The sequence below is a fragment of the Rissa tridactyla genome, chromosome 1 (assembly GCF_028500815.1).
Source record: "Rissa tridactyla isolate bRisTri1 chromosome 1, bRisTri1.patW.cur.20221130, whole genome shotgun sequence".
Classification (NCBI taxonomy): Eukaryota; Metazoa; Chordata; class Aves; order Charadriiformes; family Laridae; genus Rissa; species Rissa tridactyla.
The window spans coordinates 162,116,278-162,256,668 of record NC_071466.1 but is presented as its reverse complement, the minus strand read 5'-3'; the positions used below and the strand labels follow the sequence as shown (position 1 = coordinate 162,256,668).

The window sequence follows — 140,391 nt, the reverse complement described above, 5'->3', positions numbered from 1 at the left end:
GTGCTCACATCATGGACTGGCCTTGGGAATTCAATGAGAGACCATTTCTGGCTTGAAGAGATTTCTATTTTGATTATAAGAACTCTTACAGAGAGCGGTTTCCTGCTCACCTTGGAATTTGTGCAAGTGAGAGACAAATAAAACCTCACACAAATACACATACGCACAGATGCAAATAGACAGACCATAGTCTGTCTTTCCAAGGTTTCTCCATCTCCATCCTAAAGGGTGCCTGTAATGCACACCAGTCCCTGAATGCGTGCACCTGCCAACATGTGTCTAACACCAACCCCTTCAAGGCCCCAACCAAGTTTTAATAACAACTCCAAAGAACCTATTTCAGCTTTCCCACAGCACTCAGGAGCCATGAAACAGCACTAAACCAGAGGTATAACACACCAGGTGGGTGGTTGCCCTGGTTCTTGCCCATTGGTACAACGGGAAGCAGGGAAAGAGCCCTCCTTCTCCTGGTGCATAGCCTGGCTCCATTTGCCCATGTTTGAAGTGGATGACGTGGCAGATTTTGGGGAGCGCAACGAGTGCCACCGGCACGCTGCCGCAGCACGCGTGTGGTCAGGAAGGTGTGCAGCTCCACGCCCCACTTTTCAAGCCACGGTGCTCTGCTGCAAGGAGGTTTCCAGTCACTGGGGACTAACTACTCTCTGGTGGTTTCACAGCCTGTCCTGGGGAGTTCCTGTGTTCAGTGAACGGCTTGTGTGTTCCAGTCTGTGACGGGATCAAAGATTGCCCCAATGGGCTGGATGAGAGAAATTGTGGTGAGTGATTTCTTCTCCCCGCTGGTCCCTGGTCTCCTGGAGCCCCTTGCTCCTCCAAATGTAGGGAGAGATGGAGAGGGTTCATTTGGCCTGGGTACAGCCTTGTACCACCCCTGCGGGACCTTAAGCCTCTGCATCCTTTAAAGCTTCGTCTTTCTCGGGAAGGAGCAGCAATGCTTCTTGCTCCTGTGCACAACAGAGTCTTCCTGGGAGAACCCCCTAGTACCCATGCACCAAGAGCTCCAGGCAACCTGAAAGAAGCCCCCTGCCCAGGCTGTCCCCCACCTCGTCCCGCTTTCTCCCCACCCAGGCCTGACAATCAACCTCAGCCCTGGCCTACAGCCCCCTCTGCTGTCATACCACTCGGCATCCCCCTCCCAACCCTCCCACCTTGCCCACACCTCCCTAAGCCCACCAGCTGCCCTGCTCTCTCCCGTTTCCCCCCAGGCCATTTGTGATACTTGATCTGTACAGTTCCTCACCCATATATTGTGCTCCAGTTTGGGAGCATCTAAGTCCTCATCCAGTCATCAGTTCTTGATGCCAACAGCAGTTAGTGCTGACGCAGACACTGTCCCCAGCATTCCAGACTCCTGCAAAACCCCGTTCTCACAGGAACAGCTATTCAGGCTCAGGCATGACACCTAATTAATCTGTTTTCCCATCCCTTGCGTGAGGTGGCGGGCTCATCACATTGCTGCCATCACTAATTTTTCATTAGTTGTCCCTTACAGATATGTTTTCACAGACAAAAAGATCCCTGAACCACTAGAGACTGGCCAATTCCAAAAGACTCAGAGGAAGGTATAGAAAAGTCTAAAGTAAAAGGAAGGAGAAATCTTTCTCAAGGAAGTTTTTAGTTTAGTGCTGGAAATGTGAGAGCTCTCACAGGATCGCTGTAGCTGGGTTTTGTATTCTCTGCAGTCTTGCTGATGGTGCACTGTCGATCATCCAGCTGTCTGACATCAGGGCTTGCTTGTTTCCCTCATGGATACATGTGCATCCTTAAGAATATCTAATCCTTTCTTGAATCCTGTTAACTTTTTGGCCCCAGGAATATCTTGTTTCATTCAGTTCCACAGGTTAACACAGACAAAAACTAAACAAAAGAAGTATTTGTTTCTCAGTGTTTTCAAACATTCCTTTATATTTGAAAAAGAAAATAGAAACATCATTATTTCCTTCCTTTCTTATACTCTTGCCACTGATGCATTTCTGCTTACTTACTCCATGTCTGTATGGAACAGTCCCTGTCTTTAAAATCAATGTTCACATTTCCTCAGACCTTCACATGCCTTTAGTCATCTGGAAGCCTCATGCTAATTACCGAAGAAATTATAGTCATTGCAGGAAGAAAATGCCCAGGAGGTACTGGCCCATCATGTTTGGTGTTGCACATAGATACACACAAACACAGGACAAGTTCCTGCTATGAAAATGTATAATCAGAAGTCAAACTCTGTGATGGGCCTTAGGCCCATCTCCATCCTGAGCAGCTATCAGAGCTCATGGACATTGAGGAATCCATTGGTGTTCAGGACTCATCTGTATCAGAGAGCAAGGAGAGCAGCTGCTCTGTAGGGGAAGGTGACACACAGGCTGAGGGTGACACCAAGGCAGGAGGAACAGTGACCTCTCCAGACAGGATGCAGTCCTACAGAGCCTGAACAAGGCAAACAGAGCAGGTCTGGTGATGGTGGTAACACGGGTTCAACCAAGAGCCCAGTGATCACAAGACAAATCCATGGTGATGAGGCAGGTCTGAGGCCAAGCCAAGAAGCCAATGAAAGTTATGTCAGCATCAGCAAGGTACAAGATAGGGTGCACTCATACCTACAACATAGATCAGGCAAAGACCAACAGCAAAGACCTCAGATCAAATGCAACTTAGGACAAGAGGAAACAGCCTCAAGTTGCGTCAGGGGAGGTTTAGATTGGATATTAGGAAAAAATTTTACACTTAAAGGGTTACTAAGCATTGGAACAGGCTGCCCAGGGAAGTGGTTGAGTCACCATCCCTGGAGGTATTTAAAAGATGGGTAGACATAGTGCTTAGAGATATGGTTTAGCAATGGTTTTTATCAGTGTTAGGCTAATGGCTGGACTAGATGATCTGAAAGGTCCCTTCCAACCTAGGCAATTCTATGATTCTATGATTCCTGAGCAAAAGGAAGCCAGGGTCCTGCTCTGCATGGCAGTCTCTTTCAAGACTACACAGTTGCGCTAAACCAGAGCTGGTCTGAAGCACAAGCTGCCAAATCCTTATGAAGTGTGGGAAGAAGTTGCAGAGCCTACTGGTGCCCTTACAGCCCTGACCTCACGCCTGACGCCTTGCCTTGCATGCCTAATTCCTGGGTGCTTCCCTCCCACGCAGTGTGCCCTGCGAAGTTCCAGTGCCGCGAGGACAGCACGTGCATCGAGTTCAGCAAGGTCTGCAACCAGCAGCTGGACTGCATCAATGGGAGCGACGAGGAGCAGTGCAGTGAAGGTAGGGAGGGGACGGCGCTGGGCTGGCAAACACCTTCCCTCACGCTCAAGCCAAGGCTGTTGGTAGTGTATTTCCCTCCTGAGAGGTAAGGGCACCAGCTGGAAGTTAATGTGCCTGACCTGCTCACAATGTTTGCTCTGTAGATGGCCAAGCTTGCTCAGGAAACTCCCTGTCATCATTTACGGAGTTCCCCCAAGTTCTCTGTTGCCTTTTTTTTCCCCACTCAGAGGAATTCAGGCTGCGTTTGCAAACTGCCACCCTCCCTCAGCCCTGGCTCCCCTTCTTCTTTGCAGGGGTCCCCTGTGGTCCTTTCACCTACCGCTGTGAAGATGGGACCTGTGTGAAGAAACCCAACCCCCTGTGTGACACCACTGCAGACTGCAAGGACCTGTCCGACGAGAAGCGCTGCGGTGAGGAAATGCTCAGTCGCACGTCAGCCCGGCAGGTTCAGGATGCCACATAGCTGCAAGTCACCCCTCTTCCCACTGCCACCCCAGCACAAGCACTCACCCTCCCTTGTTCCACCACCGTCTCCCTACCCCAGCCCCGTGGCAGCAGTGCCACTGCAGGATGGGTGGCAGCAGCCACGAGCCGGCTCTCTGTGCTGAGCTGTGAGCCGGCGTTTACTCTTTGGACAGCTGCTCCCCATCTCCTTCAGGCAGAGGCATCAGGCCAGGCAGACGAGTCTCACAGGCCAGGTCCTACCCCACGGGCTGCCTGTTGGACCGCTGTGCTGGCTTGTGTGAAGTAATGCCATCCTACAAGGCTCCAGCCAGGAAAATCATCCCTGACCGCACGGTCACTGGCAGGGAGAGAGCTCGTGTTTTGATTTCCCTGCTTGGTTTTTCTGGAGCCTCGGTGGGCAATGAAAGGGAACAACTGCGAGGGTCCCTCAACAGGATAGCAGGTAGCACAGACAGGGCACCGCTCTGAAGGGTGCTGTGCAGGTATCGGCAGAGATACGTGCTGGGAGGAAGTGCTCGCTAGACCTGTCCTGGACAGTAAGTACATAAAGCATCTGCTGGCTGGGTAAGGCAAGGGATTAGAGGTCAGTCTCTTCAGTCAATTAAGTAGGAAAGTAAGGGCAGGCACAGTATATCGTGTTCCCTTCCTCCCCTGAAGTACCTGTTGTGTCTCCTCCTCCTCCTCAGACTGCGGGCTCCAAGCCCCTCTCAGCAGGATCGTGGGTGGTGCGAATTCTGTGGAAGGGGAATGGCCGTGGCAGGCCAGTCTGCAAGTTCGGGGACGCCACATTTGCGGGGGAACACTCATTGCTGACCGCTGGGTGGTCTCAGCTGCACACTGCTTCCAGGACGAGAGGTAAATGGAGAGGGGAGCGTGCTGGGCAGGAGAAGGATTTGTGTTGCTTTCCGTGTCATGTGTGATGGGGGGATCATCTGGCTTGTGAAAATGTCACGGGGCAGCCACACCCCTCATCTGGCACGCGTGGCATGCTTCTCAGTGCCTTGGAGCTGGAGGAAAGGGTACGGATACATACACCGTTGTTTGTCTGGGCATGCGGGGGAAAAGGGGCAGCGCAGGGATTCACAGAGCAGCTTTGTGAGGGCAATGGTAATGGAAGACACTTCACAGCTCCACCTTTGCTTTGGCTCTGGCTTGTCCCCATGCTGTCAAAACCATGTAGGTGTCAGCGTGTGCTAGGATGGGGCCAGGATAGCATTACTTGTGGGGGATGCTGTTTGAGTCCCCTGCTGCCCACCCCCAGGGTCTGCCCTTTCAGGAGGAAGCACAGTCTCTCCCCCAGTTCCTTCCACCCCGTGTACGTACCACAACAGTAGCAGTAACATGCAGATCAAGGGGGTTCACCCATTCTTTCAAACTGGGAAGAAGTGAGGAGGAGGAAGGTCCACAGCTGTGCTGGGCAACAGGGCTGGGTGAGGGAAGGAGTGTCCACCCTCAGGCCCAGTCTCCACCTCCTCCAAACTCCCCTTTTCCTCTACCAGCGAGACACTGGGGATCCCCCACCTTCCCAGCTACTACTGCTGGAATTCCCCAGCTGCCCTTCCCTTCTGATGACATGTGAGCTTGGGGAGGAGGGGCTGCTGGTCATCCTTATATGGTGACACCAACATTGGTAGGACTGGAGCTGCTTTGCAGCTCCGTTTCTCACCTCACCCTGGTCCTGCCACACTCCTACTTGAGTCCTACAACCCTGCAAGGAAGACCACCAGCACTGGGGGCAGGCTTTTTGATGAATTTGCGTGGGATGAATTTGGCCATCTTAGAGATTCTCAATGCAGGATGGATGGAGATAGCACAGCCCTGTTAGATGGTGTATGCATATGCATGTGAGTGTCAGGGAGAGAATTTCAGTGGGGTGAGAGTTAAGAAGTAAGGGGGGAAAAAGAGTAATTTCTTTAAAGGGCTGTCGTACCTTTTAACGCCCTCACCTCTGAGCTGCTTTTCTTGCTTCACTGACTCTTATCAGTTTCTCAGAGCTTGCTCCCCTTCTCCATGTCTCCTTCACCTCACAGCTTTGCTTCACCAGCTCAGCTCTTGCTCTCTGTCCTACCATAGTCATACCAAGCAAGCCCCGCTTGCTTGTCTAACCTACATATACCTTTTAGCCTGCTTTGCTAAGGGAAATAAGTAAATATGAGCAAATTGCCTGTGTGTAGGAGTGTCTGCCCAAAGTTGATTCCACTGTACGAGCACAGCAAGGCATCAAAGGGATGTCCCAACTTGTTTCTTGAAATCAGTAAACAAATTAAAAAAGAGGCCGCTCTGAGGAGATGATCATCCATATCAGATACTCTTCAAAAGACTGTGACAGAAGCAGCCACGGTCTGCCCATACTTCTCTGTTCATGTGATGAGTTATCTTCTCTGTTGCATCCTGCAGACTGGCCTCTGCCTCCATCTGGACTGTTTACTTGGGCAAACATTTGCAAAATGCCACCAGCCACACAGAGGTATCCTTCAAGGTGATCCGCCTCTTCCTCCACCCTTACTACGAGGAGGACAGCCATGATTATGATGTGGCCCTGCTCCAGCTGGACCATCCTGTGATCATCTCACCCTCAATCCAGCCCATCTGCTTGCCTGCCCCTTCTCACCTCTTTGAGCCTGGCCTTCATTGCTGGATCACTGGCTGGGGAGCCCTCAAGGAAGGTGGTAGGTGCAAGGTCTTTGCTGGTGGCCTACTATAGCAGAGCCAAGGTGGAAACATAGGTTCAGATGTGGGGTAGGCAGAACAGACTTCTGTTCACCCCAAAGCATTGTGACTCCTTCACCCCCTTTGATTTGGGGTCACAGGTTGGCCAAAGTTACCAGTCGAGCGACTTGAAACCTCATTTGGAGAGGCAGGCATGAGAGTCTGGTAAGCTATATGGGGACAGCTTGTGTTCCTTCATCCAAAGACTAGAATAGCCCTTCAGGAATTAGGGGTCTGACAAGGGTCTATTCAGCTGCGGCCACAGCATGGAGCAGACCCAGTCCTAAAGCCCAGCCCCATGCCTACACAGACACGTGGGCTCCTCTTGGGTGATTCCCCAGGAGCAGAGCCTGACCAGAGAAAGTAGAGATGAAAAACTGCTCTTCATCAAACCAGGACTGGATCAAAGAATAGAATAATAGAATCATAGAATGGTTTGGTTTGGAGGGGACCTTAAAAATCATCTACTTCCAACCCCCTGCCGTGGGTAGAGACACCTCCCATTAGACCAGGCTGCTCAAAGTCCCATCCAGCCTGGTCTTGAACATTTCCAGGGAAGGGGCATCCACAGCTTCCCTGGGCAACCTGTTGCAGAGTCTCACCACCCTCAGTGTAAAGAATTTCTTCCTAATATCTAATCTAAATCTCCCCTCTTTCAGTTTAAAACTGTTACCCTTCGTCTTATCGCTACAGTCCCTGGTAAAGAGTCCCTCTCCATCTCTCCTGTAGGGTCTCCTGCGGACACCTGTCTGAGGCCCCTGCAGCAACATTTTCCCCATGTCAAAGACCCTAGGACTTGGGTCCCCCCAGTAACACCTGTAGCAGTAAATTCAATGGGAGCAGTGCAGGGTCTGAGTGGTGTCCCCTGAGGATCATGCTGTGTAATTGTTAGCTTGCACCCTGGTACCATTTTGGCCACATAGCACCCACACACTCCTGAGGGATGGCATGGGCCAAGACCTGTTCCCATGGGGCAGTACAGATGAGTCCATTCTGTTTTGTGAGGAAGAGTTTAGCTGTAGGGGCATGACCCCTCGTGTCGCCTCCCCATAGGACCAACAAAGAGGTGCAGGCTCTTCTTTAGTGGTGCCTGGCACAGGAATGTAGATGTGCTCACCCAGGTCAGCTCAGTGCCTTCACTCACACTCATACACTTGCTCCAGTTGCTTCCTAAATGGAAATACTCACGGGTCTATCCAGAAGCAGACACTTTGCTTTGCATACTTAACCATAAGAACTTAACAACCATTTTAATGAGAAGTAAATCCAAAACTCTAGCATCCCAGAGATTTCCTCAAATAAGAATCCCCCTCGTTCCAAAATCTGAAGTGCCCACAACATATTCCTGTAGCGAAAGGGACTGCAGGGGAATGCTGCTCCTTCCATGCAGGTGAAGCGCTCTGCTGAAAGTCAGAGACTGTGATGCCAGTGGAGAGCAGAACAGTAATTCAGATGGCAGCTGTCAGCATGCAGTCAGATAGGCACGGACTAGGGGATCACCATTGGGAAGGTCCACCATTGCTAACCTGCACTGCTTTTGGTGCTCTACCCCTCAGGGCACATCAGCAATGTTCTGCAGAAGGTGGACGTGCAGCTTATCCAGCAGGACATCTGCAGTGAAGCCTATCACTACATGATTTCTCCCAGGATGCTGTGTGCTGGGTACCACAAGGGCAAGAAAGATGCCTGCCAGGTAACAGAGGAGTTGTGGGATCAGGGTTGACTACTGGAGGTGGGGTGTGTCCCAAGTCTCCCAAATGCTCTTCATAGCCTGAAATGAGGATGAAAAGACCAAAAAATGCCTGACTACCCCAACCCTTCCTCTAGTTTAAGTGGCCAACAACAGCTCTGAGGACCACTTCTCCCCAGCATCTTTGCCTTAGACGGGATCCAAACACACTTAAACTCCCTTTCTCATTTCAATCCATTCTGCAATCTTTACCTCCCGCTTCCAAGTCTACATCAGTCTCTTTCCCCCTCAGCTTCATTAGCATCTGTCACACACAGTAACCTGTTTGTTTCTTCATTACTACCAAGCTCAAGGAATTCGTCTGTCTCCCATACCTCCGGTTATCCAGTTAAATTCCACCAGCTCTCCATATATTGCTCTCCATGTATTTGGAAATGACACATGGAGCAGAAGGAAACAATACAGCTGTCAGCTTCTTGAGAGCAGGAGGAATTTGTATCATGAAGGAATGCAACAATGGGTTGGATGTTTGCACTGGAGACTGTTTTTGACATCTGCCTAAGGTACAAGGGATGTTGCAGATGTCCCAGGCATGAGTTGGAGGGATACAGGAATCTGCATACAGAGAGACTCAAAGCCAGTGTAATCATACAGCAGGAGAAGCTGGTGGATCACTATCATCCCGTTTTTCTTTCCTTTTCTCTAGGGTGATTCTGGAGGTCCACTGGCCTGCAAGGAACCCAGTGGCAGGTGGTTTCTGGCTGGTTTGGTCAGCTGGGGAATGGGATGCGCACGTCCAAATCGCTATGGAGTATACACCAGGATCACTCAAGTGCTGGGCTGGATGAACCAAACCATGAGCTGAGAAAAGTGCATCTCTGCCTTCTCCCCATCAGACCTACGCTCACATGGCACTTGTTCTTGATCTTGCTCACTTGCCTCTCAGAAAGAGTTTCTGTGTGGGATGTTGTCATACCCAGGATGCTCTTCTGAGCAGGGCAAAAAAAAAAAAAAAAAAGGCTGCCATGGGGATTGTAGGAAAAAGCAGGCAGACCCTTTTCCCCCTCAGTGCTTCCCAGGGAGCATCCCAAGTTGTTTTTAGACCTTCCATCCAAAAGAGTTGGAGGGGGGCAGGGGGGGACAATGACACGGCACACAGCCATGGTCCCAAGTTGATGATTTCTGAGAAAAGGAATAAGGGGAGCTGAACTTTCCATGAACCATGTGATTCAGCCACAATCTTATGCTGGAACATTTGCTGAAAGAAAATGTGACTGATGTAGTTAGAGATTCCAGTAACTGTGAAATCAATCTGCCTCCCTCTTCCTTCCTGCTGCTCATCCTTCTTCCCCCTTCCCCTCCCATCCCTCCTCCTCTTCCATCTCCCTAATTACTTCTTTTCTTAGCTGTCGTGTGCTGCTCAGCTCAGCCAGGCAACTCTTCACGTCTAACTGACTCCCAGGCACGAGTCCAGCATCACACCCCCAAGCGCGTGTCCTGCCTCCCTGCTGGAGCAGCACCCAGCCTCCATCACTGCACTTTTCCTCAGGGAAAGGCCCCGGCCCCCCAGTAGAAACTCTGGAGCAGCCTCCCATCCCCTTCCCTCAGCCCTTCTAAATACCTGTAACATGAGGGATTCTCATCTGCTTCCATCTCCTAACTCAGATAATCTAGGAGGTGAAGGAGAAGGCTTCAGGGCACAGGGCTTAAACAGTCATTGCTATGGGTTTGGTTTTTTTACTGAAGATATACATCTATATATGTGTGTGTGTATATATATACAATGGGCCACTCTCTGGAATTACAAATAAAATTAATTTGAGGGTTTTTTTGGCTCGAGTTTGCCTTACTCTGTTAAAAATTGTCTTGGGGTTTGTAGCTTTTTGACGAAACTCCAATCCTGGCACTGGGAACTGGCAAAAGCTTCCACACCCCTGGCCCTCCCTCTCGGCTGTCCCCCAAGCACAGTGGGGCCAATATGCTAACTAGATAGGTGGTCCTCACTTATTCTTCTGATTTAGGGGCGCAGATACTAATAAGCAAACCTGCTCCGGAGCCCACCTGCAGTGGGGATGCAGCACAGATGCAGTGGGAAGTACCTCCAGCCCCCAGAAGACAGGCGCAGCACAGGCAGCTTCTGGTGGCTCCAGGTGATGAATCCAAACTCCTCCAGCTCCCACCCCCTTCCACCAGCACCAAATTTCTGCCGCTTGAAATGAGAGGCAGCAAGGAGGAACAGACTGTGAATTTTATTCAGGAGTTACAACCTGGCATCCTCAGGCACAGCAGCGAAGCAAATGCCCCGCTCCCTGAGGCAGGGATCTCCTCACGCTAGCAGACACGGCATCGGGTGCCAGCGTGTTCCCGGTACCGGGGCAGCACGCCTGTCTCCTCCTCACTCTGCCGACACAGAGCTGCTTTGGGGTACAGGGAGGGAGGCACCAACGAGCATGACAGCCCGCACAGGTACACCCCGCGAGCAGTGCAGGTGGCCCAGAAAAGGGCAGTGGCTTTGCATTTGCCCTCTGGCCACAAGCCCAGACCAGTTGCCTCCAACAGCAAAAAGGGCAAGCACTGGCCCTACAGCAGCTGCCACCACCTCTGGGCCCCAGTCGCATCCAGGGTGTTCAAGAAGGGACCGCAGGCTGCAGTGGCTGATCACTGATGTCCCCAGCAGGGGCCACTGTGACATTAAGGAAAGCCAGCCCGCTTGGCATGGCAGGAGTCTGTGGGCTCCAGCTCCTGCAGCTCCTTGGAGCATCTGCCCTCCTCCAGGGCTGAGGCTCAGGCCTCCGAGGTGAGTTTGTAAAAAACAATGGCTGCGTGTGAAGAGTGAAGGGGGCCGGGGAGTGTCGCTGTGGGGCAAGGGGCTGCCGTACACTGCAGTACAAAAATAAAGATATAAACCAGAAATTAAAAGGCTGGAGTGGAGTGTTGGGATCATATCCTCAGACCTCTGGCTTGTAACAGCTACAGAAGGAGAGAGAAAGAGAGAAACAAAATAAATGGCAGGAAAAAAAGAAATTTTGAATGGAAGGGAAGGTAAGAAACAGGAAAATGGAAATGACAGCAGAAATGAGAACAGAAGGAAAAGAAAAAAGTTGAGGACTGAGCATGGGAGAACAGAGAAAAAGGAAGGAAAAGTCCACGTGATTAACATGCACTGACTTTTAAGAAAATAACACTCAGGTCCCACAGCCACGGACAAGGAGGCTCTTGAACAGAGGGAGAGAGAAATGTCAGCCAGTTAACAAGTGCCCTCCACCAGGACGGAGAGTGGCACTGAGCAGCTCTGGTTTAACAAGAGCCCTGCAGTTTTCCAGTATGAGAGAGGAATCCTCCTTCTAAAGCTTTCTGTACCCAGCCCCACGCACGCTGGCCAGGCAGCCTCCCTGAGCAGCAGACACAGCACAGAGGCTCATTTCGCACGCAGCTGCAAGAACATCTGGAGCAGGGACCAGCCACTTCCACTCTGCCTTTGCCACCCTCTCCCCGCGGCACTCTCACCCTGGCAGGGGCGGTGGGGGGAAAAGTCCAGGGAAGCGAGAGCAGGGAGGGGAAGACAAGCTGCTTTCTGCAAAGTGCTCTTGGGCTGGCAGGCAAAGGAGCTGCGGGTGGCAGCCTGGAGGACCGATCTGGCTTGCGTGTCAGGCAGACACATGGCAGACTTCCCCCCCTTCCCCTTGCTACCCCTGCCTGTTTTGCATTCATTTCCACCCCTCTTCGTTTCTCCCAGTTGCACTCTCTCTTTTCTGCTGCCAGAGCCTCTGGTCCGGAGCCGTAGGGCCTGCTTGGTGGGTAAAAGCACACCTAAGATGAGAATCAGAAAAGCCACCTTATGGATGAATCAACCTCCCCCCCTCCGCTCCTTCCCCTCCCCAAGCTCTACAAACCGGGGCCATACCCACAGGAGGGAAGTGAGTCACTCATGCAGAGCTCAGGCTGGCAGGAGCTGAGAGTGCAGACAGGTAGCGTACCTGCAGAGGAGGAAAAGTGAGGAGCAGAGAGAGACAGGGCCCCAGGCAGGGGCAAAGAGAGCAGAGGGAAGGATGCAGGAGACTGGGGAGTGGGGCAGGGCAGGAGGTAGGTGACAGTGCTGGGATGGACACGAAGGGGAGCAGGAGGGAGGGTCTGCAGGAAGAAAGAGTTTAGTGCAATCCGGAATAGATGGACAGTCTGCAAATAAAAATATAATCGTAAATAAACCAAACAGTTTAAAATACAAAGCAGCAGCCACGGTAACAGCCCTCCCCTGTCAGCTTTATCTCCAGGGATACTCTGGCTCCTGGAGAGGACTGCCCCCACACCCCACACCTGCCCTAGTCCTTCCCTGCTGCTGGCTGTGAGCTCTCACCAGAAAGGTGGACGGGTCTATGCTTGGGGGGTTATTTTTATCATTTTCCTCAAGGATTTGCTGCACCTTTCTCCTCTGCTTCTGCTTCTGCCTCTGCCTCCTCCTCCACCTCCTGCTCTTCCTCCTCCAGGTCCTCCTCTGTGCTCTGTGGCCCCGCATGCAGGACAAAGGGAAGAAAGAGTGGAGATACTTGCAAGATGAGCCATGGCAGTTCTTTCTGACACACAAGGGAATAAAGCAATGGTCAAGACACTGGAATAGAAAGGGACCTTCCCCCATGGCCAAGACAGCTCTGGGTCCTCTGACTTGTCTTCCTCTGGAGCATCACATCAGGGCTATCTAATCCACTTACAAGTGCTGTGATCCCACTGCCCAACAACTGCCATCAGTCGCTAGTGTTCCGTCCTACGTCCTAGGTGTCTACAGGACGTCATGCACTGCCACACGTTTCTGTCCTTCCCTCAAAAGGGGAGCAGGTGATCTCCTGCCCCTTAGGCTGGGACTCAGCAAAAGGAAAGAGAATGCTGCAAAACCTCCAGGGAAATCACACCCTAGCAGCAGAGTGACACACGCAGCATGGTCATGAGGAGGCATGAGGGGGATGTTAGAGTAGCATGACAAATGCCAGGGTCACTTGCTAAAGCCATTTGCCACACACAGCCAGACACCACCACTCTCAACACACGCACTCCTCCCTTTGGGCAATGGGTGTAATGCTATGGTGCTGAACACCAGGACAGACCCCTGTGTTTCACCACTGAGGTGCCCCACAGCCACAATGGAGAGAGGAAAGGAAAATGGAGCAAACAAGAGTGAAGGATCTCATAGGCAACGGGAGCAGGGCCATAGCAAAGTTGGTCTCACCTTGGCTTTGTGGCTGGCCTCACAGCTCAGGCCATTGGGGGAGTTGTACAACTCTTTAGAGACCACGCACAGGAACTCTGTCTGATCCTCATTCCCATAGTTATAGGATGAGCCAATGTTTACAAGCTAGAAAAGATGAGAAAAAGAATCACAAGTGCATGTTACTGCAAACATCCACTTCACTAGGAAAGCAAGGCAGAAAGCCCACCATGCAGCATGGAGTCCAATCCCTACCCTCAATAGAAAGGCCTCATAAATAAGGTGAGGAGGCAGCACAGAGAGCCAGGAGAGGAGTCAGCCAGGATGCAAAACAGCTTAACATCACACAGCATCCTCTAAACTTCTAGAGAAGGGGCAAGAGAGAGCCAGTGTGACAGCATCATCAATGGCTGACCCAATATTCTCAGAGAGGGAAGGTGACTTGCCTGGGAACCGTACGGTATCCATGATCTTTTCCCCAAAAGACAACTCCTGCCCAGCCTCCTGTACCCTCTCCATACCTGCTCAAAGCGCCATCCATCCGACATAGTGGAAACCATCTGAGTGAGCTCTTCTTCCTGGCACTGTAGCACGCGGTAGACATGCTTAGGAGGCACCTGACAGCAAAATTGCAGAGCATATTGACAACAGTCAGATGCTAAAGGTTGTTGCCCTCCTGCTGAAGGAAGTGGTAGTACCCCTTCTTGACAGACCTGTCCTCTTCCCCATGACCCTGGCTAAAGAGGAGTGGAAACCACAACCCAAATTTCTACTATGGTGTTGTGAGGAGCAAGAACAATGCTATCTCTTCTGGAGAGAATGAACTGAGCTGAGAGCTTCCTGCATTGCCCCCAGAAGATACCAGGCTCTTTCAAGGGGGACTTTGCATTTGTTGTTACAAAGTCATTTATGCAAATGCCACAAATGCTGATGGGGTTTTGTGAGCGCAAAGTGGCTGTGTTGCTGGAGGCTTACAACCTGAGGCAGACATGATGAAAAGTGAGATATCAGCCAACACTCCCAGAAGACAGATTTTAAAAGGTTATTCGCCAAGATGAGGTGTGATTGTGCCACAGGATTGATTCCTTGTGCCTCATTGTCTTCCACAGACATCTCTTCATACGTTCCCTCCAGGTTTCTCTACAGGTATCCCTATGCTCTTCACTGTGATTACACTTCCAGGACTCCCCATGCCTCTGCTCTCCTCACAAACATTCTTCCATATCCCACAGCAACGAGCTGCCTTCTTCCAAAAGTTAGAGGAGCTGATTTAGTTTCAAGGGCTACATGCAGAATTACTTCTGGGGATGCAAAACAAGCCTGTAACTTGTTTATTGTAACTAAAATGGCGGTAGCCTGTCCCCTGCAAGATTTTGCTCTGTAGACATTAGCACATAAACTCCAATTAGTTGCTTCTTTCCACTCCTTGCTGCTTCTCCCAAGCCTGCCCTCCCTCTAGACTCACCTCTCCCTTCCCACATTCCCTCCATCACCCACCGCACTCTATCTTTCCTTGATATTTCTCTCCATACCTGAGTTACTGGGTAGTCCTTCTCCTCCAGTCGATCCTTGATTATTCGGATTAAAGGACCAATGTTATAGAACTCGGCTTCTTCCAGGACCCCTAAGGAAGAAAGACAGAAAGACCACAAAGACAGAAAGTTAATAGCCTGTCTTTGTTTTCTGGCTTGCAAAAGATCAATTCTGAATTTCCCAAGCTCCATAGGGAGAAATGACATTGCAGCCTCACTTTCTAACAGGTTTCTGTTGCTTGAAACTCTTACTGCGGAGAATTGAACCCTGGCCCTCTGCATTGTATTTCTAATGCTCACCCCGATTTCCTTATGCTGCCTGCTAATACAGAAACAGGCACTGCCAGTGAAGGCTTCTGCCAAGGACTGCTAATACCTTTCCCAGATAACTGGCCAAGGAGAATAAACGTAGGCTCCAGCCTCTCTCAATGACTACTAGTTACCTACCACCTTGTTCAGGGCCTCTTCTTAAAGCAGAGAACCTCAACTTGTTCTGACCTTGTCACCAAAAGGCCCCAGAAAATCCCAGCTTTCCTCCTGGGCCAGTTGGGGTTGCACGTACCTTGCAGCCCGATACGACTTTAGATGATCTTTGGCTCTCTCCCCTGTGCTTCACCTCACAGCATGTAAACAGAGAAGTGGTTTGGGTTTTTTCTCTATGGTAGCTGCATCTGTCACCTCTCCTGAGACTCACCTGTTTGCTAACAGGCCTTCAGGGAAAGGGAGGTGGGATCCCACAGGGTTGTGAGGGAAAGGCAGCTAGGAGCCAACACTCACATGCCCCCAGGGCAGTACACAGACAAAGCAGGCAGGGACATTGATCCTTCACTACCCAACACACTCAGACCTCTTCTGAGAACCTCACTTACCCGTGAATTGTCTAATGGGTTAGTTTTATGCCAGCCTGAGTGTCTGCAGCAGGAAGTAAAGACAATGTTAAGCTATGAATGGAACTCCTGTTTATGTTTCAGATTTGATGATAAAACCTGCGGAAGAACTTTGTCTGACCTCAGGATTACAAGAAATGACAAGTAGGAAACACCTCAGAACTGTGTTTTTTACAATTCTGTACCATTGCTTTGATATATTTTTTGAATTACAACTCATAAGACGATTCTGGAGAAAACTTTTCTTGCATTAGGTAAAAATATGTAAGAGAGAGAGGCAAAAAGACTAATGAACATGCAGAAACTGTGCTCGACAAGGGCTGGACAGCACAGCCTGTCTTTGGAATTGGCTCCTCGTTAGACTCCAGCATCCAAAAAATAACAAGGCATTGGGGATCACTGGTTGGTAACACCACAATGTTACTGAGTTATCCTATTGGACCCTCTGTCAACCTCATATGAGGGATTGGTTTGTCTGGTTTGCTCCATTGGAATTGCTGCAGGCCACAACCCATCAGAACACTAGCAGCATGTATCGCATATCACTGATTAATGATGGTCTTTATTACAGTCAGTAGAAGAGATGAGCTTGATTTTGTTTGGTCTGCTGGGTTTTCATTCCTAATTAGAAACAATCAGTCATTAACAGAAAACTCAGTCACAGAGCCTGGTTAAAAGTGGATGAGGAACAAGTAATAAAATGATTTACTGAGGCTGAGAGATCTTGCCTACTTCCATCTTGATGACATCTCTGTTGAACAAACAGTTGTGAAGCCACAACACCTGTAGGATACCCTCCTCACATACTCCAAACCCCTTTAGTAAAGGAAATATCAGTAAGCTTTCCAAGAGCTGCAAGGACAGCGCTCTCAAATCCCTGCACTTCAATCTCCAGAAGGAGAATCAGAGACAAGGTCAACAATAAGCCCTACTGTGTCCTGGCTACAGCAGTGAAGTTAAGGGGTAAGTTTCTGAGCTCCAAGACTCACCCTCTTCAGCCATATCTTTATCCAGCACCAGCTTCCCATGACGGAGGAAATTCAGGATGGGTCCAAAGTAAGTGGGGTCCCGGTCTATTAGGTATGCACCAGTCTCATCCTAGCAACAGAGACAGACCACGAGGAGAAAAACCCTGTGGGAAACTTGTAACCAACCCTCAGATGCTACAAACCATAAGAAAATACAAACCTAAGCAAAAATGTCCACAATTTGTAAGACTCCTTGGAAACCACGGGCCTCTAAGAGTCCCTAGCCAACTAGCCCAGCTTGGATTTTAACTCCTGAATTGGCATGCCCAGCGCGCCCACCTCAGCATAGACTGACCCAGCTGAGAAAGCCAAAAAAACAGGCCTCAGTCTCCTTCTGCATCTGTGCGTACAGGCCTGGTGTGAGAGAACAGAGAGTCCCCTTACAGGGGACAAGGCTGAGTCAGGCAGATACAGGTGGGAGGTAGATGCAGGGGATGTGGGGTGACAGAGAGGCAGGTGGGGTGAATGGGGGCAGAGGAGAGATGGCTTCTCTTTTCCCCAGCTTGGGAAGACAGGTACCAGGCTACAACACACGAAGGTGGGATCTGGCAATGGGAAATCTTTCACAGGAGAAAGAGCAGGCATTTTGCACCCAGTTACTCCTGCAGCTGTCAGGGTCTGGCTCCATCCCTGCATCCCTCCAGCCCTCCCCGGTCTCGGTGGGGGCAGGGTGCAGGAGGCAACCCAGCTGCCTTACCCGGTCCGACTGCAGCTCCTCGCCCTGGCACAAGCGACACAGGAAAGATTTCTGCTCCCGGCACAGGGTCTGCCTGGTGGTGAGGAAGACGGTGCCCCCCACGTTGAGCCTCACCCACTTGGCCTGGGTGCCAGCGGATGGTGGGGTGTCCCAGGTGCAGCGTAGCCCCACGGCACCCTGCATCTCCTCCCCGCCCTCCATCCTCATCCTCAACCCCTCCCCGCCCCGTCCCCCGCTGGCGTGCAGGGACTGCCGCAGGTGCTGCCTGCCGGGGAATGCCGGGATCTGTAGTTTATCTGCCTTTCCCTCCGCAGCAGCCCTGTTTCCCGGAGGCCAAGGTCCTCTCTGTGACCACCTAGGGGGTCCTGAGGGGGAGGAAGAATGCTCTGTGCTGGAAGATATCGCTGCAGCTACCAGGAGTGGACAAAATCACAGCTCAACAGCACTGATGCTCCCTGGCTTTTCCCCTGTTCCCTTTTCCACTACACTTTGGAGGTGCAGGGTGTTATGCAAAAATCGTCGGCATTTATTTCCATAGACATCCCCTCTGGCTCATTAAAAGGTTCTGGGAACTGTAGTTTGCAGGGACATGCACAAAAGGGTGCTGGGAACTGTAGTTTTCACAGTCCACTGCAAAAGAGGACGTAATGAAGGGGGCTGAACTGTACTACGTGACCCCAGCCCTGCAGCTGGTAGTTTGCCTGCTTCCAGTCCTGGGTCCTTCCAGTCCTGCAAGCTTCCTCAGAGTCAGGAAGAAGAACCTCCTCCCTGGCAGTAAGCAGATTAAGCCAGTCAGGGCTGTACTCCACAGCTTTCCCTTCAGGAAAGCCATTATCCCAGGCTCACAGCTCAGTGCCGCATCAGTTGCCACGCTGTTCTTGCTGCAGAATGTGCAGACAAGTTGCCTTCTTGCTAACATACGTAGGGATGCTTCTGCAAACTGTGTCCTGGATCTGCATGAAGTGCTGGCAGGGGGCAGGAAGAATTTTTCTTCCAGCTCAGAAGACTCACTGATTCAGCAAACTCCCCACCCTGTGCTGCCCTACCAGCACAAACCATGCCAGACAGCGTCTTTTCTCTGTGCTCCTGCCATGCCTGCTTGTGTCTGGACAAGAGAGAGCTCAGATTTTAACTTAGAGTGGAGTTTTACCTCTGCCCCAGGCATGTATCACCCGCCGAGGCTGATGTGCCAATCCTGCTATGCTGAATCCAGCCCTGCCTCTCCCATTCGCTCCTGCCAGGCTGAGCCTGGAGCTCAGCAACTCACGTCCCACGGGACTCTGTTGAAATGCACTCCTTGGCACAGACACAACCTCAACAAGCTCTCTCTCCAGCAGCTCTCCTTTTCCCACTCCCATAAGCCCAGCTGCGCTTGCCAGCAGCTCGGGCATATTAGGAATGGAAAGGAAAGGCTGATTTTTTTCACCTGAATGTGGCCCAAAGTCTTCCTTCACCTAAGCAACTTTCTGGGTCTTCCTTGCCAGGGCAATGCAGCACTGCAGAGGCACCATGGTGACTTGCAGACACTTTATTGTTCTTACACCTAGATCTTTGCGAATTTGAGGTAGGGGTTTATTGGGGGAAGAGGGTGGATACAAAGAAAGATTATGTTTTACTCATATTCCTTTCCTTTTTGTCCTTCCCTCTTTTATTTCACTTACAAATCACTCCCTTTTATCACTACAGGACATGAAGGCAGCGTCACCCCTCCCCCAAATCACCCAGGATTTCCTTGTCAAAGACAGTATAACTGTGTACTTTGCTCCTTCTGAGGAGGAGTGCAAAGGGGAGCAGGGGAAAAGAGCGCAACACGGAAAAGGTTTTGAGATTGCTGACCTACAGCTAATTTAAGCACAGCAATAATTCAGCTACTGCAGGTTGTAAATTCAAATAACTCTGGATCTCCTGTAATTCATAGGAGCTGGCCAGCACTAGAATGATCAATAAGACAGAGAGGATGAAAAATTATTTTTGCCTACCCGTATGGAGCAGGCTTTGGCCAAAATTAGCGCCCAGCCCTTGAACCAGTCTCCACTGAGCAGTGGTGTGCATCAAAGATTCTCAGACTAACACTGACCTGAGCTGAAGCATCACATAGCGCAACACAGCTCTGGGCTGAGGGACTGTTGCCCTCCTACCTCGGGCTCTGAGTGAAACCACATCAAATCTGAGAGCTCTGCCCTGCGCCCTGGTGTGCAAGGGATGCAGGACTCTGTGCTGGCCACAGCCCCAACAGAGAATTCGGGTGAGGACTGTGGCTCTCTGATATGAATACAGTAGTTGGGTGGCAGCCTATAGCCCCTTATCTCCCCCTTCAAGAAATCTGCCCTGCCCTAGTTCTCTTTCTTCTTCTATCGAGGGTTCACCCTGTCTCCCTTTCCTCTTCTCACAGCCCCTCAGCCTCTTGCTCCTTTTTATGTCCCATCTCTTATTTTCGAAGCCTTCCTCACCAGTCCCTCCCATGCCAATGCTGCTCACAGGTCAGGGAGGGTCTGCATTCAGAGCATATCTTCTTCCATCAACACCAGCCTCCATCTACGGCCAGCACTTCAGGTCTTGCTCACCCCAGGGTCACGGTGTGAAAGGTTAGTTGATAAATCTAAAGAGGTATACTATGAGTAAGGAAAGAGGTCAAGGTACACCACTCCCATCCCCAGAGCCTTCTTTTCTGCAACATACAGCACTAACTTTACTGGAAAACCCCCAGGCCAGGGTGTTCCCTACTGCACAGGAAAATGCTCTTTAGCAAGAAATCAGTCCAGGGTGAGTTACCAGCTGAAATGCTATGAGTCGGTGGTATGGGCTAAACACAGGCCTGATTTGCACTCCATCACCAGACGTAGTTCTGAGATGCCACTAGCATGGCCTTGTTAAGGTCCATTAAAATTGAGCAATAGAACGGAGGAGAAATAAATTTAAAGAATCAAATACATGTTTCTCCTGCTTTGATGATAACTATACATAAAACACATGCACAGAAACAGAGACACAAGAAGAGCTCACAATGCCATACAGCCCAGCTGAGTACCCAGTTAAATGATGGGGACAATTGCACAGACAGACTGGGGGCAAGAAAAGCTGGACAGCCACTGGGTAGACAGGTGAGTGGGGCTGAACACGAGCTGAGGAAAACAGAACAGGGGGTAAACTGAGAGTTTCCTGGTTCAGCAGGCCTGCAACGCAAACCTGCAGAAAGCTACACACACTGCAGCACTCCGTACACACATTGCAGCCTGATGAGACAGCTGGGTACACGGAGTACGATGCACCACTGATGTTGCAGAGCTGCTTTTAGGGAATTGGTGCATTGTGGAGCATCAGTGGGAGCAGGGATCGCCGTGTGTTGGCACAGTGTCACCACTCTGCCAGGCTGGGATTAAACTTGTGTGATCATTTAGTTAATGAACGCACTGTGGCATGAGGCACCAGAGAAGAAACTGTCTCCTCTCTCTTCTTTCCAGGAAGTGTGGTGGGGAGGACAAGTAATACTCTGACATTTTCCATTAAACCAACAGTGAACTGGGCAAAGAAAACTTCTCACAAAGGACTTGGGGGCGGGAGGAAGACAGTCCACTTGTAGCCAACAGAGCCCAGCTTCACTGCCAGCTGAGCCAGGCATTTCGGAACTGGACGAGAAAGACCCCATGGCATGCAGGCGAGCTAATCTTTCTCCACCTCCTTGTGCTTGGTGAGGTCTGTGAGCAATGTACCTGCATTCAGAATAGTGTGCGAAGCCTGTGTGTGTATGTGCATCACTTAGCACCTCTGTTGGAAACATGCTGGCAGGAGGAGAGAAAACAGCCACAGATAGAAGGAACAAGAAAAAACCCTGCAGGTAATAGCGATTGCAGTGTTCGTTAGTGGAAAGGGACAGCAGTGCTGTCAGAAGGCAGGCTGCTTTGGGAAAGTTTGCAGGGGAACAAAAGGTTTTCTGGGAAACAAAGCATGAAACAGTGCAACCTGACTGCTGGGCAGCAGTAGGGAAGGAAAAGGAAGGCAGGGGATGAAGACAACATGTGAGGGACTGTGGGATTACTGTTGGAGAACCATTGACCAGACTGTTTTCACAGAGCCCAAAACTGCTTCAGGACAAAACTATTACAGATAGTAAAAACAGACCAGTACGGATTTTACATGCTGGCCTGGGATTCTCAAATTTATAGAGAGCTGTAAAAGCTCCAGTCTCAAGTTAGTCACAAGTCAATGTGACCCTCTTCCTACATCAGGATTGTTTTTTAGGCTTCCTTTTGGCCATCATGAGCCTCATCCCACCAAAGATACGCTATTCCCCTTTCCCTGTGGCAAATTTTCCACAGGAGAGTCATAAACATTAGAGATCTGCATTCATATCCACTTCTCCCCTTCCCCATTTCTAGTTCCCATAGGAAACCCACCCCCTGAGTCAGGGACATAAAGATCTGCAGAACATTTATAGTCCTAGTGCAAGTCCCCTCAGCTGCTCCATATGTCCAGTAGCATCTGTTATGGCTCAAAATAGGTTTTTGCAGTCTACAGGCTTTGAAAACATTGTTTCGGTCTCCACAATGTTCCCACTGCTTTGCCTGCAGCATGAGAACAGATCTCAACTAAGAGCAGGGAGACTATCAGAAGACACTCTTGGACAGATTGTTGATACATGATGTAACAGGGCATACCCCAGAAAGACAACGTATCTTGTCATGGGGAGGAAGTTGTCAATTTCTCCTCTGTGGGGAAATCAAGGCAAAGCTAAGCATCTGGTAAAAGATTTCCCAAAAGCTGGGAAACTGAAAAACCTCTGAGATTTTGTGGTTCAAAACCTGGCCAGGAGAAGGGCAATTGAATACTGCCAATCTGGGCACACATACCAGAGAGGACAAGGGCTCTGTAAGATGTCATCAAGCCAAACAGTCAAAATGTAGAGCAAAGGGAGAGGGAAATCTTTCACTTAGTTTGCCATCTCCAGGTGGATGGCTGGGCTGCACTAGACACCTCCCCGCGACACACAAGACAGAGGAAAGCAGCTCAGTCTCAAGAGGAAGCAGAGAGATTCAGAGAGATTCCCACTGACCCAGGGACTACTGGAGTCAGTGGGAAAAAAGAAACACAGTGCTCAAGCGGTATTGCCAAATGTTCTGGAAGGATGAGAGCAAAAGCCAGCCCCCTGCATCCACTGGAAATGATTAACAAAGTCTGAAAGAATATGACAATTTTCTCTAATAAGAAAATTTCCCTGGAGAAACAGAGCAGGCACAGCAGTCCTGTTTATCTATTTGTACACAGGGGCCCGGCCACATATTTGCAAAATCGGCCTCACCTCCCAGCCACACCCAGGGTGTTAAACCTTAATGATCCACCATGTGAAAGCCTCTTAGCTTGGCTGATGGTGGGAGAAGCTAGAAATCCTTAACTGGAAAGATGTCACAAGCCAGACCCTGCTGTAAGATCCCATACTAGACAACACTGTCTGTACAAGTATCTTTATGTTAAAGTGTCTTAGAAGCAGCACCCTTGTTGCTCAGATTGGGAGGCCCCTCCACAAGACAGTTTAGCACTACTTGCTGTTTCCAGTCAACCCAGCAGGTGCTTATCCTTTCGTTTTCATGTCAACACCATACTTCAGCTTAAAAAGGCTTGGTTTCTTTAAGTCCTCTCAGTTACAGACTGCAATCAGATGTCCTACATGACATGCTGACTAGTTCTTCCTTTTCCCCTGAAGGAAACAGTTGCTAGAAAATTACCACACTTGGGATAAAGCAAGGTGTTGCTATCGGCCTTTAAAACCACAGTGGTTACCCGGGTGGGGAAATTCAAAAAGCATGGGAGTAGAAAATCTTTCCGCAGCAGGAAGGAGAAGAGAATTAATTAAACCGTTAATTAGATCCAGAACTGAAAGTCTTAGCGATTTGCAGGGCATGCTGTAACCTGTAAAGGAAGCCCTTTTGGGAAGTCTAAGCCCAAAGAACTACATGGAAGCTGGCAAATATAAACAGCTCTGTAGTCCTCAGCATAAGAAGGATATGGACCTGTTGGAATGGGTCCAGCAGAGGGCCACGAAGACGATCAGGGGGCTGGAGCACCGATGCTGTGAGGGCAGGCTGAGAGAGTTGGGGTTGTTCAGCCTGGAGAAGAGAAGGCTCCAGGAGACCTTATAGCGGCCTTCCAGTACCTAAAGGGGGCCTACAGGAAAGATGGGGAGGGACTCTTTACCAGGGAGTGTAGTGATAGGACAAGGGGTAACAGTTTTAAACTGAAAGAGGGGAGATTCAGATTAGATACTAGGAAGAATTTCTCTACTGTGAGGGTGGTGAGGCACTAGAACAGGTTGCCCAGAGAAGTTGTGGATGCTCCATCCCTGGAAGTGTTCAAGGCCAGGCTGCATGGGGCTTTGAGTAACCTGGTCGAGTGGGAGGTGTCCCTGCGCAGGGCAGGGGGGCTGGAACTAGATGATCCTTAAGATTCCTTCTAACCCAAACCATTCTATGATTCTATAATAAAAGTTTATTATTTTATCCAGATCATATTATCTGGATCTGGTATAAAAGGGGTCTGTACACTGCATACAAAAGGGTCACTCATTTCAGACCCCTGCACACTCTGTATACTCAGCACTTGCTGTAACGCCAGCCCCAAGTCCCTGAAGAGCTATGTGGTTAGACTAATGTAAGCATGGAAACTGAATGTTTTCAGTCACTGGAAATGAGTGTAAAGAAGGGTCAGGCTGTATGCGTGGGTGGGGAGGACACAGAAAGAAATAATCTGGACAGTAAAACTCTAGCTCCACAGGAGGTATGCAGAAATGGAGCTTGTGTTCATGCAAATCAAGCCCAGGAAGAAGCCAGGGCTGCAGCCAACAGAAGCCAAAGGAAATGCAAAGAATACGCACTCTCCAGCAGGAAAGGATACAGCCCTTGTATTCAGTGGCTAGGAGGGTACCCTGCAAATCTGTGACCATAAGCATCCATAGCATCCCCTAGAAAGGACAACCCCATCACCCTCAGATGTCCACCAGTACCTGTTGCTGCCAGCCCAAGAGCAGAACCCGTCTCATCAACTTTCTAAGTTACCAGTGGGACAGAACAGGTGCAGAGTTGGGGGTTTTGGTTGGTTTGTTGGTTGGTGTTTTGGGTTTTTTTGTTGTTTTTTTTTTTTTTTTAAGAGGAAAAAATCCTAGAGAGAACAAATTCTTGAACATTGTCAAACATACACAGGGGAATTTCAATTCCCAGATATAAGACAATAGTCTTGGGGGAAAAAAGATGTGCCATCACAGGCTATTCCTCTGTAGGCCTCAGTTCCCTTAAGTTTTTTAAGGTTACATGGTAAGAATAGAAACACACATGCCATCCAATTTTCACCATGTGAACTGACATTCAGTCTTTGAAGAACAGGGCTGTGACTTACTAACATGGAGTATTAGGCCGAAAAGCAAACAGACAATCAGTCCATCAGGAAGATGGTGAAAAGTCCCAAGAGAGAGGCACGCCATTGTCTTTCCTGGCCCAAAGGGCTTGTTGAGGGTAAGAGATGGAGAGAAGGCAACGTCTCATTTGAATCATCAAGACAAAAGGATCCCATAAAGATAGAGTTCCTGGAATCAGCCAAGCAATGCTCACATAAGCTCCATACAGCAGGAAGACCTTGAAACACATGTTTATTTAATCTTTTTCTAATCCCAATATCTTTTTTTTTTCCCCAAGGGGGATTTTGGACCATGGGGGTACAAAACTGGCTAAGTACACATTGCAGTTAGAGTCAAAGTGCAAGGAGAAATCCAAACCAAGTCTCTAACCTAAGTGCCAACCTGGAAGCCATATTTGCTCCTTTAAAAATCTACGTCTTTCCCTTAAGTTTTGCACTCAAAATGGCCATAAAGTGCATGGATGGCTTCTACGACAGAGGCAGAGAGCAAGATCATGAGGCACAGTTATATAAGTATGACCGTCCTGTGAGTGAACATGGTGGAATGTCCCAAGTCATGAGCTTGTCTTGACTCAAGTACTTCCCCATGCTGCCACCAGCACTCTCTCCCTTCCATCTGATACTGTAAAAAGGCCACAGAATCACAGAACGGCTGAGGTTGGAAGGGACCTCTGGAGGTCATCTGGCTCACCCCACCTGCTCAAGAAGGGTCACCTAGAGCTGGCTGTGCAGGTCATCTTTATGTTCCTAAGCAGCAGTGGTAGGATAAGGAGAAAGTGCCAAAGCACCATGTGCCTGTACTTGTTATCCAACACCTTCACCTCATGACACTTAACCAGGAATGCTAAACCCATCTTTTCCAAATCCTGTTTCAAGGCAAATTATCTGCACAGGTGGAAGACGAAGCAACTTATTACACTGTCTTCCCCTTTCCCTCAGAAATAATATTTTCAGGCTGTGCCCGCATGTACCATTCCACCCAGGCCCCATCGTACACAGCGACATCTGGTTTGCCACAGAGGTATGCCCCCAGAGCCACATGGCAGGCAGTGACTCCAGAGCCACATGTGGCTACCAAGGGCTTTAACAGGTCCACCTTCTTCTCCTGGAACAAACTGCGGATCTGCTCAGGGGTCTTCTCTAAGCCAGACTCTGTGAGGAAATCAGTGAAGGGGATGTTCATCGACCCAGGGACATGACCAGGCTCAATTCCTGGAAGAAAAGCAATACAGATAGGAATTAACCTCTACTGTCTTGGACAAATCCATTGCAAAACCTGTTCTCTATTTCACTGGGGATATTTATGATTTATTGTATGTGTATGGTGTTAAAACAAATACATTTATTTTTGTTAAACTTTGCTTTACTAGATTATTGGTTACTCAGAAAGGATGGCTCTAACCTTTAGGTTACCACATGGATACAATCCTGTCAAGTTCTGTTCCTCCTCCCAGTTCCCTCCACATCTTCCCCGCATCAGAGCAACCCACTCTGACGAGGCACTGACTGAAGCACTTCCACAGGCCCTTCCGAGCAGAAGAGCAGCACCAGTACATGAAGAGACCGATGATTATCTTTGAGGGATATGAAAGCTACATTCCTCATCCCAGCCTCTCATGAGAAAAAAATAATACACTGCTTCCCCACTCCTAAATTTTCAAAGAGCTGCACTTGCTAGTCAAAAGGAGAGGAGGACAGGTGGATACACTGTCTCAAGTCGCATCCCATAAAGAACAACCATATTTCCCTTTGTTACCTCTACAGGAGTCAAACTGATGGGCACCTTAAATGAAGCCCCTTTTTATTATGCCATTGTCTCAGGTGGCACATTACCATCTCGGGGCTCTGGCTCTACTCCCCGGAACCGTCCTGCAGCACGTGCATCCACTAGTTGGAAGCGGTGGGAATCCAAGTTATCTAAGACATCCTCATACGTTTTCACCAAGGACTTGTCCAAGGAGGCATGGAACTCGGAGGGAGCGACCTGGCTTTTCCCAGAGCTCAGTGCATTCCCCTCTCGCTGCCAGTTCTTCAAGCCGCCATCCAGAAGGGAGACGGCTTCATGTCCAAAGGCCCGGAACATCCACCACACCCGGGGGGCTGAGAAGAGACCTTGATCGCTGCCATCATATACAACAACATGGGAATCATTCCCCACACCCAGCTTTCCCACATACTCAGCAAAGTCATCAGCCCTGGGCAGCATGTGATCGTAAGGTGAAGTGCGGTCACTGCACTGGTCGATGTCGAAGAAAACTGCGCCCGGGATATGGCGCTCCTCAAACTCCCGCTTTGGGTCACGCTTCATCTTCGGCAAGTACCAGGATGCATCCACGACTTTCAAGGCCAGACCAGGTTGCTGGGATTTGATGGCTTCTGAAAGCCACTTCGCAGACACCAGAGCACGGTAGAGGAGTTGTTGCGACATTGTTTCCAATTCCTGGCCAAGACTATCTGGTTCCTGGGGTTTGCCTGATTCTGCCTGACTGCAAAAGGAAGAAAATCGCAAATTAGCACCCAGCCTTATGGAGAGCAACTGGACAAAGGTGCATTTTGGGACCAAAGACCTGCTGACCGCTGGACCACTGCGACTGACCAAAGACCACTGAGGTGCTGGCTAAGCCTACAGTGATGGGGTTCTGAAATGCGCCAGCCTTGAAAATAAGGAGAGCTCAGCCCAAACCCTGTCCTGAGTGTGACAGCCATGGCAGAGTCCTGCCCTGTGCCCAGCCTGGCCCCTCCACCTGCAGCAACCACCACCCAGCGCTGACAGCAGCAAGAGGGGAGCGGGGCAGCCTCAGGGACCCTGAGCAGAGGGGATCCAGCGCCCCGGGGTGAGGCGCGGCCCCACGACAAGGGGCTCTGCCCCACCGCTCTCACCGCCCCGGAACCCACCTGCAGCCGAGGCCTTACCGGGGCCCTGCCGCCCCTCCCGCAGGCTTAACTCCCGCCGCGAACCCTCCCGCCCCGGAAGCCCCCAGCCCCGGCGGCGGGGCCGCGGTTCCCTCCGCGCAGCAACGGGGGAAGGAGCGGGGACGACCCGCCGCGCCTCCCCCCCGTACCTCCGTGCTGGGCCTCAGCCGAGCAGCGCTCGCCCTCAGTCCCCGCCAGCCATGGCCGTCGCTAGGGGGCGGGAGCCGGGTCCCTCCCAGCGGGCCGGTCCCGGGCGGTGCCGCCCGCCCCCGCACCGCCCCCTCGGGCTGCTTCCCCCCGCCGCCGCCGCCATTTTGTGTGTGGGGAGGGGGGTGTGTGTGTGCGTGTGTCTGTGTCTCCCCGGCAGCGGCGCCCCCTCCCGGCCTCGGCCCTCCGAGATGGCGCCGCAGGTGCTCGGCAGGGCCCTGGTCACCGCCAAATGGCTCTCGGAGGCCGTGCGGGCCGGGCGGGTAGGGCCGAGCCTGCGGATACTGGACGCCTCATGGTACCCGCCGCAAGAGCGAAACGCCCGGCAGGAGTTCAAGGAGAGGCACATCCCCGGGGCGTCCTTCTTCGACATTGAGGAGTGCCGAGACCAGTCTTCCCCCTACGACTTCATGCTGCCCAGCGAGTCCCACTTTGCCGACTACGTGGGGCGCCTGGGGGTCAGCAATGACACCCATGTGGTGGTGTACGACGGGGACAAGCTGGGCACCTTCTATGCCCCCCGCGCCTGGTGGATGTTCCGGGCCTTCGGGCACAAGGAGGTCTCCGTCCTGAACGGCGGCTTCAAGAACTGGGTGAAGGAGGGCCACCCTGTCACGGCGGAGGTCAGCCAGCCCGCCCCGGCCGTCTTTAAGGCCAGGCTGAACACGGTCCTGGTGAAGACCTTTGAGGAGATGATCCAGAACGTGGGGTCCCTGCGGTTCCAGGTGGTGGATTCCCGCCCAGAGGGCCGGTTCCGGGGGACCGAGCTGGACCAAGGTAATGGAGGTGGGAACAGCACCCGCCCCCTGCACCAGAGCGTCAATACTAGTCCAGGAGTAACAACTCCTCCCAGCCAGCAAACAGATTTTCCTAATGCACAGGCGTGCCTCAGCCTAACTCGTTGATTTACCTTAGGGGATCCACAGTTGAGCGTTCAGATCCCAGTGCCCTCACAGGCAGCTTTTCTTGGAGTGGGTTGTAAAGCTGCAGGAGGAAATAGCAGAAAAGGTCTGCAGTCAGTTGGCTCCGGGATCCCTCATCCCAGGCCCTGCAGAAGTTAATCAGGCAGAGTACAAACACAGGAGGTGAGAGCTCCCATGGGTTTTGTTCAGGGTCCTATCTAACACCACCAGACTTGCGCAAGCTATTAGTATTCATACAGGCACCTCTCACCATAATGAGTGCACCAGCAAAAGCTAAGGTTTTAGGCAATACAGTAACCCAAGGGATGTTTTCCTTCTTGCTCTGATTCCCAGCAAATAGAGAACTAGCTTGAGCTGATCTTTGTCCTTTTGCTCTCTGCCGTTAAATCTAACAAGCTTAAGGAAGAAAAGCCCCAAACCCTTCCCGAATGTATGGGCTGTCAACCTCTGTGTTTTGCATGCCCCAAGTAACAGGAACAAAAATGGATTTTGTTACCTTGGTCAAAAACTGGACACAGAAGCAGCAGGGGTAGAAGAAGTCCTGTGCAACGGGGACAGGTGCAGCCATGTGCCTAGAATGAAATTCAAGTTGTTAAAGGAGGCCCTTGCTGTGTAATTTAAGCCTTGGTATACCCCAGAATAACCTGTCCTTAGAAAGGGAATCACAGAATGGTTTAAAAAGAAATGCAGAGTTTCAAAAACAGCCGAGAAAAGCACAGCAACAGTTGTTGGGTCTGAGTCGAGCTCCACGCTGCAGGAGTGAGCATGTGGCAAGGCTTCTGTGATCCTGAGACAGTGCTGCACTGCTGCCTCACCTGCAGGTTGTCATTCTGTTCTGGCTGTTTTCTGATGTGCGGGCTGCTATACAGCCACTGAGTGTGACATCGTGCCCTGAAATAAATTCCTGCGTCCAGATCTCAGGAGCGTTTGGCAGTAAGTGGCTTTGTACGCGTAGTTTGCTGAAATGTCTACAGTGACACCCCTCCCCAAGCACACTCAACCTGTACAAGACAGCATACAGGAGAGAGGAAACTGTTGCAGGGAGAGAGGGGGAGTTAGGCTTGTCGATCATTGTGTTTCTTTGCCTACTGCAGCCCATCAAAGTGAAGGTTGAATTTTAACCTCAAGACGTGAATAAAATGCTTCTCGCTGGGAGCTGGTTGGATTTTGTGTTCTCTTTCCCAAAGTGGGAGTTGTCATCAGGTGACAAATACCGCAGCCCCTGACAGCATCTTGAAAACAGATTTTTCCTTTGAAATGAGTCAGCATGGAACAGTTTATTTGTGGTGGTCCAGTTTTGCTTCCCACAGCAGATCCAGCAGGATAAGCACTCCAGCTGCAGCTGCTCATTCCACAGGAGCTTGACAGCCTTCTGAACCGGGCTAGCCAGTAGCTATGCTACAGCCAGCAGTGGGTAAAAGGCAGCACTTACACCTAAAAGAGCAATTTGAAATCAATGCTGATTAATTACAGGGGTCACCCAATCAGGGAAGAGAAAAGTTGCCTGCAATTTAGAGAAGAAAAATGGTCTTGAGGTTAAGGAACTAGCTACATTCTCGGGTGATTTCAGTTTAATTATTGCCTCAGCTCTTGACTTCCTAATTAAGTCAATTAATCTCTCCAGTTCCATGAACTCCATCTCTAGAAGAGGCTAATTTCAGCTGACTTTTGCCTCTTTAGTTTTTCAGTTCCTTGTGGTAGGAATTAGTTGTCCCTGTAGTAGCTACCTTGCTGGGATTTAGATCTCTGTAGTGTTTAAGATAAGTCATAATACATGGCTAATTTTTAGTTGCTGGGAGAGGTTTACCCGGGTTGCCAGGATGGAGAAAGATGGATGGTGTTTCTATAAGCCAGGTGTCATAGGTCTTAAATGCAGATATTGCTTTGGATTAAAAAGCTTGGATGTTCATGCGTGGTGTGCAGGATAAGCCCATGGAATGTGCAGCCCTGACCTAGTCACTGAGTGGTTAAAGGTGTCTCTGCACAGTGTTTCTGGAGGAACTAGCAGCTCAGGTCTGCTCACTAGCTGTGATTCAGCAGTGGTCCAGCCAAGTTCTGTAAGGGCCTGCTTAGGTGCTGTTAGGGTGCAGGTCTATGAAACCAGCCTGAGCTGAGACAATCCCAGGCAATCCAGGGGCAGAGGGTCAAAATAATTACATGATGGTTACTAGTGCTGACTCTCTCTGAATATTGGATACTGAAAACTGAGGAACAAGAATTATAGCTGAAAAAAAGCACACGAAGAAGTTGCAAATTTCTGATTTCTTTTGCAGACACCTGAGAAAAGAGGGGAAAGTTGTCAGTTAAGAAATCCGTCATCTAAAACAGAAAGCAAACCCAAAGTTGTTTTGTGAGCTTCCAGCCATTTTTCTTCTCATTCTCAGCCCTTGGGTAGTCCTTGTCTCCCTTGCGCGTACACATCTCTTAAGGTTTTGACATTTTCCCAGCTCTTGGTCTTCCATGTCCCAAATATACAGCTTGTGCTCAGGTTGAATGTTTAGTGGTAGTGAGAATTAAATGTTGCTCAAGGCATGACATGGAGAGTGAGAGACTTTATCAAAGTCTGTTTCAACCCACAGGAACCTACATTCTAAAGCTGTCCATCGCTGTGATGAGGTTGATAAACATCGGGTGCCAGAATTAGCACCATGGGGCCTTGCTGGTTCTTAGAGTTGACTCTTCTGGCTGTAGATGCACGCAGTATTTTGACATTGGTGGCAAAGGCCTATTGATCTGACTGCTCAGAGGACTTCTCAGGGAACTGGCCAGGACCAAGCTTAAAGTGTTCCTTCAGTGGGTTCATGTAGGTTGGGTGAGATCACTAGTGGTCCCTTCCGAGGCATACAATTTGAACGAAGAGAGAGATAAAAAAGGAGGCAATAGAGGAGACGTTTGGAAAGGAATGGTTATCTGCAGCCTGCCAGCTCCAAGACCACAGGGAGTCAAATGTAGACAAGGCACATCTTTTATCTTTTCGACATTAAGAAATTCCATCTGGAGCTTTCATCAGAAAGGGAAGGGTCTGTAGTTTTAGTTAGATAAATAGCCAACGAAAAAATACATATTTAAGCAGAGAATATTAACAGATGTGGAAAAGGGGATTAAGCAGTGAAGAAGATAACATATTACAGGTTACAAATTTTGAGGGAGGATTGCCAGAAGCCAAGCTGAGTGAGACTTGGCAAAAGGACTTAAAACAAATAACAAAAACTGCTGGAGCAAAGTGAATAAAAAGAGAACAAGGAGAGAAAGAGTAAATAGGGTTGCTATGCAGTTAGCAGGGGTTCCAGATGAAAGATTATTTGTGTACAGCCCTAGAATTATACTGAGTCTATGCTACCGTTTTGTTTTATTCTCCTGAGGACAAGTCTGCAGAGTAGGGGGAGGGGTAGCAAGAAGAAGGGGAAAGAAGCAGAAATGATCACTTCTAAAGAGGGAGTATAACTAAAAGATATCTGTGTACTCAGATTTGTGAGGCAGATGATCTCCATCCCAAGTATGTGTCAAAAATCAGTTATGTGACATTGCAACTCCATAAGGCAAGAATTTAAGAAATTTAATCAGAGCATGGTTCTGTAGGACAGAAACACTAACAAAGTTTGTATTTGTATTTAGGATAGCAGGTGCAGCACAACCTAGGCAGCTCTTGATCTATTATAACATGGAGATACTGTAAGGCTTTCAAAAAAGTCTTCAATAAAAATTATTTGAAATGAAGGCAAAATTGAATAAAATACCTTGGTAAACTTGCGCTGCAGCCGAGGGCTCTTATTTCCTTGCCAACAGAATTGATTTGCCAGATAAGACAAATGGGAACATGCATACCTTGAAGTTATGTCTGATCTTTTCTTCTAGCCATTGGAAGCACCTACGAGGTAGACTTGTTCCATTTGGACTTCATTAATACTTTGGACATAATATTAGAGGCAATTATTAGTGCAGCGTGAGAAGAGGGCAAATAGCACAAGTACTGTTAGATTCCCAAAAATACTAACTTAAAGGACGATAAGAATAGCTTGTGCGGAAAGCAGATCTGTGGGGCTGGAAGTTGCCATCATGGTCCCATTGTTATGCTTCTGTGTTTTATTTCTTATTTTTCGGAATCATTGTGGCACTGAAAATAGGGAGTTGCTACCGAAACGTGCTGCTGGCGTAGCCTTGGGAAGGTTTAAGTGATCACACTGGGAGTATTATGTGAGGTACCATCTGCAGAGATAGAAGTGATGGAAAATATAACGCTACAGAGAGCAAGGTTGGATGCTTAGTAGCCTGAAACATGTAATTGCTTGTGTTTCTCTTACAAGATGAAGACCCAGCAATAGAGTAGGACAAGACTTGGATGAATTAGTTGGGTGCAAGAACCTCAGATATGATTTGGCCTTGACAACAGCAATTATTAACCTCCTGTCTACTAACCGAGATGCTAGGAAGTGCCGCTTCCTTATCCAGAAGCCTGGTGGTCACCTAGGACTGTTTCTAAGGTGGCCGAGGCAGTGAAAGCGTGTCTAACGAGCTCTTCCTGGGTTTGAGGCCATTGGGAGTGCTGAGTGCTCGCCGTCAGCATGTTGGAGCAATAGCAGAAAGGAAGGAAAGCTATTTCAGCCGCAGGGCAATGTTAGCTCAAGGTTAAATGGTGTACAAACTGACTCTGACAAACTTAACGCTGGAGAATAATATTCCTCCTCATGTGAGCAAGGAGGTGCCTCAGCAGAAAGTCTTATGGCAAGAATCCAAACTGGTTCTGAGATGGATACTTTTATGAGAGGAAGCCTATAAAGTGAAAGCTGTAGTAGCTGGGAGCCGGGCTCTGTAATCCTAGGGTTCCTTCCTGGAATTTCTAAGGGTCTCTGCGTAAATCTGGTGTGGAGTATGCTCTGTGTCATATGAGGCAGGGCAGATGTATCCTCTCCACTGTTCAGATCACAGCTGCGTCTAGCCTTGCCTTCCAGTCCTGTGTTTCTCTGCTCTTGTCCTAGCACTGAGAGAGCTGATAAAACTTCCTCAACCACTCAAGAGCACGTCTTAGGCAGTCCAAGGGATTGTGGTTGTGCAGTGTCAGCTCTTTCTTTCAGTTGAACACCCACGTACATGCATAAATGCAGTTTCTACAGAATTCCCTATCTTTCACTCGCAGAGTCTGGTCTCTGACTCCAACAGACTTTTGAATCTCTGGACCAAGGAAGTCTCCCTATAGATCAAAGTCAAAAATGCTCTAAAATGAGACTGTTCTTTTCAAATCTGCGCAGCTCCTAACTGAACAGTTAAGGATGGTGAGAGTATGTCACGGCAGTCTCCAATAAGAGAGGGGTACGAACCTACCTATTCTAACATGTGTGAACAGTCTAGAAAAGCAATCATGACCACAGGGCCTGGGACGCCTAAGAACTGAATCGATGGCCCAGCAAGCTTGTTTGAGCAAGAGCTGGGTCTTCTAGTTCAGCCCCCAGGACTTCTTGATCTCAGTACACTTCCCAGTGCCCCAGGATGCTGTGAGAGTGTTGTTCTGCGGCTCACAGACTTGTCTGTATTGGGGTGATCACCAGTTCCGCAGCAGAGCCTTGCAGAAATCCCTTGCCAAATGACAGGGACAGGACCATTCCCTCTGCGGGAAAGCTGTAGCCCAACCCAGGCATGTAACTTTCTTCAGTAAGAAGATCTGCAGTCTGAGAACTACAAACAAGGTTTGCTCACGCTCATTTTTTGCATTAATTTTATTTCGTCTTTGTCATACAGACACTATATTAAGGAGCGTGGGTTTTGCATTTCTCTGTACTGAAGTGGTGAACTGTTGTTTTCTGGAACTGGAAAAGATGCGGGGAAAGCATCAGTACAAAACACTGTCTTTTTTTAAAAAAAATAAAAAAAGTTAGTCCCTCCAGAAGTCAGCAGTTTTTCTCCTGACTTCTCGCTGTAATGCTAAACACTTCTGAAGGATGCATGAGGTGACGACTAGACGACAGTGCCAGATTTCTAAGGCACTCGGGGAGTCAGAAACAAAGAGGGTCCATCTGGAACAGGGAGAGATCTTGTGAAGCTGACTCAGGGCAGCTTTGGCTGTCTTTAGGCTCTCACTCTTCATCCAGCAGAGCAAAGTTCCCCTCCTCAACACCCTGCTAAAACCCCGTTTTCCCATTATGACATGTCTCATCACATCATGACATCACTCTGCACGAGCGATAAAACCGCAGTGTGTGCAGTTGTGTGACGTCAGTCTCTGACTAGGTATACTTTAATCATTTGACTGTGACAAGGGTTCCCTGCCCCAGTCTCTCCCATCTCCTGAGATCAGTTACCCTGATGACTTAGGCAAGTGGAAAGCTGTCAGTGAAACAGATTACTATTTTTGTGACTTTCCTGGGGCTGTTTCATTAAAAGTTCAAACCTAGCAAGGAACCATTCCCTGAAATGCATTTTCAACATAACATATAGTTTCCTGCTCCAATGAGGCTTGATCCAAAACCTCTCAAAGTCATTGGAAAAGCTTCTTCTGGGTGTAACGGACTTTGATTAAGCCTATAGCGATAGAGTTTGAATTTCAAGGGCCTGATGAAAATCTTACCCATCCTATTTTTATATCTGTTTCTCTCTAAAGACCTTGTTCTTGAGATGCAACTTTCAGTTTGCCTGAAGTGGTCAGTTATACCAGTAGAAAAACAGAACCCATGCTGATTTCATCTGTGGAGTGGATAAAAACTGATACAAAATCTAAATTGTCACTTCTTTGACCGGATTGCCCCAGGATAGCTGCCTAAGCAGTAATGTGGCTGAATTTGAGGTTGCTTTACTTTTCTGAAATATGATTTTAAGGTGACACGGGAATAAACTGTGAACAGATAACTAATTTCACAAATTCCACGTACAAGCTACGCTTCTTACTTCTGAAAGCTCTGTCACTACACGCTGCTGGCATGCTTGGGGAAGGTCAGAAATGCACTGCTGCATTCCTCTGCACAAATCCCCTTAACGCCTTTGTTAGGATCTTTTCTGTGGTGGTTCTTTGATTCTTGTCACGTCTAGGGCTTCTTCAGATTCCTACTTCTCATTGCTTTCAGTAGGAAATAGTTTGCTAAACATTCTGGAAGTTTTCACGTCAGCAAAATTGAATAACCTTTGTCCTCCTCGTTTTAGCTTCATATTGCTTTGCCTCTTCATCATCACCTGAAAAAAATTACTATCTTGGAGAGAGTTGCAGTATCTGCAGTGATGTCTCTTTAATGTCTCTTTTGTAGGTGTCTTTAATCACCTACATTAATGTCTCCTTACTCATGTTTCCTTTTCTTGTTCACTCTTGCAGGGCTGGAATCTGGTCATATCCCTGGTGCTGTGAACATACCCTTCCACTCATTCCTAACAGAAACTGGCCATGAGAAGAGTATTGAGGAGATCCAAGAAATATTCCGTGACAAGAAAGTGGATCTCTCAAAGCCGCTGGCGGCCACATGCCGCAAAGGTGTCACAGCATGTCACATTGCCCTGGCAGCCTACCTGTGTGGCAAGCGTGATGTGGCTGTTTATGATGGTTCTTGGTCAGAGTGGTTCCACCGTGCCCCACCTCGCTACAAGGTCTCTGAGTTGAAGCGCAACAAGGCCTAGAGGGAGATTTGTTTCTCGGGCAATAAGATCTAGCAGCTGCCTCCAGCCCAGGTTACAGGGAAAGGGAAGAGGTGGAAGTAAAGAAAAAACGTACTGATTTGTATTTTGCCAATTTTTCTAAGAATGATGAGTAGCTTTCTGTCTATCTTTCCGTTTCTCACAATGAATAAAATCTGCTTCTAAGATGATGCATCTGTGAATATTTCTAATTCTTCTCTGTTGCCTATGACCTGCTTGTGTTGGGTGGGAAAAGCAGCTTTGCAACATGAAGGAGAGTTGCAGTCTTCCCTGGAGACTTGCAGAAATTCCAGTGGTCTGGTGAAAGCTCAGATCCATGGTGGAGCAGAACGGGTGAAAAGTCTGGGGCTAAAATACGGCATTGGGTACTGGACACAGGAGGGCCAAGCTGTGGTTCTGTCATTGACTCAATGTAAGACCTTTTGCCAGCCCACCATCTCCTCTTTTCTAATGTGGAAAATGGGGGCACCTTCCGCTACCTCTCTGATGCGGATCCATGAGTTCATGTGGAGCATTTGGAGATACTAGAGGATCCAGTTCTGCTGAATTGCAGTCTTGTTGATTATCATGACTCCAAGAAACGCTATGTATCTGATGAGATCTTCTGGGCACAGGTGTTTCATGAGACATAAGACTTTTACTCTCCTCCTTGTTTGTTTGTTTTTTTTACAATCAGCTAGGATGACCCTGATCTCTGCCATGTTTCTTCTGGTTCCCATGGAGACCACAGCTCACAGAGGGAGGGTTGTTCCCTAGCAACCATCTCTGCTCTTCAGCCTTCATCCCACCTCCATTCCTGGACTTCAGGCTTGCCTGGCTTGTACAAAGCACTGTGCCACCACATCAGGGATCATGGACAAGGTGAGAGAGGTAGTTATGGAAAAGGATGGAAAAGGCTTTGCCTCTTGTTAAATCCTGTATCTTTTCTTTGGAGAAAAAGAAAAAGATCCAATGTCATTTTGGCACCCAAGGGGGCTTCTCAGGTCTGGAAAGGCACTGAAATCTTCTCATATTTTGAGGGTCCAGCCAGATGTGGAAAGTATATAAGACCATTCTTGACCATATCTGGTGGCTGGTGAGAATGGCATACCAATTGTTACACCTGTCTGAGGAGGTTAATTTTCTGCCTGGGAAAGACATCTCCTCTTTCTCTCCATGGCTGCATGTCAGGAAAGTCAGAGTTTTAGTCTATGCTAAACATACATTTTTTGTTTTTTTTTCATTCAGAAAGAAAGACCAAGTTTAATCCTTTTTAGCTCTTTGATCATTTGGCTTAGCAAAGCAATAAGTAGACATAGTTCTGTGGCTTCTGTTACCCTGGAAGATGGTCAAATGGCCTTAAAGTCCTTCTTGGTGTCAAGATGTAGGAGTCTTAGAGTGGTGCTTTGACTTTGGATCTTCAGGCTCAGAATTAAAATGAACAAAAAGCAATAACAATAACATCATATACATTTACAAACTAGAAAGTCAGAACAGTTGCAGGCTTCAGCATCATTTTGTCCAGGAGGAAATGTGGAAATGAAAGTTACCCATGAACAGGATTTGGGAAATGAGCACATTGCCTCATTACACAGAAATTGTGCTTCACTGGAAGAAATGGGAGGGGAGGAATTTATACAACAGCAAACTGGAAAGTTCTTTCCACTGAATATAGTAATAATAACAAACAGACATGTTTTTGTTTTAAGTAGGAGGTGGGAGTTAACACAGGAGTTTATTTAGCAGCCCAGATTCCTGCACTTTGATCATGAGTAAATGTTTGGCTCTTCTTCAAAAAGAATGAAAAGGAATACAGAAAATCAGCAGATCCTGCCCAGTGAGCCAGGACTGGCTTCCTCTCTTCATCTCTTGTGGCCCTGTTCTTTTTGTGGGAGAGGTTCTGTCCCTTAATACATGTGCAGAGCACACAGCACTGGCTCCTGGAGTCTGATTGATACAGTAACTTTGGCTTCAGGATCCCAGTATTGTACCAGAAATGCTGCTGCAAAGTACTGGGACAGTGTAAAACACAAGCTGCTGGTTCAAGTCAGGCCTGTTGAGTTAGCTTTGAAGCTGTAGGCTTCCTGCCCCATTGGCAGTTGTGACTTCATTCCAATAACTAGCCTCAAGAGCAGAAAGAAAGCATATGTGTCACGTCGTGAGCTGATTCGACAAATGCAAACATATATCACTACCTGATCTAGATGCCATTTGCACTGCTGCTAGTGCCAGCAGACTCCAATTGCCATACTCACCACTGTGCGCCATGGCTTCAGTTGTGACCTGTGACGTTTCACATGGGCTAAGCCTGTAGGGTCCCGCTGGAAAGAGGGACACAGACTATCAGCAGGACATGACTGAGGGTTACACAGACATTCCCTCTGCAGGAAAGATACGGGCTTCCTCCTAGTGCAGGAGGCAGTTTGCAAAGGCTGGGTGTTGGATCAATCACATCAGCAGGGCTAGCAAAGCAAACCAGGGGATAGTCTGTCCCAGAATCAGGGGAAAAACCCTGTCTCCAGCCTGTCTCCCTTTCTTTGCATAGCCAGCACTGCACAGACATTTTATGTTTATCACCTCCTGTCCCTATTTTTCTGGCCTTACTTTAATGTGTCCAAGGAAGGAGGTGTTGTAATTGTACAGCACATGACAGGTCTGACATCTCTAGGTGCTTCAGAATAAAAAAAGACATTTTCACTGAAGTTTTTTTTGCCATTTTGGCTCGTGTCTGCACCACTGCCTGTAAAAACTCTTGCAGCTCAGTATTGCCCAGAGGCACTCGTTGGCCATGTCCTAGGCAGGCTGTCCCATGTGAGCTGTTAATGTGACATCCTGTACAACGTCTGTGCTTTTTTAACCTGAGAGGATAATGGGTTGTAGGACCAACCATGCAGGCAGGCAGGGACAGCTCTGTCTTGATCTGGGAAGGCGTAGAATACATTTGTGTGGGAATAATCTATGTCATCTAAAGATGAGCAGAGCCACCTTCCCCTCCCTTCCCATCTCTGAGCCTGACGCAGCCTTTGTTTCTCTTCCAAGGGTGTGGTGGAGGTTCCAGCTTCCCTTACACCTGATGTGGCAGAAAGTCACTACGTGCTGTCCAACAGTACTTCAGGTAAGCAAGATGGAAGAGAAGATGCCTGTCTTCCCTCCTTCAGATGTCCCTCCTCTAGAGCTTGCTTTGCAGCACAGCTTGTGAGACTGTGTGTCATTCCTTCCCTCCCTTCACACCATCCAGACTTGCATGTGCCTCTGTGAGTGAAAACTACTCAGACAGGGATCTCCTGTGCCATGGGCTGATGGGTTAAAATCACGCTGCCACAAGCGTGTCTTCCTCCACTGGTGGACTTGTCTCACTACCTTCCTGCTCTAGCACAATAAGCCACTGATGGGCTGTGAACTCATCAGCAAATACTGATGAGCGACAGAGACCATACGTGCATGTTCACGAAAGTGAGAGTGATCATAGGTTGGATGGGCCCCTAAACATAAGAAAACACAGACCTTTGTGTGCGTGTTTGACCACAAGATTTTTATTTCCACACTTCTGTGCATGTTCATCTCTGAAGAACATTTAAGACTCCTCAGGAACCTTCACCTAGTTCAGCAGGAAGATTGATATAATGCCGCTAGGTTGTTGAGTTTTTTTTCTTTCCCCTTTTGAGACTTTTAATGTTTCTTTTGTTGTCTGACAATGACACAATGACATGTCTGGTTGTTTCCAGCTCCATTTATGGTACCACCTGTCATCAAAACAGTATCAAATTCATTTAGCTATTTTTTTTGTCTTTAAGTGGAACCTGAGAAAGGGGAACAGGAGCATCTTCCAGAAGAATGTCCCAGCAGTCAGAGAACATCCCAAAGGAGCCCCAGGAGTGCCTCCTGGAAGATCTCCAAGAGCCCAGTGGCTCAGGGAACAGCAAAGAATTCCACATCTATTAAATCCCAAGCATCTGCTTCTGCAAAGTGTGTTCAAACTAAAAAACAAAGCAAACAGAGTCTCCAGGCCAAAACTCCTCCCACACAGAGTCTTCATTCAATAAGTCTTGAAGAGGAAGGAGAAGAAACTTCTACTACCGAAGACCCAATAGAGGGGCATGAGCCAAGAGGGAGGAACAGCACTTACCACCGATGTGCAATATCTAGGCAGAGGAAGGCAGAAGACACCAAATACATCTCAAATGTCAAACCAGTAGCAGGCCAGCACCAAACACTGAGGTCTAGAGGGCCTGGATCTTCCCAGAAGACCATCAAAGCCAGCTGCGAAAAAGCCAAGGAGACCTGTGGCAGATTAAGTGCAAGAGCATCCTTAGCATCATTAGGGCCAGATGGGAAAGCAGAATGGAAGCTTGTTCTGGAGGAGGGAGACAGCTTGGTCTCTGCCAACAGCAAATATAAATTTGACAGTGCACGTGAACTTACCAGTGATAAAGAGGTATCAGAGGAAGCTGTTTCTTGTGTCCTTTGTGGCAGGTTGAAGGCTGGTTTTATGGTGTAGCAGGGGACTGAGTGGGTGGGATATTAGCAGTATATTAGCAGTTTCTAGAAGACATGTAGGGGGATGTATTTGGGCTTCATACTACAGGGCAGTGACACATTCCACAGACAGCCTTTCCCATCTCTTTTTTAGTTTTGTTTTTCCATCCCCCTTTCATTTATAAGGTTCCTGTAGCCAGGCCGAGTCCCAGGTCAGCAAGGCAAAACAATGTGGTATCAGGACCCAGTCCGGGGCCCAACACCATAATCCCTTTCTAATTCCCCCCCTTTTTACCAGTCCTAGTTGTACCATGCAATTGCAATGCCTACAGAAGCCGCTGAGGGAGACTCAAGGACAGAGCCAGGTCCCAGGGATTAGTCATAGCTCAAAGACCTATGCAGGGGTGGAAATGCCAGGAGTCTGCTGCACTTAGGGAGTGTGGAGTAACAGTGGTTTCTTGTTGTTCGTGTTTTCAGGAACGGCGAGCTCTGTGCGAGGCAGCATTAATCATGGGACAGAAAAGACTCAGCGACCGTACTGAAATGCTAAACACGTTGAACTCTACATCTTTTGCTGATTACAACCAACTGGGTTTTAACCTAAGATCGAATATCTTCCAAGGTGAGGGGCACTTCTTTGGGTAGAGATCTGACTGTAGGTGATCGTCACTTTCCCCTCTTATTCCTCCTTCTTTCAGAGGTCTCTGAAATGTCTTCCCCAAACCTCTGTTTCCAACATGCCCAGGGATCCCTCTATCTAAACAACTATTGGGAAGTAAGCATTCATCCCATTCTTGTTACTGTCATATCCAAGAAACTCTGAAATAATTGTCTTTGATTCCAGTTTCTCATATACCAACATGAGACAGATTCTTTTTCCTTGTACAGTACATTTCATGACAAGACCTTGCTGTATTGAAGACTGCATTGTTCTGGGTTTGTGCAGTCACACAAAAAGGAAAGACGTCTTTCCCCAGGGAGCTGAAAATCATTATTATCAAGGAAAGGGTACAATAAAAAGGAAGGTGAAGAGGAAAGGATGAGAGATTAAAATAAAGCCCCCTCTAATGGCTAAAAGTCAAGAGGGGATAAAAAGAGAAGTCACAGTTGGGAACTATTTGTTAAGTATGGTGGCAGAAAAGGACCTCAGGAAGGCCTGGAGTGGTAAGATGGTGCTTTTTGTGGAGCTGTGCTGCTGGATAGGAGGTTACTCACATGAATGAGAGGATTCAACAGGAGATAAGTGGGCACTTGACTAAAGAAAGGGCCCTGGGATACAAACAGAGATGGTACCTTGTGGCACTCTCTGTGCGTGTCTCATACTTGAGGATGAAAAGCAGATAAATTGGCAAAGACGAGCTCCCTCCTGGGTGATGATGAAGCTATTACTCATCACCTAGCCACACACCTGATCAAAGGTATTGCAGTCAACGTGTGCCTTTTCTTGAGCCCTTGAAACTGCTGGTGTTGCTCTCCTGTTCAAGTCCAGGACTGCAGTAGGGTGATTTCTCTGTACAGTTCATTATTTGCCGTTCCTTGCAGGTGGCCCGCTGGAGAGCCGAAGCTTGATGAAAGATTCCTATACTCCTGATATAATTCAGAAGGCAGCCAGGGATCCCAAGAACTGGCACGGAAGGAGGACAGATGAGCTAGGTATGGCTTCTGCCAGGAAAAGTACATTGCTGAATTCCTGAGATGGGTGCTGCTTCTGTCAAGGACAATGCATGGGTTTGGGCGAAGGTGCGGGGAGACTAGAAGTTGGCATTTTCACAAGAGCGGAGCTAGAAAAATCCTTGAGGGATAATAGCATTAGAAGGGAGGCTGTAACTGAACTATGATTTGCGTTCTTTTCAGGGAAATGGCATCAGAAAAATGCCCTAAATCTTAACTTGCAGAAAGCTCTGGAGGACAAATACGGTAAGAAAAAAGGCAAGCCTTAGAAGATGAAGGCTGAGGATTGGAGGGCATTCAACGAGGGATCTTTTTCCTCAGCCATCTAATAAACCTCCAGATAAAGCACAAACCCATTGCATGCTAGCTGTCAATAGCAGATTCGTTGCTGGTGCTGTCTTCCCCTCTCAATTAGAGTGTCTCTGGGGAGAGCAATGCAAGATACAGCTGAATGTGAATACAAATAATATTGCTTTGTCAGTGCGTGCCACACACACTAATCAGACCCTTGCAGAGGGAAGTGGTGGTGAGTGGAGGCCATATAGAAATTCATCTGTTCAGCATACGAGGTGGAGCAGGACCTGTGAGTGGTTCAAGAGGGTAACGGTGGGGGGCAGGGGGGGTGCGTGTGTACGTGTGTTTGTGTGCAAACCCCTGTGTGCCAGAAGATTCATGATACTTGAAGGTTGATACTTGAAAGGAGGGTTCTCTGCTCACCACTCTAGTTTTGTTGTTACATCTGCCACATGGAGCATTTCAGGGAAAGCTCTTACCCTGGCAGGGAGCGGCAGTAATGTGCGAAAACAGCTGCCCCAGCAGTCCAGAGAGAAGTACAGAGGATGCACTGGGAATATACCACGGTTGCCCAAGGACCTGAATGCTGGCTACTTCTCCCCACACCGAAGGCTGTAAAACTCCCACTCAGGGAAGCTTCAGAGCTGTATGTACGTAGCAGCTGGGCACACCAGGCAAAGAACCAGCTCCCTGTTGATGCTTCTGAGGTGAATTCAGGCTCTCTTGCCAGAAAAGCAATGTCCACTCAGTAATCTGGGCACAATTTAGTATGATTGGCACCAGATGCCTACGTGGCGGTAGGAAAGGAGGGTTCTCTGCTCACCACTCTAGTTTTGTTGTTACATCTGCCACATGGAGGATTTCAGGGAAAGCTCTTACCCTGGCAGGGAGCAGCAGTAATGTGCGAAAACAAACAAAAACTCACCTGAGAAGAGGAGGCATCAGGGTATTTCACTAAAGCCCATACTATTTACAGGCCAAGCCAATGCAAAAACACGCAACTTATCCCACCTAAAGGGAACAGGAAAGCTTCAAGAAGCCCCAGGACTTCTCCAGTCTTCAAATTACCCCACAAGGTGAATGGTCCCTTACTGAAGCTCTCATAAGCCACACTTGCCTGGTCAGTCCTTCCCCTAACTCAAAGATAAATGTCTTTCAGAGAGAAGCACCTGTGTCCACCATACAATCTGCATAATTGGAAGCTCAGAAGGGTTTATCTGGACAAGTAACCAAAGACCACCCAAGGGCTTGAACGATGCAGGACATGCAGGGTCTTTAGGGCTTCCTGATGTGTTTTTCTCACAGTGTTTAATGGCCCTTATTTGCAGGATCCTGCCCTCCAGCTCCAAAGTGTAGCGGTTTGGTGCAGCAATCACAAAGTACGTGTCTGGGAATAGCAGTGCCCTGATCTTTCCCATCTGGTCCCAAGCTTTCACCATTTTAACAGATTGATGCTTTGCTTCCTGATGTGAACTGTTTGGGGGCAGAATTAGGGTTGTCACTTCACCCTTCATTGGCTGGGGATTAGATAACAATATGCTGACTTCATAAAAGTAGTGAAGTTAAAATGTAACTAATGATAATCAAGTGATAATTGTTTTCCACCAGCAATAATTAACCATTTGGAATTCAGATGTTCCAGGCATGTGTCCAAGTCTTTCAAATTAAGGAGACTGGCCAAATGGCAGCTTGTAGAAACCTCCCTGTGGGTTTTCCTTGTGCATCAGTACCAAGCGGCTCCTGTCTGAGCACACACCACTCTAGCTTCAGCTGAAAACAGCACAGCTCGCTAGGAACACCCTGTTCTCTGTGTTGCATCCAGCACTGATGACCAACGTGACCCCAGGTACATAATAAATGCTGTCTTCTGAGACCACAACAAGTCCTAATCTGGAAAATATGGGCCCAAAGAGAAATCTACTGACATTGGCATACTGGAAGCAGGCAGTTCAGGGCACAGTCAGCTAGCACACAAAACATAACATGTGGGCTGAATCAGTGTACAAATTTACAAATCTATCTCCAATAGACATTAGAAATAGACATTAGGGCAGGCAGACTGCAGGATTATGGTACAGCTTGGAGCAAATACCCTTTGCTATTTCTGAACGTCTCCTGAAGACACTGATCAGAAGGGAAACAGACTGAAAGGTCTTGCCGGTGCACCACCATACCAAGCCACAAACTGTGGTATTTGCTTCCTGCAGTGGAGTAAAGTAACTCCGTACACTTTTTATGAATTAAAATAATATGTTTATAAGCATTTAAATAATACAAAATATTTGGCATTGTATAATGCACTTAAATGTGTGACAGCTGTTTGATGCCAAGGGGATGTACACGTGACAACCCCCCTTCATCTTCTTCTTTGCTTTGCCAAATGTTACAGCACAGGCAGGGGCAAACGCTTTTTGATGGGCGACACAGTGAAGGCTGCGGAGGTAACTGAGATAGCTTTCAGTGAGACAGCTCAGCTACAGGGAGCAATCAATACCTGAAGTCTCTGAGTGCTGAACAGACTAATTTAGCCAGAACCTTGGCAAGATTACCCTGTGTGGCACTCCAGGTTGACTAGACTGCTTTGGGTACCTAAACGTGTGTATTTAAAGCCAGCTTTGGAATCTCCAAATAGCACATCAGATGCAGTTAGACAAGAACAAGGCTGAAATCAGTGCTCACTGCAGCTGAAATCTCCCTTCTACCCATTCCTCTGCTCTCGGCTTCGTGCTTGTTTGTGCTGGTGCTGACACATACCCACACTTTGAACTGATTCAACCTGGTAAAACAGCAGAAAAATCCATACAGAAGAAAAAAGCAAAGTTAACAGGTTAATAAATTACATTTTCTAAGCAAAACACCTTGTTGCAGACAAGGCAATGAGTGATGGGGTATGCAGATATTGGGGAAGAGGATTGGAAAGGGAGGGGAGGGGGGAAATGGCCTTTCGCTGCCTTTTTTTTCCAATGAGAAATTAGTTGGTCTCCGCTATATTGTCTCACTGAACTCAGCACTTTGCAACATAGGTACCCTGTATTTAAGTGATTTTACAAGGTCTGATCATTGGGTGGCAGCTCTGAGCCAATGTTTTTATCTGGCAGGGCAGAACTTGGGGAAAAAAAATGGGTTGGCTTAGCTAAATCATTCACCAAAATAGCTATTTAAGAACAGGTTTAGTCATCTATAAACAGTCAATGCACTTGAAAAATAGATAATCATACTACAGCAATTTGAAATAGAAGAGACCAATTACATCCAAGCTCTGCAGCGCTCACCTCATAACTTCTGGTATTTCTGGCAGAAATGGGTGATTCCCAGTTTATGCAGGGAGACATAACCCTGCAGTTGAGGCACAGATCATTCTGCAGGATGTCACTTTTAGTAAAGATTTCCTGTTCTCCTCCCAATCTTTTTTTTTTTTCTTTTCACTTAACCTCCTGACTTCTGCCTATCTCGTGCTATCCTGAACGATTCCAGCCTTTGGTATCTCCATCGCAAATGATTTTGAATGGCTCGTTTTGAAATGGTAAAAACTGTAAGAACAGGAGATAGCCACTGCAAGAACTCTTATCAGAGTCTTCAGCCTGGTATTAAATTCAATCCTTTATGCTGTAAAGCTTGCACTGAAATAAAACTTAAATTCAGAGCTACATCTATCCTGAGGTAAACCCAGTATTCCTAGAAGAATGGAGTACTTACTGCTGATCCTGCCTATAATAGGATAAAAGAGAAATCCAGAACTACTTGAAGTGGCTAGAGATCACAAAAGAGAGGGAGCAAGAGAATTTACTTCAGTGGATTTCACTTTCAGGCACTGGAGTTGAAATATAACTGTGTCTTATGTTTAAGGGTATTTAAAGCACTTATCCATCAAGAGAGAATGGTGTTTTGAGGGTTAGGAATTACCTGTGGTGTTCCCCTTGATAGTGGTAGAGCATAGGAGCCATGGAGCAAGAAAGTGAAAAAAAACAAAACCAAAACCAAAATTCAAATGGTGTGTTCCTCAGGGTTCTCTGGGTTTTGTTTGCCACAGGCTCCTCTCTGAGGATCCTGCTTTGTTGATGTGGGGCGAGTGGTGGACATTGTCTACCTGGATTTCTCCAAGGCTTTTAATATGGTTTCCCACGGTCTCCTCCTAGACAAACCGATGTGTTACAGTCTAGACAAGTGGTGGGCGGGGAACTGTCTAACAGGCTGCACCCAGAGGGTGGTGATGAATAGCTACTGTGCAAACTGGCAGCCTGTCACAAGTGGGGTCCCCCAGGGATCAATATTGTGCCCAATGCTGTTTAATGTCTTCATAAGTGGTGTAGATGGTGGGATCAAGTGTGGCCTGATGAAGTTTGCTGGTGGTACCAAACTGAGTGGGGAAGTGGACTCTTCAGAAGGGAGACCCACCCTGCAGGAAGACCTGGATAGGCTGGAAAAGTGGGCTAACAAGAATGAAGTTAAACAAGGACAAGTGTAAGGTCTTGCACCTGGGAAAACATAACCCAGGAGTGCAGCACAGGCTGGGATCTACCGGCTTGGGGAGCAGCTCCGTGGAAAGGGATCTGGGGGTCCCGGTGGACAACAAGCTCAATATGAGTGAACAGTGGGTTGCTGCGGCCAAGAAAGACAACAGGATGCTGGGTTGCATCAACAAGGGCATCACCAGCAGAGATAAAGAAGTCATTGTCCCACTCTACTCAGCGCTTGTCAGGCCACACCTGCAATACTGTTTTCAGCTTTGATCCCCACTACACAAAAAAAGATGTGGACAGGCTGGAGAGGGTCCAGAGAAGGGCCACAAAGACGATCAAAGGACCCGGAAGCCTGCCATATGAGGAAAGGCTGAGAGGATTGAGTTTGTTCAGCCTTTAGAAAAGGAGGCTTAGGGTAGACCTTATCACCACATTCCAGTATTTAAAGCGTGGCTACAAAGAAGATGGAGACTCCCTTTTTACAAGGAGTCGCATGGAAAAGAGGAGGGGTAATGGGTACAAGTTACTCCTGGGAAGATTCCGATTGGACACAAGAGGAAAATTTTTCACAATGAGAACAATCAGCCATTGGAATAATCTCCGCGGGGAAGTGGTGGATTCCCCAACATTGGACACGTTGAAGATTCAGCTGGCCGGGGTTCTGTGAGGTCCCTTCCAACCCGGTATTCTCTGATTTCTCTGATCTGAAATGTTGAGGGGGCAATGAGGGACTGCAGACAAAACCAAGGCTTTTTGAGCTGAAGCTGCCAAGAGCAGCCACCCAGTATCAGAGGTGGGATCACTGCACTTGGAAACAGTAAGAGAGGTTTAAGAGCAACATCTCCTTGCAGATGGACAAGACTCTCTCAGCTCTGGCCAAAACAGTGGAGTAGGCTACATTACCAAGAACCTTTCAGGTTCTATTGCTGATTTTAGTAGACAGGCCTACCAGTGTTTATGCTGAGTTGCCACTTTATCCCTTTTAATAAAATTCCTTTTCTTTTAAACCCTTGGATTCATTGCTCTCGAGCAGGAAAACTGATTATCCAAGCTCATTATGTGCCCAAGCAAAATCATTTTCTTTTCCTATAACCTGAGAGGCTTGAACTGAAATTGATTACCTATTTTTAGAAAGGAGCCCTAGCTAAATCTGGCTTCTTCCCTTGCCAATCACACCTATCAGGGGAATGCAAAGCAACCCTATCTAAATGCAGGTACATAGGAATTATGGCCTGTCCCTTTTACCAAATACATTAATATAACTAAGAGAGGGGAAGGGTTGCTTGAGGTCTTTCAGCATGTTGGACTAGAAGCTGAGGAAGAGAGGTGGCATTTGTGGAAAGAAGACGGGATTATCATTTTTCAAGGTTTTGTCTTGGTTATCTAAGACCCCTACTACTCCAGCAGGCTTTTCTGAATCTCGAAGCTGGCTACTTTCGTTGCCACAACAACTTTCTTCAGCATTCTGAAGATCTGAATGACCTCAATATTCTGTGCATTGTCTTCCTTGCCACTGATGGATCCACCATCATGTGCAAGCTATTTGACAATTTTAATGGATTTCCATAACTTATTTGCTCAGTGTGGTGAGTTGACCTTGACTGGCTGCCAGGTGCCCACCAAGCCACACTATCACTTCCCCTCAACTGGACAGGGGGAGAAAAATGTGATGAAAGACTCATGGGTCAAGACAAGGACAAGGAGATCACTCAGCAATTACTGTCACAGGCAAAAAAAAGACTTGACTTGGAGAAATTAATTTAATTTATTGCTGTTGTGGTTTAATGTCACCTGGCAACTAAGCACCACACAACCACTCACTCACTTCCCCCCCAGTGGGATAGGGATGAGAATCAGAAGAGTAAAAGTGAGAAAACTCATGGGTTGCGATGAAGACAGTTTAATAAGTAAAGCAAAAGCTGCGCACACAAGCAAAGCAAAACAAGGAATCCATTCACTGGTTCCCATTGGTGGCCAGGTGTTCAGCCATCTCCAGGAAAGCAAGGCTCCATCACACATAATGATTACTTGGTAAGACAAATGCCATCACTCCTAACGTCCCTCCCTTCCTTCTTCCCCCAGCTTTATATGCTGAACATGACATCACATGGCATAGAATATCCTTTTGATCAGTTGGGGTCAGCTGTCCTGGCTGTGTCCCCTCCCAACTTTTTGTGAGCTCCCAGCCTACTTGCAGGTGGGGCGGTGTGAGGAGCAGAAAAAGCCTTGACTCTGCGTAAGTGCTGCTCAGCAGTAAGTAAAACATCCCTGCATTATCAACGCTGTTTTCAGCACAAATCCAAAACATATCCCCATACTAGCTACCATGAAGAAAATTAACTCTGTCCCAGCTAAAAGCAGCACAATTGCCAATCAATTCAGAGTAGGATAATGAGAAATAAAACCAAATTTTGAAAAAACACCTTGCCCCCATGCCTCCCTTTTTCCCAGTCTCTACTTCACTCCCAATTTCTCTACCTCCTCCCCATGAGTGGCGCTGGGGGATGGAGAATGGGGGTTGCAGTCAGTTCATCACGCATTGTCTCTGATGTTCCTTCCTTCTCATGCTCTTCTCCTGCTCCAGCATAGGTTCCCACCCATGGGAGGCAGTTCTTCATGAACTTCTCCAACATGCATCCTTACTACGGGCTGCAGTTCTTCACAAACTTCTCCAGGATGGGTCCATTTCATGGGATGCACTCCTTCAGGAAGCAACTGCTCCAGCATGGGTTCCCTGCGGGGTCACAGGTCCTGCCAGAAGACTTGCTCCAGCGTGGGCCCCTCTCTTCATGGGTCCACAAGTCCTGCCAGGAACATGCTCCAGTGTGGGCTTCCCACAGGGTCACAGCCTCCTTTGGGGCACATCCACCTGCTCTGGTATGGGATCCTCCACAGGCTGCAGGGTGCATATCTGGTCCACGGTGGACCTCCATGGGCTTCAGGGGGCAACCTGCTTCACCATGGTCTTCAGCATGGGCTGCAGGGGAATCTCTGCTCCGGTGCCTGGAGCACCTCCCCCCTGGGCTTTGTCACTGACCTTGGTGTCTGCAGAGTTGTTTCTCATATTCGCACTCCTCTCTCTCAGCTGCTGTTGCGCAGCAGTTTGTACCCTCTCTTAAATACGTTATCACAGAGGTGCTACCAATGTTGTTGATTGGCTCAGCTTTGGCCAGCAGTGTGTCTGTCTTGCAGCTAGCTGGAACTGCCTCTGTCGGACAGGGGGGAAGTTTCTGGCATCTACTCACAGAAGCCACCCCTGTAGCTCCCGGCTACCAAAACCTTGCCACACAAACCCAATACATTTGGGGATATTTCTGACTCATCTGCACCTTCTTACTGGGTTTTAGGTTGAGGATAGGATAGAAATTGCCCATGGTAGAGGAAAACGGTTATGGTGCTGCCAGGATTAAATATTACTATGTAGTTCTTCAACACAGGTTCTTCAGGAAAAAAACCACTTCCTTTCAAAAAATTTGTAAGGACATTTTTGTGTGTTCTGAATTTCCATGGAGACCTGAAGGGTCTCCAAATGTATCCTGGTGCAATTCAGGAGATGAGGTTGGTGCTTGACCTGATACTGGAACCATGACACCAGTCTTCCCAGGAGAAAACTCATGGCAAGAGTGGTCACTGGAGGGCTGGGGCTCCTGTGAGTCACAAGGTAACTCCCCAGTGGTGACAAGTGGCGGATGGGTGGAGTCGCTGGCTGATGGCAGTGACAGGCTCTCTGTGGTGATGTACTCCAAGGGGCGCTGCTGAGGAGACGTGATACAGCTAAGAGCCTTTGGAGATTTCTGCTCTTCTCTTCTCACATTCGTGCCTTTCCCAGAGGCTGGTGGGGCCAGTGAGACTTCTTGCTCATGGTCTATGTGACGCATCATTTCCTTCTGATCTGGGGGCAGGAAGGGCTGTGAAGGATCTGCTCCTGGCTGTTCTTGCTTCTGTGGAGCCTGGGGACAGTCTTCTTTTGGGAGGGTCACATACTGAAGGGAAACTGATTTCTCACGGACTCCCACTGGGTCCACTTCCAGGGTCTGATGCACATCAGGCTGGGAGGACATCACTGGGCTATACAAGTATGGACCATTGAAAGCAAAGCAAGTCTTGGGAGCAGTACTTGCGTGAACAGCACTCTTGCTTGGAAGCCTGGCAAACAAGCAGGTTGGACCAGCAGTCTGATTCAATGGGCAGACAAGTGTGGATGATGAAACTGAGCATTTATGTGGCCCTTCAGAAGTCCAACAGGAGTTTTGTGGAGCCAGTGTAGCATGGGAAACTTGCACTGTCTTTGCCTCAGCTCCACGGTACTCTGCTGGACTGCTTTTTGTCATCCTGTTCAGGTGAAAAAACACAGGACTTAGCTGCTTAAATGACAGTTTACTAAGGTGATAACTGCATAAAAACAGGCGATGCTCTAAGGGGGTACACTGTCTTCCAGGAAGCTAGAAGGAACCTTTGGCAACATCTCTTGTACCTTCCTCAGAAGATGCAAGCCTCAGCTTTTTCTGTGACACAGCAAGTGATCAACTGGTTATTGCCAACTCCAACTCGTCTCAATGCCAAGACGTGCAAGCACAAATCAGCTATTGAGAAAAGCTATGTTTTTGCTGTAAATAAAACAGAGCCAGGGGCCATTCTTTGGCCCTCTGGTAAAATGGCATAGAGTGGCTGTGTCCACACTGTATAGCCATGGCAGCCTTCTGGGTGTCCCACAGTGTCTCTGCAGTCTAAAGCACAGCTAAGGTTTTGTGTCTGTTTTTTCGGATCAAAGTGCATGACATAATGTGATGGGTGGGTTACAGCTGTATTGATAGTGTGAAAAAGTTGTGTGTTGTATGGCCTGGGTGCAAAGCCTGCTTGAATACTGTTGAAGGACACTGGACAAAGCCTAACCTGGTACGGTCATGTCCATGTTGCCCCCTGGGAATGGTTGCTACCCTTTGCTATCTCCCAGACTGTTCCAGGATGTTGTCTTGGAGAGCACTAGTTGGCACAGGCCAAATCATGGCAGGAAGAGTGCTGACAACAAAGCAGTATGAGCAGTTACAAGGCAGTGCCTGATACTACATCTTGGCCCTGATTTATTTAGCAGTATGGACTCAGGCAATGTGACTGCTAGCATCAGCGTTTATGCAGGGCTCGAGCTTTCCATGATACTTTGCAGTTACTTCTTCAAAATGAAGGGCCCCTGTCTCTTACAAGCACTGAATGTGAAGCTAGATAAAGGGAGAAGACAAAGATTACAAAGAACCAACAAACATAATCCATCTTCCCTTCACATGACTTACAAAAATATTTATTAAAAAGAGCTGACTCTCCTAAGAGACAGATAATGATCATGAAACCCAAGAGCCAATTTAATTTGTGTCAGCCTCCCCGACCGCTCTGCAACCCAGGGTATTTTCCTGAACAGAGCACTATGGTCATCTCCCTGCTCTGTCTTTGAAGATCTGACATAAATTTGAGGCTATATGGACAATTTGGAGCTGTTTCTGATCAGCCACACACTGGCCGGGACCACCGCAGCTCTTCTTTGTTCGCATCCCCCTTTCAAAGTCAGACTTTGCTTCAAGGAGCAAAAAGTATGTCATTTCCAGAGGATGAAGAGATAAGGGAGTATGTGTATTTTCTGAGAGGGAGGTTGTGTTCAGGCAGTCTGGGAGGAATTTAACCAACAAGATTTCCATTCTATTAGGTCATTGCCTTTTATTCAAACCTATTTCCAAAGGAAATGCAGAGAAAGAAAGGGATCAGGTTTCTATCCTCAAACTTTCAGCCAAGGAAGGCAAGGTTGGCAGCTGCAGCAATTCATTACAATTTCCATAGATGTTTGGAAGGTGTACACAAACTTAGGAAAATTCTTTGTCCTCCCTATCATAATGGGTGACATCCATGCACAGCCTGTTCTTACACCATGATTAGTAAAGAACCTTTCCAGAAAGGAGTCAGGAGTGGGCTGCTTACTTACCCATCCAGCACTTGAAGGCAGTTAACCTGCTCCACCTCCTCGGAAGCATTCTGCCCATTGAAGCCCACCTGGCTGGCTGGCTGTTGGCTGACAGCTTCCTGAAGAGAGAAAATTAAGATTGTTACACTTCTGAGAAAAGAGAGATCATGTTGAGGCCAGAAAGAGCCAGGATCCATGGGCACAAAAACGCTAGTGGCACTTTTGTGATAGACAGTGCAAGAACAAGCTTCCAGGCATTCACATTGTATAATTAGTTTTACCAGTATATCAGCCTATGTTTTGGAAGTAATCTTTTCTAAATAACTTTTGTCCCAACAACCTTGCTGTTCTCATTTTTAGGGCCATGCTGTTTCCCCACCTAAACACAGTAGTAATATCGCTACAGGCAATCTTTAATAGATTGACACAGGTTTAAAAAAACTGCCAGTCTGAATCTGTTCCTGGCACCTCCATACCACTTCGATTTGTTCTAACATCTTCTATCAGCTTTTCCCTCCTTCTTCCTTGCTCCAGTCTGCAGATCTCTTCACATTTCAACCTTCATTCTCTAGTCAGAGCAAGCTGAGATCCATTTCCCTTCAATCTTCCAGTTACAGTGGATGGTAATGTGGAAGCAATCCCATGGCTGTGGGTACAAAGTATGTCCTGTTCTCTAGAAGACTATTCTTTCACTTCCACATTGTCTACCCCTGACCTATCTTTATGCAGCACAGGAGTCAGGGGCTGCTGCAGCTGCAGGTTCCCGTCACAATAAACTTCAAACCTGCTGTTTTGTGCGATGCCCACCCTGATTCAGCAGTATACAAGGATACTCCGGGCAACATTCCACTTGTAGAGCTAAAATGTCTGTCCTTCTGTGCTGACTGACCAGATAAACAGTATTTCCAAAGTTTAGGATAAGGGAATTTGCTACAAGGATGAAAACTCTCAAAACCACAAGACTAAGAACAGAGAGCACTTGTGGATGGAGAGCTGGGTATGACATAGGCAACAAAGCTACTGTGATGCTTTTTAGAGTGGTGAATGGCCTTGTTGATTATTGTGCGTGGACAGAAAAAGAAGTTCATGAAGATTGTCAACAGCCAAATTAATCAGAAGGAACTTCAGAACAATGCCTGATCTGCACGGGGGATTTATCAGAGCCTGCAAAACATGCAGGTGTGCATCGTGTAAAGCAGTCTGGTGTTTCACATTTCCCCTATATCAACCAATGACTGGCTGATTGAGAGGAAATATGAGAGACATTGTTCGCTGACTGAATAAGAGGCTCAGAAATACTGAGTGCCAGATGAACAGTTAGCTGAGGACCATGACAGCCCACCATGTGCAGCACCCTTAAGGGCAATGCTAAGACCGGGCATTCTACTTAAAGTGTAAATATAAAATGAGACAAAAGGACTTGCAAGGTAGAGGGTGAGACTGATAGGGAAAACAGGGGTGGAAAGCTAAAAATGTTGCAACTCAAGAAGTAACTGTTAAGTTAATCTTTGTAAAGACCACTCTTCCCTGGCGTCGTGCATCACTGGCTAGCACTGCAGGGAGACAGAGATGAGATGGAAGTCATTTAGCTTAAGTAGCAGATAAAACACAGTGGCAAAAATAGTATGAGCTCTCTGTCTGTAGAATGGAGATTAGCAGCGTTGCCTTAAGGAGATAGAGACATTAGAGATGTGAGATCAAATACAAATCCAATGGTTCCAGGGAAGACTCACAGATAGATAAGGCTGTGGAATTATGATAGTGAGAAACTGAAACACGCAAGAGTCAGCGCCAGGAAGGAACCTAGCCGCTCTTGTCATAAAACTCCAAGTATGCTCCATGCAGTCCCTCTTTTGGTGATATCAACCTACTGGGATATAATTTCTATGTATCACAAGGTTTCAATGGCCCTTGCAGATTAAATCAGGAAATGGGTGAGGGAGAGAGATGGAAGAAAAAAGAAGCCACTTACTTTTTAAAATGCCTCCAAAGATATGACTGTGCAAATTATACATTTCCTTTTCTTTGCCCTCTCCTTTCTTATACGGAGGAAAATGTCTATGTCCAGGAAGGATAGCATGTAGAAGGAAGTGTAGCTCTCACACTATGAAGTCAACCTCCAGTGACTGCAGAGGAGTATACAGGGAGGTAATCATGCAAAGACTACTGAAGGTGGCACTCAGGCAACATCCTGGCCAGGAACAGAGAAAGGTCAAGTCTCTCTAGGGACAACAGATTACATGTATGAGGAGTCTGGGAGGCACTTTGGAGGCAAGAGATGGCAAAACTGACCAGATGCATCAGAGGGGAGAGTTGGTTTTCTTTTTCAACTCTGAGACCCTGGACACAAAGGTAGGAAAATAGACAGAAGACCAAAGTCTGTAGTGAAGGGTTTCATGAGGCTAAGACAGGCTTCATAATCCTCCTAGACAGGTCAGCAGTCTGCCCAGTGACAGTCCAGACCCTGAGTTGGCAGCTCTCCCTCAACCAGACATCCCAACACACCCCTCCCTTCTTTCTTTTCACCCTGGAATAACTCCATGTTGTACTTCTCCAGGAGCACCCTTCAAGGTACAATTCTCTCTTACCCCCTGGTAGCTCTGAATCAGGAGACTCTTGCTGGGGTTTGGAATCTTTTCCTCCCACATTTGCTTCTTCCTGCAACAACAACACAGAGTTTTCAAGATTTGCTTCTCACCGTGACTGCAACCAAAACAGACTGCACCTCACACACTGCACTGCCACGAACGGCGAGGCACCACCAAGGCCACGGCACGTCACCATCCAACTCTCCCCCTTGCACAGACACGCACAAGGCTGCCCATCGCACACCAAGGCTCATCTCCACATAGACCTCTCTCTCATGGGGGACAAGGAGTGCCTCAGCCTTTATGCCGCCCACATGGCCAACACGCTGCCATATCTCCTAGTCACAACACAGACCTACCTGAGGAAATACCTATAGCTGCAATAAGCAGCTATTAGGAAGATGATGATGAGAGCTGGGAGCATCGCTGGGAGAACCACTGGTGGCAGAACTGAAACACAGAAAAGAGCAAAAGGTATCCACCTGCACATTGGCTGCTTCCCGTAACAGGTTTTTCTCTCTGGTTTCTCTTCATGCAAGCAGATCGGGGAAGCGTAGGTATCGTGTCACGGGACAGGATCATGAGGCCTTCAAACTGTTGGGATACCTTCCAAAGTGGGTGTGACCAAGTGTGGCCTGTAACAGATTGCTGCCAAAATGGTTCATCATTTCCTTTCCTGATTCTTTTTTACTTTCCATTGACAGCTTTCCACTCCAATAGAGCTCAGCCTCCTATAGTTTCTGAATATGTCCATAAACACTCCTACCTCTGACCCGATCCACAAATTTATCTGATTTCACATTGACCCCATTTAATCCTCACAGCATTTAAGTTTCAGTATACTTCAGGCTTGAGATACGCAGATTGTGTGTGTGTGTGTGTGTGTGTGTGTGCGTACATACACAGCCAGGAACATTAAAATCAAGTGAGTCACCACAAATTTCTGATAAATCTTGAAGCCAAAAATATTATCAGATATTTTCAAAAATGATAGAACTTTTTTGGTTTTAAGCCACTATGTGAAAACTCCTCTATCCTCAGCTTGCTCACACATTTCCAGGCCCTGATCTTGACGCTGACTTCGTGAAGGTTTTCTCTCCATGTTCCCACAGTTTTGAGAACAGAGGGCAGACCCAGCCAACGGGAAGACTCTGGGAGGAAACTTGGCTTGAGTCTACCTGCCACATTCTCACCTGAAAGGATTCTTTTCCTAAGAAACAGACTACTTTTCCGGTCACGCCCTTACAGCCTAGGAGAGAATCCAAACTGAAATATACCACTCTTAGTTTCCCAGGTGAACTCCTTGCTCCATTCACTCCAAGGCCCCTTGGGATAATTTGGGATATTCACCCTTGCACGCATTTTTATGGTATAAGATGTGGATGGCTCCAGGTTCTGCAGGAAGTAGTAAGGCTCATCATTTGTAATGTCTATGGAAAACTGAGGAATAAAAAGAAGAAACCATGAAAGAGAAGAAATAACTTTCCCACCCATACTGCTCACAGGACACCCACAGTCCCATGCATTACATCACCTACCTTTGGCATTTGGCTGGTTTTCCAGTATAGAGCTTGATATGTCTGTTTTATAAAATATTTATCGAATGTATGCTTTGTCCATCTCAGCTTATACTCTTGATCCTCTGTCATTGTCACTGTTACATTTTTAGGGGGTGGCACCTGGACTGGAACACGCAATTTTGAGAAGAGGCATCAACACAACTATGTTCCTGAGTACTCCTTTCCTTCTTATGCATCTTTTTTAGCTTTCCTGCACTAGGTTGTTCAATAATACCTAAAATGTAAAAGATGCAAGAGAAGTGTGCTTCAACTAGCACTTCACAAGAGCATCTTTTCCCTGAAGTTATCTTGCTAATCAAGTGTAACAGCCAGCTCCGCTGAGTTCTTGAGAAAGCTACTGCTTTTCATAACTGTCTTCCTCAGCCAAATCTAACCACCATGCATCATAATTGAAGTATTAAAACAATTTCAGATACATTTAAAAATGTACTAACAAGGACAAAAAAAACATTGATGAACCCGGGCAGTCTGGGGGGCGGGGGGCACCGGGATGTTCAGAGGGGGCTGGACCACATGGTGGATGCTGGGAGGCAGAGGGAACTGGGCTTGTTTAGCCTGAAAAAGAAAAGACTAAGAAGTATCTAATTGTTATTTTCAACTAACTAATAGGAAGTTGTAGAGAAGATGGACCCAGACTCCTCTCAGAGGTACTTAGTGAAAGGACAGGAGACAATGGATACAAGTTGCAAGTCAAGGTAATGGACGGGGTGGGGCTGGTGGTGCGCAGAAATTGCCATGAAATTGGCCAAACACTGGGACAGCAACCCAGATAGGGGGTGAAATCTCTGTCCCTGGAAACATTCAAAACTTACATGATAATACTCTGAGCAACCCAACCTCAATGATCTGCTCTGAGCAGGAGTCTGAACTAAATGTCCTCTGTTCTATGGATGAGTTTACAAGTCTATGATTCGAAGCAAAGCTCTGTAAAAGCTGCATATAATCTGTTGCACCCTGAGGATTTCTTTAATGTATCACCATCTCCCTACGCAGATTGCAGCTATACCCCAAATCATTTCAGTCTGACTACTGTAAGGCTGCTGACTTCCTTGGATTTTCTGAGACGCCGAGAACCTGTGCTGTCAGAGATCTTACACCTGGAAGGAAAGACACACTGGACAGCTCTTAAGTGTGGGGTTTTTTTTTCCTGTGATAGTTACTTGTCAGCTTCGTCTAGTCTTCATATTGTAAATTTTTTTTACAAAAGCCATGTCAGTATGTGCAGTTGCTGTCTCTATTCCTAGAGAAGTTCTTGGTCATACTTTGCTATCATGGTCTTTCAAAGAGAAGTATAGGCACAGGATCATCAATGGATGGATCAAAAACATGCTCTCCCAAGGAGATAAAAGCTGCTATGAGGAGACAATTAGGGTGCCTTTTTCCATAGGAAGCAGTAGAAACATTAAACTAAGTGAAACACATGAGAGATAAGACTGGTGGATACTAGAGTCCTATGCCATGGGGAAAAAGGGTTTTTGAGAGACTTTTCAGCCTGGCAGTAAATATGGTCTTTGCAGTGTGGGTGTGATTTGCTCAAGAACTTGTTAGCCATGAGTAGTGAAGACATTAACCAGTCCCTTCAACACCAGTTGTTACCAGTTTAAACAAAATCTATCTTCCAAGATCTGGAGTTTTCAAACGGATTTATTCATCTTTTGATACACCTTTGTTTCTTCTAAAAATTTGCTGAAGTGTGGTGTTAGGGTAATTCTTTCATTAACGACTATATAATCTATACATGCTTCTAAACTCCACTAATGCTCAAGGGTTTTTTCCAGTTCTTTTGGATATTCTTGGTAAGTTACTTACAGACCATGCTCACCTTCAAGGGCACTTATGTGGACTTAAGTGCACAGTGTTTTCTGTTTCAAATTTCTATTCTTATTGCACTATAGGTATGTGTAGCCGGCACACTTGCAGAGCACTGCAAGAGTGCTCACCTCAGCTTCTTTTGGATAGGGCAGCTTTCTCTGCTTTATTAAAAATTGCAGAACTTCAAAAATTATCAGAATTAGTAGACCTTCCCATGCTATGACTCCTCCAAAAGAATAACTGGTTTATCATGTTCCTGTTCTGGACTACTATTACAGGTTTTGCTAACTTCACTTTGACAACTTTCGTATGAGACCGTGTAATAAACTAAATAAGTGAAATTATCTGAATATCACAAACAATCAAACAAAACCAAACTGTGTTCTGTTCAAGGAAAGCTTATTCCCTCATCACCAGAAAATATTTCAGTTATGAGCTGGAAATCCTGATGAAAATTCCCAACTTGCACCTGACTTTCCTGGTGCAGATTGTAATCAATATCTCATTGCATATCATAGACTCTCTATGCATTTTATTTTGGTACATGGTTAAATAAAAATCTCTAAAGTGTTTTTAAGGAGTGAGTACCTGGTATTTTCTTCCTTCCACACACTTTTCCTTACCCCCGCTGTCCTCAGCCCCACTTCCCAGACAGGCATTTCTCCAAGAAACAACCAGCAACTCACTGTTCTCACGGGCTTTAATCATTTTCTCCTCCGTCTTGGCCCGGACAGACACATGGTACTGGCTCTGGCTGCTGGAGTTGTTAACAGGGATCTCACAGCTCTGAATCACATATGGGACATGGGGCAAAGCCTTCTCACGCACAGGAGAGCACTCCTCTTCTCTGAAAGGAGAAAAAGAGGTTGAGCTGAGATCAGGGAAAATGGGAGAAATTCCATGGGAGAGGCGCGGGCATGCTGCCATAGGCAGAGCACGTACGCTGATGCTGGAGTGGCCCTGAAGAACAAGCCAAAGAGGACAGAGGTGGTGATCACTTTCGTCACTTCCCAGCTGCACGTCAGACGATCTGCACCATCGAAGAGGCAGCGAAGGTTCCTGGGCTGAAGGCCACCTTCAGAGAAGAGGAGAGCAAGGTCTGTGACAGGAAAGGCCTGGCTTCTCAGCCAGTGCTTCCACCCCACTCCGTCCCACGGTACCTTCAGGGGTCTCCCATGACACCTCCATGCTCCACTCGCTGTACTGCCCAGAGAAGCCACTGGCCTGCCCGGGTCTGGCTCGCACACGGGCAACGTAGCTGCTCCCCGGCACAAGGTCCTTGTGGTGGAGACGGCAACTTGTGGTGTTGGAGAGCAAGAGGGAGGCAGCTTTCTGTTGTTGGGGGAAAGGAAGGAGAGAGGGGAGGGAGAAAACTGGGAACTTGGTGATAAGTATGCTTAAAATTTAAAAAAAAAAAAAAATGTGCATCCTCCTGGCAGGGGAAGCAGCTTCAAATATATTTTGCCACTTTCCCACATGAACCCACAGGCTCCTGCTGGAACGTGATTTAATTCCATTTGGGAGGCATTCAGGGCAAAATCAATTCCCACTCAAAACCAAGCGCAGTGCTTTTTCCAGTGAAGAACAGATATTTGCATTCAATTCAGAACAAATGGTATTTCACTGGACAAGTCACTTGCAAACAGAAAGAGAGAGCCCCTTCCGCCTGACCTGAAACAACATCTGTTGACTCTCCTCATAGTGCCTGAGAACGGAAAGGCCACTCATTTACACAATGGTCACCACAGGCTCTCGACTGCCCAAGAGGGTGCAGCCCAAACCAGGAGAGCCCGGCTCCTCTGCTCTTACCTCCCAGGACTCCCACTCCCGCTTGTAAGTGACTTCGTACTCCAGGGCATTGCCCAGCCCTTGGCTTCCGTCAGCTGCTTTCCAGGTCAGCAAGAAGTCTCCTGATGTCATCGAGCTGACCGAGAGGTTTTGAGGTGGGAGGGTCTGAACTGGAAGGTGAAGGTACAACCCATGAGATGAAATAGTGAGGACAGGGACACGAAGAGGGGAAGAAAATGCCTGTCTGATGTTCTCAGAGTGACAGTATCTGGATATTTAATAATTTCCCTGGATTGCTACAAATAATCCATGATTGTTTTTCACCACACAGTGCAAACTCTACAAGACCCAGGAAGGATATTCATGAACAGAAGAGGAAAGTAGGAAGAGCAGTGCTGTTGTGCAGCTTTATAGCAACTTTGTGAAAATGTATGCTGTAACTCATGTAGAGCATGGTGCTGAAACAGAAGGCTTTTCTGATGTCTTCCCCCAGTCCCAATCAAGACTGGCAGGTCTACCCCCATTTTTTCCATTGTAGTCATTGAAGATAGACTCATTTTTGTCTATCCTGAGTGCACTGAATTTGAAGGTGGTAGTATGGCCTTATAGCCATTTAAATTCACTCTTGCTTACATTTCAGGTTAAGGGCTGACCTAAGTATCTTTTTAGGATTAGATATTCAATACATTGATCTGAAAAACTTTTAAATAGTCAAAAATAGAGACAAGACTTAGTGGTTCATCTTTACCATTCTGAAACAAGTAAACATTTAGCTCTGCCTGCAGTGTCAGGTCAAATTTGAAGTTGTAGTTTTTTTGATCATATCCATGGATGTGACACACCCAGTGCATTGTGAAGTTCTGGCAGTCAGCGTGGTTTTCACCTGTGTAGGACGTGCAGGTCATTTCTTTGTTCCTGGTTACACAGAAAAAAAAACCATGGCTATCTGAATGGGATGCTGCTAGATGGCCCAAAATGTGGTTTCTGAAACCTTCCCTAGATACCATTTTATCCTGTTTCTAATTCAATGTTTATTACTGCATTATGTTGGCATAGTCCTGTAGTTCATTAAGTGACATGAACAAATTCTCTAATATCAAGCATATCTGCTTTATTCTCTCTTCCTTTCCTCAAAGAAAGATGCACTCACAGTAGCAGTCTCGGGTTGGTAGGTATCTGGGCCCTGAACACAAGCTCTTCCACACCTCCCCCCACAAAGGCTTTGGCTACCCATGTTCAAGCTGTCTGAGATGGAATCAGCCCAACTGAAGGCCTCCCCACCTTCACTCAGAAGCTGCTTTTAATTTCAGTCCCTTGCCTTTGGTCCTTGCCTGAGCTATGACACAGCCATATCTGTATCTGGTGATACACGTTCTTGATTGTAATCCTAGGAATTGGCTTCCTAGCTTGACCTTAACCCTGGCTACTGGATAGGGACTGCCTTAGGGATCTGGACTGACAGCTGACCCTGGTCACTCTCACTGTTCTGCTTTTGTTGTTACCGTGGGATTATGCCTCTGTCAATGAGGTCAAAGCCTTGCTGTCACCCCCCTCAGCTCCTGCTCACCTTGCCTTTCCCTTAGCAAGCAAAGCTTGTTGCTTCCATAACAGTAGCGTCGGCAGTATATATGTGTACATGTGTATATTATGCCATGCTCACACTAGAGTTACACTAAAGAAGGTAAGCCAAAGAAATGCCACTAGCAGTTGGGACAGAATTTTAGTGAGGACTATGGGACTGCAGACCTCCAATATAAAAACTTTATTTCCACGCAGACCTGTGGAGTGCTTTGTGCCACAGGAACAGTTCTGTGGTTTGTAGACTTCAATCCACAGCAAACTACTGACATTTGGAATGTGATTCAATACTCAAGGGACTGTAAGGGGCAGCTTCTCCATTGACTTCAACAGCTGTCAGGTCAACTCATGAATGAATCCTACAGCTCTCAAAAACAGAACCAAGGTAACTTCTTCCTATTCTTATTTCTCATGTTTTCTTCCCACCTTCCAATCTCTCTGCTGTTTACCTCTCCATCTCCTGCTTTTACTATTATTCTTTTTCTCTGTCCCCTGTCTCTTCCTTCGTCTCTGTCGCTTCCTCTCTCTCATACTCTCCAGTTTGACTGTTCTGTTTTCTTCTTGAAAGGAAGCAGAAGTAGCAAAAAGATAGCGCAAGACTTAGCCTAGTATCTCTGAAAGGAAACCCAATGAGTCAAACAAACATGTACAACTTCTGTTTTTCTCACAGTTTGTTTTGCAGAATTTGTTTCAACATAGCCATACTCTTACTGGCATAAGGAAGAAGACTTCTTAGCCATTCTGATTAGTTATTATCACCACTGCATCTAGTGTAACACATCCTTCTCCATTCAGGTGCAATAATTAATATGTCCTGCCATATTTTGTGTGTGGTGTCTCACAGCAAAATCAGGGGAGAGTGATTGAAAAGATAATGAAAACAACTTGATTAGATTGCTCTGGTTCCTGTTGTTCCTCATCCTGTACAAATACAGCTTCCTCCCTAGCCTGGACATAACACTGGTGTCTGCAAGCTGGATACCATGCTGGCTGCAAGCCCAGCCCACTGTCTTGCCCAGCTCCATCTCTTATGTTCAGCAGCCAAGCCCCTTTAGACCCTTCATAGAACACCAGCCAGACACTTACTTTTCATATGTGATGCTAAAGTTGAGAGTCACATTCAGGAACTCATGAGCCTCTGAACACTCCATCCATGTGCAAGTTGTGAGGGATATATAGTCGTTATAACACTGTAGAGTCTGCACTGGGATGCTCTCTGAAAAGAGGAAACAATCAGAAGATGGATGAGGCTAAAGGTAGTGGAAAATCATAGAATGGTTAGAGTTGAAAGAGACCTTAAAGATCATCTAGTTCTAATGCCCCTGCCATGGGCAGGGACATCTTCCACTAGACCAGGTTGCTCAAAGCCCCATCCAGCCTGGCCTTGAACACTTCCAGGGATGGAGCACTCACAGCTTCCCTGGGAAACCTGTTCCAGTGCCTCACCACCCTCACAGTAAAGAATTTCTTCCTGATATCTAATGGTAAAATGAACACAAGCTCTGCTACTGTGCTGGAGAAGCAGAGATAGAGAAGTGAGGAGCTGAGTGATGAGATCTACTGGGAATATAGAATCATAGAATAATTTGGGTTGGAAGGACCTTTAAAGGTCATCTAGTCCAACCCCACACACACAACAAGCAGGGACATCTTCAATTAGATCAGGTTGCTCAGAGCCCCGACCAACCTGACCTTGAATGTTTCCAGGGATGAGGCATTTACCACCTCTTTGGGAAACCTGTTATAGTTTTTCACCACCTTTATTGTAAAAAATTTCTTCCTAATATCTAGTCTAAGTCTACCGTCTTCTAGTTTAAAACCATTACTTCTTGTCCTATCACAACAGGCCCTGCTAAAAAGTTTGTCCCCATCTTTCCCGTAGGCCCGTTTAAGTGCTGAAAGGCCACAATAAGGTCTCCCCAGAGCCTTCTCTTCTCCAGGCTGAATAACCCCAACTCTCTCAGCCTGTCCTCATAGGAGAGGTCTGATCCCTCTGATCATTTTTGTGGCTCTCCTCTGGACCCGCTCCAACAGCTCCACGTCTTTCCTGTGCTGAGGGCTCCAGAGCTGGATGCAGTACTGCAGGTGGGGTCTCACCAGAGTGGAGTAGAGGGGGAGAATCACCTGGTTAGCTACAATAACATTTGAGTCACAGAAAGGAGAAAGCTTCCTGACAAGGAAAACATATTTTAAAAAAATCTAGTGGCTGAAAAATCTGTGTCCCTCTATCAGTAAATAATCATACCTCATAGGTGGCTTTGCAGAGAACCTGCTTTTCCTTTTTCTTTTGTGAAAAAGTTCTGTGCAGGGAGGAGCTTTGTGCTGAGGAAAGGTCACTCTTAACCTGGGAAAATGAGTGTGCCCTTCCCTGAGAATTCAAACTCCAAGAACAGATGATGGAGTTGTCTCTGCTATGATGGGGACTACCCGGGGTCAGCTTTGTTGAGAGCTCTGTTTTTCAGAAATAGCAGCCAAGAGATGGCGAGGAATGATTTTGCCATTTATGGCAGCCCTATTGCAGCTGATGCCTAATCTTGCAAAAAACACCTGTGCCCAAGCCAAGTCACTTTCACGTCCAAAAAGTGAAATATGCTGCAAAGACAAGATTGTTTCAGTCATTGTAGGGTTATTGCTTGAGACACCACAGAGTCCATGGCATTCCGTCCTGCAAATCCCGTTAGGCAAGGGAGCATAATCTTCCCAAGTACCAGAGATATGTGTCTGTGTCTGGAAAGACAGGTATACAATGGGTACATTTTTCAATACCTTTTATTTCAACACCTTTTATTCAATACTTCAGACCCTCCGACATTTATGAGTAATGACTAAGTTCCTCGCTTGCACAGGTGCTGTGCCCCTGGTCTACCAGCTGTGTTAGTAACTGGCTCTCAGCTCCATCTCTCAGGAAGCAGCCAGCCCTCGCTCTAACTCTGAAGAAAAGGAGGGTATCACTTGGAGGCAGGACAAGTCAATACACAACAAAGAGACACCTATTATTGAGGGGGAAAAAAGGCAGGATGGGGAAAAAAAAGCTTTCATTTGGTATAAACCAAAACAGTATCTAACAATGGGACAGGCAAAGTCACAGCTTGTAGTCAAGCCTACTCAGATGTGAAACTTCATGACTAGTCCATTTAAGTAAATATGCTAAAAGACTCTGAACATTTTCTGTTCCATGACGTTTGGGGTCTTGCCTAAATACCATTCACAACTCTCCCATTGACATACATCTGGAGTGTTTGGTATAGCCCTGGTAACTACATTTATGTACACTAACAGGATGTCTTGCTGTCACAAAGATGAATATAGAAAAGGCTAAAAGAAAAGGAAAAATAATAGAAAAGAAAGGAGATAAAAATAGAGGCAGGGAGTCTGAAACTCACCTCGAATAGTTCTAATCCCCAAAACCAAGCATGGAGCCAGAAGAAAACTGATGAGCTCTCTCATCTTTACACCTTTGCACACAAGCATGATCTTATGTCAGGCAACAGCTCCCTGCATCACTGGCTGTTCTTCCTCAAATGCATGCTCAATAGCCACGATTCTTCCTTCTTTGTCAGCAGTTGTAGCTGAAAGCAAAACTCATGTGGTTAGCTGGGAAAGCCTTGGGCCTTCTGTTGGTCCCAAACCATCTCTTCCATCAACACTGATGTGATCTCTCAGAGTAGTTTCATATGAAGATAATTTATTAAGGGGAAAACTTTCTGCCTCTTCACCACAGGACAAAGACAAAGGTTGCTGTTTGGAACTAATGACAGGATTTTCCACCTCCTTCCTTCACCTTGAGAGTAAGAAATAACCCCTAAGTTATGAGAAGGAATTAATTATCGGTGTTGATTCACCCACCTGATCCACACAAAGTACACCCTGCTGTTCCATTGAATCATGAACTTCTCCAAAAAGAAACACTTCCTTGCCTCTCTTACCACTCCTGCTCCTCACAAAAATGTGGTTTTGGTGAATTGAGAGATCCAGTCCTCCTATTTCTTTGCTTTAAGACCTGATTCACAGATCTTTTAAGTCCTCGTTTGTTTAAGGAGAGAAGGCTCCTTGCCAATTCCTTCTCCACAGTAACAACACATTTGCCTTACCTGAATGCTGCGTGGTCTTCAAGGCAGGTGCTTCACAGCAAGTGGTTATTTGACTTTCTCATTTGTCATTCACATGGAGTTGGTGCAAACGCAGCTGCCAGTGGGACACCCGCAGCCCGACCCCTTCAAACGAGCCTCTGCTCTATTTCCCTTTCAGTTGTGCTGTTGTAGTCTTCGGCACCAGAGGCAGGTTTGATTTCTTCACTCCGACCTTCCTGTTTATAGCATAGTTTACAGCAACTAGGTTCCTGATCAGCTGTCATACAATTAATAGGAAGAGGGAAGGGAGTACTTTTCACTGTTCTATTTTGCTTAAACCGTTTCCGAGAACTGTGACTAATTTTTTCCTCAAATATCAAGTAGTGATCTCTTAACAGAGACTGAACTCTGCTGCTTGTTCTCTTTTCTGCTGATCTGCACTCAAAACCTGTCCTTTAAATCATCATTCCCCTTGTGTGCAATGTTTTCTGAAAGGAAAATTCACTGACATAAAGAGTCATTAAATAAAACATTAGCTTACATTGTGAATGTTGTCTTAAAGACACATTGCTATTGCTAAGCCTGACCTGTATAAAACTCTGTCCATCCAAATAGTAGCACTAGAAGTGTGGATTCCGCTTAAACCAAACCCACACTGTTAAGGGATTAAAATTCAAGCCATGCTCTGATCACATACTTTAATTTAAGTGATAATATCACTCTGCATCGGTAGAAGCGAGGAAAATAAATACACTCAAATGGAGACAGTGTAATTTAACATATATTTAGAACTGCTTTTTAATCTTCGAAAAAAAAAGGAATGGGAGTGGAAAAAAAGAAGCGAGAGGTGGTGAGGTTTCTTGAGGCTTTCTCTAGCCTAGACTACAGTCTCTGTGAAGACACTACTATAGTTTTGGGCGCTACCTTTATCAGTTGAAAGTAGCAGAATTCAGGCAACTTTGGATTATATCATCTGCAGCATACACAATTTCTTATGAATGAGTGGCAGCTGGAAGTGCATTAGAAAAATTTTTCAAGTGCTAAAAGAAAAGCAGAGTAAGCCAAAGAGAGGAAGAAGAAGGGAAAGCTACTTGGCAATAATTTTCAGGTTATGCTGTAAAAGTGAACGTTTCACACAGTGTATAGTCATGAGCTTGAGAACGGACACTTTGTCTTCGTGGGCCCCAGAGGGCACAGATAAAAAAGAGCTGTAAGTTTATCCCTTCAGTTTCTTCCTAACTGACAGAAGAATTATCCCACTTCTATGCAGAGATCTCAGTGAAGAAAAATGAGGATCGGTAGTGAATACCCATACACGATGTCTCTTGAAACTCCAGCCATTCATCAGTAATTGCTTTTTGTTCTTGTCATGTTTGTTAAGCACACTCACACTGTGTGTGATTCCAAGCAATACTCTGTTACTTCTCTCACTTAATTTACTCCAATTAGGTTTTGTCATCCCCAGACACGAAGGATGTACCTGTCAGATGGAGTGCCTCTGCAACAGAGCAATGCTTGGTGAATGTGAGATTGAAGTTCCCTTGGATGGAACTGAGGAACGGCTCTTCGGCAAAGCTGCTACAGGAACTTGGGCTTGCATGGCATGTGACCGGATCAGTAATAGCAAATTCACCAAACTGACCAGCAAATTCACTCTCACAGCAGAGTCTGAAACCATCAGTGACCTTATTAGTTTGCACAGAAATCACCATGCCAAAACATACATATGTTACAAAGGCCTGATGAGCTTTGGCATCAGAAAGCTGAGAGGCAACTTCATCGTGATAATCAGGCTGTGAAGCAATGCCTTTCTTTCTAAAGGCCTCACAAAGGCAGTTAACTAGCATGTTAATTCCCTACCTAAAGTGAAATCCAGTAACCACTTTTAGCAGCAACTTAAGGTAGAGGGTCAAAAAACTCTTCTGGTAAAAAGACCAGATAGAAAGGATGAGTCTAAATTCCTGGATTTCTCCTGCTCTGTTTGCTGAGCCATGGTGAAAGCCACTTTCATGGATATATATAAAAAGCAGCGAGCAGATTGCCACAAATTCAGTGGTAATTTCTTCAGGACTACTGGGATGGGCTCTTTGACCAGAAAGACTTTAATTAATGCTTTCAGAAAACACGAAAACATGAATTGACAAGACGCCAAAAGGCCATTTGTAAATCAGTTGAAATCTTTTATCCCAAAGTGAGATTATAACTTGACTGAATGAATGAACAAGTCAGGCCTTTCAGCTTGACGTGAGGATGACAGGACATGAGGATGAAGCCAAATCATCCTTTAGACACTGTGTGGGTCTTGTCATATCTGTATAGGCATTTATAACATCTCTTGCGCTCAGTGGAAGTTCTGTCTGACATGTGATGTCACTGATTGATATCACAGTAGACAGGTATCCCTGGGTGGTCTGAGTGGACTTCATCTGCTGGATCTGATCTTCACCTCCAGGAGGAGGTCACCTCCCAAAAAGTGGTCCTGGGTGACATGAGTGCCAGCCAACACTGTGCCATGAGTTATTCAATAGGTAGCATGTGCAGCAAAGGCTGATAGGTGTCTTAAGTAGGATGGGCTCCCTTCAGGATCAGGAAAAGAACACCTCCTTCACTTCTAATAAAATTAAGATCATGACCAAGTAAATAAAAACATGGACAAACATTTTACTAGAAAAGATGCGTGCAGTTGAAAAGATGGAATCTAGAGGAATCTAGAATTCTTTTAGTAAGTGCTAAGAAAGACCCAATGGTTATGGCCCTTATGCACACCACCAACAAAGAAACAGCAGGCGAGAGGTCTTGAAAGCAAAGCTTAAACCAGGAGGCTAAAAATGCGGTCCTACATAGTTGCATTCTTCAATGGCCCTGTCTTTATACACTGTGTCAGATAACAGAGGCTCAGTGCATGATTGATTAAACTGCGTAGGGAAAAGGGGGTTATATTTATTGGTATCTGGTACATTTTTGAAGCAGATTAAGTTTATATAAAATGGGTTCCACCTAATCAAAACAGAATCAGTGCTGCTGACATTTAAGATTAAAAATGCTGTGAGGCAATTTTAAAATGAAAACCAAGGAAATCATGCCAGGTGTGGAAAGTAAATTGTTCAGATTGATATATCTGTGTGGTCTGAAATCACAGAAAGCCTATGACTTAGAAAAAATGTTAGAACAGAATAGAAGCTAAGGGAAAAAAAAAACAAAAACCAAGAAAAACAATAACCCCGGTAAGCAGAGCATATAAAACTATGCAACAAAATCAAGACAAATGCCCAAATATGTCTATACAAATACTTCCCTTTTAAAATATGGTTTTAATGGCAGAACCATTGGCAAATACCTTTTTAAAAAAAAACAGCAAATGTAATAGGCATTATGGAAGTTTGATGAAAAGTAGATATTCAGTGGAACACTAATACATAAATATACATTTGTACAAGAAGAGTAGTTTGCATTTACCTGTTAACGCTAAAGAAAGTATAGAGTCAAATAGAGTACGTGTCAACAGTTGTGTTGTACTACAGAATGTCAATGGCTGCAGAATTTCATTCCACACTAAAAGGAAGGGTATGCTGTTAGTGCTATGCTATCCATCACCTGACCAAAAGGAGGTGAGTGAAATGCTGGAGATGACCAGAGGTCCTGAAAGGCAGACAAGCAGTAACAACTGTACAGTCCAATCATACTAGACTAGGAAGACATCACAGTGAACTGTGATGAGGCCATTTCTGCACTGGTACACTAAACCAGAACAAGACAAAGGTCTGAGCTCTGGAATGAGATCATAGACTCTCTTCAACTATTAGCGAACGCTTTGACATGGCTTTTGGCTATGTCAACGAGCAAGCCAGGGACGGTTTTCAATATGAAGTGCGGAAGGGGCCACCTTCTACTGTTGAGGAAAGAGATTGGATACACAAATCTTCCATGACTGCTCCTTGTCAATTGGTCTTGCAGCCAGAAATAGACCTTGGTCTATTATATTTGCTAGTATGGACCTAGTCGCAGATTCTAGTGGATCTCTAGGCACTATAAATGATTGCTTCTTGGAGCTATTTGTGAAAGCACTCACAAGAAAAGAAACAAACTGATTTAGTCCTGAATAATACACAAGACTTAGTACAAGTTGAAACAACAAAGACACAAGTTTACTACAATAATGTGTTTTAAGGGCATACATAACAATAACAAGACTGGCAAAAATAAGCCTAAAAAGCTGTTAAAAAGTTCAAATGTTTGCAGTTCCAAAGGGTCTGTTAAAAGAATAATTTAAAAATTCAAAAGTGAACTCGGGCCTTTTCTAAGTCTACCCATGCTATAAAGGTAGGGTTATTGTAGCCTTAATGTTCTGAAAAAGTAAATGAGGCAAGACATATAGCAAAAAATGATAACTTATAATGAACTTTTCCAGTTAAATCTTTCAGTTTAATAAAACATAATTCCTTTCTTTACAAGCCTTGCATAACCTACGTTCTTACTCAATTGTTTTCTTGTAATAAAATCTGTAAAGGAACTTAAAAATTCAATTGCTGAACAAGTAATCGCAGTAAATAATAAAAGGCTTTAACAGGCCTCAATATCAGAGAAAAATAAGTACCAAGCACAAGTTTCTGAGGAGTACTCAAAGAAGAATCCAGGGAACTACTGACCAATCAGACTAGCTTTAGTACAGGATAGGTGATACAAACTATAACAAAAAATAGAAATAGTAGAAAGAAATGTTGTGGGAAAGAATTAACATAGCTTTAGTAGAGAGTAAAAACTAGTAACTAAAAACTCATAAAACTAGTAGAGTTCTTGGAAGAACTCCAGAAAACAAACAAATACAGGGTTATCCAATTAGTGTAATATACCTAGATGTCTAAAAAGCACGATGAAGTCCCTCAAAAACAAGGTTCCAAGAAACTAAGAGATAAAAGGAAGGTTCTCATGTAGATTAAAGGCAGTTAAAGACAGAAACCAAATTAAATTAATGGTTAGTTTTCATATTGGAGGAAAGCTTTAAGTGAGTTCTCCCAGGTATTTATAATCTTCAACACAATTAGAAATTATCTGGAAGACTGAGTAATGAGAGACCTCACCGGAGAGATCTGGGTGACTGAGAAAGACAAAATTTTATCCAGAGTACTCCAGTCTAACTGATGGAGAGAACACTAAGTTATTAGGTATAAAGGGGCTATAAAATTAGAATCTTAGAACCATAGATTCATAGAATGGTTTGGGTTGGAAGGGTCCAAATCCCCCGCCACAGTCAGGGACACCTTTCACTAGACCAGGTTGCTCAAAGCCCTCTCCAACCTGACTTCGAACACTTCCAATGATGGGGCATCCACAGCTTTTCTGGGCAACCAGTTTCCATGTCTCACCAGCCTCACTATAAAAAATTTCTTCCTTATATCCAATGTAAATCTATCCTCTTTCAGTTTAAAACCATTGCCCCTTGTCCTGTTACTTCAGGCCTTGGTAAAAAGTTTTTCTCCATTTTTCTTATAAACCCCCTTATTGAGAGGCTTATATATTGCTATAAGGTCTCACCAGAGCCTTCTCTTCTCCAGACTGAACAACCCCAACTCTCTCAGCCGTCTTCACAGGAGAGGTGCTCCAGCCTTCTGATCATCTTTGTGGCCTTCCTCTGGACCCGCTCCAACAGGTCCATGTCTTTCTTGTACTGGGGGACCCCAGAGCTGGAGGCAGTACTCCAGGTGGGGTCTCACCAGAGTGGAATAGAGAGGGAGAATGAGCTCCCTGGACATGCTGGCCACGTTTCTTTTGATGCAGCCCAGGATACAGTTGGCTTTCGGGGCTGAAAGCTCACATTGCTGGCTCATATCTAATTTTTCATCCACTGTTATCCCCAAGTCTTTCTCTGCAGGGCTGCTCTCAGTCAATTAATCAATTCAGTCTTAATAAATACATAGAAATTCATGTGACAAAAAAATAATTTTAACTATACAAGATCAAAGAACCTGTGAAAGGAGACAAATAGTCAATTAATGCAGACTAAATGACATGTTTCTTGAATCCCATATTCAGTTCTTGTCTTCTCATCTCTGAAGGAATACTGTAGAATACTTTGTAGAAGCAGAAAAAGTACAGAAGTGTTATCAGAAATATGGGATCTATAGGAAGAGAGACTAATTACTATGGAATTCTTCAGCTTGAGAAAAGAAACAACCAAGAGATGATTTGACAGAAGTTTGTAGCATCTCAAACAGGAGATGGTGAATAAGGAACGACGGTTTATCAATTCTCCTAGAACAAGAACAAAGGAACAACTTACCATGCAACTGGCACAAAATGAGTCCAGGAAAATGTGGGCAGTTTTTTTTTTTAATGTTTTTATTTATATTAAAAAATGATAAATGCTTTACTATCAGACATTATGAAGCCAAAAATAAAGTGGTTTTAGAAAGGAATTAGTTGAATCTCTAAAAGGCAAAGCTGTTAAGTACATATTATCTACAACAGTTTAGATGTAACCTCCAACTCAGGAAGGCTCTGGGCCAGATACCAGGTAAATATATCAGTTAAGGATTTAATTATTTACTGTGTACTTTTCCATGTATACTACACCCTGGCTTTAAGCATCCACTGCAAATATTGGCAGAGGCAGAATACTGGGCAAGATGGAATGACTGCTCAGACCCAATGTGTTAGTCTTATGTTCCTATATAACAGTCTCTGCTGCAAGTAGAAGGGAAGAAAAGGGTGTCTTTAGATGCTGAAACAGCATCATGAATCCATTATGAATCTGTAGTGAATGAAAGAAACTCAAAAACTTGTGTCAACATCATATGTACCTCTGAATGCAGCAGAAGGACAAACAGGTTAGAAGTACACTGCAAGGCTACAGCAGATGCAGAAGCATTCATCTCAAAAGTTTGTGGTGTATGTGCATGCTGTGAACAAGGAGCTGCAAAATTTTTAAAAAGAGAATAGGAAAAGCCACCCAATTGTTTCAGATAGCTTTACATCTACTTTTCTAGACAAACAAACCAGCCTTCAACAACGAGGACCATATGCTCCTCTACCAACAAACTTGAAAGGACACAATGAATCTACAAAGCTTTTGAGCTAAAGCTGGCTCATGTTGAGAAAGTCTGCAGATGAGTCTGGGTCCACCCACCTAGTGCCACGGTGAAACATCCATCATGTAATATGAGGAGTTGTTGGGTTGGAGCATACGGAATCCTGGCAGCCACTTGGAAGGACTTAAAATGGGACAAAACAAGCATGAAGTAATTCCGCTACTTATTCCCCACATATAGAACATGAGACACAGTGTTTCTTTTCCTGGAAATTTCATCAGGAAGAGCAGAGGGAGCATGTGGGGAGTGAGGAGAAGAGGCAGAGGTCATTCATTGGAGTTGTATGGGAACAAGATGGTGTGTACAAATGTGTTTGGCTGTATGAACAAGAAAATACACAGGGTCTGGCAGGATGGGTTGGGATTGTTTTCCATTACCCTGCAGAGATACAGGGTTCTCATAAATTTTCCAGCTATTGTTCCTTGAGGTCTTGGAGGGCTTTCCACCACAGGCTTCCTTCTCTAGCAAATCATTCAGCCTCATTTTTCTTCCTTACATAAAAGACAACCCCCAGGCTAGCAAAAACAGAACAACAGAGTAGTTCATCATGGATCTTAATTAGAACTATTGAGGTCACAATATACTTACTACCCTAATCTCATGCAAATTCAGGTAATATATTTCTGGTTGAGGAAGATTATGATAAGGGAATAATAGACTGATTACTTCAGAGCAATGAAGAGAAAAGTGCCTGCTGTTAAAACACAGGCAAAATCTTTGATGTTTGAGCATACAGTAAGGAAAGGATTGCAATGATTTCATAACTGTATATTCAAAATAAATAGAGAGTTGTAAAACGTGATTTGCAGTATTAACTGAGATGCCTACCTCTCCTTTTGACTGTATAGGAAACACTGATGAATCATCACTCAGATATACAGGCTGAGGGGCTGGAAATACTTAGTGGGAAGCCCTACAGAGAGGAGCATGTCATAATTGGCTCCTGAATCATCAGAATGATGATTCCTCTCCTGCATATCGGTACCTAGCACTGGGGAAGGTAGCAGCAACCTCCTTTTGCACAGTAACTTTGGGGCTTAAGCTAGTGATCAGCAAGTTGAAGACTTGGGACTCACAAGAGCTCCTAAATCTTGAATCCCCAGGCTACAGAATTGTAAAATGCTTTTCACCACCCCCACTGCAGCTGGACCTCATGCAGAAGAGAACAGAAGATTCATAGGATCAGCAACAGGCGAAGTTTATGGAAGCTTTGACTCTGTAACCCAGAAAGAAGTGGATTCCTCTCACACAGCAGAGATGTAGATTGTGACCCCTGCGTCCAATGTTTATTACATATTTTATTTAATGATGCTTAGGTGGATATTGAACAATGAGTCCCTAGAGCAGAAACTCATTCTGCCCTAAAACAATTGTTATAGTTGCAAAAGAAAACCACCAACAGCTCCCCTCGCCTGACAACAGCATGTTATTCTGCAAGTTTCAGGCTCCTGAGGTGATCTTCAGATCATATTTGCTCTGTGGGATCATATCAAATGTTCGTGTATCGATAAATTCTGTCTCCAAAAGCAGTCTCTGCAAATGCTTGGTGAAGTGCAGAAGGAAAGAAGGAACAGATGGCTCTTAGAGTATTGACCACAATGCAAATGGGCTTCATCCAAAAGTCACTGAGCTGAATAAAAGTTCTCCCGCTCACTATTCTTCTTGGTTATTAAAATCACAGCAATTCAAGGCCCAGCAAGGTGATGCGTATCTAAGATTTGAATTCAGATACCAAATTTGCATACAAATTCAAACATCTCCTTTTAGTACATGCCCATATGGAGCACAATCATATAGCCGGGAAGAAATTGTTTGAGTTACTCTAAAAGGCCAAAGAAGAGACTAACAAAAAAATCCATTGATTAGGAAAGGACTAACTCGAAAAACCCTTTAAGTGTTTGTCAATATTCTCTGTCAGAGGCTGCCTTTTGCTGCTTGCCTTTTGCTGTCAAGAACACCAAACGGAATTTGCAGACCTTCCAGATTTAAAATGGCATTTATAAGGATTTAAAACAATGAAAAAACAATGCATTTCACTGCAATTTCTGAATCAGCACTGTCCCATTAACCCAGCAGGAGGAATCAGCTGGCACAAACACAAAACTCCTTCTCATTATCTCTGTCAAATACAGCAAAGTCAGGAGAAAACATCCTACCTCACAGGTGACATAGCTGAACCCACAGAATTTTTTGAGGCCTGATCAGATGAGCTAATAGTAATGTTATTGTAACCACAATGCTCTTAACATATGAAAGGAAAGATTTATAGGAAGAAATAATATTTTTTATTAGTACAAATTTTATATTTTAAAAAATAAACGTTTTTTGGGAATGCAAGCCTACCTTCAGGTCTGAACCGAAAGCCTTTTACTGATCACAGAGTGGCAGCTCTGAACAAATGCTATTACCTTGCACCACTTTCTTTACAGCAGAACTGAGAAAAAAATGGCTCCTCTTTCTCAACAAAGTTTATTACTCAGAAAAAAAGCCACTAAGAATAAATTACATAGCTAAGATTAATTAGATCGTGCATAAACAGCCAATGAACTTACAAGAAAATAATGCAGTACTTCAATACTTAGAAGTAGAAAAACCACAGCAGATATAGGCTTGTGCACCTTCACAACATTTCTTGTCTGTCATTTTCTGTTACCTGCCCCAGTCCACTCCTCTCACTGAACCTTACGATTCCTTGGGTTTTCTTTCTGTAATGTATCTTCTTCCCCCATGGTTTTCTACAGCCCACTTTATGTATCCCAGTAGTGTTTCATTCTTACCCTTAGAATACGCTGTGATACACTGTACCTTAACATTAAGAAAGGTTTCCTGGACTTCAACAATTTTTTCTCATTTTTTATTTATACTTCTATTACTGTCTGGGTTTTCTTCACCTTAGACAATACATATTTCATGCCAGTAGTGGAAAGGTAGAGGTACGAAAGCTCCTTGGTGACTCTTAGCTCTATTTTATACACACACAAAAGTTCAACAAAATTGCTCTTAAGAATATACGTTTTCTTTGGAAGGTTCCCAAGCGTGTCTTATTCTGATAGCATTTCATGCTGTTAAGTCTGCATTTCCTGCCACAAGTTTTGCTTCTGGCAATCTGGTATTATTGCAAGATAACTGTGATCTGTCGCAGGATTATGAGGAGGCTAAACTGCTCATTGTGGATAAGCCAAAAAATTTGAAAAGCACCAAAGGACAATATTTGTATTGTCTTGCATGCCAAATCTATGAAGGCCATTGCGAAGGATATTGAGCTACTTCAAGTCTTTCAACATGTTGGACTGGAAGCTGGAAAAGGGAACTGGTGTTTATTTGTTTCTAGATTTGAGGGTTCATTTTCAGCAGATAGTTGCAACCTCTTTCAGTTACCTGTAACTTTGATATTCATTAATATTTGCCCACTTAACAGATTTCTGTGATCCTCAAAGATTGTTGCCAGGAAAAGTAATCATCTGATTTAAGGTTTTTGAAAAGCTGAATAGCCTGCATTTTTGATACATCCTTTTCCTTGCCAGTGATGGCTTCATCATCAGATACAGGCTTCCCAGGTGTTGTCTTGCCTTCAGAAGGTTTCTTGATTTGGTGGTCGTCCTGACTAATATCCATCTTCACACTGGATTTTAGGCTGTGGAAGCAATAGTCACCAACCTGGCAAAGGAAAACTGGTTCAGTGCTGTCAGGGTTTAACACCACCAAGTTACCCTCTGGCAAAGGCTGCTTTCTAAGAAGATCATTTCCCTTCTGTAAGATGGGAAAAGAAATCTTTGTGGGTTCTGAGTGTCCATGGAGACCTAAAGGGACAGTTAGATAGTCTTCAAATGTATCTGGCTGCAATTCAGGAGAAGAGGTTGGTGCTTGACCTGATACTGGAACCATGACACCAGTCTTCCCAGGAGAAAACTCATGGCAAGAGTGGTCACTGGAGGGCTGGGGCTCCTGTGAGTCACAAGGTAACTCCCCAGCGGTGACAAGTGGCGGATGGGTGGAGTCGCTGGCTGATGGCAGTGACAGGCTCTCTGTGGTGATGTACTCCAAGGGGCGCTGCTGAGGAGATGTGATACAGCTAAGAGCCTTTGGAGATTTCTGCTCTTCTCTTCTCACATTCGTGCCTTTCCCAGAGGCTGGTGGGGCCAGTGAGACTTCTTGCTCATGGTCTATGTGACGCATCATTTCCTTCTGATCTGGGTGCAGGAAGGGCTGTGAAGGATCTGCTCCTGGCTGTTCTTGCTTCTGTGGAGCCTGGGGACAGTCTTCTTTTGGGAGGGTCACATACTGAAGGGAAACTGATTTCTCACGGACTCCCACTGGGTCCACTTCCAGGGTCTGATGCACATCAGGCTGGGAGGACATCACTGGGCTATACAAGTATGGACCATTGAAAGCAAAGCAAGGGACTGCCACCTGGGAAGCAATACCTGCATCAGCACTGTTTCTCCTTGAAACAGGAAAGGAATGACCAGCAATGTGACTTGAACAGACAACTGGGGCATGCTCTGGCTCATTTAAAGCATGGTATGAGTTCTGTAGGTCCAGTGCAGCAGGGGAAACATCTGTCTTTTTAGCCTGCCCTTCAGAGGACTCTGCCAAAGTCTTCATCTGCCTGAATGTGGGAAAGTTAAAAGTTCCTCGTGAGAGATATTATGGTAAACATTAAATATAAAACAAGCTTAGTTGAAAACACACATAGCTAGCTACACATAGGGTCAGAAAAAATACTTCTTGGAGAAGCAAGCTAACCCAGATAGTAAAAAATTTTATCCCTTCCTCAAAAGCAACTTGTATAGGCTTTTTAGTGACAGAACTTTTGATTATTTCCTGCGATGACTTAAGGAACTCTTTGAGACTATCATCCACAGTGTCACTATAATGTGCTGTTCACTCACCTGTCCACAACTTGAAGGAAGCTAGCCTGCTCCATCTTCTCTGAAAAGTTGTATTTGTTGAAGTCCAGCAGGCTGCTTGTTGGCCAGTTTCCTAAATGTACTTTCTGAAAAAGAAAAAGCAGACATGACAAATGAGCAACGTCTCAATGGCAGGAGAATCAAGAACCATACCTTTCTCAAGGATGCAGAAAACAAATAGGAGAGCCTACAGCATCTGGCAATAGGGGTACAACATCACTAACATGACTAGAAGGTGTCTTCTGTTCTCGAGAAGACGGTTACTTCAAGGCAGCATTGCCTTACCACTGACCTAACTACAAGTACTCAGTGAGCCAACTGGGAAAGATGCCCTCCTAGACCTGCTATTTGCGAATAGAGAAGGACTCATGGGACATGTGACGGTAGGTGGCTGTGTTGGCCACAGTGACCACAAAATGATTGAGTTCAAAATTTTCTGAGTAATGAGAAAAAAAAGGGACATCAGTGTTGCTACCCTAGATTTCAAGAGAGCAAACATTAAGCTATTCAGGGAGCTACTTGGCAGTGTCCTCTGAGAATCTGCTTTTGAGTGCTTGGGAGTCCACAAGTGCTGGTCGGTTTTTAAGAACCACCTTTTAAAAGCACAGGAGTGAGCAATTCCAGTGTGTTGTAAGTCAAGCAAGCGGGGCAGATGACCAACTTGGCTGAACAGGGAATTCCCTCTGGAGCTCAAGAGGAAAAATAAATTGTGTGATCTCTGGAAGCAATGTCAGACTTCACAGGAAGATTACAGAGCTGTTGTACGTATGCAGAGAGAAGACATGAAAGGCCAAAGCTCAAATAGAGTTGACACTGGATAGTGTTGTATCAAGTAACAAGAAGGGCTCTTTTAAGTATGGTAATAGTGAGAGGAGGTCTAAAGAAAACATTAGTCAATATTGTTGATGATGATCACCCGACTAATAGGGATGTAGAAAAAGCAAAGGCATTCAATGCATTTTTTGCCTCAGTCTTAATAATACTGACAGACCTTGGGCTGCCTAGTCCTTCTGAGTCAGGGGACCATGAGTGCAGGAACAGTGACTTTCCCTTTGTGAGCACTGAAATTGTAAGGGACCAGCTGTATCAGCTGAATGTTCATAAGTCCATGGGGCCTGATGGGATTCATCCCAGAGTACTGAAGGAGCTAGTGGATGTTATGGCAGGACCCCTCTTGACCATCTACCAAAGGTCTTGGGAGTCTGGGGAGGTCCCTGCTACCTGTAAGCTAGACAGTGTTACTCCAATTCACAAGAAAAGCATGAGGGAAGACCCAGGAAACTACAGACCTGTTAGTTTAACCTTAGTTCCTGGAAAAATAATGGAGAGGATCATACTGGGTGCTACTGAAAGGCATTTAAAGAGCAATGCAGTCATCACAATTTAAGGATTTTAAGGTGCTTGAATGCATCCAGAGGAGGGCAAGAAAGCTGGAGAAAGGTCTGGAAGGATTGTCTTATGAGAAGCTGCTAAGGACTTTGTGTTTATCTAGTTTGGAGAAAAAGAGGCTGAGAGGGAAACTTATTGCTCTCTACAGCTTCCTGAGGAGGTGAAGTGGAGAGGGAGGTGCTGATCCCTTCTCCTAGCCAGTGATAGGACAGTGGGAATAGTTCAAAGCTGCACCAGGGGAGGTTTAGGCTGGACATTAGGAAGCATTTCCTTACTGAGAGGGTGGTCAAACACTGGAACAGGCTTCCTAGCGCGGTGGTCGATGGCCCATTCCTGTCAGTGTTTAAGAGGTATTTGGACAATGCCCTTAATAATATGCATTGATTTTGTTCAGCCCTGAAGTGGTCAGACAGTTGGACTAGGTGATCATTGTAGGTCCCTTCCAACTGAACTATTCCATTCCATTCCATTCCATTCCATTCCATTCCATTCTATTCTATTCTATTCTATTCTATTCTATTCTATTCAACTTTACATAGCACAGGGGACATGAACTGCCCCCTGAATGAGCTCATAGAGATGCTGCAGGTTCCTACCAATAAAGATCAAAGCTACTGCTTTGTGCAGTGTCTATTTTTTTCCAGCATCATATGAGGACACTCTGGGCAATATTTCACCTATAGAGGTATAATGACTGTTCTTCTGTACCAGCTGACCAGAGAAACAGAATTACTGGGATGTTTTCAAAATTTAGGATAAGGCAATTCAGTGCAGGAATGGAATCTTTCAACACCATGAAACTAAGGCGGTGAGTGCTTGTGAATGGAAAAATGGGTAGGGGATAGGAAATAAAGCTATTAAGGTGCTTCTTAGAGTAGGAAAAAGTTTCCAGTTTTTACTGTAGAGGTCAGGCAAAAGAAACTAACTTGAGACTTTAGTATAAGCACCAGTTTGTCTTCTGGCACAACAGAATCCGTGCCTAGTCTTTTCCATCTATTTGAAAATTATGTATTAAAACAGGTCATTACAATGAAAGTTCTTTTTACAGCAATGTAACAAATGTTCAATGGTTAACAAATGTATTAACTCTTCACTCACACACAAATATAGATACCGCAAGTGCTCATTCATCGCACACAAAGGCCATGTTGTAAATTATACTCATTGGATTACCATGGATCTATACTTACTGTAATCCATCCCTTATCAACATGAAAGAGAATCAACTCTCATACAAAAAAGCCTGTCTCTGTGTGTGTTTGTGTTGAGGTGGGCACGTTATTGAATTAGCTATTCTTGCAAGAGTGGAAGACTTTTACCACCAAAATCTAGAGATGCCCATACCACCCTTTCCAGATGCTGGGTGTTTTTTGGAAGGGAGGAAGAAGGGAAAGAGATTCTACTTAGACAGCTTTGACCAAATGCTGTCTAAGTGTGTTCCTCGATTTCCAATAAAGAATGCTTGTCCTGGTAACAGACATGCATGTGGTAACATTTATTCCAGAAAATCCAGCTCCTTAAAATAAAAGTTTCTTTAATAGGGCTACCACCCCATTCTAAAAGGTACTGAGTTAGTGTTGCTTCCTATTTCGAGATGAATGAAGGCACCAACTGATAAAGTTCGCTAATGACACTAGATTATTTCAGTCAGTTAAAATTTTAAAATACTGAAAATTTTCTAGCTTGATTTTAAATCACAGTGATGCTGACAAGCACAACACAAAGTCTACTAGTATAAATGTAAGAACACAGTTATGTTGAATATGACCAGAACTTCCAAAAATAAGGCATAGACTAATGAAGATATCTGTTCAATGTGGACTAGGAGACAAGAAGAGCTCTTAAGACTGTTGAAAGTCCTGAATAAGAGAGACAAATAATGCACCCTTCAAGGTACAGTTCTCTCTTACCCCCTGGTAGCTCTGAATCAGGAGACTCTTGCTGGGGTTTGGAATCTTTTCCTCCCACATTTGCTTCTTCCTGCAACAACAACACAGAGTTTTCAAGATTTGCTTCTCACCGTGACTGCAACCAAAACAGACTGCACCTCACACACTGCACTGCCACGAACGGCGAGGCACCACCAAGGCCACGGCACGTCACCATCCAACTCTCCCCCTTGCACAGACACGCACAAGGCTGCCCATCGCACACCAAGGCTCATCTCCACATAGACCTCTCTCTCATGGGGGACAAGGAGTGCCTCAGCCTTTATGCCGCCCACATGGCCAACACGCTGCCATATCTCCTAGTCACAACACAGACCTACCTGAGGAAATACCTATAGCTGCAATAAGCAGCTATTAGGAAGATGATGATGAGAGCTGGAAGCATCGCTGGGAGAACCACTGGTGGCAGAACTGAAACACAGAAAAGAGCAAAAGGTATCCACCTGCACAGTGGCTGCTTCCCGTAACAGGTTTTTCTCTCTGGTTTCTCTTCATGCAAGCAGATCGGGGAAGCATAGGTATCGTGTCACGGGACAGGATCATGAGGCCTTCAAACGTCCAAAGTGGGAGTGACCAAGTGTGGCCTGAACAGCTTATGACCAAAGAAGTTCATTGTTTCCTTTCCTGATTCTTTTTTATTTTTTACTGACATCACAGTAAACAATTTATGCTAATAAAAAGATGGCTAGGTACCTTACTCCACCATGAACAGTAGACATGTCTTCAGGCCTTACTCTCTGCAGTGCTGAAGAGATGGGGTCTCAGAGATTTTCTAAGAGCGAGCTTCCTCTGCCAATGGCTGTAATTGATCATGACCAACATACCAATTTCTTCCTGAGTACATTCATGAAATCTCCTGTCTTACCACTACAAACGTCCTCAGGACAAATCATGTAAGATCATATTAACTTGGGCACAAGACCATATGATAGCTGACATTCTGCCTCCAAGTCCAGAAACAGCAAACACATGTAAAGATTTTTATCTCCAGTAGACTCTACTGTGTGTTTTATGCAACTTTAGAGTCACTCTGCAAATATAAAAGACTGAGGACTTATATTCTGTCTTCTTCCAATCTCAGGCTCTTCAGTCACTGATAGCAGAATGGACTACTGGAATCAGGAAACAAGGATGATCTTTTGGGCAGGATCTTTGTTTCGTTTTCTGTATGGAAGCCATTATGGCTGGTTGTACTCACCTTGTGAAGGGAAATAGGTAACAAGCTTAAAAGGTCATTCCTGCTCGCCTCCTTCATTAGCATTGCTGCTGTACTACAAGGATGTGGACAGGACAGCTACCTTGTTAAGTGACCCCAGCCAGCTCATGGCTGGACCGACCTTCAGCCCCAGCTGAGAGAATGTATTTTTCTATAGAGGCATTCAGCCATTAACAGTCCACAAAACCTTACAGAAGTAGCCTGCATGGAAAGTACCATTATCAGTCTTCCAGGTGAACTCCTCACTCCATTCACTCCAAGGCCCCTCATAATCCAGAGGCGTATTCACCCTTGCGCGCATTTTCCCCCTATATTCTGTAGATGATGCCAGCATCTCCAGGGTGAAGATGAAGGGAGGTTCATCATTGCTGATATTTAACTTCTGGGCAGTCTAGGGAGAAGAAAGAAGCACAAATGATGAAGGTGAGAGGAACTGTCTTTCCAATTTGCCCAGCAAAGAGAAATCCAGGACTCTAGGACTTTCAAGACTTACCGTTTTGTATTGGTTGTTTTTCCAGTACTCGACTTGGTATCTCTGTTTTATGAAGCTATATCTCAAAGCATATTTTGTCCACCTCAGTTCATACTCTTGGTTCTCTGTAACTGTTACTGACACATTTGCAGGTGGCAGCACCTTAACTGGAACACATGGAATGTCTTAGATTACTTATCAACATACTGGTCCAGCACTCCCTTTCACTACTGTGAATAGTTTCCAGAGACTGAAAACAATGTTGTTTTATGCAATGTAAGTCTTGGCTTTTTAACACTTCTTAATTCTCCGCATCTGCATTTTCTAGTCCAATACAATAAACCAGTAGACACATTAAATATCAGAAAATCCATATCCATTAATATTGACAGCAGTCCCTGTGTACAGAAAGGCACTAAAACAATATTTGAAACGTCTGTACTGGTCCGCCACATTTCCAGAGATTTTCAGCTCTCTTGGGGCTACTACCTGATATTTTCACCCACTACAGGGGCTCTCCCAGCTTTAGTCTGTGAAAAGTAGCACCAGTACCTCCAGATACATGCAGGCAGAGATGATCCACCTGGCACAACTCACTCAGCAGAGGAGTCCTACCTCATGCAGTGTTCCAGGAGCCACTGCACAAACCTGCAAGAGCTCCACTGGCTTCTTGAGAAATCACGCTCCCCACAAACACCTCTCATCACAGCTCCCTGTCAGCTGGGACGCTTATGAAGGTTATTAACAGAGAAGTCAGCAGGGTGACAATCGCTCACCAATCAGCTCTGGGTCACAACCCAAATTTCTGCACAGCAGCTTCCACCGCTGCCACCTTCCTCAGAGTAACAAGTGTCACTGAGGAACTCAATGACTACAAGCCACCCCTCCTAGACCTCTGACTTGACACAGTGTCCAGTTCCTTTCTTCATCAGTCCCGCTCTCTTCCTCCTCCCACCCACTTTTCCTCAGCACCACTTGCCCAGACAGACATCTCTCCAAGAAACAATCAGGAGAAGCAAGAAACAACACAGCAACTCACTGTTCTTGTAGGCTTCAATTATTTTCTCCTCCGTCTTGGCCTGGACAGACACATGGTACTGGCTCTGGCTGCTGGAGTTGTTAACAGGGATCTCACAGCTCTGAATCACATATGGGACATGGGGCAAAGCCTTCTCACGCACAGGAAAGCACTCCTCTTCTCTGAAAGGAGAAAAAAGAGGTTGAGCTGAGATCAGGGAAAATGGGAGAAATTCCATGGGAGAGGCGCGGGCATGCTGCCACAGGCAGAGCACGTACGCTGATGCTGGAGTGGCCCTGAAGAACAAGCCAAAGAGGACAGAGGTGGTGATCGCTTTCTTCACTTCCCAGCTGCACGTCAGACGATCTGCACCATCGAAGAGGCAGCGAAGGTTCCTGGGCTGAAGGCCACCTTCAGAGAAGAGGAGAGCAAGGTCTGTGACAGGAAAGGCCTGGCTTCTCAGCCAGTGCTTCCACCCCACTCCGTCCCACGGTACCTTCAGGGGTCTCCCATGACACCTCCATGCTCCACTCGCTGTACTGCCCAGAGAAGCCACTGGCCTGCCCGGGTCTGGCTCGCACACGGGCAACGTAGCTGCTCCCCGGCACAAGGTCCTTGTGGTGGAGACGGCAACTTGTGGTGTTGGAGAGCACGAGGGAGGCAGCTTTCTGTTGTTGGGGAAAGGAGTGAGAATGAGGAGGGAGGAAATTAGGGAGTTAAGGAATGGAGAAGAGGGGTGGAGGGAACACAGGGAAACAGTGAGAGGAGGTGACTGCCAGGCTGCATCTCCCAGCAATCCCACACATGTGATGGTCTGTGCACACGCTGTCGTGCAGTCCTCCTTGCTCCCATACTAAAGGGGCTTCAGCATGCATGCTGCCAGCATGGCACAGGAAGGGTGAGGCACAGGCACTGTCGGGGACAATCTACCCCAGGCGGCAGGCGGGCCAGCTTCTGTGCTTGCAGAGCCCTGGTTGTCTTCAGTACCAGCTACACAAGTTCACAATGCTGGTCAGTGCAGAATTTTGTGGGAATCTCGCCAAGATACATCTCCTTAAAATTAAGGATTGGGCTGACAGGTACAGAAAAGAAACATATGCAGATCTAAGGAAACAATAGGGCAACGGATATGAACCCTTAAAAATAAAAAAAAAAATAAAAATCAAACAAAACACCCTGCTGGAAGGGGAAGCATCTTCAAATATATTTTGCCATTTTGCCATTTTAATTCCATTTGGGAGGCATTCAGGGCAAAATCAATTCCCACTCAAAACCAAGCGCAGTGCTTTTTCCAGTGAAGAACAGATATTTGCATTCAATTCAGAACAAATGGTATTTCACTGGACAAGTCACTTGCAAACAGAAAGAGAGAGCCCCTTCCGCCTGACCTGAAACAACATCTGTTGACTCTCCTCATAGTGCCTGAGAATGGAAAGGCCACTCATTTACACAATGGTCACCACAGGCTCTCGACTGCCCAAGAGGGTGCAGCCCAAACCAGGAGAGCCCGGCTCCTCTGCTCTTACCTCCCAGGACTCCCACTCCCGCTTGTAAGTGACTTCGTACTCCAGGGCATTGCCCAGCCCTTGGCTTCCGTCAGCTGCTTTCCAGGTCAGCAAGAAGTCTCCTGATGTCATCGAGCTGACCGAGAGGTTTTGAGGTGGGAGGGTCTGAACTGGAAGGTGAAGGTACAACCCATGAGATGAAATAGTGAGGACAGGGACATGAAGAGGGGAAGAAAATGCCTAGGTAAGCTTCCCCATTTCCAGAGTATCTTATCCCTGCCACACCAAGTAACTCCTGCTTGAGTCCCCCTTCCAGGTCCAGCTGCTCCCGGAAACTTGCTCTGTCCCTTCCCTGCCCCGTCCTCTCAATGCAGAACTCCGTCAGTTTTCACAATGGAAGTGGGATTCACTTCCTGACTGAACGACAAATACAATCTCAAAGATCTGTAATATTCGCTGGAAAATGAGAATTTGGTATTTAATCCTTACCATTTTGGAAAAGATCAACATTTAGTTCTGCTTGAAGTATCTTGTTAGGTTTGAAGCTGTAAATATCTTTTACCCCTATTACAAAACCTTCTGTCGTGTTGTGACAAACCCAGCGCACATAGGAGTCTGAAGTCTCATGTGAGTCATTTTCTGTCTGGCGTTTGCAAAACATCTCCTCGTTCTCCCTGTGTATAGAGAAAGTGATCTATGAAGACCTAATTTGGAGACCTATAGTTAATGCAAAATTAAATGCCTGAAATTTCCATCCCATTACGTTATTATAATTTACTCGGGCATTTATATCTCACTGTACCTAGTAGTCCTGTTTTGCATCAGTTAATATGACAAACATTTTCAACCCCAGGGTTTTGTCAAATACCTTCCCATTTCAAAATTGTGCAGCAAAATGTTATCTTTTGGTACCAGTCTATTTTTTGTTAGTTTTCAGCCTAATTCTACGTAATCTCATATTTTTATGTGAGAAATAGTAGGATGAAATATAATGTCATGGAAATGCAGTTTTTACTCAGTAAAAGGCAGTAAAGCTTCTGATAGTCCTTAGCTTCTTGAAGACATTCATTTTGCAGTCCCAGAAAGACACTTAAAAAAAAATTCTCCAATCAAAATGTACTTCTGTATCCTTAGTAGTTCTGTTCTGCCAAGGGACCTTACGTATTCATTAAAGACTTCATCCAGAATGTTAATCATCCTTTTATATAGCCTTTCTCCAGGCCAAGGAGCATCATGAAAATTAGAAACAATATTTTAAACTAGACAGCAAGCTTTGTGTGCTTGCAGTAGCCCGAGCTGCTGGAGAGATGTGTTGCTTCTTTTTGTACCCTCTGGAATTTTGTTTGTGCTTATGGCTTCATGCCCAGTATATTATATTGTTCCAGTTCAGATGAGAAATATTAAATTGTGAATATCTAAGGCCAAATACTGCCTTCCAGGATAGGTTGGAGTTTCCCAGCCAACTATATGTCAGCAAGCATTATTCAGCCTTATTGCTATTTTTAAAAGCTGGGGATTAGCAAGGAAACCAGGGATATTCTTGAAGTATGGGTGAGACTGACCATACATGTGTGTACCCTTAAATGAGGGTCAGCCCAAGGGTTATGAAGTCCTGAAGATATTTCTATCTATTCACCAGCATTACGTTACAATTTGGCTTTTAGTCAGCTATTTTGCATCTATGAGCTGACCTTGTCTAATCGTTGGCCGTTTTGATTTCAGCTGTGTGACTGTCCACGCTTAATACCTGCTTGTCCGTTTCCTATGTGATCCACACACTCCATCATGTAACAATGTTCCTGAGAATCCTCCAAAGGTCCAAGTAATTTTATACCATCTTTTCCCAGAAGTATTAGCTTCAAGATCCTGTTCCAAAGACCTTCTAGACCTTTCCTTCCTGTATCCACAGACTCTTAATTCTTTTTCTTCTCAGCTTTCCATCTTTGTCTTTCTCTCTCCCTTGACTATTCCTCCCTCTCTGTTCTTTCTTCTCCTCCCAATTGATTCACTCTGGTGATCCAGTTCCCTTTTCATAAGGAAACAGATGTAACAGAGAGATACTGTCACAAACAGACCAGTATCTCTGGGAGGAAAAGTGATAGCACAGATGAACTTACCAGTTTTCTCTATCTCACAAACAGACGGTCTAGACGTGTTTCTCAGAAGTGATCGAAACCATACTCTCAATGATGCTCTAAATGGGCAAAATAACAGGGGGAATGTCTCCTCCCTTTTAGGTTTATAAACAACACTCAGGCTTACACTTGTTCTGACACCATCTTCCCCACTCTATTGATAGCAACCAATGTGCCCCATTTTTTTTTTTCATATCTATGGTCCCACAACCAAATTATGGGAAAATAGTTGTAAAGGTGGTAAAAATATCTCCACTAGCACATTTCAGGTACTTACTCTATAAAATCATTCCTTTGGTAAAGAATCATACCAACGAGGGCATGAGCCTCTGAATGCTCCATCCATGTGCAGGTCACCTGTGAGTTGTAGTCATTGTAGCAGCTCAAGCTCTTCATAGGGATACTCTCTGAGAAAAGAATTCAGGCCAAAAAAGAAGCAGCGATTACAAATGGAAATAGTGAGAGATAGCAGGAGGTACAGTGATTCTGCCAGCAGAATGGGGAAGGCACCGATAACAGTACTCTCCTCATGGCACCAGAAAACGACTCTTAGTGAAAATACGTACAGAGTTGTGTCCATTCTGCACATCTCCACAATGTGCAAGTGTCCAAACCAAGCTATGAGTAACAACAATGAGGTGAGACCATTTCTGCCTGGAAGGCACATAATTCCAGCCAAAGTATCCCTTTTAAAACACTGATTGTTTCCAGGGATTGGTAGATCCCATGGTCAGCAGGCATATGGTGAACATTTCATCTTTGTGTGTTGATATATAGGACTTCTTTGCCACTAAACTACTAGAAAAGGTTATGACACTAGAAAGGCATATTTAAAAGTGAGATGCTCTAGGAAGAATTTTGTTATAACTCACAAGAATGCCCAAACTAATTTTTTTGGAACTAGATTTATGACCCAGAAATGACCAGACCTCTCGGCAGGGATAACTTTTTTTTTTTTAACCTCACAACTGTGAAGTGGGAAAACACATGCCACCCCTGGTAAATTCAGTATGAAGCAAGTTTGTTTCTTCTCCTCTTTATTTCCTCTGAAGGTAATATCTGGCTGCACTATTGGGATGTGACCTTCAGATGACAGAGACGTCAGCATGCAAACATGAGTGAGCTCTCTCAAATAATTCTCCTTGATGGGAACTGCTATCAGCTTGGTTGAGGGGCTTTTTACAGGCACAAAAACCCATCAGAAAAGTATGATGGTGTCTTAGCTAGCAGGCATAAGAGGGACTTTATTTTGATCTTCTACTGAAAACCAATGCAAAGTAAGTTCTATGGCATTCCTTGCATAACCAGAAAATGGAGCACCCTACATAGAAGGGGATGGTCTCACTGTAAGGCTAAGACTCAGAATGCCAAGAGACCAGTTTGAGACACACTGTAACACATTTTCCCTCAGAGATCTCAAAGGGACATGTCCTGCAATTGACCCTGGGCCAGGCAACATAACCCCCCTAGCTACTGTGGACACCAGGCATTGGCATCCGTCTTGGAAAAAGGAGATGTCCATGAGGCACACCTTCTGACAACACTTTTATTCTGACATGTTTCGGATGGATACAGGTTTAGTCTTGATGTAGACACGGTGCATTGGGTGATCCAAGGAGAAATTTCCCATTTCCTGCTCCACCAAATCCAATTAGGTGAAAGAGGAGGGCGGAAGGGAAGGGGGAAGGGAAGGGAAGGGGGAAGGGAAGGGGGAAGGGAAGGGGGAAGGGAAGGGGGAAGGGAAGGGAAGGGAAGGGAAGGGAAGGGAAGGGAAGGGAAGGGAAGGGAAGGGAAGGGAAGGGAAGGGAAGGGAAGGGAAGGGAAGGGAAGGGAAGGGAAGGGAAGGGAAGGGAAGGGAAGGGAAGGGAAAAAGAGGGGAGAAAAAGAGGGGAAAAGAGAAAAGTAGCTCTCTGCTTCAGAAGAGGAAAGACAGTAAACTCAGAAACACCAGCAACAGATACGGCAGATCGTCTCTTTATCTGTCAGCAACTCCATAAGAAGAAAATCAGGTCATCTGGATGTTCCTTTGATAGTCCCCACACACTTCCCCGTCTTGTGTCTGTCCACTTGTCTCTACCCCTGTACACTACTGTCTGAATCAAGCAGCCCTTCATTTTCCTATGTTTTCAGTGTCAGGGTCTATTCCTCCTCCCTATTCACTCAATAACCAGTCAACTTATTCATCTCATCCATTTGTCCAGTATTTCACCTGTCCATGCCACCAACCTACAACTTGTTTGTCTGCACATGCATCTGCTACACACTGGTTTTGATCAAGACGTCTGTTCTCCTATAGCATAGAAGATGGTGGCAGAAGCCATCAGAAAAGCAAGCAGAAAATAAGGAAGAGCATTATCTGAAAGAAGGAGACAGATACAAAAAGAAAGGAAATAATGAAAGGCTAAAAGAGAATATAAATTTAAAATTCACCTCTAATCGCTTGGACTCTGAAGATCAAATCCAGATTCAGCAGAAGGATGAAAATCACTTTCATGATCATACTGTCCTTTGTGCACAAGTTTGATCCTAATTCAGAAGGCAATTGTTTTCATTTCCCACTGGCTACTCTCTTGCTTGGCCTATTGTGTAGCTTCTTGTTTTCATTTTACATAAAGAGAAGTGAAACTGAATTAGGGAACTTCTTTAGGCTTTATGCTGGAGTGACATTCAGAAAGAACTTCTACCAAGTATTTATTATAGGATAAATTTTATGTCTTCTTATTGTGTGAGCTTGCAATATGAGCAAAGAATGAAGAAATAAATGCACATTTCCAAGGAAGTGCAGGAATTCCTTCAGCTGAGTAGCAGCAAGAAACAACCCTAATCTGTGAAGAGAACTCAGCCTTCAAATTCCTTCCCCCTTCTGCTCTTCTTGCTCAAAGTCTTCCTAGTGAACCGCAATGGTATTCTGTGTTTTATCTTTCCTTTAAAATATGATCCTCAACCACATAGCTCCTGGGAGCTATAGGATTGAATTTCCATATTCATTCACTTTCCAATTTCTCTTCAACATGCTACTTTTCCAGCTGCTCCCCAAACAAGTTGCAAGAGATTGAGAGTAGATTGAGTGGTTCAAAGACCATGGACTGCATTGTTCAATACTGGAATTCAAGTACGGTTGGTCATCTCTCATTGCTCTCTCAAAAGTATAATAAACTCACCTACTCAAGTATGTTACAGAGATGAGACTCTTTTCTACATTAGGGGAGCATGGAAAAAACTCCTTTTAAATTCCTATTGACTTTCAAATTCCTCAATGCCTCTTCCTTACACCAGAAGCAGCTGGTTGAGTCCTTGAATAAACATTACAGCTAAGGAATCCCTTAATGATTCAAAAGCCATTATATGAGAGCAGATTCTCTGCCAGGTTGTTTTCCCCAGAGAGAAAGCAGTTCCCTTACCTGGATCCAGAGCTGTCTGTGAGGCAGATGATTCAACCTGACGGGTGACTCTCCCTGTCCAACGTCCCCCCGCAGCATCAGAATCCTCTGATGCAGAAACCAGCAAAACCACACTTCCCTAGAACTGGAGACAGAAGGTATAAACCAACCACAGGATTTTCTTGGCAAGTAAGTCTTCAAAATAACTGCTATATCTTCTATGCACCTCAAATACCACTTTCGACGAAGCAGACCACGCCCTTTCAAGGGAAGTCTGTGTAATTGCCTGTGAAATAGGAAGTCTCTACTTCCTATTTTAGCCCCCCAAAGCACGTACTTAGATGGAACTGTTTAACTGGGAAGGGAGGGGAAGGAAATTTGTCAATGCCAATCTGTATGGTAACAATTACCAAATCATGGGACTAATGTATTTCCAGAAAAAAGAAAAAAAAAAAATGAGGATTGACTGCAGCAGAAGTGAGAAAGGCTAAGAAAGAATTCTCTGTTTTTTACTCCAGCGCTGTTTCTTGCTTTAGTGTAGGCTAAACAATCTTCAAGGCAGGGATCATTCTGTACTTTATGTTTATTTGTACATATATATATATGGGGGGGGGAGAACTACCTTTATCTTTGTAACCCTTTAACTTGAATAATATTTTAAAAAGTAAGTTTTACCGATTTCAACAACAATTAATTATACTACGTAGAGGAAACACAAGAAAACTTGTGAGAAGAGCTGATCAGAAGTTATCCTGCATCCAAGGCAGCCATGCTGGTTTAAATCCAGCTTTAAAGCTTAGCCCAGTAGCCTTCAATAATAAGATAAGATCTATAGGAAAGTTAGGTAGCCATAAGGGAAAGACACACTCAGATTTGCACTCTCAGGGGTAAACTACGGGGGGGGGGGGGGGGGGGGGGGCGGGCGTGGAGCTAAGATGAGTCCCCAGATACAGAATATGCCTGGCTGTCCTGCACTGCTACTACACCTTCTCTAAATCCCTGTAGTACTGACCAAAACCATAGTGAGCACAGTCAGGCTCTCACAAGAGCTACATCTATATACAAGGCAAAAAAAAATTGTATACTGTGAATAAGGGGAACGTGCAGAGCAAGAAGGAGAATATGAGAGTATCTGAGGAAATTGTGTGTCATGGGGACTCTCAGGAGGTGTGCATTTAAAACCTGCAGACAAGGGAGAAAATATGCGACTTTGCTGGATGGGCAGAATTTACTTTGCATTACAGCATAAAGGCAGAAAGGAATTCTCCTGCTGTGATTTTCAGAGGCCAGCAAGTTTATGTGTGTTCTTCCCCCACCTTTAGAAAAGAGGTTTCTTGTTTCACAGCAGACATTTCCCGTCCCGTTCCTTCCCCACTCAAACAGCTCCTCCATCTTCAGACAGACTTGCTGAGTTGCTGGTTGCACCGCAGGATCCAGCTGTCAGTGAAAATCTTCAGATGTTATTTGCTCTGTTGAACTCCAGGAAGAGGTAACGAGTAATCCTGTGCTCCAGAAGCTTTGCAGGCCGTGCAGGCCAATTAGGCTTCAAACTTACAATGCATTCTCTTACGTATCTCAAGGTGTAAGATAACTAACATGACCGTTGCGTATTGCTTCATCTCCTTCCTAAACTGCATTGCTACAACGCCTTTGAAGTAACGTTTTAGTAAAACAATGTCAACTAAAACCTTCCACCATTGGAAAAAAGGAAGACATAATCTCCGTCTCTTCTGAATATATGTTATCTACCTCTGAAATTTAGTCTGCATGGTTTCTTCAGGTGGAACCTGGAAAGCAGATATGGCCTGTAGCACATCTTACAACTCTTTGGTGACCAAACGCATTTTCTTGTACAAGCCTGTACAGAATTGTTATACTGCTACAACTATGCATTTAATAAAGTGTCAAGTAAGAAATGATTTATGGATCCCAATATAGCAAACAATATGCTTATCTTTATATATAAACTCTTTCCTTTATTTCCAATACACATATATGCATAAATGCAGGGCTATGGAGAATAGAATATTAAAGCTTGTGTATATAAATAAGTTTATGTATATACATCAGAAAGAAAAAAAACAAAACAGTTTAAAGGATAAGTCATCTTAAATACTTTTATTGTTATTGTTGATCTTATTACCTGATAGCATTACAGGTAACATCTAAGAAAAAGAGAAAACATTGTATTGCCAGTTTTGGGAGGGGCAGGTTAGTTAGTTGTCCATCATTAGTTAACTGTTTCTTAGTACCTTCAGATACTTGTTAATCTTCCCTCTTGCCTGTACAAATTTCAGCAGCAGATCAGGGACAAATATTTTTTTAAATGGGGAATTGTAGCCTAATGCCACAGAAACTAACAGTCAAATCCAAAGCATGGTGTTCGAAAATTCTTTTAACTTTTTACTGATTATATTTATACTTGGTATCTTTTTAACATCATGACTGCATGGTAGTTTTAAAATACAGTATTTTAGGTATCAAAGAATTTATGTAAAACATACACAAATTGTAATTCTTATAAGCAGCAGTATATTTGTTCAAGAAGAAAGTATTTTAATTGCATGAACATCAAAGAAATTATTGCAAGATATATTTTTGTTCTATAATGAACTACTCTTGAAGGAAAGATGAATAGCTTTCAAACTCTTCTTTAAAATTATCTCACTTTCACACAAAAAAAAAAAAAGAGCAGAATTACTTCATCCCCCCCAAAAAAATTATTTTGAATAGAAACTGATAAAATATACTCATGTGTAACTTTATTTGTGGAAGAATCTGATACAGTAATTTCTTGTTAGTTCTACTTTGCAATGAGATGTCAGAAAGCAGAAGACAGACAGAGAAAAAATTGCTATTTGAATAGGTATCACACAAATTTTCCCAGAATGCAGAAATAAGTAGTCTGTACAATTACAAAAAGGTCTATGAGGAACACCACAGGTATACTGGGTTTCATTCACAGAATTCAAAATATTGGTCAGTAGAAAGAAGAAAGCAAAGGTGGGCTGCGATTTCTTCACTGAAATATAAAAAAGTTTTCTTGATGCTTCCAGGACAAGCTCTGAATGCCCAGGCAGACTCCCAAGTAACAGAAATAATTGCACATTCATGAGCACTGGCACACAAACCTTCATATCAGCAAGCTAAGAGAAAATTATGGCAGTCTAGAAAAAAAGCTTATGAAGACATTCTGGACAAATAATTAGCTTTGGGAGCAAGAATAGAGATTAGAGCAGGTCTTGAGACTCAGGACACTAAACCTCTATTGCAGGCTAACACTGACTTGCTTTGTGAATACGGCCAGTGATTTTATTTCTCTGTTCCTCACTTTCTGTGAGCTCTATGTAGACGTCTCTATTACAGAGGAGTGCTAAAAAGCTGAAAAAGCTAAGTAAGTACAGATTTTGCATTGAAAGGTAATATATTAGTAAAATTACTCCTTTCAAGCCTACTTCAAAGGCTTGTTAAAGGAAACTGTCTGCAGAGAGGGATTACAGAAGGACTGTATAGCTACCTACTGGGACATTTCTATATAGCGCTTATGTTGCTCTTACTGTTTGAGTAGCATCTATTCCTGGACTAGTGTTGTAGACACCCAAGTCATCTTTGTGCGTGATGTGCAGCTTCCAAGGGAAGAAATGCTTCTCAGATCGCCTTCTCCTGCTCTGAGACACCATGAGTTCAACATCTTGATCGGAGAGTAGCCGGATCAGATCACCGTCAGGGTCCCGGTAATTCAAAACAATGTCATCTTGGTCAAACTCCCGCCTGGCAGAAACGAAATGGGTTGATCCCCAGAAATCAAGGAACGCCTGGGAGGTGTTGCATAATTAACAGTAAACTGGTAACCTAATTCCTTCTGCTAAAAGCCACACAAAGCCTTGTGTGTCTTGGCATTCTTGATACGCTAGTACTAGAAATGATACAGCCACATTCACGCAGTATTGTGTTTAAGCTAAGAAAACTGTTAGAACCGAGAACCATTTGCAGTAACACCACATGCCTGTCACAATTAATCTGTGAGTTTGATAAAATTCTCATATACAAGAGCTGACTGTAGTTACGACCCACTTTTGCCTACTTATGGTTGCTTTTTTTGAGGGGAGGGCAGGTTAAGGAATGGAAGAATATTAGCACAGGTGTTCTATCACTAACATTTGCTGTTCTAATGTTTTGATGTTCCAACACCAGATTAATCTAGTTTAACACTAGTTTACCAGGTGTTAGAAGGCGGTGTCCTGCCTCCTGAAGAGGTATATTGGATCCTTGCATGGGGGTATGGCTCTGGTCTTAGAACAAGAAGTGGAAACTTCTACCCAGCATAATTCAGTTAGAAGTGTGCGGCATCCATCCTTACTGACAATCCCAAGGCAGACTAGCGTCTTCACAGATGGCCCTAGGCCAAGTCAAAATGCAACTTCTTCAGGACACTTGAAAAGTATTTCACACCCAAAACATGGTGATGACCAAGCAGAATGTGGAAAATCTAGGACTGGAAGGAACTTCACAAACGTTTAAATGATGTTAAACATACAACTGACTGCTTGCATTGTACCTCATCAATTCCATGAGATCTTTGAATGATGGAATGCTGCTCAGATCCTCTTCCACTGAAATATCCCTATAACAAGAACAAATCTATTCATTATATATCATGACAAGAGAATTGTTGTCATTTCTTCAGCAGTAAACTGGAAGACTATTTTCTTACTACCTGACAGTGCTCATAGTCTCGTCATGGTAATAACAGCGAACTTTATTAACTGTGTCTTCCTGCTGTGGTAAATCTTTTATGATCTTCACAAAAGCACATGGGAAAATCCCAGTGGCATCATTAGCTGTTCCCTGGAATAATAGGAAGTGTTAGAATGAAGAAAACCATGCCAGTTTGGGCCACATGCAGTAAGTTCTGGAATTCAATTAATTTCCATGGAAACAACAGTAAAAATTTTTCTCCTGTAATCAAGAAAACAAAGGCCATGGAAGTGACCTGATGGTATCCCTACAAAAAGATTATACAATCGCATAGTCAAATACAAGGCGGGGAAGTGAAACAGTGTGTAAAAAATTAAAGTCAGATGGTTACCAAGGAAGGTCGTGGTGTTTGAGCAAGCAGAGATATGATATCAGCAAACACGCAGTATGTTCTCCTCATCCTTTTTAAGAACACTGCTGCATTGCCCAAGTTCTCTCTAATCAGGCTGACGTGTGTTGTGGTATGAAGCATGAAGTATATAGCAACTCACCCTGAGGCAAAAAACCAATTAATCGCTGAAATGGAGTTTCCGTCTCCTTTCTGTGGCCTTTTTGTGTTCTAATCACTTCCAAAGAATTTAAAAACATTCCAGCAGAAGCAAATGCAAATGAAAACTGAAGTCTAGAGGGCAGAAAATTGGTAAGCTAAAAACCATCAAGGGAGGAAACAATTTCAAATTTGGAGTCAAGTATTTATTCTTGACAGTAAGACCTGATTATGATACAGTTTCTCCTTGAAAGGGGGAGACAGGTCCCAAGGACTAGGAGAGCCCTTTCCAGTCATGTATTTCAAGATATGCTAATAATTCAGTACCGCTATCGCAGTCTTACCTCCAACCAGTCTTTGTTTACTCTGCTAAGTAGATAGATCAAGTCTCCCTTCTTGAAGCTGAGTTCCATTTTATTGGTTCCAGAAAAATCAAACAGTGCCTATGGAAAGTAATAACACCGGAATTATTAATGCACAGAATTACAAATGTGAATCTTTCTTTCTGTTCTGTTCTTGGGGTAAGAGCATAAAGCAGCACCATAGTATGTACTTTGTCATCACAGATGTATTTCTGGGGAAAGGCCACATACATAACTGTAGTCTATAGTTCCCACAATTTTTTCTCCTACTCATCACACACAAAAATGCCTTGAAGAAGTGGTTAAAGCACTAGGATAAACACAGCTCTGAGGGCGCTACGTGCTAGGATTCTTAAAGTGCAGGACACTGAGCACCAGAGAAATAAATAAATAAATATCAAGACGTTGAAAACACTTAAAAGCAAGTAAGTCAATAGAGCTGAAGACAACTCACAACTTGAAAACTTGAAATCCTGAGAACTGAAAAAAAATATATTTCTTTTCTGGTTGCAGTTTTACAGCTTTCTGCTGCAAAATATCATGAAGAGCCTCCAAAAAAATGCAGAAGTGTTGTGTCCTAATTTAAAGGTAACTAACTTTGGTTTTACATCTAGCTTTCAGCCTGTATGCTGAACAGAGAGATTTGGGAAGTCTGGGAAATTGACATGTAGTTAAAATGGAACTTGGATGCCCGCTTCAAGGGGGGGTGGGGGTGGGAAAGGAGCTAAGCAGATACTACCACCCTAACATGCTGTCCTTGAATAAATAAAGTGGCTGAGTTATCAAAAATGCATATCTCTCATTGTTCTTAGAGAACACGGTAGGCATTTAAATGCTCTTAGAGGAGCAAAAATGAAATGGTGTTCTTTATTCTGTGTTGAGATGGTTCTTTCAGTCTTGTTAATGCCAAGAGTTCTCCTAATAAAAAAAAGACAATGGCTACTGTTGTGCTAGACGTTCATATGTCTACGCTAATAGCTCTTTCAAAAGCCTTTTTTCATCTATTGAAAAGTTATGGTAGGTATATTCAATATTAATAAGTTACTAGGTAACACCCAAGACCTGTCATACTCAGTGTAAAAAACAAAACCAACAAACCTCCAAGCACTTGCATCGGGTTTTTTAATCTCACATGGCAAAGTCACGTGTTCCAGGAAGAAAGAACATGCTCAGACAAGTGCTGGTTACAAAGCCGTTCCATGTGCTTAATACCAAGACAATATACAGCAAAAGACAAGGGTATAGGCATTTTTCAGTAAAACACTTATGTTACAGAAAATACTAAGATGCCTCACCTGCAAAGCTTTTAAACTTCTGCTGAAGTCAATGAGACTGAAGCTTGTGCTTGTTTAAAATTTAATTTATGTGTGTCACTATGTAAACGTGGACCATTTGGCAGCAAGCTGTACATTTTTAAGGCCAGGCTGGATGAGGGTCTGAGCAAGCTGACCTGGTGGGAGGTGTCCCTGCCCATGGCAGGGGGGTTGGAACTAGATGATCTTTAAGGTCCCTTCCAACCCTAACAATTCTATGGTTTTATGTCTCTCAGTTTCAAACCTCCTGTCATTCTGACTTCACAATGGACCTTGTTATTACTCAAGTGAGGAGGAACAGAACACTGCTTTCCATCTTTTGTTTCATTCCCTGTTGTTAAAATCAATTGCTTTCCTGTGTCGATTTCACTTTCCCTTCTTTCCCCAAGCTCTAATTGGAAAAGGCAACTTGATCGATGAGACACCAAAGTAAAACAGAGCTTAATCTCCCATCTTATGACAGATTGTGCAGAGTACTCACCTCAGCCCGTGGAGCTGCCATGCGGTCAGAAATAGGCACTTGAGGTGAAATGCTCTTACTGCAAAGGAAGGAGACAACAGGGAGGTAAGTATGTCTTCCTAGTCATCAAAAATACTACATGATCAGTAGTACGGTGTCTGCATTTTCATTATTTAAGAGGCAGACAAGCCATAGATCACTGGAGAAACTGCATGAGAGAGAATCTGTTTGCAGCACTGAAAAAAATAAATACAGATGCAACAACATTGCCCCAGTTCTCTCTGTTTCAGAGCAGAGCAGCAGCAATCTGATGATGTCTGCTGCTGAGAACAGATGGAATTTTCAATACAGTCAGTATCCTGGACCTCTTTTCCACAGCACTGCTCAGCCCCCCTACTCTGCCTTCTGGGCATCCCTGTTTCTAGCATTTATGGCATCCAGTTCAAATTCTGCCATCACACACACAGCCATGAATGCAGACACACGTGCAGTTTTTGCACTGTTTGAGGTAAGTGAAAAAGAAGTGGGTCCATCTTTGCTATGTTGAAAGGAGAATTATTTTGTCTGAAGGGTAATGAAGTAAGACGTCTACTTAGCAGTTCTCCAAAGGGGTGTCAATGTTGCTATGTAGGACAGGCCCCTGTTTAGACAAAGGACAGGAACAAATTTAGTTTCATTTAGTGTCTGAACCAGATCTTACTGAATTCAGTGCCAAAACTCACATTGAGTTCAGTGGTGCAAGCGTATGTCCTTAAGCTTGGCCTGTATATTCTGCACATTATAGTAGGTATTATAGTAGGTATTACCATTAAAAAATTATCAAGGAGATAGACCTGAGCAGCATCTTTTTAAAAGCAAGCTATACTCCTATTTTGGAATTTTCTTTTAATGCGAGTATCACATCCACTTTAAAAGTTAGAGATTACTGAAAACAAGAAATACCCTGCATTCACTCTACCACAAAGATACTCATCTTAGGACTTCATGGATTTACTTGGGAAACACAGTGGTGATCCTCATCTCTCCCTGCAAAAACTGGGCAGCACCTCTTACGTCAAGCAATGCTGAAAAAACACATCAATCACTTACACTCGGCGTGTCCGTGGGCGAAGCCGTCTCAGTCTGTGAGGCACCTGTTCACCATCAAAGGTTGAGTGGTAGAAGAACAGCCGGACCTCTTCATCCATCAACACCCAAACGGGTAGGCAGAGTAGGTTCTGTGCCAACAGCAAGTAGGAAGCAGAGTGTAACAGTGGGAGAGACCAATTCTCTGTTTATTTACGTGTAACAAATATGCCTCTCTGACCTACAGAATCATGAAGGATACTCATTACTGCCAGAAATCTCCCTCCTCTCCCTTCTCGCTCAGCAGGACACAGCTGAACAGCTGACAGTTTCTCCTGTTTACTCCTGGAGTTGGCCAATGTATTGCTTCACTCTTTTTGTGCCTGATTTACTGCAGAAGGAGTAAATTGCTCTTTGTGTTTCCCTTCAGAACATGAATGACTGTGGGAAGAAGGTAATCTTAAGTACTGGAAGTCTTGGCCAGTGCTTCAGACTTTCACTGATTTAAAGTCAGGTCTTCAGTTAACCTTCACAAAAAGAATTTCTCTCCTCGATGTTACTGGCTTGTGTCTTCACTGTAGAGCAGGTACACCCAGAAGCTCACCTCACTCTCCTAGTCCTGGAGTTTCACCACTTTCTCATACATCTTGGTGGGGGGGGTTTGTAAGGATAATCTATATGAAGGCAGGGAGTGAGCCTTTGTGAACTGCGTACTCCAGCAGATCCTGCAGTCTGAACAATCTGGGGAACAGGACTGTGGGCTGTCCCATAGTGTGGACACTGTGTCGTCAGGAAAAACAATACAGAGAGAAGCAGATACCTAGGAGTACAACAGTACTGTCTCTCTTAGGTGATTTCAGGGGGTAAGTATCTGCAGTGCTCAGCACAATCTCTACCTTAAAATTAAGTTTTACCTTCATGTAGACATTTAGGATAGGAATCCTGTTCTCAGCTATTTCCTTTTTGGCCCCAACATAAACTTTTCCTGGAAAATATAAAACCCGTGACAGTTATTGAAGAAAAAAAAATGGAGTCTGTCAGAGAAATTAAGCAATCAGGAGAAAGTAGGATCTCCAAGTAAATACATATTTTCTAAAGGATTTTAGGTTTCTAAATGAACTTTACCACAAGTGGAGGGACTGCCAATGGAACTTGACTTCTCCATCATCCGCAGCGGGGAACTAGTTCTTTGTCACAACTACTTCCCTACAACGCACTCCTCTTTAGGACAGCCTGGGGCTGAGAAAGCTGCTAGTCATGCACAGATTTGGTACTGGCAGCTTACCTGGCAATATGGGGAGTGTGCAGGTGAAAGGGCTGTTTTTGCTCTCTGCCCCATATCTCTCCTCTAGTTTGGTGTGCAGGGCATAGAACTGACGATAGCGTCGGAAAATCAGGTATCTGCCACCACCTTTAAGCTTTACTTCAATGACAAACATCTGAAACAGAGAAGAGGCATTCAGGCTGATGGTTCATACTAATAAATACTTACCAAATGAAAGTGAGACATACAATAGGAACGTAAAATCGGTTCTGCATTAGTGGGAATATTGTCTTAGGGGCAGAGTGTAAATCAAGACTTCAGTTGAGCATCTGCAGGCTCAAGTATCAGAAAACAAGTTAGCACTAGAGAGTGCGGTATATGTGTGGGTCCAGCTTTCCTGTGAATCCTGTCCCTGTGGCTACTTTCTGCTACATAAACTTACAAGAACACATGAAATCACTAGATACTACTTTATGCTTACACACCTTCCCTCGGTCACAAACAAAACATTTTAGGAAGATAAATACAAACATTTTACAGTAGGATGCTTTGGACATCTAAATCTATAGACAAACATCTAAATGAATTGATTTTCAGAGTTGGAGGCCTTCATACTTCTTTTTGACTTTAAAGTACACAGTTGCAGAAATGATGGTCTGACCTCCTCCAACCACTTTCTTATTTCTTATCTCTTGCCAAAATTGCTTTGCTCTAAAGGAGCCCATGATTTCCATGCACTGACCTCCGAATCACATTGCAGCCAGATCCTTCAGAAAACATAAAGACAGAGAAACCAAACATCACTATATTCCAGAGTAAAACCTGGATACTGCAGTAGGAAAGTTTTATGAGCAATGTCTCCAGCAAAAGCAGCACATCCTGCAGAATTCAGACTAAGCTGATCTTATCCAAAACCCCTTTTCAGAAAATCTCACACTGCCTTTCCCTACTATTCCCTTCCTCTGTGCTCTTTCATGATTTATTAATATGCTACCTTCTGTGGAGATGGAAGCGTCCTAACTTGCCAGTACCATGCAATAATGAAGACCCTGCCCTTCTACCCTCTTTGAATTCTTTTTCCACTATCTTCACCAAAGATGCAGCACTCTAACAGTAAATAAATCAGAAATTTGGTAAGAATTTAGAAAACAAGCAATGTTAGAGGATACCTCTGTCACATTTAACCCAGACAAATTTTTAGACTAAATCTGTGATAGACCAACCTCCATTTCAGAAAAAAAGCAGCACTGAGAAGTTCTCCGCATGGAACTATTCATGCCAAAAAGCAACTACACCAGATTAACTGCATTTTGCTTCCCACAACCAACCCAGTCACAGATGAGGGCATATAGAGACAGGACAAATCTCCCTTCTTACATAATAATTAGAAAAGCCTTTCTTCTCTTCAATGTCTGCAATGTTAGCTGAAACAGGTACATCATCTGGAAGCTGGTCAAAATCACTGTGAAGCAAGAACAAAAGATTTAGGTTACTCATACTGGCACCAGCCTTTGGAGGTTTCTATGCCATACAGAACAAAGATAGTTAGGCAACTTCACATTGTCTAGTGTCAAAACCAAGAAGTTAGAAACTCGTGGTGTCTTTCTCTTTCTCTGAAGATCTGATCTTGAGATGCCAAGTTTCTATAAGTTCAGCACAAGTCAGTGACCGTTGTGAAGATTCATCAAGCCTGCAAAACATCCCTATCGTTCCTAGGCTTGCTAGAATAGCAGGACTACAAAAGAAATACTTGATCTGGTAAGTTTTTCCTGAGAAACATGATGAACTGTGGATGCATTCTTAATCCTTCCTACAGGATCTAGTAGTCTTACAATAACTCTGCAGCAATATCTCTTATTCTAAGGAGATCATCATATACCATGATTTATGCTGTTATTATTACTGCATTACTGTAGGGAATAGGAAACAGTTGTGTTGTGCTAGGTGCTCTAGAAACTGCCAGCACAAAGCTAATTCCTAAAAACCTTACACTCTACGTGTAAGATGCATACAATGTACCTTATACATATAAGAAAGAAGGATAAGCACTAACAGAAAAAAAAGCAAAGTTCTGTATGTTCTATTAGTTCTATTATGTTCTATATCATAAGCAGTGATGCCTGCATCAGCCGTGAAAATGTTGTCAAGCTTTCTTGTAAATATCACAGTAAAGCACACTCTTAGAGAGGCTTTGAAAAAAAGAACAAGTAGCCTTGCAAATACTTACTGGGAGACCTCCCAGTCACAGCAGATAAGCTGAAGCAAGCACAAAGATAATTGTTTGAAAATCTCAAAAATGTGTGAAGGAACACATGATAGTGGGCAAGGTTAGAATAAGCTTTACTGATCCCAGAAAGTATTGGATCGGAAGCAAGAGAGAAGGAAGTATCCCCACGGGAACACCCGAAGAGCAGCCATATGACCACACTCTCATGTTTCTGGACTATATTGTCCACACAGTAAACCAGCATGGATTGGCACATGCCTTTTCCTCAGGACCTTCTACCTCTTTGACAAACAGAAACAAAAACACCTTTGCTTAAATCTTAGAACTCAATGTTGTTAAAATGGTATTTATATTAACATTTCAGTAAAAAGGATCAAGAATGAAGGAAAAAGGATAATAAATGAGGTAGAGAGAAAGAGAAACTTTAAAAAGGATCATCTAAGAAATGCCAAGCTGATGTGATGTTCAATATTCTGATAATACAAAAAACACAGCAGTTGGCTCAGTTTATTCTGCTAGAATATCCCAAGCAGGGGCTTCCACAATGCGTAGCCCATCTGGAAAGCTGAAGTAATGATGCAAAGTCTTGCAATAGCTTGCTGTACGGGGAGAATGACATGAATCAGCACCACCCACAACACCCTAAATACTGCCACTTACTGTGAAGAGGGATGTGGTTATGGAAATCAAGAGATATAATTAGTCATATCACAAACACTCATATCGCAAACCCCAGTAAAAGGGAAATTGTTTGCAGCTATGAAGAGGACAATGACACGCTAATGTCCTAGGTGGTGAATTTTCCCCAGGAAAAGAAGAAAGAAAGTCCACTCCAACTTAAGAAATGGTCTGCTCCACACTGAGCAGCCTAATAGTTTGGAAACTACGATAACAATAAGCTGTTTAGAATCATTAAAGAAGCTTGCATCCAAATTAAATGAACAGATCGTAGCAGTTACATGGAGGCTTGTGGGGAGGCAGGAGGAGGGAGAGACACACTACCTCTTTTCTCGCAGCTGTCGGGGAAGAGACATGGCTTTCAGCTTCTTAAATCCAGATGGCTAAGCTCTATTCCTCCACTTCTTGGGCAGTTCCTGGTTGAATAGGATGAACACGGTCAAAGCAATTCTCCCTGCGCGAATCAAGACTCCTTTGCAAGGCCTCAGAGATCTTTATTTTAATGTTTCAGTGTGGGATGATTTCTTCTGTACCTCCCCACCCCCTTGAGATTGAGGAAGTACTAGAGAAAAAACAGTCATAAAGAAACACTCTTTTGTGATGTCTGTCATGTATTGAAACTGCCACAGTTGAGAAACCAAAAGACCAACAAAAAGCAGAAACTGAGAGCCACGTATTCCGTTGTCCACCTCTTCACCGAAACATCTGCCTCAGTGGAAAACCAGTATGAGTGGTCTCAACAAATTCTGTTTTGCCCCAGCCAAAATGTCACCAAATACACCTCTACACTAATGTTTGTAAAATAGGATGAATACTTCTGATCCTTCTTGAGGCTCTGTGATTCCCGAGAAACCTACTTTCCATGGACCAAGAGCCAGGAGGTGGAGCTAAAGAATAAATTTTCAAGTGGGAGCAGAAAGCACGTTCAGGAAATTCGACCTTGTCAAACATACAGGTCCAGGGTATCAGGCACAGCAGATTCAGAAATGAGCTTTGAAGAATGGATCAATGCAAGTAAGACATGAGTCCTTGAAAGAGGACTCTTTTCAGCTTCACGTGTTCAAAACAATCCACATTTGCCACCTACAAAGACAGGGTAATATCTCACCCAAAGAGAATCCCGACTGTCCTGCCTTGTACACAACGGGTAGTGATATAGCATTTGTATAACAACGGTTGACAATCTTTCAAGCAGAAAATAAAATGACAAAAGTGAGGAGGAAACCATCATTTCCGAACACTGCAGATAAGTTGCAGCATAGCTTATCTGCCCTAGTCAAAAGCTGTCATGCACAGTATCTTTGCCTCCCCATTTCAGACTTTGACTCTCTTCCATTTTCATGTTCAATACATATTTGGTTCCTTCTTCTTCCGCTGTCAAGTATAAAAATTCTCATCTGAATGGAGCCAAGGTCAACCAGCATCCTTCAAAATAAAACTCTATTTACAACTGTAATCATCAGCCTTGAGAGTAAACTGCATTTCAATGCAATTTAATGAAGTAAATTCTTCACCGTCTCTTTCCTGTGGATAACTGAAGGCACCATTATAGAATTTGAGAGAGGATTTAGTGTCTTTTAATCAGAAGGGACCAGGAGAAGCTACAAAATTCTGAACTGGATTTTCTGTGCTGCCCACACAGACTTAGCAGAGTTGTTTTAAGTGGTGACGTTGGATGTAAGTATTTCCCCAGACCTTCATATTCTGTGTGTATTCCATTTTCTTGGTTAGGCCTGCTAAATGTGCAGTCCTCATCTACCCTGAAGTCAGGCTCATTATTCCCTTTGCCACGAGTGAGAGAGACAATAATCAAGTTTTCTAACTGCAATCCTCTTGCTTTCTCCTGACATTCAGAAGGAAATAGGAACAGATCACCTTGACCAGAACTCTTAATCACAAGATCAATATATATGAACTCATGAAAATTCAGAGGGGCCCTCCTGACACATGCAAAAAAGATTGTAGAAAGCCCAAGAACTGCACAGACTTTAATAGAAGTGAAATAGAAAGGCTGGAGGGGTGCTTTTAAGGCAACTGGTTATATTTGACACATATCATAGTTTTGACAAGAAAATTGTAAAAAGGATATTCAAATCTTTTCAAATCTCTTGGAAGATAATCTAGATACAATGCAGATACATCTTTTAAGAGACAGAAGATATGACACAATGCAAAAATACTTGTTTATTGTTTACCTGGAGGCATGGCTTTTCAAGAACAAGTCGACAGACAACCTCACAGACAAATTGTCTATGCAACTGCTTTGCTGTAAGATGAGTAAAACTAATTGAGAGCTGCTCCTCAATTCCACTACGCTCTACTAGAGATTATAGCCAGAAATAATACTACAGACTAATGCTAAACCTGCTATGAAAGTCTCTGATTCTGCAATATTTTCCTGTTCTGAACTAAACCAAAACCAAGACCTTCTTTTCTGACAAAAAGGCAGATTCCTACCGCAGAAGAGTGAATAGCTGATTGGTTAGAAGGCTCTCACCTTGAGAGCCAAAGATTTGAAATACTGCTTTGACACGTTCTTCTGTGCCAAATCAGTGTCTCGACTATCAGGTGTTTTCTCTCAGTTTCTACTATTGTGCAGAAATAGTAATTTCTACTATTTGGGCTGAGGAAATGAGCTAGGTCTAGTCAAACCCACATTGTCTCTCTGCTCAAATAATAACTTTATTATTGATGAATTAAATAAAAGTCCATTACAAAATCGATACCGTAATGACAGTATCCATGTCAAGAGATACGTCTGGACTAGGAAAATATCCAATTTCATCAGCTGACATACTCAGCTCTCAGTTTTAGCAAACCCACCCATACAGCATGGGCGGCGTGGTCATCACGGCACTGTGCATCAACCCTTATCCATGTGCATGAGAAAGCAGGCATCCAGGCGCAAGAAATACTCACACATTAATTAATTAAAGGAGACTACTAAGAAAATCCTCAGATGACTGAATCAGGACCATATGCTGACACTATTACATGCCTTTTCGCAGTCCGGCACCCACTATGTTATTTTGGCCGTGTGCGCCTGTGAGCTGTGAAATTCTGGCCTTCTGTCTAATGCACACGCTGTTAGAAAATACTTGTACAAGGATACATAGCACCTTGGAAATCAGAGAGTATCAGCTATAACCAAACAGCCAGAGCAAGCATGGAATTTTAATGGAAAATGGGAATGTAGCCCCTGGAAGTGTTCAAGGCCAGGTTGGATGGGACTTTGGGTAACCTGGTCTAGCAGAAGGTGTCCCTACCCACAGCAGGGGGGTTGGAACTGATTGATCTTTAAGGTCCCTTCCAACCCAAAGCATTCTGTGATTCTATGAATTCACTAAAGATACGTGAACCACTAATAAAAGGTAAATCAAAGGAATATAGCAAATACACTCAGCTGAATCAATTCTGATGACAGCACCACATACCATGTCCTCGAGGGCAGCAGCTACTCTATCGTTTTGGCTGTGCGTGTCTGTATGCTCTAGAAAAATGGCTCCTCTCTGATGCACCTGATCTTAGAAAAAGTGCTGCATAGTTATGTTCAACCACCAGCCATAGAACAAATTTGTTAAGTGACAGAATAAAGTGAAAAAGAATAATATTCTTGAAAGATGTCCGGTCTCATCACAGATTAATCTGTAAAAGAAATAACCTTTTAACAATCACTGCATGGAAGTTGAACATCAAATAGATAGATACTTTCATTGAACCTACTGTTTTCAGAAGATATGTGGAATATTTGTTTCTGTAGCATAATACCCATCATTAGCAGTTGAGTGTCTTTTCTCCTGTGGCTGCTTTAGGCTGAACTGCAACTGATAACACTGATTTGGGAAAAGTGATTTGGGGCTATATGCCATTTTACAGTCATATTACATACCTGTACAGATTTTGCTTTTATGGTAACCATCAGCTTTCCAGAATGTTTTAACACATTTTTACAATATTTATTTTCAAATACAGTCATATTTAAACTGCTTATCGTTATTACAATAGCTCATGAATAATGGATTACAGCTCTGCAAAATTTGTGGACAAAGGTTACATAAAATAAGGTACTCATGTCTGCCCTGTAATCTTCAGTGCTCTTTTGCAGGCAGTGCTACAAAATCCTTAGAAGGCTGTTGGTCCAATGGCAAGTAACAAGACTCTTTCTTCAGTATATGCTTTCAGGACAGCTGAAAACAAACCCATCCCAAAAAACAAAAAACAAACCCAAAACAAAATCAGAAGTTGTTGGAATTTCCTATCTTTGTGAACTTCTCAAAAAAACAAAGAGGAGGTAAGCTGAGCTGACTGGTTTTGTATTCTTCATTAGATAATGGCTCAATCCACATTGGTTGAGTGCATGGATACTCTCCCTGTCACACATTGTGTTGGGAGGAAAAAAGGCACAGGGGTATAGATAAATAGAACTTCAGAAATTTGCTTTGATTTACATCTGGACACAGTTTCCATGAATCCTTGTTTAGGATGAAAAGTAACTAGCAGGCATTTGCAGAAAAGGACTATGATCATGCCCTGCTGATACAAACACAGCTAAACAATCCATCGTGAACTAAAGAAATTTAAAGGTCAGCATCTCCTGCTGCTCCTGACAGTGGAATTTGATGGTGTCATTTCTAGAATAAACTACTACTCAACATGAAAGGACTTCACAGAACCAAACAGCAAAGAAACAGCAGCCTTTTTTTTTTTTTTAAATCACATTTTTCTTGGAACATCAAACTAAATCCCATAACTGAATCTTGGCTTTGGCACCTCAATTGCTTGAGCAAAACAAGGAACGAGTATTACAGGAAAAAATACCCCAGAAAGTGAGGTTTTTCTTTAGCTATTTTGGAAATATGCATTCAGCAGTGTCATTCTGGGTTTTGTTAGTTTATGATGCCATAGCCAGATCTTGCCAGCTTTTCTTATGCAGAGCAATATCACAGGCAATATTGTGATATTCCTCTCTGTGGGAAACAATTCTTCCTTTACAATAAATGTGCTTCCTTTAAAAATCTTTTAAAACAATACAGGATTTCTCTCTGATACAGTAGGATCACTTAAGATTGGTAGAGTTAGAGGAAGTCTTACCAGAACAGTAGTAGCTTCTCCTTGATGAGCAATGGGACTCTTTTTTCTTGCAGAGCTCAGATGGATATTGATGCCCAATACTAGGCTAAGCGAGAAAAACGGAAGCTCAGAAACAGCAACAGAACATTTCTTCATCCAGATAGCATATTACTTCCAGAATAAAAAAGGCAAACAGAGAAGAAATAGGGCAGAGCTTGCTGCTGCTACTGTGTATGACAGATGTGAGCTGGAGGTGGACCTGTATGCTCCAGTCAACTACCAATGTCAAAATCTGGTAACTGTCCATTCCAGACAAAGAAGCAGGATAGCTCCATCCAAGAACTCCTGAGAGAGCTATGCCTACAACCATTCCTCCAGAAGCTTACTCCCTAGTTGTGTGTGCATAGCAGCAGTGACCCTTTGTGGCAGGAAAGTCTCTGTGTTTTAGTCTCCTAATCATCTTGAGAGTCAAAAATTTGTTGGAGTTATTGCTACTCAAGACAAATAAAACGCTGCTTCATCTGTTTCGCAAGTTCAAAAGACTTGTCAAAATTACTCAAAAAAAAAAAAATCACTGAACTTTCCCAAATCTCAAAATAGGGCTGGGATTTGCTAAAATTTGTGCAGTGATGCATTCAAACCATTCTACACTGTTCCTAATAGTTTAATTTCCCCATCCATTTGATGAAATCCTGTGACCAAATTCCTTTTACTTAATTTAGAAACTTTAGATAACTGCCTTTAGTTAAGTGGAAGTTCTCTGAACAGACAGAGAAGAGAGACAGGCACTACTGGCCAGTAAATCAGACCTCAAGTGGGCCAATTCCCCCTCTGAAGGTTTTATCTGTCTCCTTGGAATATACATGAATTATAAAATAACCATATTCCCAATTTTGACACCTCAGGTTCCTAATGTTAAGGAAATAAATCTGTGCCTTACTGTGGACCTAGTTATTACTGGTATAAAGGTACCTTCCCATTCGGGACTGAGCTATATTTGGATATGCACTTTTACACTGGTATAATTGTCTTTACCCTAGGGGAGTTGTACTACTTAAGCTACACTGATATAGTCAAAGCAGCACAATTTTCTGGTGCAGACATATCAGTCTGCTTATTATAGAGAGTTTACGGCTCATTTTATAATCGTTCATAAATTAGGACAATATTCCCTAATAAAATTGGGGGGCAAGGGGGCTAGAGATTAGGATAGGCAGGCAAGTGGCAAATATAGAGGCAATAAGTATCAAGATCCTGTAATTTTCAAAGTTCTGTTCTGTCAGTATTCCTCACAGCGTATACTTATAGCCTGCCTCACCTGCTGCCTCACCTACTGGTCTTCTATTACTTCAGCCTTTATTCCTTGACAGATAAACTTGTGGAATGAGTCCATCAGCTTATTGTACCAAAAAGCAAACTGTTCTCAAGCCAGCTGCCAGTCTGACCGTTTCACGTGTGGAAGGCTGGAATTTGTGTCTCCAATACCTCAAGAGACAGAAGGCTGCCTTGTTACCTGAGGCCGGGTCTAAATAAGAGACTTCTCAATTAACTGTATTCAGTTCAGCCACTGGCTTGCTACGTGACTCCTTGTGCCTCAGCTTTGCCATCTGTAAAATGGGGCTGACAGTAATACTTTCCTCATGGGCGAGAGTGAGAAGGAAAAAGGCTCAATAGAAGTATAATTCTTTGGGAAAGTCAGGTGAAAGTGAGAAATTACAACTTATCCTTGCTAATTATCCTTAGCAACCCAAGCCTTAGCACTAAAAATCACCTACAGTGCAAACTGAAAACAATATAAATATGTAGCTTTTTAAAAATGTACCAGTAATGCTCTGATGCCAGGCCTTAGAACTGATTCCGGAACCCTTAGAAAAGAACGTAGTTGCTAAACTATCAGATATGTTGAACAGCAGAAGCCTGCCCTACTATGGAAAAGAACAAGGAAACAAAATGAAGAATAGCCGTCTGTCTCAGAGCAGTATCTAATCCAGGAATACATCATCCTGCTTGTGGATTGCTACAATAATCTGAGACAAACAAAGGTAATGGGGGAATTTGAAGCTGTGATTTCAAGAAATGACTATACGGTGAGAGTATCAGGTTAGGAAATTCCCTGTCTTCACGTACTCTTGCTTTTTCCTGCCCCACTGGAAGGCACGTCTGAGGCTGTGCTGCAAAACACATCAGCTAACTGGTCCAGCTGTAAAAATATTTTTTTAAGCCACGGATCAATTTCCCAGCCCAGCTCACAGCACAGAAATCAATATGGAGAACGAAAGGGAAGGAACACATTAAACCAGCATTGCTGCCTGATAACTTTGTCTTACAAAAGCATTCTGACAACACAGTGGATGTATGTGTGTACATGTACATCCCCAAACAATTTAGGCAAGCGTACATTTATGTCTCTTGGCAATCCATCTCCACATACAGATGCTAATGCAGCCTCTCTCATGCATATGCTTCAGGGCAATCTAACACTGTTGTGGCAAGGATTTTACTGCTTTTATGATGTAAGGAAGGAGCCAAAACACACCCTCAAAGCGTGACCTTTTCTGTAACAGTTTTTTCTGAATGAGATAGCTGCTACTGAGATAATATCTAAAGAATCTAGCCCTTGAATAGCTGCTTCTCTCTGCTTAAGTGCCTTTGCCCTGTTTGCCAGCACCTTCTTTAGTTTTCCAGATTTCACTACAAACAGCTTGTGTAAGCTATTGCAGAATCCAAATGTAATGCCACTACAGTGGGTTTCTCACCAGGAATCAGACCACAGGAAGGTGGAAAGGAGAGCAGAAAACTGTGTGTCAATAGGACTTCTTCATGAGCGAAAAGTGACTTCCTTGAAAAAAGAGAAAAAATTAATAGATCTTCAGAATAAAGAGCAAGTGAAGGGGGGAGAGAGGAAGAGAAAAATCAAACATCCCTGTTACTACGACATGCAATAAAATCTATTTACTACCCAAACAATCTTTGCTCCAAGCCAGCTGGTTCTGACACTCTCAGATATGTCTGCTGCAAAACAGTAGAAGGTAGAGGGGGATTGATGTCCCATTCCAGTTCTTTCTGTTCCACCTCTCGCCTCTGAGTTCTGCTGAATGTGACATTTTTCCCTGGCGCCTAATACACAGAACTCTGCTGCTAATTTTATGCACAGAGTTCTCATGCTGTGTAATTTGAGGCCAGAGACTCCTCCAACAGCCTGCCAGAGTACACACCCTTCACGCTGTTTCTGCTGCAGAGAAATGGGGGAAGGGAGAAGGAAAGGAGCCAAACAAGAAAGAAGCTTCCAAACTTGTCCAATATGTTTGGCTGATTTTTGGCTCTCAGATCTACCAGGGATCTATCTCCAGCTCTGCTTGTCCTGTTTGTCAACAGAGCGGTCCAGTGAATTTGCCAGCAATTACAAAGACTCAGTCAACTTAAGGCACTCCCTTTTGTCCTTTTTTTTCCCCACATTAGATTCTATCTGTCTGCTCTAGTACTCAGTCAGGCTGTTGGCCACAAGGCTCTTTCAATACTACCCTGAGACACAATAAGAAGTGATTTCTGCAGGATTATAATCAAGGGTTTAAAAGAGAAACTGGTGCCTCTTTCTCCCCACCTTCGTTAACATCTCTGGATCTCACAGAGATAAACTGCCCTGAAATATATTCCACTAAAATGAGAATGGACAAGTAACCTTCAAAACCTGGCCTGATCATACTCAAAAGAGGATTGGACTGGATGTATCCCCATTAACTGACTAGAAAAGCCTTTGTTGCCAGACATCTTTCTTTGCTTCCAGCTAACTGGACCAAAGTTTGCTGAAGTCTTTCATTGTAATCATCACTTTCCACAGTAGAGAAAATCTTGAATTAGACCCATTTTTGATACTACGTACTTCTACCCTGGTGCTGATAATGCCAGAAGGAGAACACTCCATACCACTGTCTTCTCCCAACTCCAACTTTTCTTTCTCTGGACTGCATCAACCAATAGACAGTGAGGAAACTACAGGTTAAAAAGAACTTTGATAACAGAATTACATCAATAACTTCTACTGCAAACACTTTACACCAGAACAAAAAATAAACTGCACTGCCTAAAGATTTCTTTGCATGGTACAGCATCCTCCTCACTAATGCTTCTTCTCTTATAATTATGTTGACCAGCAGAATTAAGACCAGACCTGGTCTTAAAAATTACAGATCTCAGGCCTTGCTGTACAGCAAGTGCGATTATAGCCCACAGACCTATCTGAGACTAAATATAATCTTTCTTGAGAATTTGAGAAGAGCTGGGACTTTTACTGCTGTTCAGCTGCAACAGAACATTGTGAGCTTTGACACGCAGAGAACTTTCGTTGCAGTTCCTCTCATCATGAAATATGTGCCTACGTAGACAGAACAAGGCAGGGGAGGAAAGAATGGGAAGAGGAACGTAATTCTTTATTCCATTTCTGGGGGGTGGGCTACACAAAAGATTAGGCATAAAAGTGAGATAAGTTCATATACTGATCTGTCACAGCCATCAACATTCTCAACTGGAGAAAAAGAAGAAAATGAGAGGAAAAACAAGGACAATGCACATGACAAAAAGAGGAACAAAAAAGATAAAAATAGGGATGTGTAGAAACAATCAAATGTAAAGAAGGATTGGGAAGAATCCACCCCTCCTCTAAAGACATACATTGCATTTCCAAACTTGACCCACATGTGTCTGGCTATCTAATTTATGAGAGACGTGAAGCTGACCAGCCAGCAGGCTGGCCATAAATTATGTCTCTTAGATAAGCCAAAATGATTTACATTAGGAGAGGGGAAGGGAAAACTGACGAGTAAGAATCTTGCCCTCGTGGGCACTGCCTGGGATATACTGTATTGGCACTTAAAATCTGCAGGTGTCCTGAGGTGGCAATATTCCTTGCCAAGACCTCTCCATTATAAAAGCTGATAGATCAGAGCCTTTTTTACACGGCCTGATAGCATGGCTGCCTAGCACAACTACACTTTCAGATCCATGATACTTGCAAGCTTTGCTCAAATCCTTGCTTTTTCCTCTTCTTTCATATAACTTTATTGTTTATCTCCTTTATTTTTTTATATATATATATGCACTTCTTTTTTTTTTCTTTTTTTTTTTTGCATTAACAAAGCAGTAGCCAGTAAGTCAAGAGAAATTATTTTTCTTCTCTACTAAGTGCTTATAAAGCTGTATCTGGAATACTATCACTAATTTTGGAGCCCCCAAAACAAGAGAAATATTGACAACCTGGATAAAGTTCAACAGAGGACAAATAAGGGTGGAGACAAGACTCACAAGTCGCAACAAGGCAAAGATCTCCTTGGAAATAAGAAAAAATAATTCAACAGCACACTAGAACAACGTCCCAGAAAGGTTATGAGGTCTCCATCCGGGGAGATTTGCAAACTTTGACTAGACAAGCTTGATCTATCTTTTATATTAGCCCAGCTTCGAGCAGGCCATTGCATAGATGATGTCCAGTGGCCCCTTCTAACATTATTTATTCTATGTTCAGATACCAGATGCTATCTTCAGCTAACCAAAGTCTCCATCAGAGTTACTGGTCACTTTATCCAAGACAATATGCTTGCCATAAATTAAAATCTCACAGGCATTTGGCAACTGTGAACGTTTCAGAAAGTCTATGGTACAGTGCTATAAAATTAAATTTCATGTATAAAAAGAAAAAAAAAGGAATGGGAGGAAACACAAGTTCTCCTAAAAACAAGACTTCTAAAAATATTAACTTTAATAACTTCATAGCGAAACATATTGGTGGATATTCAGATTGGATTGACAGTAAGAAGCAATCAACTGACCTCTGTGCCTTGCTTATACTACCTACTTCATGCACCTACAAATTCTTTTCTCTTTGAACACCAACTTTTCCCTCCTCACCATTCCCCCTTGTGGCACTCATCCCTCTCCTAACCTATCTTCCTCCCCAACCTACTTTCCTCTCCATGTCATGTTTTTTTTGTCTTTTTTTGATCCCTATCTCACCCTTTATTCTAGTCCTAAATCTCTGATCCTGAGTCAGAAAATAATTCTTCAAGGCACCTCCCCTAAAGAGCAGCTAAATATTTGGCTTTGGGCCCGTTCCTGCTTTGTCAGCTCTCTCTTGTCAGCAGGTGTATCAAGTGTGTGAGGAAGCTTTGGAATGACCAAGAAGCCCATAAACTGACCTGGTAATCCCAGGGAAAGCCTGGTCTGCATTAATGATCATGTAAAATAAACAAGAGAGTTTGATGCCTAAAGTACCATGGAGCAGCCTTCTTTAAATGGTGTCTGACGCATCAAGTATTCGGTGCTTGAAATGGAGGGAGGAGGGGAATTTGGCTACCATGAAAATGGGTAGAGAGACTAAACTTATGCACCACACAAGCACTAGACCTGCAGTAATTTTATTAGCTATAAATATAGTTCTTCAGTCTTTCTTTTGCCTTAATAGCTTGGCTCCCATTACCTTCAGTCTCTTTATTCTTGTTAGTGCTGTGACCTTTAGACATCAAGAGTTTTACTGTAAGAAATAGATTGGTTATAGAAACTTAGCATGCCTGCCTATATGTCTGACAGTGAAAAAAAGGATGAAGACAAATGTACACAACTTGAAATTGGACTCTTAAGACCATTAACTAGTGAACAATCAGAAAGGCTGCAGAGTTTTAAAAACGTGTCTGGTTCAGAGAACAAGAATCACAGAAGATAACACTTTCACCACGTAACTACATAAGTCCAACTGGTATTTCAGAGACATAATTTGAAAATTCAGTGTAATTTTGCTCTCAGTTACACAAAAGTCACTGTTCATGTACGCTTACCAGTCCACCTATATCATGATGTAACTATACAAAGAGTTTATGAACATCAGAAATCTTTATACTAGAAAAATTGTTATTTTCTCTCGCTCATGATTCATCAGAGCTGACCTGTATTTCTACTCTGAATACTTTCTTTCCAGTAGTGCTTTATTCCATATGTTGCAGAAAAAAAAAAAAAAAAGAAAAAAAGAAAAAAAAAATTGAATACAAAGCACACTTCCTTGCCATGGCAACATAGTTCACATTTTTACTTCTGCTGGTGATTGTCTTATGCTTTCAAAGACCACCAGATTTAGCTAGGCAAAGAGCAGATACTCTACTTTTACTTATAATCCTTCTTCAAATCTCAATAAACTCTTTGCTGAAATAATAGCCATCCAGCTGCTAAACCCACAAGATAATTAAACACTGTGAAAGGACATTTCTTTTTAAGCAGATTTAAATTTTATCAAATGATTACTCCATCTTAATTTGAATAATAATTATTCAAATACTTTTTTCTTTTTAACCTTTTCTCACCTAACTCCTTTCTTGGGCCCTTGGGCAATAGAATGTAAAAATGTAACTGTGGGACAGCAGAAAGCTGCGTGAAGAAGGCAAGAAAAAAAAAAAGGCATGAAATAGTTACTGGATTCTCATTTAGGCTCCAAATCTGGCTTCAGATGGACTATTCATAGTTTAAAAGTTAGGCATAAAGCAGAACGCTGTGCAAGATCACAGTGCCTTTGACACAAGAATTGTTCCTTGCTATGAGACATCGAAGTACAATACTTAACGAAAGGCCTAAGTGACAGCTGGGTCTACAAAATGTGAAGCAATATGAACAGAACTGAGAAAGAAGCACTTAGGAAAAGAAGCTTCTAGTGATTTCTAATAGGTCTATTCTCCAAATAAATATCTGACTGAGTTTTCTTGTGTTGATTTGGTTTCAGTCTGCATTTTTGGCTGCATATATGAAGTACTGGTCACTTTACTATCCACAGAGTGCGTTAAGAAGATGTGGTAGCCACGCTTAAGAATTCAGACTTGAATTAATGCTGCCACAGAAGTGTAAAGACTTTATCTAAACATGACAGTCTATGAAAAAAAGATGTAATGGGGAAAAGGAGTTAACAATAGCTATTTTTTTTGGTCTAGCAAACTATCTAGAACTACAGGAGAAGGGTATTTGCTATATGGTATATCAGGATATCCTTTCCTTCACTTTGTAAAGGGATCAACTCTCTTAAATACTTACACATCTGGTTTTCTTTCTCCAAGTGTCTTTATCTACAAAAATCCCTTCTCGCCTGAAAGCAACCTATTTATTTCTCTAAACTCTGGCTGTATGGTGTGCTACCATTCTAAGGGAGACTTTAGCAGATGTTTTTGTTTTGCTGTCTCATCTTCAGGCTCCTTTTAAGGAGCTATTAGTCTTTAAGGATCCCTAATCCCCCAACTAAATTTATCAGCAGTTGATTGCAGCCAAGAGTTAGTTAAGCTAAATTAAACTTTGAAATCCCTGTACAGTGTATCAGATGCACTTCTGGTAGGAGAGGTGGAACAGAAAGCTCCAAGTGTTCCACTTACCAAGAGGTAGGAGAACCGTGCTTTTCTCTAAAGGTTTCTCAAAGCTGCCACACATTTTTCAAGATCACCACAATTTCCCTGATTTTATAAGAGCAAGAATTGAACTATTGAAACAACTTGTCCTTTAATTCCGTAGCAGGTGTGTGCATGTATACATGTGCATAAATTCACACACAGCAACTTGTCCTTTAATTCCATAGCAGGTGCGTGCATGCATACATGTGCATAAATTCACACACAGGTACATACGTTCCGCTACAAGTGTGTATATTATATATGGAGGAGGTATATGTACACACACACTTAGGTTAAGGCTGCATGCATGCCGAGACATCCATTCCAACTGACACACATGTGGTGAAAAGCTATTAATCTACATATATCAATATATCTCACATACGCACATGTATCTGTTCCCCAGTCTTTGTCCTCACACTATCAGCCAGTCCCTTGTTTGCTTCTCTCACTCACACTCATAAATAATTATCAGAACAGATATCCCTCCTGCTCTCACTCCTGCTTTTAGTGAGTAGTAAAATACAGTGTCTTAAATAATTTGCATGTCAACATCAATAATTGGTCAGTTTTGATTACAATATATGATAATCCCTTATTATTCCAGAACTGTGAACTTCTATGGCTCTTCTATGTCACAAGGAGGACAATTATGTATCCCTACACACACAAAACAAACAAACAGACACACAAAACAAAACATAAAAAGGGACAATCCAGTATGTACTCTTCCTTAAAAAGAAAAAAGCACATAGGAAAAACATGGATGCTTAAGAGGAAATGGCATAAGATACAGATTTTTTATGTGTGGGAAAGCAATTGCAATCTAAACCATCAGTAGTTTTCAGAAGGCACTGATATATAACAAGAGATTAGAACCCACATAGACCGATATTGTCAATCAAATTCCTAACATATTGGGCTTCTCTCTACAAGGTAATTATTCAGTGGTACTAATTGATCCCTATGTCTTTACAATTTCTGTAAAAAGCTCTAGAAGAGGGGCCTGGTGAAATTTCTCCATTAAAAACGGCAGAAAGAGTCCCAATGACAAATATGGAAGATGGCTCAGGTCCCAAAAAGACAACTGAGTTGAGACTACAGCTCTCTGGATGTAAAAGCAATTCTTGCAAAGCAGGTTACAGTAAACTGGTGAAACAAAAACAAATTTCCTCTCCAAAGACTTCATAGCATTTACTCTGAGGACACATCAAAGATATGTTTCCAAAATCATTTGTCTATCATTTTCACCAGCTTTTTTTTTCAGAACAGAAAGTGTGTGTGAGAAGTGTGATTTCTGATGTCTGTATCCCCATGGCTACTAGAAACAGCTAGAAAGGGAATTGGGCACATCACAGCACACAAAATGTCAGGTTAACAAATTCCAACACAACAGCTCAGAGAAACAGACGCTTGCTTTCTCCCACCTTCATCCTCCCATATCACACTAAAAGAAAAGGGGGGGGGGAAAAAAAGTCAACAACAGAAAACTAGCCAAAGCCATGTAAGGGAATCAAATATGTCCTTCAGAAATGTAAACCTCTCTAAAAATAGGATGAAAGGCTAAGCAAGTCGCTTGTTTTTACTCATAGCAGTAATAAAGGGTCCTTGTAAGGGATTCGCACAAGTTCTGTGCTGTTACAGTAGCATCTGTCTCCTCATTGCTGGAGAGAAATGGCGAAGAGGATTTAGAGCGTGTGTAACCTGAGAGAGAAATCATCTGTCATTCCCTCACAGGGCATTAGCAAACTTTCCCTCTCCTGGGAAAAGCAAGAGCCACTCTCCTTCCCCTGCCTCTTCCGATTACAGCTTTAAGCATTATTCTAATAAATTCACTTATGAATAATATTAATAATTAGAAAAAATTTAGCTCTATTAAGAAAGGGTAAGAGAAGCCCAACTGAAAAGAGACAATATTCTGTGCAATACACAGGGTGAACCTGGTAGCAAAGAAGAGGTCAAGTAACAAATGGATCCTCTCTGTGAAACGGATGATCCCGCTGCTGCGGGCAGTGAAACTGCTGTCACAAGCTGTACTTCTCACAATCAAGATCTAGAGCAACAAAAAAGAAGAGTATGGTCCACTTTGGAAGATATTATCCCAGGACAGGATGCAAGATGCAATTTCTTGTGCCACTCTATCGTGTGGTCTCATGCAAACTGTTGGTTTGTTGGTGTTTCGGTTGCCTGCCCTTTAACAGGAGAAAGTGTTGTTGGAACAATAAATCCCAAGACAGTCAGACAATAGTAATGGAAGACATGGAGGTACACTACCTCAGAGATCAATGAGGTTTTTAGTATGCCCTGCTACTTGTTCGTTCTTTCCCAAATTAGACGGTAGAAACATCAACAGAAGTGCAGAAAAATAACAGAGGTGATACATCTCAGCACTGTGCCCTTGTGGCCAAGAAGACCAATGGTACCTTGGGGTGCATTAAAAAGAGCATGGCCAGCAGGTCAAGGGAGGTCATCCTCCCCCTCTGCTCTGCCCTGGTGCCACATCTGGAGCACTGTGTCCAGTTCTGAGCTCCCCACTTCAAGAAAAACAGGGAACTGCTGGAGAGAGTCCAGTGGAGGGCTACGAAGATGATGAGGGGACTGAAGCATCTCTATAGCGAGGAAAGGCTGAGAGACCTGGATCTGTTTAGCCTGGAGAAGAGAAGACTGAGATGGGATGTCATCAATGCTTATAAATATGTAAAGGACGGGTGTCTAGAGGATGGGTCCAGACTCTTTTCAGTGGTGCCCAGGGACAGGAAAAGGGGCAACAGGCACAAGCTGGAACACAGGAAATTCCATCTGAACATGAGGAAAAATTTCTTTACTTTGAGGGTGGCAGAGCACTGGAACAGGCTGCCCAGAGAGGTGGTGGAGTCTCCTTCTCTGGAGATATTCAAAACCCACCTGGATGCGTTCCTGTGCAACCTGCTCTAGGTGACCCTGCTCTGGCAGGGGGGTTGGACTAGATGAAGGTCCCTTCCAACTCCTACCAGTCTGTGATTTCAAAGAGGCAAAATGCTGCCAATCAGCACATCACTTGTACCTTGTGAGTCTCTGTTTCATCCAAAAGCAAGATATTAATGATCAATTTACTGAAATATCTCATTCTTTTTCAAGACAGCAGCTTATGTGTCCCACTGATATCAAAACTCAAATATCTCCTGATATCAAAACTCAAACTGCTTCATACAAATAACTGCCAAAATCCCATAGCATGAGTTTAAAGTGCTGTTGCGTATCATTTAGATCTGTACCACATGCCATGTTAATGCTCCACTTCTAGATTAAAACATGTATTTTACCTACACAAGGAATATTCACAAAGTTTTGAAAGGAGTGCAAAAAGTCCCCACAATAAGGTGATTTATGTAAGAGACCACCACTGTGAACCTTTTTAGGAAGATGAAACAATACAAACATCCAAGAAAAAAAAAAAGTATGCCCATAATAAGCATCAATTCAAATGTGCAGAATATAGAAAATGCAATGTAAGTTTCTATAAAATGGATTAGTCCAATAAAACTATTTCTTATTTTGCAAATAATGTTTTAAAACATGGGAATAAACTCTTTTCACGTTGCCTAGGAAAAAAAAGAAATCCCCATACATAAGATTGTGAACAGGGTGATAAGATGATTATCAGAACGAATATCTAAAAGGCAATTGTAAGAAGTTGTGGTACACAGGTAATAGCAGGGAAAATATACTTCCCTTAGGAATACGCCAGTGAGTCTTTCTTTAATAAAATTCTCTCCAGAAGACAGAGGATAAGAATGCTACAAAAGATAAACTCAAATTTTCAATTTGACATTTAGCTCAGGGAAAACCCCAGATGCAGCAGAAGTGAATGCTGCTGAACAAGCTAACACTTGAATGTCCGTCCATTCTCTGAAGAAGTTTAGCATAGGTAACAAGAGTAGAAATTTCCTTCCTGCAGTTCTCCTTTTAGGCAACCTAAAGAGATAAAGAAGAGAAAGTACTGGAAAATTCAGTGTTTGGGTCTGATTCAGGCTGTGAACTACATGGAGATATTCTTTTAGTGCAAATAAGTTTGTTTTGTGTCTATCTGTTTATTAACAACCAGACCGGGGCTGTTCAACTCATTTCATCAGGGTGACTGAAACACAGTCTGTAGTACACAGAACAATGACTTTTATTTACTGATATCCTCCTTGGCTGGATTCAAATCATGACCTAAACATGAGAAGATTTATCTCATTTACCAGCCATGGAAGTAGAAGAATTGTTTTCTGATGAAATATTGACATTAAATAAACAGCTGACACTACCCTGGTCCTTTTCTGCTGCTAGTTATAGACTTTCATAGCCAGCAATTTCCACTTGGGAAGTTGGAAGGAAAAGCCCCAACTTGCCATTTGAGCATCACTGCTATAAAATTCTTTCCACTTGCCATTTATCCAGAAAGATATGACTCCTTTACAAACCTATGACTTTTATATCCATCTCACTGTGCACTAACAGCTCCGAAACAAATTATAAGAGTGTAAGAAAAAAAAAAAAAAAAAAAAAACAACACAACAGATTCATTAAAAAATAACTATCAAAATTTGGGTTACCACAGGATTCCAACTGCTAAAACTAAAGTCAAATTTTCCCAAAAGCTGTTTACCCTGATCTAAATGCTTTGACTGCTCTCCTACCAGCAGCCTAGGATAAATGGGAATAAGTAATGAAGCCGTCTTTCTGCTGTGCTAGTTTTTCTGGAATATAACCCCTGTGGTAATAATTACATGGGCTTATCCATCCCAGTGTGAACAACACCAGAGTGTCAATTATGACAAATGTCTGATACCCACAAATGTCTGTTGTAAAGAAAACCGTTTCCATTCTCTTAACCTTGGGGTCAGGCTTTCCCAGTGGGACTAACAGCTTTTTTTCCTGCTGTAAGTATCCATTTGAGAGTTGCTAAGAGGTGTTAAGATACACAGACCTACTCTTTCAGCACTAGTTTTTTTCTTGTGTGGTAATCTGAGCGTAACTCACACCAGGGCTTTACAGAGAAACACCTATCGCTGTTTTTCATTTGTATTATCTCCTTTGGGTGATACTGTTCAAGACATTTGACTTTCTTTTCCACACCATTTGCGACAAAAGCTGTAAAGTCCCCAAAGCCCACTGGTAGCATGGACTATTAGTGACCTACTTCTAGCCTCTGGGGTATCTCTTGTAGCCATTCGCTGTTTCCAGCTTTTGAGATAACTATCAGAGGAGCCGTACGTGAAAATGGAACCACTAAGCTCTGATCTTAGGAATACAGACTTCTCTCAGGCAAACCAAAGAATAGTCCATTGCATGGGCTATGAAGAAGTAATGGAACCTAAAAAGCCTGAATCAGTCTGATATACTCTATCTGGCAGAAGGAAAATGACAATTAGTATATACAAAACAACTGACATTTTCAGTCACAAGGTAGTAGTGTAAAATATATATTTACCTGAAAATAAATATGCTCCTACGCAGCCTAAAGAGGGCATATATGAATTCAAGAGCAGCATGGAAGCAGTCACAGTAAACATGGACTGAAGTTTCCTGTTTTATATTAGAGAGGAAAAAGATGTTTTTCTATGGGTACTGTGAGTCATTCTTTTAACTGATTTTTTTTTCATATACGTTCTGTCCACCTGATCCTTCCACTTTTCACACGTGTGGTATTATAAATTACACTGAGGTAAATAAGCTAAGAACCACCATACCGGATCAAAATAAGTTTCCTCTAGTTCTTTAACCCAGTATCCAGTTCCCAGCAGTGGACATACACAAAAGCCTTTGGAGGAATCTAAGCACATGGTAATCACATTATGACACTTTCCCCTAATCCTACCCCAAATCCCAACCACTTTAGGTCAGGAACTTCACAAAGCTGGATGTGGCCTGTATGAGTTTAGTAACCTTTGATGGATTTCTCTTCCAAGAATTTGCCCATTCTCCTCTCCAACGCGTAAAAATTGTCAACATTACAACATTCTCGGCAGACTAAATTTCATAAGCGCTACATTCTTTGCTATGTAAATGTATCTTTTGATAAAGCTACAAGTTGTACTCACCAACATGAAAGGTTTAGCGGTACTTTTACCAGGAGAGATTCGTGCTAAAATTCTGGACAACTTCTAATGTGGGTTTTGACATTTCATCTTCCTAATAATTCCCAATTGTGTGGTGGGAAAGAGAAAAAGAAATTACAACGGATGAGCATCCCAATTAACTCTGCAGTGTATATGTCTTCTAAAGGGGAAGCCCAGCCCTAATGTTTTCCTGAATTAACCTGATTGAGATTATAGTAAATGTGTAACCACATTACTGAAACTGATGAGTGCGGTAACACAAACTTCCTCCCTAAATTTTATCATTTCACATAGGTGGACTCTCAGTGATCCTGTTGCCACAATTCCGCATGTCTTTCAGCTTCAGGCAGATTTGTACGAATAACCTAGAAGTGTCAGGTTTTGATTGTATTCTTCTTACCACCAAAAAAAGAAAAATCCCAACAACAATACCACTTTCAATTAATGAATGACTTGACATATACCAAAGACCTCACTATATGCCCAACAAGGTCATAAAGCCGCTTGTCTCTTTGTAAATAAGCCTTAGTAGGAACTAACTGAAAGGATAAGAAAGGATTTCCACTAATCAGGATTGCTTTCACATGGCTGAATTACACATAGGAATCACAATGATTAGCCCGGCATTTGCTCTCCTTTCACTAGTGGACAAATGCACTCATCCCAATGGAACAGACGGAAATGGAAATCACACTCCAGTAGCCAAAAAAAGACGGTTCTACAGTCCTTGTCCTCTCTAAGCTGCCAGAAGAAGGTGAGAGAGAATAGTTGTTCTGCCAGCTACCAAATGGAAATAGAGCACCCAGCTAACCACCATGAGATGCTGGTATCTCTAAACCAGAATCTAATCTTGGGACAACATCAAGGCTATGTGATATGTGAAAGTGTAACGCAAACCCCACATCACTGTATTTAGTGAACAGGGTGCTGTGAAACATACTGCTCCAAAGGCAACACAGCTGTTGGTTGAAACATTTGGACCCACAGGAGTCAGCTATCTCACATTGTAATTAAATACAAAGTCTCACCTGCTCTGAACTAGGGTACAGACACAGTGTTTGTGAGAAATAAAGCTACCTGAAAGATAATATTACTTCCCCTACTACTGTAGCACACTGAAAATTAAAAAACCACTACAGGAAGTGTAATAAAAATAAATAAGAGAGAGAACATTAAACTGATTGAATTAACCTTTGTCATGTTTGATTCAATAAAGCTTCCTCTTTAGAAATTATCTAAAGCTGCTGGAGATTTTCCAATTTATCATAGAACTCGGCATCAAAATGATACTGGCAGTAGAGAAATATTTTTAAATATTCTTATCCTGTACATACCTCAATTATCTTTCCTCCATTCCAGGATCAATTAATCAAGGTAGAAAAAAACAAATCTCACTTTTGCAGCACCTGCCTTTCCCAAAAGATAATTTCAGTTGTATCACAACAGCCTTGGTTGCTCTTTAACCTAAGAACTGCAGGATTTGAGTCCTGAAACAGAAAATACTCTTTTCTTTACTCACAAATATACTCCCGATAAATGTGATTCATAGGCCTCTATGAAATGATTCTTCTTGCCAGAAAAACATTAAATATCAAGAAAAGTGTCCCCAGACGGATTACAGAATGGCAAATAGGCCTCAATGGCATTTTTATTGTTGTTATTATTGCTTGACAGAGTAAAAATAGAGGTGTCTTCAAAGGTGTCTTTCCCTGGAATGAGCAATTCAGCATAAAGAGAATTTATATGCCGAAAAGGTTACAGTCAATGTATTATGACTGTATATATAGTATCTCTTCATTTACAACGCTCCACCTCTCCTAAGAAAGCTCAGGTTGTACATTTTTTAGACTTCTACAAGCGCCTTGTCCATTGGGGCCCAGAATGCGGACTTTTGGATGCCCCTGAAAGCTGTTGCTTGCAGGAAAAATTATTTCTGCCTTCCTTCAAGGCCAAGAAGTAAAGCTGAATGTTGCAGCTTTACGTGCGGGAGGCAGTTTAGGGCTGTTGTCTCTTGTTTCGAGTGGTATCTGCCGGGGGTAAAGAGAGAAAAGGACTAACTCCTGGATGTAAGTTAAGTCTTCGCTTTCCCTCTCTCTGATGAGGAGGCTGCATCTTCCTATTCGCATCCTTCTGAGCAGAGTCCCAGCTCCTGAACTGAAACCTCCTGATTCATCGTGATGGATCTCCCTGACACTGCCACCTCCATTTGATGGAAGATGAAGGGCCTATTTGCCCCCAAATAGCTGATTCATCCCTCCTGCCTCTACCCTTAACAATAAAGTTTCAAGTGGACCATCAGTTTGCCGAGGTAACAGGTTTTCACAGCCAGGGCAAGGTGAGTGCCAAGGATTATTAATAGTGTTCCTTGATTAGTTAAGGGAAAGATTAATGTGACACCGCCACCAAAATCCCTGAATATGTGATACCAGTGAGAAGTGGGTATCACCTGCTAAAAATAGAAAGAGCAGGGGAGATTATATAAGTGGGGTTCCTACCCCGAGTTCCACCTCTTTTTGACCACCTCCATATCTAACACCCTTTTCAAGCGTGCTTAGGAGAGAACCAAAAGGTAAGTAGCAAGAAAATGTTCAAACTTCCACAGCAAACGAGGATTCGCCCGCTCCCGGCAGGAACCCAGGACCTTCGCCCGAAGGAAGGCAGATAAGGATCTCTTCCATCACTGCGACCCTATCCCCTGCCCACAAACAAAAGCCCAGGGGCAAAGAGGTGCAAATCTTCCAAACACAGAGGAACGGCTTCCCGCAGAGAAGTCTGAAAACGAGAAGAAAGGGCTATTAAAAGGAAATAGGTGAACACATTGAGGGGGATCGAGGAGAACAGGAGGGGAGAAAGTGAGAAAATGGAAATAACAAAACAAGGAAGGGGAGGGGGAAAAGTGAAGGAGCACGCGAGCAAGGACTCGGGGAACACAATTTACTGAAATGCTCAGTCGTGAACCAAGGGCAAAAACCAAAACACGTCGCAGAAGTGAAATCTCTCTTTATGCACAGACGATAGTAAACGATGGGATGAAGTTGCTCTCCTTGGTGCGGTCATTAGGAAGATAAAGGAAACGTGTCACCTTTTTTTCAAAGGACTCCCGGCTTTCTGCTCGGCGTGGGGGCTTCTTGCTGTTCGTGCAATTCTCCCTGAATTGTTTGCTTTTGAGAAGGGCGTTTTGATTTCTACTTGATTTACTTGATCGTTTACTCTAGTAAGAATATCATCATTCTGGCGCCGTTGGAAGGGGGAGTTGATCTATGCGAAAGCTTCCGTGCAGACAACTTGGAAATCCACGGTGTGGATTTTGCAAATAGTTCGGGCGGGAAAATTGGCAAAATCTCAGAAATAAAGAAAACCGCGTCATTCATCTCGCAGGGATGATGAGAAAAAGGTGAAGGGTCGAGTGTGAAACTGCCAATTCGTGAAACGCCTTTTATATTAGAATAACATAACAGTTTTGACTACAGCTCGGTGGTTAAAAAGCTTCTAAAAGTTTGCTAGCTGTCCTTAAAAGGGATGCACCGCTGAGATCAGGGACGGGCCTCAGCCACCCCTCCGTGTTAGATCCCCCACTGTCCGCTTTGTGAACCTGTATGTCGCTGCTTTCACACTTCTGGCCGCGGACGGTCCGGCCTCCCGGCTCCTGAGCAGGGGACGGGAAGCTGGGGGAAGTGTTATTTACGCTCCACAAACGGCTCCACCTGATCTCGTTTTTCTGGCACCTCTCACTTTTCGCCGTCACAGCACGATGAGGCCGTAGCGGCCCGACGGATCCGATGACGAGGGAAAGCGAAACGCTTGGCGCATCGTTAGGGATGCGGCGGGAGCTGCCGGGGCTGCCGTCCCCGGGACTCGGCCGCGGAATGCGGTTCCGACGGCGGGGAGCGACGCGCCTCTGGCCGGTTTGCTTGGCATGAGGCTAGTTGAGCCGATGGGCGTCTGCCAGCAGGGCAGGCAGCGCTGCGCATCGCCTCTGCCAGCCACCGGCTTGAGTTACGGCCGAGGGCAGCCCTCCAAATGTGCCCTGCCCTGTCAGCAGAGCGGGGCTGACACCGAAACGCGACTCAGCCGCAAGGAGAGCATCTTCCCTGGCCTCCCCGTCGGGGGGCCTTCCCGGTTGTAGGGACCTAAAAGGAGGATCCGTGCCTCCAAGAACGAGGAAACCTCAGCAACGGGTTTGCAAAAGGTTCGTAGGAAAGCAAAAGAAACCGTGGGGGCTGAGGTCCGGCTCCATTGCAGACCGCACCGATGCCGAGCGGAGCAGAGCAGGGAAGCGGGACGGCCACGTCGCATCAGGCCGCAGGCGTCTGCCCTGGGGACCAGGAGGGACTCTTCCCTCTTCCGCCTGTTAAGGAAAAGCAAAGGCACGCCAATTACAGAACCTCGTGCACATTGATTTCTCTTGTAAATACCTGTATATTGATGGGTCTACATTTAACCTAGGCGTAAAACAGAGTAACGATTGGGTTTTAACCTGTGCTACACCAGGCTTTTTCAACTCCGTTCTCCCAGCCGAACCCTGCTATAGCAAGCGACACGAGTAACCCGGGTACCGTCTTCATCGCACACCCTTTCACCTCTCAGCGCCGAAACAAGGCGGGCAGCTGAGCCGGAACTACCCCTGCGGAGCCCTTCTGCAGGGCTGGAGCTTATCTCGGGTCCAGCATCCGAGCGCACCGCTCCTCTTTCCCTGTCCATCGGGGAGAAGATGCGTTCAGCTTAGGGAGAGGGACTCGGCTCCTCCATCCGTCTCCTTGTTTGTCCTTGGAGAAAGCTAAGCCTCTCCTGTATCTCAGGAAATACACGGAAATAGTGTGTGGGGGGGAAGTTCCAGGGAGAGAAAAACGACAGTCCCTCCCACAACGAAGAGTCGCTGTTTAAAAATGAAAAGAAAAAAAAAAGAGGGGGGACCCCAATGTCACCTCCTCCTCCGTCCTTCTGCGCTGAGTGACATGCTGATGACTCACCCGTTATAGCTGAACTTGGGCCGCGCAGAAAAGGATGGGGGCTCGTACTTTTAAAAGCTCTGAGGAATCACTGGCGGAGCGTCAGGAGTTTTTGCAGCAGCCGCCTCCTTTTCCAGGCCGCTCTCCCAGGACCAGGGTGCCACTGCGTCAGCGGGACCGGGCTGTACCCGCTGGTGGCAGCGCGGGGACCTCGCTGCCACCGCTCTGCCCTCCCCCATCTGTCCTGAAGCAGAGATGCCAATGCTCCTGCAGAGATCTGCCCTACTACTGGGCCCTAACCTTGGCTATCTCAGACCAATGGCTCCCGCCCAAGCTCTGAGAACGAGTTGGACTACTTGCCATATGGGCACAGTTTCTTGGAGAAAAATACAACCCTAGAAAACACATTACAATTCCTAAATCTTTCTGTTTTGGTGGTGTCGGGAAGTGCCCGGCCCCGCCTGAGGAGCCCGCCACTGCACAGGAGCTCCGCACGAGCATGTTGTCACCTCGCATCTCGTTTCACCATATCATATCGCGGAAGGTTCTGCAGCATATTGTGCATTACAAACGGGATCTGTGGGATTCGCAGGGATGTGATAATTAATTCAGCGAGGATGATGCTTAATATGGACTGGCCCGAAAGAAACGAGGTCTAAAAGGAATATGTGCGTGAAGGGGAGGGGGGAGGGAGAAGGGGGGGATGTTTAAAGTGTTTGAGCGATAAGGCAAATGTTCAAAAGCTACATTACATTTGCTTCCCGACCTCAAGAGCAGCTTGAAGCTTGGCATATGCTGCAGTTCCTTACTCATCACCGAATGTAACTGGTGAAGCTCGTCCTGACTTACTAAAGGAAAAGGCTCTGCTCTGCACCACCGGCTCTTCCACCGCACCCGAGAACTTGACCTTGGCACAACTCTTTCCCCTCCGGTATCACGACAGACTCTGGCGCTGCTCCAGTAAGGCTCAGGCTCCGACCTTCCAGGGAGCGACCCCCCCCACCTCGCGTCCTCCCCCACCCCGGTCCCCGCAAAAGGCATCCCCCGTCCCCTCTCTTTAGCCGAACCCTCGCGTCTGTGGACTACTTGGTGCTCTGCGAACTGGCGAGCGACAGCCCGTGGCACTTCTCCACGCAGAGCTATATAGCTGGCACGGCTCCAGCCTCTCCCGGTGTGCCATCCCCACACAGCACTGCAGCTTTGGTCATATGAGCAGAAATGATGAGAAAAGCACTTTTTAATCTTTTCGCACTTGCTTCCCTGTTCAAACAGTTGCAGGATGGCTATGACTGACGTGCTCAGCGCTGAGGATATCAAGAAGGCTGTGGGAGCCTTTTCAGGTGAGTGCTTTTTTTTTTTCTCCCGTCTCTTTTACTCCCTTTCGCCTCTTCAGCTGAGGATAGCAGTGTATTTATTTAAACTCGGGGAAGATTAAAGGATCCTGCTAGACAAAATATCAAATGAGGATGTGTTTTCAGAAGTGCAGTGAAAGCGTGACAGGTTTATCAGGTGCAGGGCTACATCCTCAGCAAAGTTGCTCTGCACATTAGAGAGGTGAAATACTTAAAGGAAGGCAAGCAGTAATTGCGGACAGACTCTGCTTCTACAGAGAGGATACTTTCAAAGGGAACAAAACCCACGGCGACCCGGGGTGGATTATATCTTGATGTGGGACAAGGAAGTCAGCCGTGGATGTCGGCAGCTTCCCACTGACCTCCGAAATTCAGTTTCAGGTATTATAGAACTGCTGTTTCTCGTTCCAAGGAGATAAGAAACCGCTCTTTTCTTACTTCCTGTGTGGAATCCCCGGGGTGGGCTTTGCTTTTCGGGATGGAGCAGAAAACAACAGTAGAGCAAAAGGGTGCACTGCTCGACTGCAGAAGCTTTTTGCAGGACGAATGGCTGCAGCGATCCATGCTTCCCTCTCAGACCCCTCCGGCTTTCAGATATTCCCTGCCCTTCTAATTCATCGCGACCCCTAAACCGACAGCCAACCCTCTTCGCGGTTACAGGGATCCACGTAGTTAAGGTTGCTCCCGAGGAAACGCCAACAATGGTGCTGCAGGATGCACACGTTATATTTTCCCCCAAAACTACCTGGCTGATCCCACCACCCGGGAGAGCAGCCTCCTTCTGTCCTGCTCTGTGCGGTGACCTTCCCACACAGGCAGAAGCGCAAAACCCGCTGAGCCCGAATGAACTCAGCAGCCGGAGAGTCAAAGGGACCGACAAACTGCTTTGCTCCATCCAGCAGCTGCTTTTCTCATTAGCTTCCATTGTTCTGGGGTCTGCTCCAAGTCCCGGAGCAGGTGCAATTAGCAGCAACTAACGACAGATCTCAGTGAAGCGGATCCCGAAAGACTGAGCCTCCTTAATTTTACGTAATAGGAAAAGCTGCGGCGGGAATAAGGATGCAATGGGGGAAAAAAAAGAAGTCCACAGCACGTTTTGGAGGTCACTGTATTGGATTCCTAATCCACACCTTTCTAATCCAGTCGTTAGGCTACATGGGTGGGACAAAAGCGGGTGCAGTTAAAGGATGGGAGAGGTGGAGCAGGTAAACTCATTTATCTCGGCTCCGATTTCAAGGGCTCTGGGTTTGTTTTTGGTTTGTTTTTTTTTTTTTTCCCTGCGCGCCGAGCGTGCCTCACAAGGTCTTGCAGGCAGCACACGGAACGGCGCTCCCTTGCAGTGTCTGAGCTTACAAACCACGACTGCACATACCTTTAGCGGTCAAAACGCAACACTGATTTCTAGTAAGTCTTCAGGAAAAAACGAAACAAAATTGAAATAGCCACGTGCTTGAAACACTTCTCGTCAATGCTAGGCTCCGGAGTTGAGCAAGAGCGGGGTTGTTGTTTTGTTGGTTTTTTTCCGGCGGTGTAAATGTCAAAAAATGACAGCAATCTAATAGTCAGAGTCCACTCTCAGATGACTGTTTTAGCGTAAAACTTAGAAAAAAAAAAACAAAACGGGGTTAAGGCACTGAAATGAGATCAAGCATGTTAGACTTCAGCTCCCAACTCTATCACAGGCTTCCTGTGTGACCTTGGGCAAGTCTCCATCCCTCTGTAGCTCAGATCTTCAGCTGCAAAATGGAGACACTGCCCCTCTGCCCCTTCGTTTATTTCACTTGGTCTCTGTGAAGCATGGACGATTACAGTGTCTATGTCTAGCTCTTACCACAACTGGGGCAGACGGTGCCTCCCAGGGTAGGACACGCAGCAGTACGGAAGAAGACCACAGGTATGCGTTGGTATACGTTTCAATGATTTCCCTAAGCAGTTCTCTGGCTTTTCATCTCCTACAGCGGCTGAATCTTTCAACTACAAGAAGTTTTTCGAGATGGTAGGATTGAAAAAGAAGAGCCCAGAAGATGTGAAGAAGGTTTTCCATATTCTTGATAAAGATCGAAGCGGCTTCATTGAAGAGGAAGAATTAAAGTAAGTAAAGATATGTCCTTTCTCATATAATCTTGCCTTAAGAGTCTATTTTCCTGTTTTCTTTTTCACAAGACTCCAGGTAATAGAATGCAATTCAATCTCTTGACTAGTATTTGTGTGCAATAATCAGTTGTTTGCTGATTATATGATCTAAAGTGTGTTGGAAGTAGCTAGCTGTAGCTTTTATTGCAGGACCCTGAAACACATGAATGATCAATACCTTGCAGGTAGTTCTTTGTTCAAATGCAGTTTCAGAGTAAAGCACTCCTGAAAGTTAAAGAAGGTCAATAACAGAAGATACAATCATAGACTCCAACTCAGATATCAAATCAGTGGTAAAAATACACAAAAAGTGAAACTGTTCTGGAAAAAAAACTTTCCTTTTTTCCATGCCTCCTCTTTAGGTTTGTACTGAAGGGCTTTACCCCAGAGGGAAGAGACCTATCAGACAAAGAAACGAAGGCTCTTCTGGCTGCTGGAGATAAGGACGGTGATGGTAAAATTGGCGCTGATGGTATGTGATTAGAGGAGTAAACTTTGACAGTAACATTGGAATATTACTCTTATATACAAGGACTGAGGAAATCTAGGAATCACTGGGGGCTGTGACCTTCTGAAGGGCACAACTTGGATTTAATGGAATGCCAAGTCCTGCTACATTTGCCATACCTTGCTTGCAGGCTTTAGGGGGAACAGGAGCCAAGTTCTGACACTAGAGGGGGCAAGAGTTTACAGAAATCTGGATAACAGTTAAGGCACACTACAGCACAGGACCAAGTAGCGATCCAACTTCTACTTCAATTGGTTTAATTTTTCTGTTGATTTCAGTGGAGTGCGGATGACTCGGGCTTGACTATAAAACTTAGAAAAGAGAAAGAAAAAAAAGCTGAGTACCAGCATTTCTGCTTGATGATTAGTAAATAGGAAAGTAATGCATGACTTAGCAAAGCAGTGCTCTTAAAATTCAAAGTACAGTCAGTTGCTACAGAATTTCTATACAGTAGCTGTCTACCCATCTTTTGCCAGTGTTTATGTGGGTCTTCACAGCTGAGAAAGCTTGTCACTCCCTTTCACTAAACATAAGAACTACAAGAAAAGAACAACTTTTCCTCTCACAGCATTGCTTAAAAAATTACTGCTGTTTTCTGTTCCTCCTTGGGATGAATCAAATTAGCCCACATACAACATTTTTCCTTTTTTCTCTTTCTTCTGTATCCCCGAGACACATTGGAACAGACATGAAGAGATGCATTTCTGAATTAAATCTTTCCTTATTGTAGGAGATAGTAGCAGAGGTTTGTGGTCAGAGTACTAAATCATCTAGGCAGCAGGCAATTGCTAAGTTTTCACCATATTGACAAGCCATATGATAGGGTGAAATCTAAAAAATATCTAAAAAAACCTCACATCTCCCTGTGTTACCTGATCTCTGGGATTTGTAAAAAATGTTGCCTCCAACTAAAAAGCAATTAAAAAAGGAATAAAAAGCAAAATAAGGTAAACTAACATAGGTTCCCAGTTCAGAAGCTGAAAAAGTGACGTACAAAATCACCCACTGACATATTAGTCAGGTAATATACTGGTGAAACTGCCTGTCCGTAATCACACTGGCATATCAGTGACTACGATCCTTTTTCTAGAGTAAAGCCTGTTAATTTCTCAGGTCATGATTATAATACACTTGCAAAGAAGCAACCGTGAAACATTTAGGGGAAGTTCCTGCTAAACTTTAGCAGTGCTACTGAACCCGAGGAGTGTGTCGTTATTTGACATTTTGTATGCTTTATTATATGGGTCCTCCTTACTCCCATTAAAATTAGTGGCAGTGGTACTAAAATCAGTGGGCAAGATTTTAACAGGAAAACTTGATTCAGGTAAGTAAGCCTACCGCTGATCCACCAACCTCACATCAGATACATTTGCAGTTATTCCCGGAAGGCTGGAAAACAACAGCAGTACCAACTGGAATAAAAGAACGATATTGCAGAATGACTTTGGCTTATACAAGAGGATATAGCATTAACTTTTTTATTTAAGATTGACCATAACTTTTTTTTTAAAGTTGAAACAATGCCTGAAAGCCAGTACATTGTAAGAAAGCAATACGAAACACCTCTTCTTATCTCTTTCTTCTGTAACTTTTACACTTCCTTAACTTTGAACTGGAATTACTCTGAATTTATAAATGGTAATGAGAAGAGAACGAAGGACCTTTTTCTTTTGCTTCTTCTGGTCATATCCCTACTATACAATATTATCTGTTTCTTCTCCATTTCTTCAATTTGGCTCCAACAGCAAATTGTTACACCAGAAAGACTTGAAATACATGCAAAGTTAACAGCTGGGATTGCGACCAAAGGACGAGGATGACAGATACTTTCCAGCATTTCCTTTGGTTCATAAATCCAATTCCAGATTATAACTACCTATGTAAACGAAATGTAAAGTCAGGAATGTATATCACATTCCTATTCAGTATTGCAATGCTGTATTTCTGTTGCAAACCATTTCTTTTTTTCCCTATAATTGAATTGTCAGGCCTCACCTTTACCCCTTGTTTCAAACATCAGCATCGTACACCATTAAATGATCACAAACATGCAGCCTTTCACAGGGGTTAATGTTAATTCCCTACATGGCCCTTGAACACTGTCCCTTGGGAGCCCATAGCAGTTGTAGGAATTAATCTTCATGGATTTTTAACACCACAGAGCCATCTTTCTCAGACCTATCATCACAAACATTAATCTCAACCTAATCAGCCTTCTTCCAGTTAGAGGCCTCACATTACAAATTTTCTCTTAGGTCTCGTGCTTTAAACCTTTTATCATTCCTGCAAGACTCTTCAGCTCAGAAATAGTTCCACTAGCTTATCTCTTGTCTGATCAAGATTTGTAATTTGTGGCTGATCTGCCACTTTCAAACAGTTGAAAATTTGCAGCCTGTTCATGCAAGACATGATCATCTTCTGTGTGACACTGAGCACCCTTCATCTTCCACTGATGTGAACAGAAGAGGATGAACAGGAAAAAAATTTCAGGACAAAGCCAGGTTACCTAATAAAACTACAAACATTAGCTTGCAGATTTGATTGGGAACCGATGCTGAAGCAGCTCTGTTAGCTTCAGGAGAACATTTATAAGAAAGAGGAGAAAAGAAAATGAAGATTTCTGCTCATAATGGTTTTTTTACTCTGTTTTGTGTATTAGTACTGGACATGCACATCATGACTTTCAGTTTCTTGATATTGACAGACTTGAATAAGTACATAGAGAATTTAAAATTCATGCACTGTAGACAGAACAAATCCAAATTTTTATCCCAGTAAGTCAAAATATTTTTCTTGATACAGCTCAACTTCTGCAGACATTTTAAAATATTTCACTTATTTTCTTTAAACATTGTAAAAATGAGACATCAAGCATTCAAAATTACAACTGATAAGTCATGATCTTGCCACAGGTAAAAGTCAAAACAGAAAAGAAAAATCTTTTGGAAGTCCTCCTCTTCTTATCCCTCTTTGTGCTCTTGTATCTTCTAAAATGAATTAGTGTAAGTCATTGCTTATGAAGTTTCCTAAACAGATTCGCTATTGTACGGATAATGTAAAAAACACAATCCGATGAGAGAAATCATTAGCCTACATGTCCTCTGTAATTATATCTGTCATTTCAGTAAAATACTACAGGGCATGCATTAGACTGCTATAAACTACTAAACTATACTGAACACAGTGAAACAATCCTCTCCTTTTAAGTCAGAGCTTTGACACAAGGTAGCTAGTAAATTATTCTACATGACAAAATAGTCTAAACCCTTGTAATTTAAAACTATTATTTGTGCAAAGAAAGATATAATTTTGTTTGGAAGGAGAATTACGACTGGAAAACAGGATGTAGTCCATCACAAGGATTCTCTCATTAACCGTCCAGTCAGAGGCAATAAACATTTACAAGAATTACCATCAGGCAGGGGCTAATATACAGTGCCTTATCTCAGAAGTTTTGCATATATATGAATAAACTTCGTAACAATGCCTCCAGAAGCCACCTGCATTTGGGCTAAGCTTCATGGGAAAATAAATAGTGAACTAGTTTATAAGATATTTCAACCGGAACATCTTTGAAGTATTTAAAGTCCATTGAAAATCCTGGAAAAAAAGTATAAAGCGTATAGCAGTTATTCAAAAAGGAGTATTTTATGGTTTGCTGGCTATGAGAAAGTACCCGTGAAATATATTGCCATTAAGTGATAATATCACTATCATAATGTATTATAGAAAATATTTGGCTGCAAGTCTGAATAACCTTTTCCAAACATATTCCATAGATACAAATTATTATAAAAAGGATTTAATTTAGCTGTAGCAAGCATGACAACTTGTTCTAATAGAATATGCATAGTTAGTTTTCCCTTTTGGAAAGGTTTCATCCATTGCAGTTCATGTTTCTCTCTGCAGGATTTATTCACACAGTGATTTAATAATCATAGCCTTTTTCAGTTTTTGCCCAGAACAGTCTAGGTTTCTACCACATGTATTTTATGTTATCTCTTAAATTCAGTTTGCAACACTTTTGACCTATGTACCCACCGTACACAGGATTTATACATGTTTTGTGTTAAGTAATCTGCATCACTAATCCTAATTTGGATTTACATCTTTCAAAATGATGGATAAATTTGGATTTAATTTAAACCCTCTGACACTTTTATTTTCCAGTATGGTTTGTCAGCATTTGGCAACCTGTTTTTTGGAAACGTCGTCAAAAGTGGTATCTGTTTGTACACGCCAGTCAGTAAAGATCTCACTTTGTTAAGAGTTTAGCATTTTTCAACTGAACATTAGAATGTTCTTTAAAATGCCTAATTTTCATCTGTCTTTTTTAGTTGCAGGACATTACTCCTCATTATGGCAAACGTCAATAATTTTCCCTTCAGCCTTTACAGATGACTGCCTCCCCTGTTTGTCATTTTCCTCTCAGCTGATTATGTTAAACCTATAAACCACTCACTCTGTATACCCTCTAATCCCTTTATCATCTTTGTTGCCGTTCTTGGGATTCCCTCCAGTCTGTCATTTTTAATGCTCTGAGGCACACACAACCATGCAAGGCATTCTCAAGTGTAACTGTTCCAAGGTTAGATGGAGTTAGGAATTATAACCTCCTTGGGTAATACAGTATTCAGAGTGCAGTATGCCAGGCAGCTATTCACTGGGATACAAATGTGCCTTTTCCATGCTTTATCACCCTGCTGAAAGGCGTTATACATACCAAAGCATAAAAAAAACCCAAAACGCAGATAGATACATTTATGTAAATATTATGGGCGTAATGCTCATAAAAGCCACAGGGTAAAATCCTGGCCCTCTGAGATCATGGGAATTTTTCTTGTTATCACCAATGTGGTAGAGATTGCTACGTAGGTTTGTGTCAGGTTTTGTTTTTGTAATCTGTCATTTTCAGTCAATTTGCCATTACAAAATTGAGTTTAAATGTAATATATTTATAATACAGGGACATGAATGCTCTGAAAGACTCATTAATAAGTCTCTTTGCCAAACTCTGATATAAAGGAAATTTATCTCACTGCAAAATTAAATTTCTCATTCTTGCCTTCATCCCATTGAGATTTACAAAGGAATAACAGGGAACTAATCAAGTTCTTCAGATTAATAGCGGTGGACAGTCTTGACAGTCTGGCACGTATAACATATCTCCCTTACCCTCAAAAAATCCTTTCATTTCACTGTAAGATTTCCCAAGTCATACTTTCCCTTCAATTAACTTGGATTTCTTTGTTCTTCTGTTATTGTGATGTTTCTGCTACACCAGTGACTCTGTAATCATTGTAATATGCTTCCTCCTTCTTTACATTTTCTTTTTTAATATTTATTTTTTCAATTTTTCCTTTCTCCAGAATTTGCAACTCTGGTGGCTGAATCATAAAGGCTTTGACCAATGCAAACCCTTCACCCATCCTTCACTGCCCAATTCCAACCACCTCCTGCTGACTGCTTTGGCTCCTGTTCTATTTATTTATGTTATTTTATACTCCAGCTCTGTTCTCTGCAATCCCGCAACTCTGTAATTGTGCTGAAAGACACTGTTAAAATAATAAAGGTCACATCAATCTGGGCTTTATTCTCTCTCACTATAACTTGTTTCTTATGTCATGTAGGCTTGGCACATGCTGAGAGAAAAATTTACTCTTTTTGATGACATCCCTGCTGCTTTATCCTTCGCTAGGGTAAAGTGGGAATAAATTTAAAAAATTATTTGGGATAAAACATGCATATAATGAGTCATTCAGTCCAAGTTCTGAACTGTGGCAAAACTGACTGCATTATTTTTAAGCCATCCCTGCTAAATGGATGCATACTCATAGCCTGGAAAATCTCTAGTGATGGCAATTACCCAACTTCATTTGGCAGTTTGTTCTTTCGACTTAATCAGTGTTATAGCTAAAAAGTATTTCCTAATATTTAACCTACATCTTCCCTGCTGCATTTTGGTGATCGGTAAATTGATACTTGTCTGTATCATTTGTTAAATTTGCCTGGTGCAGGGGGATTTTTGGATAAAAGGTTTGACAGGAATATCAGTTGGTGCCAATCATGCATGGGATAACTTCGTAAACTATTAAAAAGCGGTCACTTCTGAAAACCAGGGTATGTTTACTAGTGATGTTACACAACTATCTAGGACAGAACAAACAGAATACTCACAAGAAACAACAGTATGAATTTCAGGAAAGTGGACACCAAGATTCAGGTCTGATGCTACTGTTGACACTCCCACTGTTAAAATTTTATTTCAAAAAATGCCATCAAAAATTATTTCTTCTAAAACTTTACCAGAGAATTGAATTCTTTGAGTTACATACAGGAAACTGAGATACAAGCTAAGGAAGTGATTAGCCAACCGTAAGCCTATGACAGAGCCAAGAGCTAAATGTTTGTTTCCCAAATCCTATTCAGAAACTTTGTCACCGAGCTCACGCTTTTTATTTTTTATTTATTTATCTATTTTTAAAGCAAAGATTGGGGGGGGGGGGAGAAATCATCATTTTTAGGCAACATCTTCCCCACATCTTGACAGAACATTGATTACTACTGGAATAAAAAGGAAGCGCATATTTGACATTGCTGGATTTCAAACTATTCTCTGCAGCAATAATACCTTATTCCATTCAGATTTATTGTCACTAATTTAGTATAAACAAAAAGATAAGGCTGAAACTCTGTCACCATCACATTGTACAGAGTACCATTGTCTGCCAGAGAGATTACCCAATGCTACTTGGGAAGCCAATAAACGCTCCCTAAAGCCATTCTAGATTTTCACTCTGTAGTAACTTGCAAGGAAGACTTTTTGCTGAAGCTGCTGCGCATTCAAAAGAAATCCTCTGCTTTTGCACAATGTATATACGGATCTGAATAATGTATTGATTTTTAAGTATTCTAAATAAAGCAAATGAAAAAGGATTGCAGTGAAGCAAGACCGTTTATTTACTTTTTCTCGGCAGCTGCTGACCTCAAGTGGCAATAAAGTGTAATTACAAGAGTATACAGCGCTACAGTAAAAACATTAGGAACCGAGTACTGAAGTATCACGAATGAAGATCCACAGAATCAGAGAATCGGCATAAAAATCGCTATGTAAGCAAAGCCCTTTACAGTGTCTTTCTGTTCTTTGAACCTTCAAGGATTTATATTTTAATGCTTCACCTGATGGCATGAAAGCTGAAATTTTATCCAGGGCTTTAACAAAAAATAGCACAGTAGAACATAGCCATTAATGAGTCTAAAAAATTATTTGTAGTACATTATGTGAAATAAAGTAAGTTACAAAAACATTAATGGGAATATTTTACTGGCATAAAAGTCTGTAGACCCCGATGATTTCTCTATCGGTCTTTCATCACATTATACCCTCAATCACTCCTGAACAAGCAACACTGAGTACCTAATTTGGCCTGAAATTTTTCAGCTATATA

At 44.1% G+C, this 140,391-nt stretch overlaps 9 protein-coding genes across 24 annotated transcripts in view; 4 read left to right on the top strand and 5 right to left on the bottom strand.

Moving 5' to 3' along the window:
* Window positions 1-9,966, top strand: part of TMPRSS6 (transmembrane serine protease 6) — a 21,705-nt gene extending 11,739 nt beyond the window's left edge. For all 7 annotated transcript variants that reach the window (XM_054188169.1, XM_054188172.1, XM_054188170.1 and 4 more), the window contains 7 exons: window positions 678-776; window positions 3,151-3,264; window positions 3,558-3,674; window positions 4,416-4,584; window positions 6,127-6,398; window positions 7,995-8,131; window positions 8,835-9,966. In XM_054188169.1, the coding sequence (XP_054044144.1) occupies window positions 678-776; window positions 3,151-3,264; window positions 3,558-3,674; window positions 4,416-4,584; window positions 6,127-6,398; window positions 7,995-8,131; window positions 8,835-8,993 (1,067 nt within the window). In that variant the 3' untranslated portion in view covers window positions 8,994-9,966. The remainder of the gene's footprint in view (window positions 1-677; window positions 777-3,150; window positions 3,265-3,557; window positions 3,675-4,415; window positions 4,585-6,126; window positions 6,399-7,994; window positions 8,132-8,834) is intronic.
* A 392-nt stretch (window positions 9,967-10,358) lies between these two features.
* Window positions 10,359-17,766, bottom strand: KCTD17 (potassium channel tetramerization domain containing 17). 4 transcript variants are annotated; one of them, XM_054195534.1, is made up of 7 exons: window positions 17,470-17,766; window positions 16,734-16,842; window positions 14,858-14,949; window positions 13,847-13,942; window positions 13,347-13,472; window positions 11,636-11,915; window positions 10,359-11,008 (listed from the first exon to the last, which is right to left on the bottom strand). In XM_054195534.1, exons 1-7 carry the CDS (start codon window positions 17,674-17,676, stop codon window positions 10,524-10,526), a joined length of 1,395 nt encoding a protein of 464 aa, XP_054051509.1. In that variant the 5' UTR covers window positions 17,677-17,766; the 3' UTR covers window positions 10,359-10,523. The 4 variants fall into 4 exon arrangements, with proteins under 4 accessions (XP_054051509.1, XP_054051528.1, XP_054051538.1 ...); XM_054195553.1 differs by lacking the exon at window positions 11,636-11,915 and having other exon boundaries at window positions 10,879-11,098; window positions 17,470-17,685; XM_054195563.1 differs by lacking the exons at window positions 10,359-11,008; window positions 11,636-11,915 and adding an exon at window positions 11,951-12,699.
* A 126-nt stretch (window positions 17,767-17,892) lies between these two features.
* LOC128907087 (3-mercaptopyruvate sulfurtransferase-like) lies at window positions 17,893-29,918 on the bottom strand. Of its 2 annotated transcripts, XM_054195514.1 has the most exons (6): window positions 29,729-29,918; window positions 29,410-29,485; window positions 28,901-28,974; window positions 26,704-27,356; window positions 25,967-26,082; window positions 17,893-20,068 (listed from the first exon to the last, which is right to left on the bottom strand). In XM_054195514.1, the coding sequence occupies exons 1-6, from the start codon at window positions 29,740-29,742 to the stop codon at window positions 20,030-20,032; spliced, it is 972 nt and encodes a 323-aa protein (XP_054051489.1). In that variant the 5' UTR covers window positions 29,743-29,918; the 3' UTR covers window positions 17,893-20,029. The 2 variants fall into 2 exon arrangements, with proteins under 2 accessions (XP_054051489.1, XP_054051480.1); XM_054195505.1 differs by lacking the exon at window positions 17,893-20,068 and having other exon boundaries at window positions 25,071-26,082; window positions 29,729-29,911.
* On the top strand, window positions 28,071-36,706 carry TST (thiosulfate sulfurtransferase). Its single transcript, XM_054195576.1, has 2 exons — window positions 28,071-28,767; window positions 36,208-36,706. The coding sequence occupies exons 1-2, from the start codon at window positions 28,182-28,184 to the stop codon at window positions 36,504-36,506; spliced, it is 885 nt and encodes a 294-aa protein (XP_054051551.1). The 5' UTR covers window positions 28,071-28,181; the 3' UTR covers window positions 36,507-36,706.
* Window positions 36,707-36,855: 149 nt separating this feature from the next.
* On the top strand, window positions 36,856-43,914 carry TEX33 (testis expressed 33). Its single transcript, XM_054195524.1, has 6 exons — window positions 36,856-37,385; window positions 39,543-39,618; window positions 40,298-40,938; window positions 41,457-41,601; window positions 42,522-42,632; window positions 42,834-43,914. Exons 1-6 carry the CDS (start codon window positions 37,377-37,379, stop codon window positions 42,917-42,919), a joined length of 1,068 nt encoding a protein of 355 aa, XP_054051499.1. The 5' UTR covers window positions 36,856-37,376; the 3' UTR covers window positions 42,920-43,914.
* A 5,182-nt stretch (window positions 43,915-49,096) lies between these two features.
* LOC128912649 (cytokine receptor common subunit beta-like) lies at window positions 49,097-66,980 on the bottom strand. The gene is given in 16 exon segments (XM_054208981.1): window positions 49,097-50,782; window positions 50,784-50,874; window positions 50,877-51,736; window positions 53,373-53,470; window positions 55,940-56,009; window positions 56,299-56,389; window positions 57,217-57,379; window positions 57,478-57,623; window positions 60,018-60,178; window positions 60,274-60,406; window positions 60,492-60,663; window positions 61,141-61,289; window positions 61,868-62,034; window positions 63,784-63,913; window positions 66,081-66,266; window positions 66,789-66,980. Coding segments are annotated over 15 exon segments (2,628 nt in total). The 5' UTR covers window positions 66,169-66,266; window positions 66,789-66,980; the 3' UTR covers window positions 49,097-50,673.
* A 9,134-nt stretch (window positions 66,981-76,114) lies between these two features.
* On the bottom strand, window positions 76,115-92,074 carry LOC128912637 (cytokine receptor common subunit beta-like). 4 transcript variants are annotated; one of them, XM_054208938.1, is made up of 14 exons: window positions 91,848-92,074; window positions 90,877-91,039; window positions 88,724-88,853; window positions 86,801-86,985; window positions 86,333-86,481; window positions 85,303-85,474; window positions 85,085-85,217; window positions 84,828-84,988; window positions 83,810-83,955; window positions 83,533-83,707; window positions 82,421-82,511; window positions 82,062-82,131; window positions 78,745-78,848; window positions 76,115-78,461 (listed from the first exon to the last, which is right to left on the bottom strand). In XM_054208938.1, exons 2-14 carry the CDS (start codon window positions 90,944-90,946, stop codon window positions 77,264-77,266), a joined length of 2,784 nt encoding a protein of 927 aa, XP_054064913.1. In that variant the 5' UTR covers window positions 90,947-91,039; window positions 91,848-92,074; the 3' UTR covers window positions 76,115-77,263. The 4 variants fall into 4 exon arrangements, with proteins under 4 accessions (XP_054064913.1, XP_054064921.1, XP_054064932.1 ...); XM_054208946.1 differs by having other exon boundaries at window positions 90,877-91,036; XM_054208957.1 differs by having other exon boundaries at window positions 90,877-90,972.
* Window positions 92,075-93,858: 1,784 nt separating this feature from the next.
* Window positions 93,859-104,984, bottom strand: NCF4 (neutrophil cytosolic factor 4). Its single transcript, XM_054188301.1, has 10 exons — window positions 104,765-104,984; window positions 102,913-102,997; window positions 101,557-101,710; window positions 101,186-101,256; window positions 100,296-100,423; window positions 99,228-99,285; window positions 97,416-97,514; window positions 96,544-96,674; window positions 96,385-96,450; window positions 93,859-95,597 (listed from the first exon to the last, which is right to left on the bottom strand). The coding sequence occupies exons 1-10, from the start codon at window positions 104,794-104,796 to the stop codon at window positions 95,369-95,371; spliced, it is 1,053 nt and encodes a 350-aa protein (XP_054044276.1). The 5' UTR covers window positions 104,797-104,984; the 3' UTR covers window positions 93,859-95,368.
* PVALB (parvalbumin) lies at window positions 103,221-140,176 on the top strand. Of its 3 annotated transcripts, none has more exons than XM_054188303.1 (5): window positions 103,221-103,293; window positions 130,223-130,290; window positions 132,261-132,393; window positions 132,798-132,907; window positions 138,313-139,860. In XM_054188303.1, exons 2-5 carry the CDS (start codon window positions 130,230-130,232, stop codon window positions 138,339-138,341), a joined length of 333 nt encoding a protein of 110 aa, XP_054044278.1. In that variant the 5' UTR covers window positions 103,221-103,293; window positions 130,223-130,229; the 3' UTR covers window positions 138,342-139,860. The 3 variants fall into 3 exon arrangements, with proteins under 3 accessions (XP_054044278.1, XP_054044279.1, XP_054044277.1); XM_054188304.1 differs by lacking the exons at window positions 103,221-103,293; window positions 138,313-139,860 and adding exons at window positions 126,525-126,570; window positions 139,921-140,176; XM_054188302.1 differs by lacking the exon at window positions 103,221-103,293 and adding an exon at window positions 126,525-126,570.
* The last annotated feature ends 215 nt before the right edge of the window (window positions 140,177-140,391 follow it).

Bases quoted from the DNA above. Each gene is read 5' to 3' on its own strand.
- TST (XM_054195576.1), top strand. From the start codon at position 28,182: ATGGCGCCGCAGGTGCTCGGCAGGGCCCTGGTCACCGCCAAATGGCTC. The intron at 28,768-36,207 runs GTAATGGAGGTG...TCACTCTTGCAG, and splicing joins GGGGACCGAGCTGGACCAAG to GGCTGGAATCTGGTCATATC.
- NCF4 (XM_054188301.1), bottom strand. From the start codon at position 104,796: ATGTCTCTTCCCCGACAGCTGCGAGAAAAGAG. The intron at 97,515-99,227 runs GTGAGTACTCTG...TACTTTCCATAG, and splicing joins TGGCAGCTCCACGGGCTGAG to GCACTGTTTGATTTTTCTGG. The intron at 96,675-97,415 runs GTAAGACTGCGA...CTATTATTCCAG, and splicing joins TAAACAAAGACTGGTTGGAG to GGAACAGCTAATGATGCCAC.
- LOC128907087 (XM_054195505.1), bottom strand. The intron at 27,357-28,900 runs GTAAATCAACGA...TTCCTTTTGCAG, and splicing joins TCAACTGTGGATCCCCTAAG to TCAGGCAGAATCAGGCAAAC. The intron at 26,083-26,703 runs GTAATGTGCCAC...CTTTTCTTCCAG, and splicing joins AGAGCCAGAGCCCCGAGATG to GAATTGAGCCTGGTCATGTC.
- TEX33 (XM_054195524.1), top strand. The intron at 39,619-40,297 runs GTAAGCAAGATG...TTTGTCTTTAAG, and splicing joins GCTGTCCAACAGTACTTCAG to TGGAACCTGAGAAAGGGGAA. The intron at 40,939-41,456 runs GTATCAGAGGAA...TCGTGTTTTCAG, and splicing joins AACTTACCAGTGATAAAGAG to GAACGGCGAGCTCTGTGCGA.
- PVALB (XM_054188303.1), top strand. From the start codon at position 130,230: ATGGCTATGACTGACGTGCTCAGCGCTGAGGATATCAAGAAGGCTGTG. The intron at 130,291-132,260 runs GTGAGTGCTTTT...CATCTCCTACAG, and splicing joins GGCTGTGGGAGCCTTTTCAG to CGGCTGAATCTTTCAACTAC. The intron at 132,908-138,312 runs GTATGTGATTAG...TCCTTTCTCCAG, and splicing joins TGGTAAAATTGGCGCTGATG to AATTTGCAACTCTGGTGGCT.
- LOC128912637 (XM_054208938.1), bottom strand. From the start codon at position 90,946: ATGATCATGAAAGTGATTTTCATCCTTCTGCTGAATCTGGATTTGATC. The intron at 83,956-84,827 runs GTGAGTTGCTGT...CATGTGTTCCAG, and splicing joins AATTGAAGCCTACAAGAACA to TTAAGGTGCTGCCACCTGCA. The intron at 83,708-83,809 runs GTAAGTCTTGAA...TCTTCTCCCTAG, and splicing joins AAAACAACCAATACAAAACG to ACTGCCCAGAAGTTAAATAT.
- KCTD17 (XM_054195534.1), bottom strand. From the start codon at position 17,676: ATGAGGATGGAGGGCGGGGAGGAGATGCAGGGTGCCGTGGGGCTACGC. The intron at 14,950-16,733 runs GTGAGTCTTGGA...TTTCTTCCTTAG, and splicing joins TAAAGATATGGCTGAAGAGG to GGGTCCTGGAAGAAGCCGAG. The intron at 13,943-14,857 runs GTATGGAGAGAA...TTTTGCTGTCAG, and splicing joins AGGACTACCCAGTAACTCAG to GTGCCTCCTAAGCATGTCTA.